Raw genomic sequence first — 144,179 nt, 5'->3', positions numbered from 1 at the left:
CATGGTTTATTTATGGACCATCTGACAATGAAGCAACAGTCTTTGATATTTAGAAATCTTTTTTTGCTCAAGAACGTTATAACTGGTGCTCATAGGTTATGTTATTTATCATTTCAATATCTGGTTCTACTTGAGGAAGACATTTTACAATGTCTCCTGTATTTGTCTTTCTTTATACATTTCAAACAACAGATTAATGTCGGTGGTTCAGTAACACTGATCATTTGTGACAGTTGAGCATTTGTGAGTTGAGGGTCTAATAACAAAAACAAAATAAAAGAGGGAAAAATAAAAAGGAAATTGTCACTTCTAAGGACCTACTTTGCTGTCTGTGGGATCCAAATAATTCTTCCTACCTGAGGCTGATTGTCAGGCTGCTGTCTTTCAGATGGTTATTATTGTAGAATCCTAATTTTTGAAAACTGAATTACCTTAGGGTACAACTCAACATAAATAAATCTTTCAACACCCAGTACCTGGAATCAAGATACATGTGAAACTAATAACACTGCACAGTTACAATTTGATCAAGTGTGTTGATGTGGGTTTTTGGAAGAAAGTATTTATAGGGTTCTGCATAAAAAAAATGTGTTTTAATAATGTCAGGCCAAATCACTCAAAATATTTTTTGTCTGCAAAATACTAACTCTCTGTATAGGTTCTGTGAGGTTTTGATCTCTTCTTTTTTCAGTTTACAGCTTTAAGTTTGCAGAGAAATTGCTATGCTAGTCAGGGATCATAATTGATGTGTGGTACCAGTGAAGAAAAAATACAATTTCTGTAACAAGTAAAGGCTCCTATATCTTGTCTATAGATTGAAAAAAATAGGCTTTATCTTTTATTGCATCAAAACCTCAGATCCTGTTTATTTAGTAGTGCACTGTACATGTGAAGAAAAAGAATCTTTAGAAGCCCAAGTGTGGTTTTATTACTTTGCTGGGTGATACATGCTGATTATATTTTTAAATGACAGAATAAATAATCTTTGCATTTCTGTATTTAAATGTTGGTTGGTATTTTATTCTTAAGCTACAGTCTGGTAACTTTCGAGTGAAAAGCAACAAGTGTCTAGTTTTTCTATAGCTTTTTTACTGATGTTTTTCAGAAAATATTTTGCACAGTCTGCTGGTCACTTCACTTACATGGCTTGACTTAGAGTTTTGTGGCCTGATGGTGATGAGTGAAAAATTTTAAATTAATAAGTAACCTTTAAAAAACCCAGAGCAAAAGATAGTGTTTTGCTGTAGGACTTAATTACAGAATATAGAAATACAACATCTGGTGGTAAGAGAGCAGAGCTCAAAACATACAGAACTGATTGAAAAATGTAGTAGCTTTGAAATTTTCCATTTACAATTTCTACTTAATACTTGTATTAACTTAATCTTGATAAAGAACTTCCAATCAATATTTTTTTCATTTGGCCTCTTTGTGAAGTTTACTGCTATCTGGTGATGGATTTAAAACATGTCCATAGGATTCCCCTTTCTGATAACAGGAGCTGTGTAAAATGCTTAAATTCTGATAGGCTCTTCACATGACATTCTTTGAGAGTATGCCCAGTGAAGGATGAAGCTGTAGAAGTATACAAGAAGTAGGTGATATTATTTGTTATGTAAATTTTTCTCCGTATTTGCCATTTCTGATTGTGAAAGTTCATTTAGCACTTTTCATAGGGTTCATGTGATATCACCATTCAGGAGCTTATTATGTTGGGTAGAATTCACACATTTCTTTTTTTTTTATTCCCTTTGGAGAAAGGCAGTATGTAATATGAGATACTTGGTGTAATTTTCTTTTAAATGGGGAACGTTCTAAAATAAAATGCTGAAATAAGAATAAAGTTAGATAATACTGTTCAAAAGGAAGACTAGGAGGCCAGAAGAAAACTGGGAGGTTTTTTTCTAAATTTATAAGGATTTCAGAGAGAAAAAGAAACTGCTTCCACATCTGAAAGTCTTCAGAGAAATAAAGGGAAAGAGGACTTTGCTCATGGACAGAAACTGTTGTTCTTTAGAAATTACTTTGCTCTAAAGGGATTTTGTCTACTGATTATCAATGACCTCCAAAGAAGTTTATCAGCATGTATGAAGAAACCCCAGTTTTGTTTTTCTAGTTATTCATGCCACAGATACAATCTAGAAATTTCTAGTTGATCTGTGCTCTTTCTGTTCTTAGAGTTCTTAACTTAAAAGTTTCTTCAGGTTCAATTCTTCCGTAATACACGCATATGCATCCCTGTCTCCTTCTGAGTCCTTAGAGCTTCCAGTGTAGTTTTTAGCTTCTGAACATCTGAAAATCCCTGTCTGAAGGCAGACATTGGAATAATCTGTGGTTTTAACATCCTTAGTATTTTGTGCCAGTCACCCAACTCAAGAGAGGGCAGATGGAAGGGAAGACAAGAGAACAAAATTTATGCAGGGAGAGGGCAATCCTTCTTTTATTTGTCTGGAGTTAGGTCTTTTACTGGACTTCATGTTCCTGGCCAGTGATGCTTTGGTTTTGATCCTTTGAGAGTTCAATTTTAACTTTCTGTAAAAGCAAAGAAGTGCAAAATAGGCCCAGTGCAGGGGTCATCATGGATCTTTATTACTTGTTTTGGTATCAGGTTAGGGGATGTAAATCTTAAACTTTATGATGCCATATAATAAGTAGCTTTTTCAGGGGAAGAGTTTATATAAACAATAACTATTTTCTGCCATGTAATTATATAACTGTAAAACACCAAAGATTACCTAAATATTAAGTAATTTTCTTTGTTGGGAATTCATAACTAAAAAATCTGTTTAAAATTGTTAGACTATTTGTGAATTCTCTAGAAATTCAGAATAATATTTTGTAAAATTCTATTACTGTAGCTCTTAGGCTTTAGCAAGGGGAGGAGGCAGTCATTCCTCTTTTGGTAGACAGGAGAAAAATACAGTTAAGTCAGATAGTACTTTACAAAACGTTTGTCTGTATCTTCTTTTCAATTTGTCTGTAAAAAAGGGAAAAAGACTGAGGGGAGAAGAAATAGGAGTGCAGAAGTAATAACACTTGTATGTGAGACACAGTGAACATAGTACTCTGAGCACATTACAGTAAAACTCTTTAGAGAATCTGGGAGTGGAAAGACACAATCCATAGATTGGAAATTGAGTCTAGAGTGCACTCACACAGGTAAACTGTACAGTCTGTTGGGATTTCAGCTACCACTGTATTGCATTGTTCTGAGAAGGTGAAAGAAATGGGAAAGTAAAACAGAAGATACTAGCATTGAGAGGAATAGCAAATAGACAAGGAGATGAGGAAAACTATTGTTAGTAACTAGGAATGTCTGAGGCACATTCATTCAAATGTGGAATGGTGTGGGATGGAGCTGTGAATTACACGCGTTGTGCTCATCTGCCAGTCCATACAGACATTCCACAGAATCAGAGAATGGCTGAGGTTGGAAGTTGGTCATATTGTCCAACCTCTTGTACAAGCAAGGCCACCCTGAGCAGGTTGCCAAGGACAATGGCAACCTGCCTTTTAAGTATCTTCAAGGATGGAGACTCCCCAACCTCTCTGAGTGACCCGTGCCAGTGCTCAGTCCCACACAGTAAAAAAGTGTTTCCTGATGTTCACAGGGAACATCCTGTGTCTCACTTGGTGCCCATTGGCTCCAGTACTATCACTGGGCATCACTGCTATAAGCCTGGCTCCATCTTCCCTGCAGCCTCCTTTCAATTATTTATATATATTAATGAATGCCCTTCTTGAGCCTACTCTTCTCTAAAACCAAAATGTCTTAAGTTCTCTCTGCCTTTCCTAATAGGTGAGATGCTTCAGTCTTTTAATCATTTTTGTAGCCCTTTGTTGAGCACTGTCTCTTGTACTGGGGAACCCAGAACCAAACACAGCACTCCGTGTTTGGAGTACCAGTACTGAGTAGAGGGGAAGGATCAACTCCCTCGACCTGCTGGCAATGCTCCTCTGAATGCAGCTCGAGATACCATCTCTCTATTACATTACTATTACTATTACTATTACTATTACTAGACATTACTATTATTGCAATTTGTGAAGTGAAAAGTAAGGACTCTGCCCAGAGTCTTGAGCAATGCAAAATGTCGTTTTCCCACAGATCTTCCTGTGTCCTCAAAAAAAATAGCAAAAAGAAGTGGAACAATGTAGCTCTGAGTTGTATCAGGGAGAACATTTTCAACATTTATTCTTGTCTGAGTAAAGAGTATGTAATTTGTGCAAAAAGTTAACTGGTTGAACTGCCTTAGATGTATTTTTAATTTATCACTTCAGAGTTTAGAGAAAAGTAACAAGTATTGCCAAGGTTTAATTTGGCATAATTTTTAAAAGCTGTTACATTATTTTTTTTTTCTGAATTAGAATCTTTTTCTCAAACCTAAAAATTTGAAAGAAATTTCCAGAAAATAAATAGCTTTTGATTTATTCTCATAAAACGGATAAGCCATTAAATAGTTATTTAAGTGTGTGTTTTCTCAGCAACGTTGCAGGAAATTAAGATGTCAGCCGTACTTGCAGACATCTCATTTACTGAATCCAAAGTGTTACTCTGAGAAGTACTTGATGGAGGGCATGGAAGACTGTAAATTGAAAAGAGAGTAAGATGAGGAAGCAGGGAGAGCTATGGATGAGTGAGACCTCCAGTATGACTGGTGGTGTTTTCCCTTCCCGAGAGGGAAGACCAAAGCGGATTAAAGATGAGCAGGTTCCAAGTGATTAGTTCAGTTTATTACATTCTCAGCTGAATCCCTCTTTGTCTGTGTGCTTCCCCAGCCTTCCCTCCTGTTCAGAGTATCAAAAAGTTAATTACTGTAATTTAAAAAATGTACATACAGAGCCTCAGCACATGTAAATCATGGAGGAGGGTCTGAAACACTGCTAGCCTGCCTTGGCACCTCACCACCACTTTTGCCATTCTTCTTTATTTTAGCTCTATGCAATATGTCTGCTCACAGTTCTGTTGTTTCCTATGCTAACCAGGAATGGTGGCTGTTCATATTTGTTTCCTAGCCCTATACATAATTTTTCTTCCTGTGTCTATTATTTTTCCCTTCCTTTTGATTATAGAAAAGATTTCTCTGCAAAAAGAATTATACCTTCATCATTTAACTAGCATTTAGAAGGACTCAGCATGACAGTAATTTAAAACAAAAATCTTTTATTTTCACCATACTGGTAGTTAACTAACTGTATTTTCATACTAAGATTGCAGTTCATAACATTTTCTGGTTTTCTGAGTTCTCTATTTCTCCATAGGAGCTGCTAGCTGCTAAGCAGATTTGAGACTCTGGTTGTATGTAAGGGAGACTCAAAACTTTAGAAGTATGAATGTATAACACAGATATTGATATTTTTTAAAAAATGTGATTTCATGTGGAAGTTGAATAACTAATAGCAGTTACTGTGGTCATATATTTTTCATTTTGTTCATCAGTGTTACATTTTCATTTTCTGGATATTGAATGTTATTTGATAATAAAATTCTGCTCTAAGTTGCACTTAGGTAAACAAACTTAAGAGTGAAACTTTGGTCCATTATATGCCAATTACAGTCCTGAACAGGTGGTAGTGATATGCTGAGCAGTGGTTGGGTAAGAAATTTATCCAAGGCATAAGGATCTTTTTCGTTGCTGCAATTCTTATTTGCTATGAAGTGCTAAAAATATTAATGAAGTGTCACCCTGAAAACTTTGTTGTTTCATATGCAAAAGAAGAGTTTAGAGAATGATGGAATACAAAAATTGAATGCAGCCTTTAAAAAGACTTGGAGAGATAAGGAATCAATGCAACACCTATAGATTTAATGCTGAGGTTTATTTGTTTCATACTCATACTCTAGCTTTACCAGGATATATTCTTGTATTATATGGTAGTTCCATTTAAACTGAAAGTTTATGGCAGTAATTACAACAGCAGCCACTTAATTGAGATTTTTATTTATTTACTTAATTTTTATTTTCTAAACAGATTTTTCAATTAAATGCAGTTCTTTAAGCAAGTCCTTTCAGCACCCTAAATATGCGTGAAGGTCAAGTTGAAGGCAACCACATAAAAAGAATTCAGAACTTCAAATAAACCTGAAGGACTCCCATCATGTGCAGAGTTCTTATGTTCTAGGGAAGTCTTACAGTAGAAGTCTCTTCTGTGTGTGCATCGTAGGCTTGATACATACTTGTATTGTGGACATGTCGGGGATGTGAATATTCACAAGTGCTTGTGAAGTTTCTACTCTGGATGTGCTGCCAGATGTCTGGAGATGCATAAATACAGAATAAAATTTATGGACAGAAGAAAGTCAAAAAAAACCAAGTTAAAAAATGATAGGTCTATTTATGCAACCTGATTTTTCTGTCTGCTCCCCTCCCAGTCAAATGACTGGCATAGACTTCTGAAATTTACACCAGCATGTGTAAAAATCACTGCAAGGGTCTGTCCAGAGCCTTCTAAAGATTCAGAGGAATTTCAGATAGGAAACCAACTCTCTTTCAACAACAATTTATCACCTGGGATTCTACTGAATTGTTTTTGACGAGAGATTATTTTCTCAGAAAAAATACATTTAGCTTTTAGGGGTTTAATAATAGCTCAAAAATGAGAAATCTCAGTTACATTTTTTTTCAGGCTTATCTTTTCATGTTTGAGTGTCCCATTTCTCTCACAGGAAGATATAAAATATTCTGTATTAATGTTGCAGGTTTTCTGATAGCTACTGTATGCTACCTGATTTAAGATTTTGATTATCAATACGTCTTGATGCAACTGTGGCCCTCAAAAAAAGTGATGAAAATACAGCCATTTAAGTGCTAAATAAAGACAGATATTCGTTTCAGATGTAGTGGTATTAAATATATTGCCTTTAAAATATATTCACAAAATAAACAGTAGATGGAAGTTCCATAAAGATACTGGTTTTAAGCTTCACTTTGAAAAGCTCATGGTTAGGCAAAACCAGAAATTTCTGTTCTGTCTTAAACCTTTACTCTGGCCTTCAGATCAAGTTATATAGTTATAATAATTAGTTATAAAAAGCTTTAAAACTTCAGCATAATTGCAGTCCTTTTCAGCAGTAGTATACTGAAAGATTTGGGATGTTTTTGAATTATTTGAAATATTTTAAAGATATTTATTGTTTTATAATGTGGGCTGAGGCATACAGATGTGAGATCTACTTATAATTAAATCCTAATTTTAACTGATGTAGAGGCTAATTGATGACTATGTATAATTTCAAGAAGTCTGTGTTTACAACTGAAAATATTTTATTAGTTTGAAAGAGATTCCTCATAGCACTCACTTAAAATAAGAGATTAAATTTCTGCTATAGGTATAGATGTAAGTGAAACTTTCCCATGTCAGTGTACTAGGTGATGCTGTAGTTGTAATTTTCATTTCATTGTCTGTGATTATTTCAATTTTTTGTTCCAGTTGAAAAAGCAACTATACCAAAGACAGTGTTGCTCTACAGAATTCAACCATGGAACTGAGTTCAGGAAGTACACTTTAGGTCAGGTTTCTCCTGTTTATATCTTGTAGTAAGTTTTTTAAAGTCAGCTGAACAATGAAACTAATGTATTGTGAAATTAGTGTGGCAGAAGACACAGAGTTAGAGAACTCATAATTTGTAGGTTATGTCACCACTTAGATGTAGGGAATGTCCAGAGATGTTTAGCATGGGCAGGTCTGAAGCATATGCATAAAAGCAAGGCCTTAAATGCTGAGGGGAGCTTAGGATGAAAACATGCAGTCTTAGGACTTTAGGCAGGAATTTCAGGTGTGATAGTCTTTCACTTAGAGATCTAATTTCTGCTTAAGACACGCTTGATACACACTGGACAACAATATTGTGTGTATTTTCACAGGTTATTTTTATGTATTATTTAGGTGATGGATTCTAAACCTCAGGTATTAGGAGAATCAAACTAATAGGAACTGATGTTACTTGTGGGCTTTCATTTTAGCACATCATAGTGGTTTAGGTTGCATGAGCAGTGCAGTAGTATCTCACAGAGATCACACTGTCAGATCCATGGATATTGCAAGGCTTGGGGCTTCATCATTGTAGGAACTTTGTTTACTTCTCCTGTGATTCTATAAAAAAGTTTAAAACTAATATGTCCTTTCTCAAACGGGGTGACTGCTTTCATTATGCGTAACAATTTTGACTTAACTGTGAGATTTCAGAAGACTACACTGCAGTACTCTGTCAGCTGTGAAGCAAATGACTCAGCTGTCCTAGAGACTAAACTCTGGTGTCCCCCTAGAATAACTTTAAGCTTTACTGACAGAGTGACTTCCAGGAGCTCTGGGTGATGTTTGTAAATAAACATTCTGTTTAAGTCTCCAGAGCTATTAGTCACATATCCTTCAGGAAAAGCTTCCTGGCTATGAAATCCTTGCTGTGAATTAAAATGCTTTTTATTTTACTTGAATAAATTACAACTGATTACCTTTTTGAGGATAAAAGAAGAAAGTAATCTGATTAGGAATGTCACCTGCCATGTTCCAAAACACATGGTGTGACTATTACTAGGTTCATGTTAGACATCTATACATTATTTTACTGCTAATTCAGGCAGTCTGGGCTAAAAGATCTAACTGGGCAAGGTGGGATGGGAAAGGTTGAAAGATCTTGGGATGCTCACTGAAAATCATCTGAATATCTGTTTCAAATACAAGGCTTCCTTTCTAGACCTGGGCGAGTTGTTTAATTGTACTAGGCTTTTTTTCTGAAAATTACTATGTTACTTTGTTTCCCTCATTGTTATTTTTTCTTTCTGTGGAGTCTCGGAACTCTAGAAAAACGGCCATTTGTATGCATGGAGATTGATTAAAACCATAATTAATTCTTCAGGACCACAGTTGCATCAAGTTTTAGAGTTGATTGTGAGACACTGTAAATTCCATAGCATACTTAGTTTTGTGCAAGAAAGCAGACTAGTCCTGTTGAGATCTAATATATGCATTTTATGCACCTACAGGTAATTATCTTTAGGTTCATTCATATTTTTCCAGTTAGGACAGGCAAACCCAGCACTTCTATGATATAAAGAAACCCTCTTAGCTTGTCGAGGAGAAAGAGCTCCTCTTCAGTGTCTTAGCAACCCAAGGTCAAACAGAGCTGATACAGATGATCAATATCACTTTGAGATCTCTAACATGCCAGACTTCTTCAACAGTCTAATTTCATGGCAGTAAAAGTCATGAATATATATATGAAGAAATATATGAAGAAAGAAATTGTAATGACATTCTTGCTTTAGAAAAATGGGGAATTAAAAGCCCTAAATTGTTAAGATTTTTCTCTGATTGAGGGTTGACCTCAGAACAATTCCTATCAAGGTCAAATGCCCAATAAGCAAGGTTGGCAGTGTTGTATATCCACCATCACAAGAGGCTTCTGTTTACTTCTCTGCATACATGCCAGTTCCCTGCCGCTGTGGAAAGGGCATTGTGATAATAATAATTGACCAGGATGGGATTCCTGAGAAGGCTGGGATGAGTGCAGTAAATAATATATTTGCACTAAGGGCAGCTGTATTACTGAATAATGGTTGATTTACTTTTTGTCATGTTGGGGTCAAATGGCTTGCAAATGTTGCAAGTGTTCTGTGACACACACTCAGATGAGACACGCTTGATTTTATTTCCTGCTGGTTTAACTTTGTTAAAATTTTATTAGTCATGCTAAATGGGACATTGACAAATGTTATCAATGTATATAAATTCTACAGTTTCTAGATTGATCTCAGCCCTTGGACAAAGACCACATAAGGTTAAAAAGGGAGAATTATAAGAGATGTTTATTTGGTACTGGGTCCTCTAGAGACAGTCACAGCAGTCTTCTGCTAGTGGGATGGAAAGGCTTTGAGTATTCCTTAAATGAGTGGCTTACTAAACATTTGCCAAACATTTTCTTTCTAGGCCCTTCCCTCATGTGAAAGAATCTGTCAGATCTTATTCTGTAGTTGAGGAATTGCCTTAAGAATCTAAGTCAACTCTGCCTGTGGCTCACACTGTGCAAAGTTCCAGCTTTCTTTGTAACAGTAACAAGTCTGCAAGGTTGTTTTTTTCCTAAATTCTAAAAAGGTAGCAATAAATTTGAATTATATACATGAAGTGTAAATTTAGGTGAAGATTGGATGATGGTGAGTTTTCAGTGGTTACAAAATGTCCTTTCTCCCAACTTTATCCGTTTAAATGCCTGATAAATTAAGAAAAAATAATCCCTGGGCTGAAATATGTTGTTCACTTACTTCCCATAATTGCTGAGTAAATTTCAGAAAAAATTAAAAATCACTTTACCTATACAGTGAGTTGCAGAGTCTTCAGAATAAAAGTGTTACAGATCCAGGTAATGTAAATCAGAGGTAGCTGCAGGTAGAGACTTCAAATTTGCCTTTTTGTAACTCGTCTCAGGAAAAATCCCTTATATATTAAGAAGATTATAATTGGAAAACAATTGGAAAGCAATATCAAGAAAGTATAAGGATTTAAAAAAAAAATTCTTCTAACATTAAATTTGAGGAATAAAACTTTGCAAAAGTCTGTTAATTTGATTGTTTTACTGTGTTTGTCCTAACTCTAAATGTCCTGCTAATAAGTTTGTCTTCCTAAATATAAATGTACATTTATAATGCAAATGCCTTTGTATTTCACTTATCACCCAATCTACCTGAAGTTTCCATATGTATCCTGAATTTTTGGTATTTCCTCATCAGTGCTTAAGTTTTCAACTCTGATATGTTAATATTATGTATATATGAGTGTTTACTTGTCTCTCTATGTGGTAATACTAAAACTGAAGTTGAAATCATCGATAAATTAGCTTCCTGGTTATGCTACTCCTAGTTTCTCAGTAATTAGACTAATATTAGAACTATGTTTTTAATACAAGGCATATTCTAGCTTTGTGGAATTGCTTCTTTATTCCTCCTGCTCTCTCCTTGGCACCTGTATGTGAAAAGGAAGTATAAGCCAATGTTAATATTGTTGTAGTTTCACATCCAAAATAAGGACTGGTATTGCACAACTGCTCAGGAACTTGGAACACCTTATGCCTTTAATATGGTCTTCTTTTCAATCAAACTGCGTGAACCATTTAATATAAATTTTTATTTACTCTTCTTAACAGCTGTGATAGTGATTCAGTGTGTCTTCTGTGTGAGTGGAAAGAGGACTGTAATGTAAGCTAGAATATTTTTGTTAGGCATTTCATCCACTGAAATTTTCTAAAATAAATTATTTATTTGTTACAATAATTTTTTACTTGTTCATTTCATTTTTTTCTGTAAAAAATAACAATGCAGACAGGTTTATGTTAAGCTGCTTGTTCTGTTATGAACTTGGAATGAGATTATTTGCTTGAACCCCTCTAACTCTGCAGTACAGTATAATAAAAGTCCTGATCTAGCCATTAATCACGCAGCAACTGACAGTAATGCATTCAGCAAAAACACTGGTTACACATTTCTTATACTCACCATCCTCATACAAAACAAGTGGTCTAGTGCAGTTTATACTTGTTTGACTTAAGCCTTTTTGTCCTATAAAATGTCCATAATGTTTTGTGAGCTTTCTACAGACAGCGAAGTTTGAGAAGACTGCCTTCCAATTAAAAGATAATGATCATGAGTTCTGTAATAATCAAGTTTTGTGTCCAAATTAGTTTTCTAGTCTCATTCTGATCTTCAAGAAAGCACCATTTCCCACATGGATGAGACTTGATCTGCATAATAGAAAGTTTTATTCTTCCCAAGAACAGGAGGTTTTATCCCACCTAAAAAAGGTGTGCTGGCCGCAGGCTATTTAGGGTCACAAAGATTTCAGCTAATATAATGAAAATTTCATTGAAAATGTTTATTTGAGTAAATTAGAATGTCACTATTTCAAATGTAAATTTTGAAGCACTGCAGACAAACTGTAGCTTCTTAGAATTAATCAAGTGTCTTTTTGAAACATGAACATACATTACACCATTTCTGTTACAGAAATATTTATATGTGCATGTATTTTAGCTGTGTATATGTATATATTTTATGATCAAAGTTTATAAATCTTGGAGCATGAATTACTGAATTTGCTGTAGCTGTGTATTACTATTAGCTAGCAGTAATAAATGACCAACTCCTTCAAACGTGGCTGGGTTTATAGATGCTACATCCTTTGAGTAATGAGCTGTTCTTTACCTTGACACTTTTCATGTCTTAAATGTTTTTAATCACATACTGCTTATATTACATTGATTATATGAAAGAATGTTGAAGCTTTAATGATCCTTGTTTTGTCAGTGTATGAACTTAGCAGTACCAATCATATGATGTTATTCAGTATGACAGTTACTCAGCTTATACTTCAGGGAAAATATCAAAGCTAATATCTAGTTTGTAGTATAAGTAATCTTTCATGATTACCAGTTAGGATGATTTGGGACTGCCATCACCCCAGTGGCTCCTATATTCAGTTTTTCTGAAGATTTTTTATTTCCATTTGTTAGTCTTTCTACTCTTCAATTGCTAGAACAATAAATGTGAATATTTTTTGCTTCTCAGTCTTACAAATAATAAAATCTAAAATATAGCAGCTCACCTAGATAGCAAAGAAATTGTCCTCTGATACTGTTTATCTGAAAGGAAATGCAGGAGAAGATTGCCGTGACTGCAGATTTATTGGACATTTATATCATATCTGTATGGTTATGCTGGTGTGTAGTGCTTGGCTCTTTCTTGCAATAACTTTAAAGCCAGGGAAGTGACTGTTGGATTGACACGGTGAAAGTAATAGTAATAAAAGAGGGGAAAAGAAGACAACGTGCATTTACAGTTGATATGTTTAAAACTTATACTACCTCCAGGTCATATAGATTTAGAGGGAACATGACTGACCTGACAGTTCCAGAATTTTTGATCAATTACTGCTTAGCTTTCAGTGGAACACTTTCAGACCCACATGACTTAATCCTCATTGACGACACTTCTGTTAAGCTTTATTTCTCTGATTCTCAAAGTGACTGAGATATTACTATTTCTATATAAACAGTGATAAATATGCCAGTAGCACTTCAAGAGCAAATAAAAACAAATTTCTTCTTTCATATCTTCCTTATATGGTTAGGGCTTACAAATTGATATTCATGCACGCAGTCATTAATGACAACATTTGAAGGCTTCTCTGTTAGTTTAGATAGAACTGTATTTTTCAACAAGCAGAAGTGCAAGATATTAAGTGTTGCAGGATCGGATAATAACCAGAAAAATTAAGAATGTTTGCCTATGCCTTTTGTTGGGAATTCTTTGTGTCATTTTCCTACTATTATCAGCCCTTGGTCATTTCTGCTAGATAAATATGTGCAGAAATATGGAAGCGCCACAAGCACTTCTGCTCTCAACTCCTATGTTTTGTGACTTTGCTCAGAGTATGTCTGACTAACCATTTGGCTAAAATGGCAGCACTATCACAGCCATTTCAGCTACTATCACTGTCAATCCCAATGAAACTGAATGGGTGTAATTATGAGATATTTTTAGGAAACATACTTTCCTATGGAAAAGGACCTCTGAGGGCAGTAAATTCTAGGACATAGGAAAGGATGTGCAAGAACAGTACTTTCCATTTTAAATTATATGTTTCAATGTCTAATTAGAAAGTTTCAGTGGTTTCGCTGCTGTCATCTGCTTTGTGTCATAGCAAGGAAAAAGTACATATTTTCATTCACTTTGCTTTTTTTACAGATTTACTCTGTATTTTAATGATATTTACGCTTCACAGAACTAAAGCAAGAAAAATTTTACATCACCTTGTGTGCCTCATATATCGTGGACCAGTTATCCATCTAGAGTTATAAACAATGGTTGCAAACTAGGTTGCAAACAAATTTTGCCTAAGGCATGAACCATAAATTAATGTAATAATCGTCCCCGTAAGAGACAACTTTTTTCCACTGCTCTTTTAAAATAAAAAAGAAAGTAGGTCAGAGAAATTTAGGATATTTTAGAGTACGTACAGTATTGTATTGTTTGCCAGCACCTAATTTACAATTACAGAGCTGCATGAATATTGAAATGATTCAGCTTCCCATTATAAATGTATGTGGCAGTTTGGTTGTTGATCAGTTTATGAAGTTAATGCAAATGAAACTGTCTTCCTGTCAGCATTTGAAATATATAATGCAGTCATGTTGTATATTCAGGGACAGGCCATTGACAGTCAATTAACAAGTTTGATTGGTATGTCAACTCATTCTTTTGAATTGTTAATAGTATGTTAATAGCATTCATTTCTTTGTGCAGTCCCATTTGCAGCTTCACAGTTACAGCTATTTTTTATGATTCTGAGTAACCTAAAATAGTGCCTTAATAATAGATTATTAAACACCTGTCTGGTGTAGCTTAGGGAGGTTTTTCTAGACTGGGAGTTTGCAGTGGATCCCTTTGATATTCAAATCAACAAATGATAGCCTTTTTATTCAAAACGTAAGTTCTTTTGATGGTTAGCTTGTTAAGAAATATTCAGCTCCAGTCTGACCTGATCTGGTTTCCCATGGAAAAGATCTGATGCTGTTTGAAGGTTCATAAATGGAATGCCAATGACAATTTGTTGTTGACGTTTTGCTGCCTCAGCCTTCAGATGCTGCTGGTTGATGTGCCGCTTTAGCTTCACCAAATAATGCTTGCAGGTAAATGATCTTCTGATTGATCAGATAGTTTCAAAGCAAAGAGTTCTCTTCTGTGGTCTGTAGTCATGGTTTTTAGGCTTGGAGGGGTACTTTAAAAGATGCATCAAAGTTGACAGATGAATCTCGAGGCAAGGAATTATGGGAGACAGCAGAATTATGGGAATATTTTTTAGAGAATAACATATTAGCAAGAGTTTTGAAGACCTTCAAAGGTCTATCAAAGCAGCTCCCTATAGCAGATTTATTCCTCCTTTAAAAAAAAATTAAAATTGGTACACTGGTTAACTCTCAATTTCCTGTGTTCGAAAGGTGTTGAGCTGATTTATTGTTCTCTGATGATGTTTTAAAGGGCATATTTCACTATTATCTTGTTCAGCATACAGGGCTTAGTCCTGCAAGGTGCAATATATGCTTTTACTGAAGTCTGCATAAAATCAAAGCATTACATCACCTTACAAGGCCAGGGTATACAGCGAAAAACATTCCTTTACATAAACATCCATGACACCCTGAGTTAGCAATAAAATCAAGAAATAAAAATACCAGTTGGAATAACTATTTTTCTCCACCTTTCTTCATATTACAGGCATTATTCTTTTATACCCTTCTCCATTCCCCATTAGTGCCCTTCCCGATTGTAGCACAGCTATTTTTCTGAAGAATCAGATTAGCTATTAGAAGTTCAAAACATACATCACAGAAACAGTTCATTTCTCTTTGGTTTGAACATTTAATTATTTGCTATCAGCATGTGATAGGTTTTCTGCAAAAACATGTAATTGTTTTTTGTTGGAGAGCTATATGAGTTAACTCACTGAGATCTGAATGTCAGAAACCCTGAGGTTTGGAGTCAAATGCTGTGAGCGGTTACACTGCCAAACATGAACTCTGGAATCACACTGAAAGATGCTGTGTGCTAGCTATACCTCACTGGACTTCGTAACAAATAATCCATGCTAATTGAACATAGGCCAGACTTTTTTTCACAACAGAACCCAGTCTTGTCACAAAACCCTAAAACATGACCTAAAACTGGTAGATGAACGGTCAAGTCGTGCAACTTCAATCTTTATGTCATATAAATAGAATGCAAAATTTATATGACACAATTTCCATCACTGAAGATTTTGGCCTTTTTGCATACTTTTTGAATACTGTGCACTGTTTAGCTGAATATTAGAAGCTCATTCTGTTGGGCTGAACAAGCAAAATATTAGACATTTGCATTGTCATCCAAGGTTATGTTTTCAGTAACATACCTATAATTTCTCTTGACTCAAAAAGCAATATTAGATATTTAAACTGTTCTCAGCATGATTTGTAGACTTTGATAGAGCCTCTGTTTTTGAAGAGATACTCTACTGGTTATTTGTAAAATTCAAATTAACAGTTAAAAGATTTTCTGATAATAATGCCATCAATATTGTTTCTAATTCATCATTTCTGTGCTTAAGTTTTAACTATTATACATCCAAGAGAACTTCTTGATCCCATCTCGTGTTCACATTAGGCTTGTGTAAGCATTTTTATTTTCTTTTTAAAAATGTGGTAAAAATTCCGTCCCCAACATGATTTCTATTTTGTCATCTTGTGTCTTTTGAAGTAGCCTAAATATTTCACAAAAACTGTTCATACAGAGTTATCTGTCTGAATGTTCTGTAGTATAAGGCTTATCTTAAGTATCTTTTATAGTGTTAAATGTTTGTCATTTCAAAAACTATAAGGTAACAATGACCATCTCATAGCAGTTTAGAATGCTTGTAATTTTTGTATAATGTTAGACTATGAAGATAGAAATCCTAATCAGATATGTATCAGTTTTGATATAGTGTTCATTGTAAAGCTTTTGCACATCATAACTAATACTTTTCATCGTAGAGCAGGATCATGCCATCCTGTATTATCCAAGATCATGAATTTATTTAAACAAATTAGAACAGTTCCAGTAGAAGATGTTAAGAGATGTGCTTCCTGGAGTGCCCATTTTCACAACAGCACTGTCATTATCAGGAAAAAAGGAAAATACTAAAAAGAAAATACTGAAGAAGGGATTTGAACCTGGGTCTCGGCAATATTGCAGCTGATTAACCTAATTGCTGGATTATTCTTTGCTGGAGTCTGCCCCTCCGTTCCTCTTATTTAGCCCTTTTTAGTTTCAAAACTTGGCTTTCTATCCATTTTTGTATCAGAGGGCTTGACTCTCCAATTAGTTTTTGCTAGCAAAATAACTACTTTGTTAATAATGCAAACAAAAGGGCTAAGCACATAGTAAATTTGCAGGCACTGATTCTTGAAATTGCTTTGTGATATAAGATGGATGGAAACATGATTACGGCTTGAATGGCACAACATGAGATACGTATTTTATTGGTAATTTTTTACTTACTAATACACTGTCAATATATTGCAATTTCCAGTTCTCAACTTTTATCTTTTTAAACCACTTAGAAAATTCCATGAAAATGAGTACTAAAAGGAACAAGTTGAAGATACACAAAACCAAAAACTACCCCAGAAAAAAAATTAGAAAATGTATAATGCGAGATAGTAACTCCGTACCCAGATGAATATGTATTACTGTATAGAATATAATTTAATACAGTTATAATCTAATTATGAAACAGAATTAAACAGAAAAAAAATTTGTTACAGAAATTCAATTTTTAAATGCAAGTTACCACTTAGTCAAAAGGAAAGTTCTTGTTTTGAAGTGCTGCCGATCTAAGTGAAAGCTCCATAGAAAACTCTGCCTCATTGCATGGTTAGGAATTTAATGATACTTTATATAAGGATGTTGTCCACACTGCAATTCTGATAAAAGGTCAGTATTTAAGCATACAATAGATAAAAAGTTGTGAAAATGGATGAGCGTATTTAGTGTATTTCTGAGATTGTTGTTGTGTTTCACTGATTTCCATTAGTTTTATTTTTTTTTGTTAGGAATCTTTATATTTTAGGATAGTTAATAGCATGCATTAACAAAGGCATTCCTTTCCTCATGCATTTTGTTTCTTGGATTGCACTTCATAAACATTGTAATTCAGATTACATGAGAATGTACAATACATCATCACTGTGGAATTACAAGTTCTTTAAATTTATAGATCAGGTCATATCTTACTGCTCAGAGCACAGAATTCTTGCTGTACTGCTGGATTTAGCAGGATTTTGCAGCTGATACCATGGAGTCCCTAACACCCAAACTCATTTCTTTGTCAATTTTTGTTTAATTGATGATGCGGAAAAGGTAATACGACATTAGTTTGGCCAACAATATTAAGTATATATGTGGATCTTTGTTGAAAGGTTCAGTTTCTGTAAGTATAATCAGAACTTGACTTACAAATTTGCATTGGAAGATGTATCCCTAGAGAAAGATATTCTGCTATTTAAGGAAGTATTATCACTGAAATACGAATAAATAAGTAGAGGATTGTGATAAATACTGTATGTCATGTAGGTTATATATTATATGCTTTACTGTTGTGTGTATTGTACAGGTACATCTAGCTGCACAAACAAATCTCCTTTCATTTCCACTCGGAAATGGTGGATATACTTATTATAAATTGGACTTCTGCACTAAATAATCTTTGTCATACATTACAAACATACATTACAAACATGTCATACATTACAAACATACATACGAGCTGTTTTAATGTTGATTATTGCTTAGGTAGTCATAGATGTAAGTAAAATGCATGTGAGACTAGGTATACATAGAGAATGGGTAAAAGCAAAAAAAAAAAACAAACCAAAACCACACTCTGTGGCTAGAATGAGAACTATTACTTTTAGCTTACTGTAGTTACAGTTAACTTGTTTTTGGTTATCTGGTGCTTGGTTTTATGCAACTGCTTCTTTCCCATCTCCCAGTCATCACAAACCACCTTAAAGTAGCCAGTGACAATCATGAACGGCGTATTTCGCATAAGAATATTAAGCCAAGTGAAGGCTGGGAACAAAATCTTTTCTGTAAGAATAGAATGTCACGGTGTTAATGTGTTTCATACACTGTGAATTACTGTCGTGTGATGAACAGCTTTCACTTTTCAGTACAGAGTATTTTCTCTGCCTAGCTGTCCCTCTTCTGTTTATAATCACATTAAACTTTTGACAGTTGGCATGAATAAGGATTGTAGACAGGTAGGAAAGGGAAAAAAACCAACACACTCTTTATAGGATTTTATGACTGCAGTCTTGATTCTCCTTGGATGCTGAATTCCACAACAGATCAGCAGCCGTAAGCAGCAGCACCCTTATTGTTAATAGAAACTTAAATCTAGAAAATTCTACTGTGCTTTCTTGGACTGCTTTATCACTGCAGTGATAGTTGAACTGGTGATTTAGTTTACTGTAAGTGGACATTGTCAGCAGAAGCTTCAGTTAATGTGGGAAGGTTATTGCAAGATTCCTTTCTAAGTATGCATGTTTAAGGATAGAAGTAGAAGAGACAAAGTCTGTAATACAAACACGTATCACATCACTTGATCTTTTGTCTTTTCTTCCTTTAGATAGTGTGTGTATGAATACAGTTACCTTATAACCTGTCTCCTTTATGTGCTATTCAGTTCCCTAGAACTGTTAAGAGTAGAGAAAAATGTAGAAATCGAGGAGGGAAGATTGTCTTGTGAACATGCCAGCTATATCTTTCTCTGGTGATACTTTTTAAAGCTATTATGAAAACAAATTTAGGATTAAATAGTAAAACCACAAGTGAACTGTGTGGGAACCCCAAATAAATACTTAGGTAACCTCATGTAAGTTGTAGACAATTTCCACTTTGCAGAAGAGAGTAAAAACAGGGGGGTTTTAAGTTTTACATCTTTACCCTGGCAGATTAAGATGCTTATCATAATTTGAATGCTGCTATGCTGAGCCATAAACTGGAAAACAGTGTTAGTGATCAAATCTAAAAACTTCTGGTAAAAAGGACTTCATTAGCTCTGAAGAATCATCTGAAGCTTTGATATCACCTTTCTTTTACAGACTTCCTTTTGAAATATGGAAACCATATCATACTTTTTTGTAAAGGTTATGATACCAGTTTGGGGATTTTTAACAAATTTTAGTCTTTGATTAGACCAATGTCAGAACAGAGACTGCATCTTCTTTTGTCCTATACTGAATGTGTGTCTAGTAAAAAGCAGTTATGTTTTAATATAAACTGTTCAGCAGTTCTTCAGTCAAGTTTTCTCCCTTGTTCTGAATATCTGTATTTCAAAATATTTTTGCCATATGTTCTGGCATGAGTTTTCATTTTTCCTAAGCTGTCTTGTTTTCTTATTTGCTGCCTTTATTTCAAACCTATCTGAGTCCATTTTTATTATTTCTACTGGTGCACATTCCAATTTAGTATCCTCTGTGGGTTTCATTATCATGCTGTTAATCCCTTCTTCCAGTGACTTAATGAAGATGTTAAACAAAATCAAGCCTAATACCAATCCCTGCGGCACCCCACTTCAGTTACATTGGCATTTTCATTACTCTCTCCTTACAGACTATCAGCTAGTTAACAGCATTTATAATTAGGAGAGTTAAAAAATAATTTCCAGATATGCCTTATCAGATATTTTAAGAATCCATATGAATTATAACTATTATCCTCTATTATCTCTGCATATAATTCACTAAAAAACATAATCACCTGCAGTGGATATAATGTGCATTTTCTAAAAATGTGGTATCCATTGCTCAAGAGTTCATGTCTATGTTGAGTCCTTTCCCTCACTTTACACTGTTGGATACTAGTCTTTCCTACCTTGTTTGTCTGGACCCTGACAAGGCCTTTAGTTTTTCTAGTAAATACCAATTTAAGTGTATCATTCCCCATCCCAACCCCAATTGTTAGGAACAGACTCATCTGAGTACATTTTTAAAAAATTTGTTTTGTTTGGCTTCTTTATTTGAAGTGATATGAATAATAAATGAGGAAGTGTTAATCAGTCTGGAGGTTTTACTCCATTTTTTAGATAAGGTATGTTCATAAAGCTGAGTGTTCTGCAATTTTTCACAGTTGGCAGATTTGCTAATGTGGTTGTGTGAGAACTTGTGATTTTTTTCAAAAGCTTGAGAGGAATGGTAGGCTTTGTAAAAGGTGGCAGATTAATAGTCATGAAGACTAGAATTCCACTGTCCCAAGGAAGAAATGCATCAAAGATTAATACTCTTGTTAGCTTGCTCATTTTAAAGGAGGAAGACTGCTCTTTTTATATTTAGGAAAAAGCACCCTTCTAAATGTGGAGAACAGTTTATCATCTATGGCATTAAGTCTTTGAGCTGTCTTCTGTAATTTTCCATGAAGGAAAAATATATACCATGGGCACTAGTACAGCACATGGGCCAAAATATGCGTATTGAGTAAAGAATATTTTTACCTCAATTTTGTTCATTTCCTCTCTCTCTAGTGGAGATTCCAAGTTGACTAAAACAAGAGTCATGGAGAAGATTTCAGACTAGCTGTCTATCATGTCCACATGGATGTATTAGATGGCAAGGCTTTTTCACCCACCTTTATTGGAATCTTTCTAGATGTTTATAACTACAGGTTCTGACTTTAAAAGCTGCATTTATTTTTGATTTATGTCTAATACTCCCTTGGAATACGAATGACAGTTTTTGAGGTGGGTTTTCTTAGTGAAAATTTCAGTTTTTCAGTCTTTGTCTTCTGTAAATCAGAAGTGTGTGGGTTTTATTTCTGTCAGTTGTAGAGCAGAATAAAATAGATTTGACATTGATCAAGATTTAAAAACAACCAACACATTTCCAAAAGTATGTATGCAAATATTACAATTTTCTGTGATAGGTTAGAACAGTTTTTAAAAGATTATTTTCAAGCTAAGACTTTGATCTCACCTTCTCTTAAGTTTTTGACCTGATCGTCCCTCTCAGGTCTGTGCATTTAGCATTTTGTTAAACTTCAAGGTACTACAGACCTTCAGGAATGTATTAGATTAGATTGCCTGCTGTAAATCCAGCACTGTCAAACAGCTCATTTTGAGTTACTCGATTTTTAGACGATTGCAGAGGTGTTTACAATTGGGAAGTATAGAGTATGTTTAGGAGATATTCATTATGTTGGTTTAGAATTCATAACAGTATTGTGGCTTCTTCAGATGCACTGTTGAGTTTAAAGAACTGCCAGGTTTTGTGCTGCTCAGTGTTTGTGTACTGTGTGACATGATACTTCTCTTTGGTATCATTTAAATTAGGAAATGCACAAAAGTTTTAGGTGTGTTGCTAGTGTTATGACACTGTGTTCAATGTCAAATATGACTGTGTGGGATGATGCATCTTAATTTTCCTGATCTGCAGAGGAAAAAAAAATACAACCTAGGTTGGCATCCATGAAATTGCAGTACTATTTCACTTCTTGTTAAAAAAAATGTTCTATGAATTTTCAACCCACAAATATTTAAGTTCAAAGACAAAAATTTAAAACACACATTGATAAAATAAACCTTAATAGTGAAGAGCAATACAAAATGATGAGTGTTTTGTAGTCTTGTAACTTAGGAGATCAGATACATATTGAAACATCTATCCCAAAATAAGAACTAGCAAAATGGAGTCACAGCATCTGAAAACTAAATTATAAAACCCTAAAAACTGTGGAAATATTACAGGTAGTTCAATAAAATAGCCATAGTATTCTGTTGATTAATTTGTATTGATTAATTATACTTTCTTGACCTAACTAGGAAAAAAGATTATTTTATTCAAAGGGAAGTTCTGAAGTTTTGAGTATGATGTGAAAACATTTGACTAAGCTATATGTGGAGTCTTAGTAATGTCGGGTTTTTTTGGTCAAAGGTAAGAATAACGTTTTTGGTCAAAGGTAACAATAATAATATTATTAATAATAATGATTTAGGAATATATCCTTCATCTTTTAGCTACTGACAACTGCACATTTTTTCTCGGAAGAAAACCTGTATCAAACTGAACTATGTGTTATGAACTCAATCCTGGAATTTGTAGACTACAGTTTTGTAACAGTTCAAGAAAAAACATGTGAATTATATTAAAAGTTGGGTGTATTTGAATCATGTTAGATACAATTTGTTTTCATAGTGTGAACTCAAAGCTTTTCAATTACTGTTGTCTAAACAATGCCTTTAAAACTTTATTCATATAGTCAGTTGAATGAAAGATTTCACATTGCAAAAAGCAATTTTGCCATCATTATCTAAAATAAGAGGGCCCTAGGAAGAAAGGATTATCATATATTGAATAAAAAGTTCACCACCTTGCAGCTTTAATCCCGTTAGAAAAGATTATTTCTATCTAACTTAATCAGCCAGAGGTCTTTATTGCCTCAAGTATTAATTGATTTAGGTCTTCATTAAGGTCAGAGGTACCCGTGGCTGACCAGAGGCAGCCTATTAGTGTGTTGTCAGTTCTGCTTATTTACATTGACTGAGCCTAATGGTGGGCTGTGTCACTGTTAGGTCAGGGGGTCACTGAACCTTTCGTGCATCCTGACCTGTTAAAGGGCAGCAGTCACTCAGACACCAAACTGCATTCATAACAAAGATTTGGCTGATTGCATATTGACTCCGTCCTTCCAAGAAACATGTGTTTGTGGTGCAACTATTAGCATTTGCCAAAGTATCTGTGGGTGAATGTTTGAGATCCCTCTGTTAGAAGTTTCCAGCAATTTTTATATTGTCAGTTAATCACTAGCAAGTCTTAATAATACCAGAAGGAACAGTTTCATAAACTTTCTGTGTTGCTCTTGGCCTTTAATTGAAAAAGAAACAAGTCAGTGCATATCTATAGGTATCCTATTGCTTCTGTTTCTTTCTAGGCAACAATAATTGCAGCTTTCTAATTAGCATCTTAAGTTAGACCTTATGTTAAGTCTGGTTTTGTCACTGTTTCTTTTCCTGATACATACATATACATATATATGTGTGTACCGGAGATATGTTGTGGTTTTGGTAACTTAGAATACTTTTAAAAACTTTTTCATGGGATAGGACAGTTTGAAGTGGCACCGAGTCAGTTCTTCTCGCTGTTCCGTTCCATGATACCATAGATGCTTTCCTTCTGTTTTCCTAATAAGTGAAAGCACCTTAGAAAAACAAAAGCTGCTATACAGTCTTGCATTGGTATAAGCTGTGCCCTAGGTCTGAATTATACTTACCCCTGCAAGACAGCTACACTGTGAAAACTAGTAATTCTCGAATAATCTCTTAGCTTTCTACCCATGAGAGCACGCATTGCATCCTCTGAGGTGCTGGTTGTCCACTGAACTCCCCTGATTATTTACAGTTGTGCCAACTGAGCAAAACAGCTGCTAAACTATTATGTTAACTTATAAGGACTCACCTTCCATTTAACTTGCAATGATACAAATGAAAATAAAAAGGGAAGAAATGTGGAATCACATGAGGCCCCATTTATAACCTGCTTACTGCCATGAAACTATATTGAAAATAAATTTGTACAAGTGAGCATCTCAGCAGTATGAAGCTTGAGTTTTCTGGGTTTTCTTTGGTTCAAGTCTTTATTGAAATTTTAGCACTGGAAATATGTGTATGGTCTGCAGTGAAAATCAAATCACCAGTGAGACATCCACTATATACATACGGGTCCTTTAGGGATCAATGTAGATCTTTTGTATTACAGTTTTGTTTCTATGCTGAGCTGTGTAACGCAAGTCCTCTAGGCTCGATACACTGTGAATCTATACCCTCAAAGATCTTCTGTTATCCTCCTAAATGCTCCAAAAGATAAACTGTTGCAAGGTTCTAGCAGGGTTTTGCAGAACACTTTCACAACACAAGTACTGACACCATACATTGTGACAGCTCCTCTTGTAAGATTTCAGTACTGTGAACAAGATAGTATGATGACTTCCCTGTTTTAAATGCCTTTTACTCTGCTAAAATTTTTCTGTATAATGCTTCAAATATTCCAGAGACAACGTCTTGAAATCTGCTAAAACAGTGTTTGTACTGGTTTGCTGCTTTGTCCTTGCTGATTATTTATGCTTGCTTTTTATGACCGAGTCACTGGGAAAGAGAAAAGAGACGCCCCTCCTCCTTCCCTTATTCTAAATTATGTCCCCCTGAAATACAGTTGCTGCAAATCTGTGGCCATTTTTTTATGCTTTTCCCCTCTTTTCCCCTTGCATCCACCCTTCCATAACATGGTGGCTTGTTGGGAACACTGTTTTTCTATTAATTGCATCTTAAGATACAAACAAGTATGTTAGGAACAGAGGGATTTTTTCAATTGATTTTTTTAAAAACTCTGCAAAATTCCCACTGAATCTTAGCCAAAAGTGGTGCCAATTTTGCTCAAATCCTTCAGAGATTTTTTTATGACCTTGCTTTTGACCAGTGGAGTTAATTGTATCAGAACTGTCCAGAATACTTTAAGAAAGTGCTATCTTGGTCTGTATTTCAAAACACTGACAGATATTTTATCGTTAATTAGTATTCATATTATGTCTCAAACAATCTGTTCAAGAATAGGGGAAGTGAACTGGTTGAACAGCTCTTCTGTCTACCTAATAATTAACATGGGTGATGCATGGAAAACCAGCAGCTCAACAGGGGAAAAAAAGGAAGAAAACCATCAGTGTGATTTTTTTTCTGTAGAAGTATAAACTACCTGCATTGGAGTTTTTGACTAATGCATGAATTTCACTTTGCAGAGGTGAAAATGAATGGTTTGCTTTAAAAACAAACCTGTGCCCCTCTGAATCATATCTTTCTGAATTTGTTTCTCATCTTGTCAGTATGCCACTTGGTAGCTGGCTGGACTCCCTTCTTTAGTGGCACATATTTTAAAATAGCGCTGTAAAAAAAAAAAAAAAGACCATTTGTTCCTATAAACCAAAATATTGCTTTCATATATTTTTTCCAAATTCAGGATTATATATAGCATTATCAAACAATATTTCAGGTATTTTAAACCATTTAAATAGTTGATGTGTGTCAGTTGATATATTGTTTCCTCTCTGCCTCCTCCCCCTCTTCAGCTGCTAATCATAGAACTTGTATGCCAAATTGTGTAAGATACTCTTCCAATAGTTACATGTGTGAGTCTTTTGTGAGACACAGACAGTTATGAGGACAGATTTGGAGTTGCATATGGGTCTGTCACATGGTTTGATTGCCATGTCTTCTAGGACACAGATTTCTTTTCTAATTATTCTTAATTCTGAGGAGTTTTTACAGTTTATACAGTAAGTTCTGCAAAATTCTTCTGAAAGATTTCTTTCACAGTCCATTTTCTCTGTCTTTACTCCTAGCAAAATTCTTCCTGTGCTGACTTCAAAGCTGCTTACGCCCACCTTACTTCCCACTTCTATACTTAGTTTTCTTTTGATAGTGAATAAAATTTACTGTTTCACTGATTAGGAAATGCACAGACGTTCTAGAGAAGTGCAGCATAAGATGATGAAAAGTTTTCATATTTACATTAAGATTTTATAAAAAAGTCTTTGAGATGTCTGAATAATAAGGATAAATGTTTCCTTTGCTGGCTGCTGTTAAAAAAAGTAGGTCTTCAGAGTGTTGCCAGGAAGATTTTGGAAAATAAGCCCAAAGTAACTGCATTGCAGTAGTAAATCTGGCCACCCATTTAATTCCATTTTCAAAAGGTGACCCATCTCTTTGTTCAAGTAGAATTCTTTAGCATTTTATTTTCAGACTGCAATTTGCTTTTACCTTCTGGTGGAATATCATCCCGTTTTGTTCATACACAGTCATTTAGGTGTTCTGCAAGTACATTTTTTACAGTATTTTTAAATTAGTTTACTAAAGATGTTACAGATACGTACTGATACTTTCTTATATGGTTTTATATAAAACAAAGCTCAAGACATAGAAGATTAAAAAATAGCATTGAACCAAAGATAATGTGCATCACCACTCATAAGAAAAGAAAACAAGAACATATTTAACCATGTTGGGGCATCAATGTGATCCAGCAGCTGTAACAGTCCAGAACATCAGATTGTTGTTTTGAGCTGACACATACATCCATGCATTAACTGTTGGGTTACAGTTTATTGTAGTGCTGTGTTTCTGTGTTGTAGTTAAATCCCTATAAAAAATTATCCTTAGACTGGCATGTTTGCTCCATTTGTGACAAATGATGGCAAAGAACAGTACTACTGAAGGAAACTAGCTGGAGGAGAGAAAGGTGCTTCCCTTGTCTTCTGTAAATTCCCGGAATCTTATTTACTTGGTTTGATTCTCTCCTAGGTTGGCGATATTCTCTACTGTGCTGGACAGATTGCTCTGGTACCTTGCACAATGCAGCTTGTTAGCGGTGGCATACACAGAGAGGCTGGAGTTTCCCTCCGTCATGTTGAGCGAGTTCTTCAAGCTATGAGCCAGAAGACTGCACTCCACCACATCATCACAGCCAGCTGCTACGTAACTGACAGCAAGAGCATTCCTATTGCTCGCTCCATGTGGCAGAAGAAATTAAGGGAATGCAAAAAGGTAGCTGCCATATCAATTTTCTTCTTTCTGCGTTGTCTTTTTTTCTCTCTAAGTCTTGCAGTAATATCAGAATTTTCTTAGTACATTTCAGAGGGGTTCAAGTAAATGTTTGGTTGAGCTGTTATATTCTGGCTCGTAAGTGGTTGTGCACAACTGAGAAAGAAAATTGCTTAATAGAAAGTTATATTCACCACTAACTTTGTCTTAATTCCCCAAAGTGTTGTGTTAAAGAACTCTCAAAGAACAGTCAATTTCTCTACCAAAATGTGAACAATACCTCATTTGAATTACTTCTGTCCATATATTTTTGCATAATGAGAAATGGGTATTTTACTTCAACTTTTTGTGAGTTGTTCTGTTGAGGATCTTTTCCCCACTTTCTTACAAATAATACTGTTATGATAACTGAGTTTAGCAATCTACTGCTCATTATTGTTTTATATTCAGCTGGACTTCTAAGACCAGCTGGACTTCTAAGACCATATCTGGACATGCCTGTCTATTGATTAACACTAACAACATAATAATTTGCACAATGATTTATAATGATGCCACAATAATTTCTAATTTGTATGTGCCCCTTTTCTTAAATAGCCATGGAACACCCAGACAGCCTTAAAAGGTAGCGGATGCAAATCTTGTAAATAAAATGTAACTTCTCCCCAAATGCTTAAAAACCAAATGCATAATTGCTGTATAATTTAATATAGCCTAATTATGTTTTCTTGGGGCTTAGAAGCATAGAATATGTTAATATTTTCACAGAAGAAGGAAAAAACACCTGAAACTTTCCTTCTAGTTGCCTTTGCTTCCAGGCTCTGCACCAGGCAAGTGTCTTTCTGAGTAAAGATGTAGATTTTGCTTACATGCTTACACATCTCAACTTGATTTACTAATAAAAAACACTCTAAAATAGTTTTTATTACTTCTTCAAGACCAGATTCAGATCCAGTATTGAATCTAAATTCAGTTCAGTTTTTGAAATTAAATTCCGATTTTTGTTCCGTGACCAACTGGTAACATACCACTAACCCTATCTGCTTTCTGATTTGCAATATATAACATTGGAAGACAGATTGGTGGTATTTGCCAGTTCTTTGAAACTTATCCTTTTTCCATATACAGTCTTTTAGGTCTTCCATAGTTATTATGCATACCAGCTACTCTTTATTTCTTCCACTTACTAAGATGACTAGGCAGTACTGGCTTTTTTTTTTTCTTTTTTTTAGCTACCTGAAAAATATTGATTAAGTTGCTTATGTTTGAGCTATCACTAATATCTATTCCATGTCACTTCTTTATTGGTCAAGCCATAGCTTAAAAAATGGATTGTTGCCTGCACGTACTCCTGTGAAGTGATAGCTGCCTGACAGTTTTCAGAAATCTTTAAGAAAAACATCCTGCAATCAGGCATCAGGCAATCCTGTAGGATGTTCATCAGTCTTATGCTGTGCTTATCAGATCATAATTCAGTAATGACAGTATCAGAAAGTGAAAAAAAATATTAGATAAAGTAATGTGTGCCACAACACCGTCTAAAAATGCTTTGGATAAAACCTAAATATAAATGGGAGTGAGATGTTATCAGCAGCTGCATATTCCTGTTTCTATCATTTTGTCAATAGGAGGATCAGACAGAGGAATTCAATTTCTCCTCAGGATATGCATATTTTTTGATTAGTAGGGGTTTATCTACAAAGTAAAACAGAGAAAAATACTTATCAAATACTTCTGTTACAAGGAACTAGAGGAGGGAATTACCCTGCCCTGAAAATACAATTGTCCTGTTAATGAAAATAGAGATTTTGTGTTGAAAACGATAAATTGTACAACAGTTGTACTTCTGGTTCAGTATCATTGAAAACAGGTAATGTAGCTTCTACTTTGGAATGGCCTTCCAGCTTCTGTAAGACACTGCCTTGCTCTGTGGAAGACAGAATATGGTAGCCTTACTCTGAAGGCATGTTTCTCACCTGTGTGGTTTTGTTGATGTTTTGTATCCCAGTGCTACTACAGACAGTTCTGTTGAATACCATGACATGAAATAATGGTCTGTTTTTGCCAAGTAAACTAAGTCAGCCAGGCCAAAAGTATTTTATTATTCTTTAACTTTATTTTAAGGAGTGGCCAAAGGCCTGAACCAGTAGCAACCTATAGATTATTTAATAAGAACAAATGGTTTCTCAGTTGAAATTGTTCTCCTTCTGTCATCCATCAAAAAAGGAGTTTGTTTGTGCAAATAAAACAGTTCAGCTCAGAACTCATTTTTTTAAGCTATACATCATAAAGCATAGAATTAATTATGTTTTAAAAATGGGATTTAGACTCTGTATTTCTATTTGTTGAATGTTCTGTATGTAATAGCAAAGCGATGGTATATTAAGATAATTTTATTTAAAATGGTGACTAAATCATATGCATCAGAACTGCCAAAGGTGTTTTTCTTTAGAGCATGAGAAATTTAGCATTCTGTCATGTGGTGATACCTGGTAAATATCTTCTACATAAATAATACTGTTCAGCAACTTCCCTTGAATCCTTCTACATGTTTGATGGCAGTAGTCAGTAAAGCACAAAAGGGATTATATAAATTGTTTAGGACACCAATATATTGGACCTAACAGCACATAATATAAAGAGAAGTATGAGAATTGTTCTCTGGATATGTTTGTATAGCACAAAAGGTTTACTTCTAAGAGCTGGATGTGGACATGCAGTTGCTCAAAGCTTCGTTTGAGATAAGGCCACAGGGTCAGACACACTTAGCTGGACTTTAGAAGACTTCTTGTAATATTGCCAGTGACAACTGTCTTTTAGGAACTTCTTGAGTTACAAAGAGAAAGATCAATTATATTTAAATTTAAATATTTTTAAAAATCTAGATAAATTATAAAAGTATATTTCAGAAGAATCTATTTTTTTCAGAGGCAATATTTCATATACTATTAACTAGAGAAGTGGTTCTAGTGAGCATCGAGGATGGGAGGGGATTGTAAGAGAGGGAGCAAACAGTAACAGTAAGCAGGCTGGACCCCCTAGCAACTTCTAACTTGTTTCAGTCACTCAGCCTCTGGTCCCTTCCTTATTCAAGCATCATTCCTTCCCCACACAACTCCTTTCTACTCCTGTCATCCTGATTTCCCTCACTCCTTATGGCAGCCCGGTATCTGCGCTCCCAGCACCATTCCTGCAGCCTCAACCCTACAGTATAACCCCCTGAGCTTCCCTGAGCTCCAGTTACCCACAGTCATCAAGGGTTGTGTCCTTAGAGCTGGAATGCAGGCCCTGTTCCTCTCTCCTCTTCCTTCATATGTCCCTTTGAATTGCAACATCACTGGAAAAGCCATTTGGGGTGACAGAGCAAACAGAAATCTGGTGAAGGGATGTAAGGTTGTAGTAGAAAGAAAAAAAAAAATAGTGGGGAGGGAAGGATAAGAAAGTAGCCCCACCAAGGGTTCACTCAAAAGAACAACACTTAACTCACTGGGCTAAGGATCTTTGGATCAACATTTTGAATGTCCACAAGAGAGATTACCTTTGTTAAAACTAAAAGGTATTGTAAAAACTGAGATCTAGAGTGAAGGAGCTGAAGTTAGCATTTAATTCTGTAGGCAGATAAAACTGCATTTTTGTTGCTGGAGAAATTAAAATGTAGATAAGGGAAACAGTGGTTAAAATAAAAAACAAAAACAAAAACAACAAACCAGAAAAACAGGGGCTGCAAAAATAGCATAAAGACAATTATGCAAATGAATAATCAAACCCAAAACCTAGGAGTTGCAGACTTACTGGAATTAGCAAATACAAGTGCTAGCCATCATCAGCTTTCTTCCACCCTATTTTTAAGTTACATTCCTTCCACAGTTTCTTTGTGATTGCCAGGCATACTTAGTGATATTTGGATACTCTGGAGGAGATAAGTTTAGGGACCTTCTCTAGCATACCTAGTAGCAGTTGTGTGCTAGAACAATTTCTGTCTAATCCAGTAGTTAGCATTTAGGGGGTTTTTGGGCTTTGTGTCTTCTTGGGGCTTTTTTTAAGTAGCCAAAAAAAAAAAAGAAATAAGCTTATAGCATTGGTAAAACTTTCTGGAAGAAGAACTGACAGTTTTCCAATTAAGTCTCATCTTGTGTTTTTCTTTACTTCACATCTTTTAATGACAGTGTCATGTAATATGATGATTTTATAAGCGGTTTTGCTAACTCATTCAGCAGAGTAATCAATAGAAAAAAATAAGCCAGATGGGTTGTAGTCCATTTGTATTGGGTGGGACAGATGGCATTATTGATAGATGGAAATATTCCAAATAATTATTGTATAATGATATAACAGTGACTGTGCCTGCAAAATTTTATTAATTTACTTTGTGAATGTATTTTATTCAGTAGGGCTTGAGTTGTACCATTTAGACAGTACTCCCACTATATTTAGTTGGGACCTGAGTCTACACCCTAACTTCTCCTTCCCCTGCCCATGGGTTTTCCATGCAGAGACATCCCTGTAGTATTTTGTTAGACTATTTCAAGTGGTGGATTGTACTTCTGTCTGTACAGCAGACTCCTCTAGGCTGAGATGGGCAAGATCATGGTTACATTTTTTTTCTACCTCTGAATGCTTGTTTTTTGCTTTCTTTTGTTATCCTTGCCGATACAAAGAAGAAATGTGGCGTGCTGTCTCAAGATTTCAGGCATTCCAGCTTGCTTAACTGCTGTGGGTTTTTTTTTTTACATCTTGCTGATCCCTAGCAAGACTTGGTATAGCTAGATCAATAAAATACCTAAATCCTGATAAACTGTGGAAAAAATACTCATTGAGACTGTTGCTATTCAATTGTATATGCCATGGAAAAGTACTGTGAATTAATTCTTTCTGTGAGATAAGAGCATGTTAACTTCCTCGCAGAAAAATTTTGAGGCCATTTGCTGCTTTTGAAATACATTTGTTTATAAAAATGTGTGAATGCTAAAAATTAGTTTCAGTTATTTTGGTTGGATGAAATATATACAAACTTGGAGGCAGATTTTCCAGAACTCTCTGAAATGTTATCTCTTACTTCTTTGTTATAAAAAGAAAAAATTATAAGGAAATACTTCAGTGTATTCAGTACACAATGTTTTATCAACAGAAACTTTAGAATTGGTTGTGTTTGTAAGTGAACCCAAAACATCGGTGAAGGGAGATTTTGAGACAATGAAAACAATATATTTTGTTAAGAAGACAGAGTTGCATAGAAAGATAATATTTAATGCAATATCAAGATATATTAATTGCACAAAGGTCATTATATCTTTTTTTCAGCAAGTCATTTTACGCATAGTATTTTTTTTAAATTCTGATATTATAGGTCAGTTCCCCTCTGAGTTATTGTAATAAGCAGCTGCCAATGTATTTTTCATCCTCATTAATGAAAAATCTACTTGATGAAATACTTCCTGTGACAAAAAAAATATATCTTACCACTTTTATAACGCAGGTTGCATTTGGACATTAGTTGGCTGGTACTCTCCCACCAAAAAATTTCTGAGCAAATATAGTGCAAACTTTAAAAGTTCTCCAGCCCATCTTCTTCTGACAGAAGCTTTCTTTTTTATTATGATAAGAATTCAGCATGCGTGGCTGTGATCCCATGATTGTTTCAAATCCAGCAAAGAGTGCTGCAGTTGACTTTCATTCTGTCAGGAATGCCAGTCAGGTTGTTGACAATGTGTGTCTTAATAGTGTGTAATGCAGAAGTGATGGAAAAAAGATTCACAGTGTTTTATCTGATATATATTGTGAATGGGCTCCACACTTATTTCAGCACTTGGGTAACTTGATGCCAAATTTAAAAATCTAAATTTAAACTTTTTGGACCAGATTTACAAACTGTTTAGATGTCAAAAGATGTAAGTGTGCCCGAACTTGGATTTTTTAAAGATACCTAAGAGCAGTCATCTAGGGCACTGGGCCCCTTCCAGGGAGCCCCTGCATCGTACCTTCTTCGACACTCCTTTAAATACCATTGGTGCTTTCATGTATCTCTCCACTTTGCCTTACAAATAATGTACAGGTCCCAAGTTATAAACAAGTTAAATCTTGAACAAGAATCTGTCTAGCTACATGCAGTTGTTTCCTGGAGTAATTAGTGTGTTTTCGTGGCAGTCATTTAGAATGGCATCATGCATCTGTAACAGCAGTCTGTGCATTGTTCAGACATTCCTGTGCTATTTGAAGTATACAGACTGTCATGAATTTAAATAAAATTCATGCATTCTCTAACACTTTATCCTAAAAACAACAGAAGTAGCTTATGCTCAAATAGTGGAACTTGAAGATCATTCTTGCTGCAAAGGATTGGATAAAGTTTTAAGATCCTCTTTTACCTATTGAGAAAATGACTATAAAACTTAAAATGAAATATTAAAAAACCTCCCCAGATTTCTGTGAGAAGATACGTATTTTTTCACCATCCTGAACAGATGTTTCTAAGCCAGTAATATTCAGGTACACTTTTTTGCCTAATTTTTTATATGTATTGGTTAATATCTTTATTTAATACATTGTTAAATTTCCAAAAAGTGTTATAAATTCTGTGTCCTATAGAAAATAGTATAGGTAATGTTAATTTAATTGGTCTTCTTTTACCAGTTTCTTGAACAAAATAGTCAAAATATGAGTAATAGAAGTAAACAAGTATTATAAAGGTAAAAATGACAGATAAGAACACTGCTACATTTACATTGCAGTAAAATCTAATGTAGGTTAATTAATATGATTTGTAATATTACCAGAAGAAAACCATTTTTGTAAACCATTGCTGCCCGCCAGTACCTATGCCTATCAAAATTTCAATAGGAAGAATATGCATGGTTCTGTTTCCCTTTTTTGTCCCATCAGGTTCATAACATTTTTTTTGTTACTAGATGCTATTCGAATGGTCCACAGTTTGATATATTAACCCAGGCTTCTTTTATGGCCCACATTCAGAACACAGAGTACATTAAATCGCTCAGTGCTAGTGGGTCTTTCATCTTGTGCCTAGGGTATTTCATTTCCCCTGTGTTCAGATTAGGCAAAGCTTTTCTATTCATTTGAAGCAACTGTAATGAGAATATTTAACACAGGTCAAATGCAGAGAGTGGAAATCAAGAGGTCCTTAGAAATAGTCTGCCATTTGACGCTGGGCAACAATGGGAGGTGAAAGGTTTGCCACTTGAACTTTTTCTTAAAAGAAGATTATGATATTCTATTTGTAACATTAGTGGAGCCTTAATAACTTTTAAAAAGGAGTATAGTCAACTAAAAGAACATGACTTTAACTGAAGCAATTTTTAGAAATTGAATATATGTGTATAAAAATCATATGATTGCATAATAGTCTAAAGAGTATGCATGAATTCAACTTGTAGAATATAAACAAAAAATATGAACAATAGAAAATAAGAAATGAGAGTATTTCTTCTGTGATTGTTTGTGCAGATATCTACAGATACAATCAAACCCTCAGCTGGTATAGTCAGCATAGCTCTGTGATTTCCATGGACTGATTTACACTGGCTTATTTGCCATTTACAGGTAATATATCCATGTGTTTGAATGTTATTTTCCAGGTAGACAGAGTGAAGAAATGCATGTCAAGTTATTCAGTGTGGTAAACAGCCTGGTTCATCCAGGCTGACTGATTTTCCCCTGCAGCAGTTCCCTTATAAGACTGGTTTTGAGTGATTCTTCATCTCCTTTGCTGAAAACATTAGTTCTGTTTTGAGCCTGTCACTTTTGTGCTAAGCAGGAGTGCATATATGCATCCACTGTTTGCTTAGGCCAGAACCTCTGGTCAAAAGTCTAATGTGTGATGACTGTGAAAGCCATTGCAGAGTTTCATCCCTGAAGCAAGTACCTGTTGTCACTGATTTGTTATACAGGGGAAAAATGCCATTTTGGTTGAAAAGTGATCAAGGTCCTACTTTCAGGAAACTTCCCTATTAAACTGTAGTCCAAATTACACATAGGGAACTTTAAATTCCCACAATGAAGGATAGAATTTCAGGATTTCATCACCTTCAAAATTTCTTTGTTCTCCTTTGGATGAGATAATCCTGTTGATCAGGACTGAAAGAAGAGCCATATTACCACCTCAACCTACATAGAAAGTCTTATTAACAACTAGTCCTTTCTAAAACTGTAGCAAGTTAATCTCTTTCAGGCCACAAACATCCGTTCCAAGTTACTGCTTCTGACAAGTAGTTTGATATTCAATACTAAATAGCTATTCTAGATCTTGGTCTTCTCCAGGGAGGATATTTTAGTTTGTCTCTTCAATGTAAACTCTGTAAAAATCAGAAAACTCAGATCTCAGAAACTAATTAAACTTATATACTGAAAGTCCTTCCCTGTGGCCAATATCCTCTTTGTTGTGATTATGCAGGACTTGGAAGAGCATTCCTGTTGCAGGAAGGAAACTTGCTATTGAATAGTGTACAGGGTCTTCCTGGGTCTTCATAAGAGCCTCTAAGATGCTGTGTTTTGGATTTGTGGCTAACATGCTAATCTTGAACATTTTAAAGGCTTTCAAGGCTTTTTCCCAGTCAGCACCCCAGTGAATAGACTGGGTGTGGGCAAGAGGCAGTCAAGGGGATATCCCATACTGTATGATACCATGCTCAGCCATAAAAACTGGAGAACTTGGTCTTTCAAGGTGGCTATTCCCCAGAGGCTGGCTGGGCATCAGTCTGCTGGTGGAAGGAGGTGAAGGATTGCCTTTGCATTGCTAGTTTCATCATCTCCACCTGCTGTGCTTACCTCAGCCCAAGAGTTCTCTCATGTTTGCTCTTCAAAATGTCTTTCCCACCCTGCTGGGGCTGGAGGGCATGCAAGTGGCTCTGTGGAGAAGAAGCTGCCTGGGGCTCAACACCTCAAGTAGATTCAGCAAATTACCACTGAAGACAAACTCCACAATTAACTAGGAAAATTCATACCTGTCCTTCTCCTTTGTCAAGTTTCAGTCAAAATTAGAGCTCAAATTATCATCTTTTCCTTTTGAAACTGTGCAAGGATCTTGTCTCTATTCAGATACATTAATGATCTTCTACCATCAAAAAATCAAAAGGAGGGAGAAAAAAAGAAATTGACTTGGGAAAACATCTTCATTCTTCCAGTGAACTACTTCTTATTTTATAACTACTTTATTTTATAACTACTATTTTATTGTATGATCCAAGGGATCCTAGTAAATTTCAGTACTTGATTATCCTCATCTCTGGTTCTGTGTGCTGGTCATAATAATAATTTCATCTCCTCTTCTTCCTCCTTTTCTCTGAAGGATATCACATGGTCTTCAAAATTAATAATAGATCTTTAATTTTCTTATTCATAAAAGTCAAAGTAACCCAAAAATTATTTATGCTTTCCTGTACTCCACTTTCAAAAAAGCACATAAGACAGTGTGAAAGTGAGCTATCTTATTTTGAAACCTCTTTAAATTTTTGCATAGCAAAAATGAGCAGTGCTCCCTGGTCAATACCCAGTTACATGCATGGCAGCTAGTAGTGAATAATCACTTTCAGCTTTCTCCCTGTTTTTATTCAGCTTCATTGATGAAAAATAAAAATGCATCCAGCTGACATGATACCTGTTCACTTCTCATCAGTTCTTTGGATGTAACACCATAAACCAGGTGGTAAGACTTGAAATATAACTGATTTTTATCTTGGACATTGTTCAGTGTTAATATTATACAGGTCTTTATGCATCTTACTTATAACCACCTCTGTGGAAACACCCTGGCCATCTTCTGTAGTTAACCAAAATAGTTACTTTTGCATATATATCCATAAATATATATCCAATGAAGATGCGAGTGTGAAAGAGGAAAATGTAACTCTTAGCTGAAGGAAATACTAACTGTCAACCATTTTTAATTAAGATGGTGATTTTGGTAAAGGTTTGTCATAATTTGTCAAATGAGTGTTTGTGTGGAGTTGCAGACAGCAATGCAGTTATTCAGTCTCAGTCTCTCTGTGCATGTTCTGCAGAATTACATGGAGGAGACATATATATATATACAGATTTTTCTCCCTCCCTCCTCTTATACATATATGTGCCTATAGACGTAATATATATACCTTACAAGCATATCCATGAGTATATATTTATATTTTTTTCTTAGTATAACAGCTTTTAACAAGTATATATTTTAATACATGTCACTTAAAGGCTATTTACTGAAAACCTTCCATTCTAATCTTCTGTACCTGAAGTCACCTGCCTTCAGGAGCATAACAGTTGAGATCCCATTATATATTTCAGTAGTAATCTGAGAGACATATCTTCATATTCAGAAGAACAAGTTTGCTTTCCATGTAGCTCATCCCAGTGACTGCTGAGAATAGCTACACATTTAACTCAAACTTGGCTTAGAACTTGTAGGTTATTGTGAACTTTCTCTTGGAGTGGGTCTGGCTGGAGTGGTTAATTTTCTTCACAGCAGCCCCTATAGTGCTGTGTTTTGGATTTGTGGACAACACTGTGTTGATAGCAGAGCAGTATGGGCTGTTGCTGGACAGTGCCTGCACAGCATGAAGACTTTCTCCTACTTTACGCATACCCAGCAAGGGTTTGGCAGAGCTTGGAGGGGACCTAGCTGAGACAGCTGAGCTGAATGGACTAAAGTATTATATTGTATTATATATCATACAGATTCATGCTTGATGATAAAAACTGGAGCAGGGGTGAGGTTTTTTCTTAACTTTTTGGGCAACCCAATGCAGTAGATTTTAAGAAATTGCCCGAATTGCATCATCTGAGTTTGACTTCTGTAACACTGAACTGGGAGTAAACTGGTCCTGCAAAATCCAAGTTCCAAACTGTATGTAGGACATTATTGGTCAATGTAAATGGCTTGAGTTAAAACAAAAGGCGTGTGAGGCCCTAGTAGTCGTATGGTATGCCATTTAACTGACCTTGTTTTGCAGTCATACCATATTAAAAAATGAAAGTAACTGACTAGCCTGTTGAAAACAAATATTTGCCTCAAAAATATTCATAGACATAAGATGGAATGTAAATGGATTTTCCAGTAAAAATTTGTATACTAAAAAGCATCACATTCAAAATGAAATTGCTTTCCAGAAAGCCAATCATATCCTGAGCTGCATCAGAAGAACTATGCCCAGCAGGTTGAAGGAGATGATTCTGCTCCTCTGCTCTGCTCTGGTGAGAGCCCACCTTGAGGACTGTATCCAGTTCTGGGGTCCTCAGCACAGGAAGGCCATGGACCTGTTGAAGCAAGTCCAGAGCAGGACTACAAAGCTGATCAGGGGGATAGAGCACCTTGTCTACAAGGAAAGGCAGAGAGAATTGGGATTGTTCAGCCTGGAAAAGAGAGGGCTCTGGGGTGACCTAATTGCAGCCTTCCAATACCTGGAAAGAACTTACAGGAAGGTGGGGCAAGACTATTTACAAGAGCAGGTAGTGACAGGGTAAGGGGGAAGGGCAAGGGACCTGGAGGTCCCTTCAAGGCCAGGCCAGGCTGAGCAACCAGGTCTAGTGGAAGGTGTCCCTGCCCATGGCAGGGAGTATGGAACTAGATGATCTTCAAGATTCCAACTCAAGCCATTCTGTGATTCTGTGAAATGGCTTTTGATTGCACATCATTATATCATATTGCTAATAAAGGTGGGTACTGCAATGAGGGAGAGCCTGACAGTTAGTGGAAGTTTAATAGTGCCACCAGAATTTTCAAATTGTTTTTCTTCTGCCTCCAGCAGCATCAAAATTCTCTTCCTTGCATTCTACAAAATTTAATTACAAATTTGACAAGAGTAGCTAGTGGTGCTGTACATGTACAGGTGAACAGATGATGTAATTAAAATATGTGAGGGGAAGGCTGATACTTGGTTTGAAAATTGGTTCCAGAGCTCATTGTCAAAATTCAGAAGAAAGTAGACTTTCAAAGAAAATGTCTTTGCAATCAATATCCAAAATTCAAATTCTCTGTCATAAAATCTGTTATCCTTAGTGCCCACAAAGTAGATTTTGACCATTAACTTTGCTCATTTTCTGTCTCATTTGGGTACACACTTGCAAATGATTTTCAACTAAAATCTTTCCATCTTGAATATCCTTACTTCAGTTAAACTCTCTTTCCTAAGTGCTTTTTTTTGACACTAGACATGAAGAGTAAAAACCCTCAGAGTGACAGTCTGTGATCATGTTTCATGTGGCAGACTTCATTTGCTTTCAGTTTGTATTACTATCAATTTATGACTTTGTTCCTTAAATAGTTATCTCTTTTTTTCCACATTGTAACTGATATATTGAATGATGTATGTTTGAGAGGTATTTCAAGGATCTTAACTTCAGTCATTAACTGGTTATGTCTTGGCTCAGGGACCTTTAGTTCATTGAGGGAAAGTTACTATTTTTTAAGCAAATAAAAGCCTTTCAGTATGTAATTGTTTTCTTATCAATTTTACATTTTCATGCCCTTTTGAGCATCTAGCATGCAGTGCTTGAATTTACATTTAGCTCTGCAGGAAATGCTTTAAATATTATTATTAAGAAGGAAAAAATCAAAAATCAAAGTGAATTTTTAGTACAATAGCAAGGTGTAGGAAGGTGCAATTGCAGCAACAGCAGCCTGGATTAGTGTGTAGAACTAACTCACAGCTTGACAGAAAATCCCTGCTGGGGAGGAAATGTAGGGGAACTGGCAGAATTTTGCTACATCTGCTCCCTACTGCTAATAAGCTTTAACCCATTTCATTTTTATTATGCTTGCTGTTTAGATATTTTGCTTCCAAAATTATATCTGTAACTATGATAACACATAAAAGGAAGCACAACAGGTAGGGCTGTTTAAAAATTTAAAACTATCAGCAAGGGATGTTAAAGGCCATAATGAGTAAGATGGTTATCTTCTCAGTGTGGGATTTTAGAGTTCAGGCACTTCAGTGCTGGTAGAAAGGCTGAGCAGAAGTACTGGGTAAAACTGATTTCATAGCTTGAGTGGCTCGTACAGCCAGAAGGCACCATTAGATTATTTATTTTGACCTGTATATCACAGACCATTACATTTCACCCAGAAATTCCCATTTTGAACTCTGTGAGTATACTTGTACTAAAATATATTAGACCTTAGGAGTTCCAAGTACTTTATGCCACAGGGTGAGAATGAAAAAGCTGAGCTTCGCATGCAGTAGGAAGAGTGTTAGTCAGGTTGGTAAGTACGCATGGTAGCATGACTATTTCTGCAGAGTAAGGCAAACAACCAAAGGATTGTATGGACTTTACAAAAGTGAAAAACCTTTCCTGACCCCTTTGACTTAGGGAAAAAATATACAGGTAGTCATATTGTATCAGAGCACTTGTATCAAAGTTCTGCTGAAAGCATAAACAGTTCCCTAAAATGAAATTAAATTAAAATAATGAAACCACCACTCCCCAAATCAGCTATAATAAACAAAATTTAAGACTTAATCTGTCTCATGACACATCAGTGGGAGTAATTAAGAGGGAAAATCAGAGTCATGTCCATTTTTAAAATTAATAATAATTGTCTAATTCTACGTTTCAGGCATTTTGCCCCTTTGGCAGCCCTGCTGGCAGTCCTGTGTTTCTCAGTTTCTCAGTCCAGATACATCCACTGCAGTACTTTGAACATGCTTTTATCTGAATAATCAGTGGTAAAAATAATATTTATAACCATCTAAGAATGTGGTGGAAATGGTATTTTATATTTTCCATTCGATATTATCACATGCTTACCATAACTGATTATACAACATTTTAAAATCTTTCTTTTGCTCTGGTGGTGGCATGATTGTTACATACAATTATGAAATGTATTTTGAAGAGAGATTGAAATGTATAAAATTCAGTGGGTAGTTGAACACTTGAAGTCTGTGGGGCTGTTGAGACTGTGCTTTTAGATAATGGGTTAGAACAAGATTGTGGTACTTACCTGAGGAATCAAGCAAAAGTGGAAGTTTCAGTCTTTCAACAGGAGATGCTTCTCCATTACTGTGCATACAGAAGCCTGTGTCTTTCTTTCAGCAGCCAGTTTACATTTTCTATTTTTCTTTCAATTTATTCTAGTAAGAAATTATTTGAGTTTCCTTTGCAAGAAAACTTCCAGGTTGATAAGTCCAGAAAACAGAGGTGTTCGCCTAGTTATTGCAGACTCTGTGTGCAGTCTTCAGGCTTTCAATTGTTTATTTGTTCTAGAGACTTGTTCAAAGCTGATTATGTCTTCATAGAAATGTGATACTGATTGCTCTTGTTTTGATCCTGTCAGAGCTTCTCAGTTTCTGAAATAAAAGGATGAAAACACAATGATTCAACAATAGAAAAGAGAAACAAAATTAACAAGCAAGTGATATCCTTCTGTACTAAATATAATCAAAAGAGAGCTTGTAAGGTTATGTCGTAAATTTCAACAGAACCCTTTTTTCTATCACACAGAAATGATGACAATTTATACCACTTCTTGGCCTCTGTTGACAATCATGTTAAAGGATAGAATAGCAAGCTGTTAAATTATTCTGTTTCAGCAATATAAGCTATAGATCATGTAAAGTTATTGAACTGGTTTCTTATGAACTCTCTATTTTCATGAGTTCTGTATTTGCTTTGCTTTTTTATATACTACTTACCTATTCTTCCAGTGTCACTATTCAGAGACCATTCATCATGAAATTTTTGGTTCTGCAAAGACTTCAACATATCCTTTATGAACCAAAAAGCTGTCTCAACTTATAAATCAAATTTACAGTATATTTATTGTGGGATATGGGCCCTAAGAGTGTTGTTACTTAATTTTTCTGGTAGTTTCTTCTGACATACTTGATTGACTACCATAAAATTTTAGACCATCACCTTGTCTAATCCTAATAATAGCCATCAATATATTGTATAGATTTCAAATTTCCTATGCTCTCACTAAAATAACTTGGGCTATGGTCATTTCATCCACCTGCAAAATGCATCTCTCAGAAAAGTTATGCTGTTGTGCTTGGCATGTTAATTGCCAACCATTTCATATCTAATGATTAATTTTGCATCACTACTATAGCTACATGCAGATTTTTTTCACAATTATTAGGGTGAAAATGTAATTTGCATGTTTTTCCAATGTGAGCAGGTGGAATTGTTATCATTATATCAAAAAGAATATATTAATTAGAAATCCATTTAAATTACAAAAATTGATTGAAAGTACCCTGAGCAATAGTACTACCTCTAAATTTCTATACTCATATTTGTTCCCTGTATCTGCTTTCCCTTTTTCATGTTTCTGTTTTTTGAAGATAGCTAAGGACTGCACAAAAAAAAAATTACTCTGAAAAATGTGCTATCAGATGCTGCTACAAAAAATAAAGAACCGCTTGATTTGCTCTAGATTTTCCATGCCTCAGTAACACCAAAGTAAGTACAGGCTCAGTTTCCCAGTTGACATTGTACAAAATAATTTCTACATGACACAGTGGTTACTAAACTACCTTCAGCTTTGTCCATCATGCTGAGGAGAGAGGACTAAAATTTCTGAAGAACTTGTTTCTTTTCATATTTACAGTATTTATTCTATGACAAATATTCCGTTTATAAGGCCTCATTTTTAGTCTGCCAGTTTTGTGTTAATGTCTTTCTGGCATGCACCAAATAATTTTTTTTATTTCAGAAAGAAATACTAAATGTCTGACTTCCTTATTTTTGTAAGCTTTCCAAAAGGAACATTCTTAACAATTTTATTGTTATAAAACACTGTGGTATTCATTATTTGAATTCAGATGTGGTATACCAGGAATGCATGTGGCCTATTTATTAGACAAATTAGAATGTTAAAAAGAATTGCTTCTATCCTACTTTCTTTAGGAACTGACATTTTTATTCTTATGCAGTTTTCCTAGTGGAATCTTTACTTTCTTAAGTCATAAACCTATTGTTGTGAGACACTCCAGCAAAGCTTAAACTGGATCTCAGGAGTTTGATGCACTTTGTTTAATGCAGGCAGTGTAAAAGAAATTTTAAATGTATTATTTAAAGGCACATTAATCTTGCCACTGTAATGGTGTCATACTGCATACCATATAAGGTTTTCATAAACTCAGCTTCTAAAAGTAACATCACAGTATTTTTCTTTTTGTTCTCCAAGTCAATTCTTTGTAGAGATAGCAATTATGCATTCATCTCTCTCTCTTATAGCCTGATTCCATATTCAGCTGTGAGATAGATAGGCCTTAGTCCTTACTAACACAACAAAAAGACTATTTCTCATTTAGAACAAAGGGAGGATAGTCAAACAAATTACATAATAAAAGTTAAAGGCCAAAATTTGTACCTTTTTCCATTTAATTAAGCAAAATAGTTAAATACTTGTACAATGAATTGAAGATAGGTTTGTCTTTAACTCATTATTCCTTTGTTTTCATTGGAATTTTAATAGTTCTGCCTTGGATTATTTTTTTAATTACAAAAAAAATTATAAGGTTAGCACCTTTAAAACAAAACTCTGTGTAAGTTTAACCCTTACAGCCAAGTGTTTTTCATTTAACTCTGCTCATTCTATTGGGTTCTGGTTTGATTTGTAGCAATATTGTGGCTGCATAAGGCATTCATTACTGTGAGAGTATTCTGTAGCTCTCCTGAATATGCACAATGAAAATTGGGTGAATCTTGACTAAGAACTGAGGCACAGAAAACGCAAGGATTTGGTAGTACTGTGAACCAATGTGATAATTTCTTGTATCAGTGCAAAGCTCAAGAGAATATTATGCATGCAGCACTTCAGATAACACTTTTGCTTTAATGTAGGGTTAATTACAAGTTCAGAAACAATCTGACAACCTCTTTGTTGTTCATCTTGCTTCTTGGGACATGAAAGACCTATTTCTGAAGTAAACACATTGATAAAAGTATTAACTAAGGAATGTTTCTACCAAGCTGCCTTTTCACTTCAGTTTAGGCACAAATATAAAGTATAGGAAATTCCCTTTCTCATTTCTCAGTATTAGATACTTTACTGAATTGTATGTTGCTTGATAACTGTAGTACTGTGGCCTTCAACAAGTATTCAGTCAAGCCTTTCGACCCTTTCTATTTCTAGACAAACATCCTTACACTTTTGCAGATTTGGATTGAGCATCCATCGCAGAACCTCTTTAGAGGGGTTAACACAGAGCAGTCTGTCTGGGTGGCTTCACTGTAAGGCAGCTCCAAACCCCTGTTCCTATGGCAGGTGCCTAAAGCAGACAAACCTCCTGCTTGGCACTGTCTGGGACTGTTGTGTTTTAGTTGTCTGCACTGTCTCTGTCAGTTAAGGCAGAAATGAAGATATGTATATCCCCCTAAATGTAGCATTACAGTTCTGTATGTGATTCTCTTTTCGGATAAAGGAGGAACCTTTTTTTTCCTCAGAAGGAATAACCACATTGAACTCCCACTTCTTCCAGCTCAATATTCTGATGCCATTACCTCTGCTGAAGAAACTTCAGCTCTCAAAGCTGTTCTCTGCATTCATCTACTTGACTTGGTGTTCACAATTCATCTATAATATCAGTCTGGAATATCACAGATGAATATAAAATCCCTTTAGAATTATGGAAATGTTGGAAGGGACTAATTGTGAAAAATCCACGAGTCCAGTCAAGAAATCCCAGTTCTTAACCAAACACACCACTAGTATCAGTGTAAATGCTTATTTAAGAACATAACAATAACCATAATGGTGTAGACCTTGCTTGGTATTTTGACTCCAAACAGTAGCCCTAAGCAGAAGTGAATAGTAAAACCAGTAAAAGCATGTATCTACTCTAATATTCTCCTAACCTCAAACTATTTTAATTCATATTTAAATTGATCAAATTAATTTTAATCGTTATATAAATAATAATATTTATATAAATTATTAACTCACATAAATTTAAAATAATCTAGGAATTTTATTATGTCTCTTTTATAATGCCCACTGAACATGTAAGAACTTGTTCAGGCTCTCCTTGAATCCCTGTAAAGTTCTTGCAACCAGAGCATTCTCCATCACTGAGTTGTAGGTGTCACCCACCATCGTTCTTTTTGAAACCATGCTCTTACTAATGTCATTTGATGGTCCATAGCTCTTTGTACAGAAAGACAACGTGTGCAAAATCAGTTCTTATCCCTATCCACTCTTCTTATGTCATGTATGATTTTGTAAGCCCCTGTCTTCTCATTAACGAGGCTGCAGAACAGTTCCAATCAGACCCTCCAGAGCTTTTGATCATACTTGTCCTCCTCGGAATATATTTTGGATCTAGTATGCCCTTTTTCAGTTAAGATATCCACAGTTGTTTATCTTACTCAATTGTGAATTTTTACAGTGGGCATAATGTTTCCCACTTTGTTTTCTTAACTACTGTCAACTGCTATGATTCTTTATTCACCAGTCCATGAAGACTTTCCAAGATGGTCACTTAGCTTAGCATGGCAGTTTTCTCAGTGTTTACAGTAGAAGTAAAGAAGAGTCACTTTCTCAGTCATCCTAAAATTTCCTCTGGACCTTTGGTTTCTCCTGTGAATTACTGAAACATGCATTGTATCACCAGAAGAATATCAGTAATTTCTTCAAGGTGGGAAAAGTCTGTTGTTGAATTGTGTGGTAGTTGTAAAGCAATGTGTTAAAAAAATGTTTGTAGTCCTTCTTTGGATGTGGAATGATATAGATACAAAGCATAAATGGAATTATATAGAGACAATGCATGTGTTTAGAAAAATCTGCCTTTTGGCTTCCTTTTTCAAACTTTCTGGATCTCCATCTCTAACATCTTTGATAAATTAAGTGGCAGATGATCCTGTTGGAAAAGGGAAGATACTAGGAAACATGTTTGGAGGACAGTCTAATGTGACATTCAGTTAGAGTTAAATCACTTGTCTTATCAAATCTTTGTCCAAAGTTTTGGGATCTACCATTTCCCGACATGACAGAATCAGAATTCTGTCATAGTATGGTCTCTGAGATGATCCAATTTACATCCATTCCTGAAAAAGTCATTGTTGTAGAGCCATTTATTTTCAGGTAATGTCTCCTGCATGTGGAACAGATGTTACCTGATGTCCTTCTCCTTTAAGCCCTCTTTAAATCAGATCATGTAAAAGTATAGCACGTAAGTAGCATCTTTCTCCATATAATCTCAGCAGTCAGCCACTGAACCTTTAGATCTGCTTATTTTCCCCTGTGACTTTTCAAACATCTCTTAGTGCAGAGCTACCCTGTAGTGTTTGTTCTTAGAAAGGATTAAATCCAATGGAAAGGCTAACAAGTGGAAGTTGGAAACTTGAAGACGTTTTTCCCATCAACTGAAAATCATTTGGAAACTGATAGCTAGAAAATAATGGTTAAAGGGCAAATGTCTTTAGAGGACAACTACAGCTACAGATTAATGACATTTATAAAGATTTGTAAAATTCAAGTAATGCATACTTTTAAGGAATCACTGCTTTTAACAGTGTTTGCCCCAACAGATTTCTTGTCTCTCAACAAGAATTTTAGAGCTTCCCAAGAATTATTTGACAGTTCTTTTTCAAAAATTAAAACTCAAGCTATATGCTCTTCTACCTCATTTTTTTCTGATTAAGACTCTGAAGATGTAGAAGAAAGACTAGAACAAAACCTGTGCTCCTTTATAGAACACTCTACAACTCTATCCTTGGGCAAGAACTCTAAAAACATGATTTTATTCATAGTACCACAGCTGTCTGCCAGAAGTGATGAATCTCATTGATGAGAGCGCAGAATCAACTGTAAAAACAATTTAGCCAATGAAATAATTTCTCTTCATTTTCACTCTTAATACTTACTTATATTGTTCTAGCATCATATAATTTCTTAGCAAACCTTATATATTCATCCTCATTTACTAGACAGGCTATCATGAAGATATTCAACTCCTTTAGAAAATTGTAAATTTCTGAAAGGTAACTCATAAATGCAGCATCCAAGTATAACACAAATGTCAGTGATTTCTTGAAAATAAGTCAGAAGAGGTCACTGTTAGGAGTGTTTCTATAGGATTCTGTAGCCACTAATGAAAGATTATTAGTCCCCAGTAGCTCTATCACTTGTGCTTTGTGCAAACTCTAAAGTTAGAGGTTATGAGTATTATGGTACCATACAGGTGCACCATGAATAGTCTTTCACACAGAATGATTCTCATTTGTTAAATTTGGAAATGTACTTTCTCCTGGCCTTAATTTTCATGTAGTTCTTCATATTCTAAATGGCAGCTGAAGGCAAGCAGAAATAGCGAGTAATTGATTTAACAACCTCAGACAAGTACAGGGAAGTAGAAAAGTTTGTCTTAGTGCTTGATGTGACCTGAGAGAGCTTTTTTAGACTGTTTTTTTCTAACCAGTACCTCAGCACCTTGGGCCAGCAAAGTGGCCTTTAAGCCTGAATGAGCATGACTTTTTTTTTTTTTTTTCTCAGTGCAAAGCTCCAGTATTTCATCTTTTCAAACTGTTTTACAGCACTCAGAGCAGAATTATATTGACAAGGTTAGAATTCATCTCCTAGAGGAGAATACTGTGCTCCTGTTAAGTGCTAATATAACATTTATGTGTTGCTACCTTAATAACAGCCCCGGCCAGCCTAATGAAAGTACTGAAAGCAAACAGTACTCTGTGAGATTTTATTATGACTGAAGTGATTGCAATTTGACACAAATTGTCCCTATTTCTGTTACCACACCAAAACCAGAAATGCTAAAGCAATTGCTACATGTTTGGGATAGAATTACATTCCACTATCATTAATATAGAAGTAAGTGCATTTTTCATGTAAACAGCTCACAAGGGTCAAGCATCAAAGATATTCTTTGCAAAATTCTTGTCAATAACTTTGTGAGTGAATTTTGAAATAAAGTGCCTGGAACATGTCATTATTTCTTCCTCTCAAAGTTGAGAGCAAGTGGTAGAAAATTGAGCTTGTGAATTGAAGGTACTGAGAGTTATATGGCCTTATCGACTTCAGGCAAAATGACAGGTTTGCCTTGTTATTATTTTTCCTTTCAGGGGTCAGGCAATGGACAATTTTAGAAGTATATACTGGGGTGTAAGCAAATTGGTATATAAAAAAAGTTATTATCTGTGTACAGAAAAAAGATGGTGTAAGTCACTAATACTAAAAATTCTTAATATACTATTTCTTCATAAAAATCAAGGGAAAAGTAAGGAAAAAAGTAATTCACTGGTCAAAATAAGCATTTCAATTGTTCAGGTTCTTAAAAGCTATTTAAAACCATCAGAAGAAAAGGAACTTAGTCACTCAGATTTAGCTGACCAAGTTAGCTACTTAGACATGCTGGTTTAAACAATTTAAATATACCTTCTCAATGAGCTCAGCTATTAAAAAGCACATTCTATCTTCTAAGAGGGTTTGGTCAGGATAATTCTGCTGTTCAAAACTATCTGAACTATATTTTTGCTGTATCTGAACTGAATCTTTAGTACTCCAACTGTTAAAATAAAATTTATGTACTTTACGGACTCATTTCTGTAGTTTTGGTAGTTCCTACCATTTTTTTATTCTTCAAAAACCATTGGTATAAACAAAAGTCACCATAGGCAAAAAGACTTCTTTTGATTACAGAATGAGTGCAAAATACATTATGATTAGCTTTTTTTTATTAATGATACAGGCATAGTAGTGGTTTGAGATTGCAAAAATGAGGAGATGCTGTCAGATAAATTCATGATTGCTCAAGATGACTTTTCTATAAGGAAAGTTGAGGGAAAAAGCAGTTTCCATGAAATAACTGTACTGCATATACTTTTTTAATATTTTAACTGAATATGAGCAACATTAATTTCTACAATTCTGTAATATGGACATTATTTTGTTTATCTTTTAGGTTGAAGATTCGGAGATGCATAATGATGAAACTCCAATATGTGGGTTGCTTGCTGTGGTTGTAATATCTCACCTGCCCAGAGATGCTGCCATTGAATGGCATGTTGTTGCAGCAGTTGATGATCCACTCCAAAGAAAACATTTTGCGATGAAGATGTTGTCAGAGGGCTTCCAAATCGAGTGTGAATCTGTGGAGTCTAGCTCTGCATCTTGTGCATCAATCTCAGTACGCCTGAGCTTGATTTCACCATCCACTTCTCACCTCGATTTAGATGGACCTCTTCATGACTTAGTTGCTATGTTTAAACAAGCTGTTGACAAACTTTCAGAAGACTGCAGTGCAAGTCCTTTGTCCTTTAGAGCTTTCTTCAAGGAGGATGTCTTTGATGCTGAAACACTGCAAAAAGGTAAGACTTACCATGACAGGAACCAGGTGTAATACTAAGCTTAAGGAAATTCTTGTTCATTTCTGTCAGATTTCGTTGGAAAAAAACATTTTAGATGAGTGTTTCAAGGATAGGTGGCCAAGAAGGCCAATGGCATCCTGGCCTGTATCAGCAATACTGTGGCCAACAGGACCAGGACAGTGATTGTCCCCCTGTACTCAGCACTGGTGAGGCCACACCTTAAATCCTGTGTTCAGTTTTGGGACCCTCACTGCAAAAAAGACATTGAAGTGCTGGAGCGTGTCCAGAGAAGGGCAACAGAGCTGGTGAAGGGTCTGGAAGGTAAGTTGTATGAAGACAGGCTGAGGGAACTGGGGGTTTTTAGCCTGGAGAAAAAGAGGCTCAGAGGAGACCTCACTGGTCTCTCCAACTGCCTGAAAGGAGGTTGTAGCAAGGTGGGGGCTGGTCTCTTCTCCCAAGTATCAAGTGACAGAAAAAGAGGAAATGACCTCAAGTTGCACCAAGGAAGGCTGAGTTTGAATATTAGGAATAATTTCTTCACTAAAAGCATTGAAACAGGCCGCCCAGGGAAGTGGTGGAGTCACCACCCCAGGAGGTATTTAAAAGATGTGTAGTAGACTTGATGCTTAGGTACATGGTTTATTGGTAGACCTGGCAGTTTTAGGTTTACAGCTGAACTCAATGATCTTAGAAGCGTTTTCCAACCCAAATAGTTCTACAGTTCTACAATTAAGATACATTTGTTCTTTTTCTGGTGACCAGGCATGTTTCTCATATTGAAAGGCTCTGTTCTTGGACTTTTTGAAGTCCAAACAGGATAAAGTCCTGGATTACTTTTGTTCTAATCTCACATCTGATTTTGAGTAGGAGGTTGGATTATATGGTCTTGCTCTAATCTAAATTATTCTGTGATTCCATGCAAGAGAAGTTGCTGGGAAATCCGGCCACCTTAGGATTCAAGATAGGGAGAATGACTCTTTTGCTTAAAAGTGTTTGAACAGTTGTGCATTTGGTAGCCTCTTCTTGTCACGATCTAGAACCATGTTCAAATAACCAATTTCTTTCTGCTAGCAGGAACTGTTTTGAGAGTAAAAAATGAAATATTAATGTTTTAAATAAGGAAATGGTGTCATATGCTCTGGATTAGAGGGTATCTGGTTTTGAACATTGGCTGATTTCTAACTTATTTAAATAGAACTTGCTATCCAAACAAATTTGCTGGGTTTTCCCCCAATGTTTATTTTTTCAAAATCTCATTCCCTTATGAAGTAAAGAGAATACAGAGCAATAAATGTAATGTTACAACTACAATTTATTTCTTATGTTGTAGATCTGCATTTTGGGCTATGCTTTATTTGGGACAGCTGACATTATGCAAGAGCACAAAAGCTTATTTTATCTGTCAGACCTACAAAACTGGTAGATGAAATCAGTAAGAGATTTGTCGTCAGTTCGAGAAGGAGCAAAATCAGATCCTTAGTCTATATTTATCTCAAACATGCATGCACTTTAAAAATCCTTGCAGACCACAACTGATCCATATTAATTAGCTGACATAAATGTTAGCCCTCAAATATTCTACTGTCCTATTTTTTTTCTTAACCTGCAGCAGTTTTTGAAGAAAATTCAACTTGACATTGTTTAATAGATTTAAAGTACAGGAATTGAAAGCTATAAAAATGTGGCATAGAATAAGCATATTTAATCCAGGAAGCAAGGAATGAACATATAGTCTGACAGAATGTTGTTGTTTTTACTACATCTTGTTTAAGAGCTAAAAAGAAACGTGATAAAACATGTTTCTGGCATGGGATTAACATTACTGTTTCGCCTGCTTTCTTTCTGATATTTCTCAGGCCATCGAGTAATTACTTCCAAACAAATTTTATTTGCTTTATAAAATATATTGCTCAATATAATGTATAAATTGCGCACATAAAAATTCAATTCAGTTCCATTCATGTTATACTACCAATAGCATAGACATGGAAAGATTTGTGTGATTGTCATATATTCATTCTTGTTGTGTTCAGATCTCTGCACTGTCATAATAATTCCTGTCATTATACCAATTTTATCATTATCCCCACTGGTAAGAAATATATTCTTGCAAAGCTGTAGAATATATAGAATACATTAAATTTACAAGGAGCGCTAATTCATTGATGAAGAATTTAAAAATAACATTTTTCTTCTTAGGAAAAATTTCTAGAAAGTTCATGCAATGGAAGAATAAGTGTAATATATATTCAAAAATAATTTCTCATATTAAAGTGGTTGCTGAAGTGTATCTGGCTGATAATTTCTATCAGATAAAAGACTATTTTTATATAAATATATATATACACACACTTTCTGGTTCAAAATCAGAAGTCTAATTATGAATATATTGTTAAGACACAGGGACATATTCAAGTGTACTGGTAATATGTGTTCTTGGATCTTTGAAAGACATGCAGTCTCCAGTGAAGCATCATCAGCTTTCATAACAATGCAGCATATTACTGAACGATGTCCTTGACTGTCTTTTGCACTATTAGTGTAATTCTACTTCTCACAAGCTAAAATATTGTCACACATATATATTAACTCTCAGTTAAAAAAGTGTTGTGTGAGGTGTCCAATTTGTTCCCACTAATTTCACTATCCCATTGACAGTGTCCATAAGCAAGATGACATTGTCTTTTATCTTCTCTGTTATTATTGGCAGACTTTAATTTTGACAGGCAGAACTGCTGCAACTGTATGTGTCCTTTAGTGTACCAGAGGTAGTGTCAGGTCTTTCTTTTGAATCCCAAGATATTTTAACCTTCCTGTAACACCAGATCAAGGTATTAGAGATTTTTATGTTCTGATAACAACAGCTCCTTCCAGTTTCTCATCCAGATCCTTCAGTTTATTCCTGTTCCTTCAATATCTCCTTCCAGTTTATTCCTGTTTTCCTCTTGAGCCTGTCCTGCTTCTAGAATGCATGTATCTGAATGGGACAGATCACAAGAGGGAACAGTACTGGCTTCCACAATAGCAGTGGCTGTGTCTTGTCAGCTCTGAGCTCGGCCAAAACTTGCTCATACCTTTCTCTGTAGACTTAAGATATCTTGAGTATTGAGATGTCTCAGTGGTAATTTCTACCACATCCAAAGGTTACTTCCTGTTGCAGAGTAGTTCTAGGTGGGTAACAGAATTTACTTATGCTATGCCTTTCAAACACAGAATATCATTTTACTGGGACATGGGATAAAGCAGAAATGTATTGATCTTCATTTGTAAATCTGCAGGCCTAATATACACTTTTAAAAAATTTTGTTTCCTTGATGTGGCTTCCAGAAAGCAAATTACATTGAGAGACCAGTTTTTCAATTGCCATTTATTAATTCAGCTCAGGTAGTAGAGGTTGCTAACCATCTGTGTGATGATCCATTAGTGACACGTTTGATCTCTGACTTGTGTTAGACATCGTTAATCCCACAAGTGGATCTGTCCTTTTGGAGTCTTCAACTGTCATCAGATGCATTGTCTGCTGAAGAAAAATAATATTAATAATGTAGCAGGGAATAATAGGCACTTTCCTTCAAATATTTTTCATGTGAAACACACAAGACGTATCTATTATAGAAAAGGTAGAAATTATGATTCTCAGAAATCAAGAAAGATGGTTGAGGAGATAGCTGTTCCAGGCTAGTGGATTTCAGGAGGACTTCCATCATGTCATAAGATTAGTAAATACTCTTCGATAATGCTTGTAAGATCTTGAATTGAAATGTATTGTCTCCTCTAGCAAAAGCACAGAAAAGAAATAAAGGTACCATTTTTCTGATTAAAACTTAAAATCGTTGGAGTGAAAGGAGGAAATGCCATAGGCCTTCTCAAATGAGCCTCTGATTAGATGATACAGGGTTTTTTTGTATAAAGAAGTTTGTCATTTATTTAAAATTGTCCAAATAAATATTATAAATGTGTTGTTACCTGACACAGTAAGATGAGAACCAGGAATATTTCTACTCGGCATATTGTAACAGGTTATTGGAAATTATTACAGCTGGTGTTACAGATGTCAAAAGAAGCTAAAGGTTTGTAATGCAAATTGGAGACAGATAGCTTTCTGTCATCCTAAAACCAGATGTGAAGTTTTATTGAACAAAGTGTAGTACTGATGGTGAACTTCTCAGAGGCAATCCCTCATAACATGTGAGAGCATTATGGGCCCCGTGCTGAGACCACAGAACATATTGGAAGTAGGAGGGTTAGATTAAGCTGACATATATACTTAGTAAGATGCTGTTAAGGCTTTAGAAGTATTTAACATTAATTTGACTATTTCTTTCTTATTCTCATTCAAATGTGCATTAATATAAACGTGTCAGGATGATTTGCTATACCATACACTTGGCTAGATTATACGTCTGTATAGGAATGATGAATGTTTATAAGTCATCACATTATGATTTCACAAGCCTTGTTCACAAGATGTATGCAAAATATTTTTGAATATTTATTTGGGAATAGAGAAGGTCCTGTATTCACCATATTACACAATCCCTTTTTAATACTAAAGAAAAAACGGACTGGGAATATAAAAAGGCAAAATAAAACAGGAATAGACAGTCTTGTAGGAACATTAAAATGAATATATAATTAGTTTTTAAAGTTGTTCTGCTCTGTAAATGTTTAGGTCTAGAAGCCCCTCAGTACTTACGCGTTTATCGTTTCAGTACATTTTTTTAAAAATCTAATATGGGCTGAGTATAATTCAGCTCAACTGAAAAAAAAAGTAAAAAAATCTTACTTGTAATGGGACTTTTTCTCCTGTTGCAAGAGAAGCTCCAGTGGTTAGGCACTCATTTAGAGTCCTTGCAATGACAGAGTAACACCCTGATGCATGTCCAGCATGCAGCTTTGAAAGTAAAGATTTTCCATCTGGTAAGATTTAAAGTATTCTATTTGATAAAACATGGCATTATCAATGCATTTTCCAGATGTTTTCCAAAATACAGAGTTTCCAGTATTGAGAGAATGCATTATGTAGTGTAAATTTGAGAGAGGAGGATGAAGATCAATTGAAGATACCAAGATGTATTTTTACGATAATGCATGTCTGTGTGCATTGAAGTTTAATATTTTTTTTACCAATGTACTTTAAATTCACACTGGAAATTTATTTCAACTTAACTTTGCATTATACAATGGGAAAAAATTTCCCATGGGGACAAGTGGAATCTTAACCTCCACACGTTTGTATGTAGGTCTACACATTCTCATGTGAGTAATTGGTACTGTAGTCAGCAGTTGTGGAGAACTACTCATGTAGGTAGAAACTAAACAGTCATTAAGAACTCTGTACTGAGTAACGATGAAGCAGGTAAATAAATCCTTCTGACATCAAATTGCAGTCACTAGCTCAAGCTTTGCAGGCAGTAACTAATGAAGTATTTGTTGTGACTAGAATGTATCATTTTGCTGAACAAAAATACTTTTAAATGTCATGATGCTGTCTGAAATAGACTGTAAAACTTAACCTTGGTTTTCTACTAAATTCTATTAATTTATACTCAATGACAAATGTGAACCTGAAAGAGGAAAATTTCAATTTTAATTTCTTGGGTTTCCTGTTAAGAAAATATAATTGCCAGGTATAATAGTTCAAGCAGAAAGAAAAAAAAAGTTACATTAGTACTTTGGGAAGTTAATCAGCTTACAATATACAGAAGCAATTAGAAAATACTGATTCGTGAGTATGTTTGAAATGACGTGTTTGAAATGACATTTTAAAAGGATGAAAGTAACTAAATTTGGTCTTGAGCCACAGAGGTGACAATCTTGCTATTTCTGCCCAAACTATCCAGTCAAGAGATCTGATTTATTAAATGTCTATTAAAATGCTGACATTTTAAACTTCTTCTATTTTTTCAAGGTTGTGCTGTTATTGTATCTGCTGCAAGTCAATGTATACATACTTTTAGCAGAACATCTCATGTGAAACTATGGGAAAGGATTTTTTGTTTGCTATCCAAGACATGGGGAATTGTTTTAATAGTAATGTTACCTCTCAACTGAATTTGGATAGAGAAGTGCTTTATACCTGTGAGGCACCTTAAAGTATATTAGATCCTGCTTTAGGGCAGTGGCCTTCTGTCCTTTAGGATGGGAAATTTATTTTTTAAGTGCACAGATACTAGATTGAGAAAAATTCAGCCCCTTGGTGCCAAGGCCAGGGAGCAGAGCCAGAACTCGCTCTTATTCAGAGTAAATAACATGTGACATCTAAAGGTTATGTATTGCACAGTCATACATAAAAAGCTTGACTAAAACTTTAAATGGAAATAAATTCTTTAACTCTTTGACCCAAGACTGATTGAGAATATACCCCTTATATCCTTGATACAAAACACTACCAATATATTGGTAAGATTGTTTTAAAGGTACTGTGTACAACTTCATGTGTCTTTCAGAATTTCTGCCACTAAAATCTCAGATGCATTTATAGGTTACTCTATCCATCCATGTTTTCACATTATTTTGAAGTGCCCTGAGCTTCTCACTAAATGAATTGTTTGTATAGACTTTAATTTTCCTGTTGAAGATTTGCATCCTTCCTCCATGTGACCTGTAGGACAGAACAGACCTAGCAGAAAACAGATCTTTTGTTGAAAAAGTCATAGGTTTTAAAGAAGAATTTCCGAAGTTTTCTAACATGTTGAAAACTGATTTGCTTTCCTCACATAGGCAGTTTGGAAAGTGCTAGACATCAGTGATCCAGGCAATGGCTTTGCTGCTTAATGGTAGTTAATATGTTATCTCAATAAATATTGGAATTTGTTAAATTTATTGAGCAGTACGGTATACAATCAAAATCTTAAGAGAATAGATGTAAAGAAACTTATGGAATGAGAACTCAATCTATACTGTAATGAGTCAGAAAGGGTAATTTGATGATTAGCTCTACAAGGAATCGGAACAAATAAATACCCTTCTAGAAAAATGACATCTTCTTGACAGGTCTAAGTATACATGGCCTGTCCATATATGCATAAGTGTCTGTAAAACTGTATAAAAGTGCATAAAATGCATAAAGTACAAACGCCTTACTTCAACATCAAAATTAATTTTGAGAAACTTTGTTTAGTGCTTTGTTGACAGAGAACAGCTATAAAAGCATGACATCAGCCATGCAACCATTGCCAAATTTGGATCTTCTGGTGTTTAATATGTGAGGAATATATGACCTATCTAGCTATCCAGAAACCATTTGTAACAAACTCACTTTTTAAGGACACATCCCAGATCACAGTTTACAATTACATAGGAAGTTTTTCTCTGAGACTGTTTCAACTTGCCAACATTTTGGTACCAGTTCTATAATTCTAAATCTGTAAACATTAAAAGGACTTTGATTTCTTAAGAACTTTTCATAATTTCTATAGATCCATCTCTATATTACTTTTTTTTTACAAGTGAAGAAAGAGAAACCTATGATGGTGTTTGGATGAGGGAAATTACATCTGACATAGGAAGTCCACTGAACTTAAAATAATTGTAGGCTCAAAATGAACTGGGTATAATATTGTAGCTGCATCCCTTGTTATAATTATTCTAGATATTTATTTAGGACCATTGCTTGAAACAGAATACTTCAGTGGATGGATCTTTAGCATGACTACCTTGTCTTTTGTATTTCTTTAGTACCAAAATGCTTGCCATTTGCTCTTTGTCTAGAAAACCTAAAAAATAGATCTATGAAAAAAAATACTGAATTTTGCAAGGTAGAACTGTGTACAGAGCTACATTTCCAGCCAGTTGGCTGGCTGACCATTGTCAGTCATTCTGTCACATAATCTCTGCACTGAGAAGTATCAGTTCTGCTCAGAGCAGTAATTTGTATAATTCTTGGATAGAAAAACAGAAGGTAAGGTGTCAGAACTAGCACTCACTGATAGCCAAAACCATCCATAAATCTTGTTTGAAAGTCTTCTATTTCCTCTCCAGTGTCTCCTCCAGTTCTTCCTTCTCCAGTATCTCAAAGTTAATTTATTTCTGTAAGATCTTGGCTTTTGTCAACTGTAGACACCACTGATGGTGCCTATCAGGTTTTGTCAGATGCCTTGACTGTCATAAGACAAGCTGGGCTTTCCTTGTTGGGACTTTTCCTCGAGATAAGCAGCTGCTGAAAACCTAACTTTTAAGCGCTGTAGTAAGTATAACAGTTAAATGGGTAATGCCTTAAATTCCTTTTGTAAAGTGTCCCAGTGTCAGCCCTGTTGAAATCATCTGTCCTGTATGGAGTAGGACATGGTATCTTGTCTTCTTTGTCCAGATATATCTGTTCAATATATCTGGTATCAAATACAGTGTCAGGAGCCTCTCAGCAACGCATCTGAGCAGGTTGTGAGGTTATCCAAAAGGTTTGGCCATTTGCTTGGCGACAGACATGATTTTTTTGTTATCTAATGGCATGGAATAATTTACAAAGTTGTGAAGTTAAAATAGAAATTGAAATAATATCCAGATTCAAACCCCAAAATGCAGGCAGAAACTTAACAGTATGAGATGATGATGCTGCAGGCATAGTTTGGTTTAATAGCCTGAGTATTGTCTTTTGTCCATCTGGGTAATGGAAGCCAAAGAAGCTGCTTTCCTGAAGTCCAGAGACAGCATGGACACAAGGCTTATTTATTGCTCAGAGTGAAAAGTGATAAGATGCCTTTGTACTCCATTGTCCAGTTGTTTCCCCTGCCCTTGGCCCTTCTCTATAGTCTAAAACATCTCTCTTTTCAACATAGAGAGAAGGCCTGAAGACAAAAGGCAGAGCAAGGAAGCAAGGCCTGTTTGTACTCCACAGGGATGGTCAGAGCAAAAATGCCTCCTATGTTTACTGCCTCTGGTGCATACTCAAAGTTGGACTGTGCAGCCAAACATAGCATCCTCAATACTCAGCTTACGGGTTTCATTGTTATTGCTCAATAACATACCTTTTCTTGGTTTGTTTATGCAAGCTAAAAGATACATATGCTTTCTTGCTGGTGGTTTTTTTTTCTTGGTTTGTTTTTTTTTCAAGGCTGCTGAAATATGGATCTGGATTTTTTTTTTTTAGATTGCAGTCTTTTACATTCTGGAAAAAGTTGTGACTGGAGAATGGTCTAAGGATACCACTTCACAATTATTGTCTAAATTTTAAAAGTATCACAAATCAGATTTATGTTTAAAATATTTTCAGCATTCATTTGTAAAGGATGGTTTCTTTGTTTTTGAACATCCTTTCAAAGTTATACTCTGAGGTAGAAGCAAATATATAAAAACTATGCTTAAAATCATAAAAGTACTGTAATTTTGTTCAACCACTTCACAGCCCACAAATTGGGCTTGGGGTTTCATTTGACTTCTCTGGTATAATGATTCAATTTCACCAAGAAAAAGTGGAGAGGAAAGTTGTTTTCTTGTTTTTGCCATATGCTCTGTAACTTACAATCCAAGAATACAGCTGTAACTAACCATCAGAAGAAAGCATTTTGCCATTGTCACACTTCATGCAATTAGACTTCACATAATATATGCAGTTGTGCTCCCAGTAGTCTATTTCTTCTTAAATTTCTAATAAATTTAGGTTTCAAACAGCATAAAGTTATTACATATTAGTGAGAAATTCCAATCCTTATTAAAACAAGCAATGAAAAATCCATTGGGGTTTTTTTTTAACTTGCTTTGGACTTGGCTCATCCTTTATTAGTAATGCATCATATCAGCTGTGTTAAAATCTAATTAATAGCTCTAATTTATTGACACTGAAAGCACATTTATCATACAGTCCCTTCAGTCATGTCTCTTCTACTTGCACTATAAGTTTGAAGCATCAACATTGGAAAAAGGTAATTTAGAACATTTCTTCTCTTTCTACATTATATCTGAATGGTAAGAGTGTAGCTATTAGACAGAGGGATGTCAGCTGGCATAGCTGAAATACTAAGATAGGATAATCAGAGAAGGAGATCACCAAACTGGAGAATGTCCAAAGAAGAGCCACTAAAGTAAAAGGTCATATGAGTGGCACATAGAACAGAGGAAAAAGGACTAAAGGAACTGGCTTTGTTCCACCTAGGGAATGGAGGAAGCAAACTGCAGTCTTCCCTTACCTTAATAGGCATTGTGGAGAAGGAGAGGATTTTTTCAGAGATGCACAACACCAGGGTAAGGAGCAACAGTCACGAGTTGCAATGAGAGAGATTCCAGTTGAATGCAAGGATTGAATTTTTCTCCACAAGAGCGGAACTCACAGGCTGTGACACTTCCACCTTAGAGGTCTTGAAAACATGACAGCACAAGGCCCTTAGAAAACTGGTCAAATGTCTAAAGTTACCCTTGCTCTGATCATTGGGGAGATTGGGCTATATGGCTTTCAGAGAACCTTACCCCCCAAAGTTACTTTGGCTCCCAAAATTATTCTTTGACTCCATATTATTACTAAATTACAATGAATTGACCAACAGTGGCATTTAACTACAGATTCTAAAAGAAAAAACCCTGTTTCTTTCTGTCTGTCATTAATATCCCACACTCTTACAAAAGATTACTCCCACTACCTACTTGAATAATAATTACTGGAACCAGCATATCTTTGAAAGAGAAATGTTTCTTTAAAAGTGTCTGGACTCTTTGGTTTTGGTGGGGGTTCCTTTTAACTCATTTCTCTATAGTTTGCACTTTTGTGCTTTCTTGTTTCCACCTCTTTCTCTTAACAGAACTCACACAAGTTCAATTCTAATTCAGAATTAGAAATATCATTGGGCTGTGATATAGCTAGGGTATTTCTTATGATAGTCTAAAGCCAGTGTTCTTCCAGAGTCTAATTCATTTGATAATGATTGAGACATCTGAGTATGAGGAATCCTGTTATGAAGCTCAATATTTACATCATCAGTAATGTCATATCTATATCTATAGGGAAAAAATTTGGTTTCCTCATTTAAGCATGTTGGTTATATCATTAGATAGGAGGCTAGATACTAATTTGACTGGGGTTTAGTTGATTTTCTAAAATAATTTTTAAATAATCTGCAAGATAAAATTTTAAACTTTAAAGCCCCTAGAGAACTTCAAAACTTCGTTCAAAACTTTTGCTTATCAGGATATAAAAACTTTAGGAACTTTGAAAATCAAAGTTTATTCTCTTTACCTAATAGTAATATTGCTGGAAGGAAAAAAAAGGTATTTTGAAGCTGTTGTTTCTGACATTTACAGAGTCCTGGCTTGTTTTAATCATTATGCCAGAAATGTAAGATACCAGATGATGGGGTGAAATTAGATGTAAGAAAAATAAGAGTATCTCTCCTATTTTACTGTCAAATATATCACAACTATATCACATCCATTTACTGATTCTATGCATGTAAATCTATTTGAGATGTACAAACAAGTCCCTGTTTGTGGCACAAAAGGATTAAGTGAGTTTGTAACTTCACATAGGATAGCAGAATTATAGAGGTTTATTTTCATGAGGTTCCTGTCTGAAGTTACAGATGCTCAGCACCTCTGAAAATGAGCTTCTGTTTGGAAGCAGGACAATAGTGAGAATAGTTAAGTAGAGCCCTGAAGAAGAATAGTTTGTTGAAGTGCATGTGTTGTTCCAGAAAGGAGCCTGAGATCAAATCTCTTTTGAGATTGCTCTTCTAAAAGCCATAACTTCATCATTTTAAAATAGTCCAGAGATCTTGTCATTTCCAAGCTTTTATGAAAAGAACAACTAATAGAAGCCACCCTAAGGCATTTTCTACAGTTATAAACATGAAGATAAACATATTCTAATTTAGCTGATTACTCTTTTTTCTTTTTCTATGCATTAACTACAGAATGTGCTTTGAATTCTTTTATATTATATCATGTAGCATAACTTACCTGCTGTGATTTAATCAAGTATTTGGGTCACTCAAACTATAATAGCAACAGAAATAATAAGGATTTCTATCTTTAGATGAGGCTTTTTTAATTTTCCTTTTCTTATTATTTTCTCTTCTTGTGATTGTTTGTATCTGTGATAGCATGCAAAGCACTTAAACTTTTGATCCTTTAAAGATTCGGAAACAGAAACCTCAGCTGTTTAACAGTGCTTTCATTAAAAGCATTGCTTGTCATTTTTGGCTTAACTTGTTTGAGAATACTTTATGCAGGAGTTTTGCAACTTCTAAAGCATGTTAGAATTTCATTTTGATAGAAACCATGCTGCATAATACTTCCTTGCCACAGAAATTAATGCTTATTCTGTAATAAGTTTAGCATAGGATGCATCTCAGAAAATGTCTTTAGCAAGTATGAATTGAAAGACACACTTTGGTGTTAGGCAGGAGTTAAGCACATTGCTTACAATATTCTTTTGCATTTTTTCATGGTTTTTACATTTCACTTTTTGTGAATATACTGCAGACAGGCTGAAAAGCTTTTCAGGAGTTCTCATCACTGAAGGCATACTCATTCATAGTCAATTATAATAAGACTTTACCAGTTCCAAGGTGCATTCATGTCATACTATAATAGATCTGCTCTAAGAGATGGTATGTTTCTAGCTCTGAGCTGGCTAGGAACATCAATTGATTATTTTAATCGTTGTAAGACACATTTCAAAAATATCCAGTCAGTGCCTTCCACTCTCATTTAGGAGAAAAAGTAAACAGTACACTTTCTGCAAGATGCTAAGACTTACATATGACTGCCCAAACATAGGAAGACTTATCATTCTGGAACACAAATGAAAGCTGTCCAAGAGCTGATGGAAGAGCATCACACAGCAGCTAGAAGAAGCCATGGAATTAGAAGCAAGAGCTTGGCCCATTTACATCAGAATAATTCTAGTGAGAGACCACAGTCTCTAGTTCATCCAAAGGATGGTCCCTGCTCTAATATGTAATTTGTCAAGACAGATAAAACAAGATCAAATTTGTTTTCAGCAAATACTAAGAACCTGAGCTATGAAAATGAAGTCAAACATCATTAGCCTCTGTTCTTTTGGGGTTTAGGTGGAATGAAATCCCAACGTATTGAAATTAACAGAAATTATGTTATTAACACCACTGGGAAAGAACTTAAGCACAGTTATCCCAGTTCAAAGGCACAATTTAATGCTTCAGTTTCAATAGGGATGATAGAAAAATGTGAGGCTTCATCTTGAAGTACTCCACTTGCTTGATCTTTTATGCTCTTCCATTTTGATCTCCTGGTTTGTTCTTTCTTTTAACTTCCATTAGTCCCTTATTATGGACCACATAAATTATGTCTCAGCCTGAGTCATGAAATACAAGAGTAAAACTTGAAGGCAAGCACAGTGAGCCAAGTGCAACAAAACAAGATGTAAAAATCAAGAGGCAGCAGTCTATAGTTTCTTGATCCAGAAAAAGGAGATGTGACTGACATAAACCAGAATATAGCAAGCAGGATTATAAAGCCAAAACTTCTGTTTAAAAAACTTATTATTCTGTGCTGAAAATACGATTGGTAGCCAGAAGTTGTAAGCAAAAACGTGTACAGAAATTCACAGCTTGGATTCTACTCGGTGTTATTTATTAAATCAGGAGCCACTAATATGTTTCTTTGTTCCCGCTGCAGAAGGAAAATAGTGGCATGGAAACAAAAGAAACTTGATAGACCACACACAGTCCACACACGGCATGGACAATGCAACACATCCCCCCTGCTGGTTGTTGCCAATATTTGAAAAAGAACAGGTTTTGTATCAACAAAAGGAATAGAGATACTGGAAAACAAAAAACTTTCTTTTTAGTTTCCTGATACTGTGAAGTACTGATGTGTCCCCTGAGAAGAGCTGAATGCTGTTTAATGCCATGGGAATCTGCATGGAGACAGCTGGCCTCCATTTAAGGTAGAGGTAGAGTCAGTGGCCAGAGCAGCACAGCTTTGATTCAGAAGAGAAGTTCAGCTTTGTGTTGGTATCAGGATTCCTAAACAAACTGGAACTTTCTTCTGAAGCATTATGCAAGCCAGTGATTATGATGGACCAGAGCTTGCATGATAAAGTCCAAAATTTGGGTTTAATTTCTTGAGACATTACAAAAACACTGTCACCTCTCATTGTACAGCACAGTTACTTCATTTTTAATTTGTAACAATGGGCTTTTTTTCAGTTAAAGAGAATGTCAGTGCCATTTGAAATGCTCACTGTCATTGACTGAGTAGGCTTAGATAGTTGTCCCCTCTGTCACTGACCTTGTGCAGTTTGTCCATGACTTCAATATGTTTGTGTAAGATCAGCAGATTCCATAGAAGACTTGTGGCCTCCTAACTATGTTATGTTTAAGCACCAAGAACATTTCATGTATTCAAATCATCCTTCATTTATTCATGTTTTACAGATGGTGTTCTGTCTTTCCTTTTATAAAAGCAGTCCTACGCTGGGCTTGGTGTATGTTTATCAGGGCTTTGTCCTGCACAGAATACACTTCTTTCATGTTGATTCCATGATGTCATAACATACATTTTAAAATTTAGCAAAATAGGAGAGAGAAAGAGGAAAGAAATGCAATACTTTTTCCTGGGTTCTTGGTGATGCATCACCTTTTAGTTTGAAAATAGAACATGAAGTAGCCTCTGTACATTCACTTCATGGTACACAAATCTGACCTATAGCAGTAATAACTTAGCCTTTTACTTTATATAAAATCAACTAAGAAATAACATTATTACTTGTACAGTTCCTATACTACACCACATGTTATCAGTTAGGAATAGCAAGATGGTACGATTAGAAATACTTATGCTTTAGGTACTGCAAAACACTCATAATTAATGTGGTTTGTAATGTAAACTCTAGTAATTTCTCTAGGACACAAAACAGCCATGAATTATTATTACATACTTTTCAGAAAGCCTTTCAGAATAAAAAAGGAAATTTATCACTTAAGAAAGTATTTGGGAGCTGTAGGAAATACTATGTTATCCTGTATTAGATTATACTTACATCAACAGGGAAAAAGATTTAAAAGAATGGGAAAACTATGACAGTAACATGTACAGCATTTAAAATTCTTCATGTATGTGTGCCTGTACCATGTAAATTGACTAATTTGAAATAGTATTTATTTTTAAGATATATAAATTAATGTGTTAATGAAAATTGCTCTAGAAAATGGGGCACCAGTTCAATACATATGCACATACTTAATCCACTCATATAAATGCTTATCTGCTTTTCTGAACTGCAGCTCACATTTAAAATTATCATGTTAAAGATGGTCCCATAAAAAGACTGGAAAACAATAAAAATCCTATAATGAATTTTAAGAGGTCTGAAGAATTAAGTATTAAATAATCAGAGAACTGTGATAACTACATTAAATCAGAAGTGAAGATCAGAAAATGAAATGAAATGTAAAAATTTTGTATTGTCCACACAAGAACAATTTATATCTAGAAATATATATAGAGAGAATTTATATAGAAATATATATATTCAGTGTAATTAACATATTTTGGGTAATTAGTTATTATGAGAATGATCAGCTTCCATGCCACAGTAATGTGCATAAAGTAGTCTCCTTTTCTTGTTTAAAAACATAGTGGGGGGGGATTTCTATGCTGCTTATGTCTGTATGATACATTTTTTTAAAATTTAGTGAATGCTGGCATTCAATTGCCTGGCAGGATGCAGAGATAGAGTATGCATCTAGGTAGATAGATATGAGTAGGTGCTCGGGAGAAACTTGATTTAGACTGTATAATATTCTTCCTTTTAAAAACCTAAGATAACCTACGGCAAATTCTTCACTGTCAATAATCCAGTTTTTTTAATACAAAAGTTCTCATCTACTTTTAAGTTTATTATGGCACCACAGAAGAATAACATTTACAGACTTAAAATATACAACTTTAAGATATGGCTATTACTAAAGCTTAAATATTATTTAAAGCACTTCACTTGTAATTACTGATAGAAATTTAATTTTTAATAACTATTCTGGAAAAAATATGTGAAGCCAGGTACTTTAAAATATGCCAAAATTATTTTATAATATTTTATCTTGTTGCCATTATATGAGTCAATTTGATTTTTCCCAGCTTGGAATATTAGACTAGACATGAAGGGCTAGGAACAGTCTTACAAGTTAAAAAAAGTATATATATATATATATATATATATGCACATGTATATCCTCTTGCTCTCCAATCTCTTCCAAGAAAGGTTTCCCATTGTCAGCCAACTGATCCTAATATCATCTTAAAGTAGAGAATATATTTTGAAGTACAGACTTCTTTTCCTTCATGCTGTTTTATGTAGGTAAATACAAGCCCTTTGTAGTTATATTTAGCTTAAGTACTAAGCTTTTCTTTTTACCTTTGTCTTGCTGAACTACTTAACATTTTCTGGGTTTTTCATGTGTTCATTATTTGCCTAAGCAGCCTGCAGTCACTTTCTTCCTGACGTTTTAAGAAATTTCAGGTGTTTTCTTCTAAGCTAGCATTCAGGCTCAGTGTTTTTAGAGACCATTTAAGTTTCTAGTATTATGAAGTATATCTAAAAGATATTATACTTCAGTTATCATCCAAAATGTTATTTGCATCTTGTTGCAACTCTGCAAACTCATCTTGGCTGTTTCTTAGTTTTCAGAGTGCTGCATTTGAAGTGTTCTGTCTATTCATGAAGTGGGAACAGCATGGCAATAGCTGCTCCAAACTCATTTTTCAATGTACCAGAATTCTATGTTGGAGAGACTGTACCAAGACAGAGAAAGCAAATTTTACCCCTATACTGCTGATATCGTACTTCACAGCCCATATCTCATCTACTATTCTGCCATCCGTTGCTTCACAGGAAACTAATGGGAGATGCATAATTTTTCTTGCAAAGGCTAAGTTATAGGACAGCTAAACAACTCTGCTTGATTTTCATATAGTTGCAAGTTAAATTGCAATACAGGAAATTGGGGACAAGTACATTTTTCATCTTGAATGATCAAATTCAACACTAGAGTTCTTGATACAGTTCTCAGGGAACAACCCTTCTGCCAAATTGTTCACCATGGCAAAAAAACAGACTCACAGACACACTGTAATCCTTAACAAGTATTTTGTAAAACAACTGCTGGTGTTCCTGCAGCAATACTTGTTAGTTTTACTAGTTGTGTTAAATTTGCAAAGTGACAATTCCATGTTAGCTCATTTGATAAATAGCCTTTGACCAGATATGAATCTTTTATCTCCTCCTACAGGCTAAACATTTCTGCATGTTTGGAATTATTTGCATTAACTTCATTAATCTGTTTCATGATCTTAAAGCTCCTTCGGGTGTTTTAATCTGGTGTTTGAGGTGACTTTCTTGATCATCCCCAAGCTTCATCCTGTAGTTGTGAACTGGAGTTGACTATTTCACTAGGTTGACCTAAAGCTCTTTGACTGTGATTGTTGTTGCTTGTCTTCTTTATGGATCACAGAGTTTATGTTAGATAAAACTCATAAAAAGTCAAGTAATGAACAGGAAAGAAATAGAATTTGTCTAAAATTTGCTAAAATGCTTTATTGTCCCTAAAAGCATAATCATGACCTTCTGTTGAAGTGGATAGAATTTGTAGCCACAGGGAACCTTTCACACAGATTTCATTGCAAGATTGAAGCTAAAAATGAAAGGCCAGATAGTTCACAGCCATTCTGCAGGCTGTGGACCAAAAAACTGTAACTACTGGAGTAAGTTCAAACTGTTAGCAACTAAAGACTGTCAACATTCTCAGTGTTCTGTCCATGCAGAGCTTGTTGAAAATTCATTAAATTCACCAGAATTAGTGTCATTTCCGGGGTAATATACAGCTTACTGTAGCAAAGAATTACCTGGAAGCAGTGATTCTACTATTCTGACTTACTTCTAATAAACACATTAATTGTATTGTGGATTTCCAATTTTATTCCTCAACTCTTTCTTTAGTAGTCATGTATTTACATACAAATGTTTTTAATATATGCCACTATTACCAACTTAAAAGCTATTTTTTCTTTCTTACATATTCTCACTGAGAAACAGAAGGTTCTAAAATTCCCAGTTACGTTTTTCATCTTGTGCCTTCAGAGGTATCACACTGGTGTCTTGTGTTGGAATTTTGTAAGCAGCAGTTTTAGTGAAGAAAAATAAAAAATATTCCTAGCTGTAGTACTCTTTATATTTTGATCTCAGGAGACCTTAGAAAGGAGTTTAGTTTCATCACCTGAATTTTACTGAGAAGCAACCTGGAGACAAGAGAAGGAGGTAATGACTTATTCACATTTTCTCAGTAAGCCTGTGACAGAAATTGAACTTTTGTCTCCTGAATTCTAGCCAAATATTTTCTCAAGCCTACTCTCCTTCTGCACAGGAGTGCAGATTCCAAAATGCCAAAAGACATAAAAAGCAGACAATGTAAACAGGTGCAAATGAACACACAGTTCATAAAATCCTGGCTCCATTTAAGTTGGTGGCAAAACTTCCTTCAGCTTTTATGGAGTCAGGATTTTCATCAGGTCAGACCATCTTTTAAAGACACATTTACACTAATGTGTCTATTCAGATCTCATCTCTTTTTTTTCCCCCATATACAGTTTGAGTTACCATAGGTTCTCTAATTAAACTTGATACATAATTTGCTGTCAGCTTATATTTCTGAACCAGACCTTAACACTATTCTTTGAATTCATTTTGCTTTAAAGAAAAAAATATGTGCTGCTTGTTCTGAAACACAGTAAGCTTGGTTTTTTCACCATCGTTCTGACAAATCTGTGTTCTTGGCTATGTTCCTTTGTATTTTCATTATATAGGTATTATTTTATCTGTTGGTGACAAATTTCACTGTTACTTATACATACTGTTCAATTAAATATATTTTCAGTTGTGTTGTGACCACAGAGTAGGATGAAGAGAGATGTGCTGTTGAAATTTTTAAGTGTGTTTTGGATTTAGAGCATACATGTTTGCTATAAAAAATTAATGATAGTGTTAAAGGTTACCACAAGTTAATTTTGCTCAGTAAGTAATGAACTTACTAATAATCCATGAGTTAGTAATTAAAAGTTTATATGAAGAACATGTTTTGCTTCTGTCATTAAAGTTTGGGGTAGTGGTTATGGCTGTTCAATGTCTCTGATTTTATTTGTTGCTTTTTTATATGGTTAAACTGAGCTTTTTCCTCCTTCAAATAATAGTCTGTGGCAGTGTGTAATAAGAATCCACTGAGACACAGAAGGCAAGGAAGTGACTTGGTGTCAAAATTAAATAATTTGTTATCAACAGGAAGGAATTGGTCTCTGCGTAACCAGTATCTTCCAAAAGTCCTGAGAAAGAAAGTACTTTTCTTTTCCTTAATGTTCAAAAGGAAGCTTACAAACAGCTGAAATCCATATAGTGAACTGTCATACAATCATAAAATAGTCCCATGCACTATTGATGGTGATTTACATAAAGTCAGTTGCGAGAGCAAATGTTTTCTTGAACAAATTATTTCTTGAGGACTATGTTCCTTTCTTCTCCTTTTAAACTACTCATCACTTTCAGAGAATTCTGCCTAGTACCTTACTTGATTAAAGTGGTTCCAAAACTAATGTGGCTTATTATTCCTCACAGGAGAGCCTACTCTGTTTGGAGAGAAATGGTGGCCAGGATCTAAGACAGGAAATGCTTATGAAAGATGAGAGAAATTCCACTGACCGTTGCATAAAATTGAAAAGGGAAAGTCAGAACAGGACAAATCAGATGTATAATGGCCATTTTGAAATAGTGGTGGTTTCCTGAGAAGCTGCCTTCCTTTTCAAACTTTAGAGATGAAAAGTATTGGTGAAAAAAACCCTGCACCAAATCACAGTATCCTTTCCAACATATCACCTGTAAAAATATACTGCTCTGATGTTAGAACAGTAAACTAGAAAATGACTGACACAGAAATTAAACACATCAGCTTGTCCTGCAAAAGTTAAATTATTACTGGTTCTGTGTGTTGTGCCATGGACGACACTGGGTATTTCATTTTTCTTTTGACAGTTTGGATTCAGGAGTTTGATCTGTTTTTCAACAACATGTTTGCTACAGAAAATATTTCATTCTACTGAGCTGACATACTGCTGAGCAGTGAAAGGTCCTAGCTTACATAATAGGGGTAAAGCTGTGCTCAATGTGGGAGATACTGACTGGTCACATGGTAACAGAAACTTCAATGCCATGTAAATTAAACTATAGATAAGCAAAGATAGAGTCTACTCTTACTATGATAGAATTAAGCCTTGCTTATTAAAATTGTTTTAGTGCCTGTAATAAAGACTAAAGACAAGAATTAAGCACTTTTGAAAATACTTTTATTGGCTTTAGTCCAGACTTGTCAATTCTTGCGTATATAAGACTAATCTTGCAAGTAAATCACCAGCAATGTATGCACATGACCTGTAGTCAAATTCATGAAAGAGTACCAGGAATGTGGAGTTGCATGGGCTGTGCTCTAAGAATTCATAGTAACAGTAGTGTAACCAGAGGAGCATTATCAAAGGTCACTGATGTGATTGTACTGCATATATCTAAGTCTTACGGTCAGAACAAATGTTAAAGTCATACTTCTATTATCCTTCCTAGTACAGCTATGTCAAACATAGGGTGGTACAAACATACACCAAACTATCTTCCTCTACATAGAGTACATTGTCTGATGTTTTTCCTTAATGTAACAGGCCAAAGCTCAGTGTGAACAGTGTGCCAGTCGTTGGCATTAGGTGAGGATATCCTATAAATGTTATCAGTACTTACCAGAAGAAAATTGGTTTTACAATGAGGGTGGTGAAATGCTGGAACAGGTTGACCAGAGAAAGGGTGAATTCCCCATCCTTGAAAACATTAAAGGTCAGGTTGGACAGGGCTCTGAGCAGCCTGATCTAGTTGAAGATCTCCCTGCTCATTGCAGAGAACTTGGGCTAGATAATCTTTAAAGGTCACTTCCAACCCAAACTATTCTATGATTCTATGATAAAAATTGAAAAATGGCTCTTGCTAAAAACATTTAATTTCTATCAAGTAGTAAGTGCTAGTTGAGAAGGCACATAATTGTCAACATTCAGGCATCTTTTATTTCTGACACTATTCTGTATTTATATAAGCAAGTGATAATTTCTTTTTCATATTAACAACGAGCAAAAAGTCAATATTGGGCCTTTATGCAGAATTTCATTGATTTCCTTTAACACTAGTGATACCTTTCCTGGAGTTATCTTAAGGCAGGATAGCTTTGCTTTGCTGTGCTGTGCTGGCTGACTTTATCTAGAAGAAATTTTCAATGATTTGAGAACTGTACAGATTTAAAGACCTGATTCTAATTGATGGTTAATCAATTTTGAACCAAAATCAGAAGAAGAAACAAAAGCTACTGCCTGGGTGGTCCTATTTCAATCTCTTAACATAGGTGGCTATGTCAAGTTAACTTTTTTATGTCCCACCAGCTAATATAGTTGCTTCTTCTAGGTAATTACAGGTATGTCTGTGATGGTACAGTGCCAGAAAACATTCTGAGTTGTCAGCATTCTCTGTACTGTCCCGTGCAGTTCCTCTCCACAGCACTTTGTGCAGTCTGTTGGAGGGTTACGGGCTGAACAAACTAGTGGGCCACTTAGGCAAAACTCTCATCTTTATTAGGTGGTTTGTTTGTTTTTTCAGTGCTTCCTAAAACCTTATCACGTGGTCTTGGGGTCATGATGACTTCACTGAAATTACTAGTTTTACCATTGTCTTCGAATCGAGTCAGAATTTTTTTCTTTAATCATGTTCCAAATTTAAAATATTTTTTGCATTTCTTGTCTTGATTAGCTTTTTTGCCAAAAACAAATTAACATGTTTAGCATTAAAATCAGCACCACAGAACCCCACACCTATAGAGGACAGTATGTGTGAAAGAAGAGAGCGCTCTAAACCATGCAGGTCACAGAGATCCACCTACAAGTGTCCCCAGTCCAGAGATTCAGTAGTTTGCTGCATGAATGTCTTTTCTTTAGCACTCTTCTGCAACATCCCTGTAGGCTACAAGCATGAGCTCTGCAGTCATGCTGCTACTGTTTGTGCATTAAACTATTTAAAACCCTTTAGCTGAACCCCAGAATACAGGAGGCAACCTCTTCCACCAAAATCCTTTCCCCACTTCCCATCTCTGCAATGTCTAACAAGGTTAGACATTCTAACTTCTGTGCCAGCAATCCTATAAATGTAGGGAAATATATCACTGTGAGTTAGTGCCTCTTGCTTTCACCAAAGCAGATGAAAGTTTACTTGGCAACCCTTTATTAATAATTGCATTAGCTAGAGCAGAACCAACATATTAGTCTTAGCTAAATTTGATTCTTTAGGGCTAAAAGTATGTGCATTTATCTTACCTAATAGTGTGTGTATAAAGTGCTTGCTCCATAAAAAATTATTTTCTATGGTGCATCCATTTAACTACATCAGCTACACATTGCCCACCAAATGTCACCACTAAGACTGCCAGTGACATGCATATCCTTGGGCAGATTTAAATAGCTTCCTTTATTTTAATTAACCTGTCAGAGACAGCTTCTTCATTTCCAACACTTAAAATTAAGCCTGGCCTAAAGTCTAAATTTAGCCCTCCAGTCGTGATAGATTTGAAGACCGGTCCCTTTCACAAGGGTTTTGAAATGCTCTCACAGTTGCAAACATAAGAGGAAATGCAGTCTACAAAGTAGCAGATCTGAGTAAGAAGCTTCCAGTTCATATTGCTGCTTTTCTGATTATAGCTGCTTCTAGTCTACTTCCTTTAAAACATCTTCCAAGCCAGAATTAGCAAGTGGCAAACTTCTGTATTTTGCATCTTTTTAAAATTAAACTTTTCTGAGCAATGGGAGTGACAAGGAAAAGTTTACTAGACAAAAAGATTGTAATATGTCTCTAAATAAAGTGTGTCTAAATCATTCTGCTGTTACAACTGTTGCATTTTAGCTTTGCGGTCTTTTAAGAACGTCAGTTAAATTTCCACCTGAAGCTGGTGTTTTGAGACTGGAAAACCATTCCAGAAGAATTGAAATAAGAAGGATTAGCTGACCATATAACGTGACAGTGCAATTAAGTTGTTTGCAGTAATAACTCATTTAACCAGAGACCTATTTAAATTCCTTGTTGCTGTTATAAAAAAGAGTGATGCGATTCACAGTTGCCTGGACAGCTCAGATAAAATCAATTTTGTCTAACTGCCTAGAAGAAGTTAACTGTTTTGTTTAACCTAATGACCTAGGTTCTTTTTGTTAGTTGACAGACACCTCCAAGGGACCCTTCATCCTATTTTAAAATGGGATTAATAATCTTTTAGCACAGAGGGCTGTTTCTCGTCAGATGTGTGGCTTTTAAACCATTAAATTACATAAGAATAACTCCATCCTAAATTTAAAACAAAATTTGTGCAAACCACTGGTTTTGAATTTGAATTTTCCTATTTTAAAAATGGTGTTTGTAACACTCATGACTTATACTAATGAATCACTAAATTCTTTTAAAGTAGTCCTCATAGATGCAATCAAGTCAGAATTAAAACATTAATTTTGAATAGTGTGAATTGTGTCATTTATTTCAACGGACAAATCATTTTGGTAGCTCTGTCACTATAGGTATCAGCCCTTCTTACTGTTCTGTGTCTGATTCTTTTAGAGAAAAGCTCAGCTAATAACTTTACTCAGCATCTCAAGCAGCCTAAGTGTTATGTTTCTCATCTAGCTGCCACATTTCCCAGCCATTCTGACTGCTTGACAAAATTGTGTATAAGTAAAAAATACCCAGGTCCTGCAAATGCGGTAGCAGTATAAATTATATTAATTTTACACTTGACTTTTCTATAGTGTATCTGACTCTTTATTTAGTAAGATAAAATAATATATTTCATTAAGGAGCTGCAGAATTCAAGGCTTGAGAATATACTAGGTTTTAACATGCCTATACAATTGATTTGTAACTATTTAATTGAAAAAAATTCAGTCTAATCACTTTTAGCACATGAGTTATATTCAGCCTGTAAACTCCTTATTATTCATATGCAGAGGGATGTGTCCAATGATTAAGACCCCAAGGATTTGATTGAAAGAATAATCTGCATTTCTAAAGAAAAAATAAGCGGTGGGGTATTTAATTCTTGATAGAAATGTTGTGATGCACATCAAAGCATCACTAACTCTTAGTTTTAAAAACAGTATCTGCAACTTGCTTGTCCATTGGCTGGTTCACTGCTATATCTGTAATGCACAGTCTTGATCTAATAATTGCTTATTATGCAGTTGTTTATCCACTCATTTGAAACATCCTGAAATTCAGTCTAGCTCAGCAAATTGCTGTGCTTAAGGCATTTTTACATTCTAGGAAATTATAATATCCCCAGAAGGCAAAGAATTAATAATAAAAATCCTCTTTTGTAAAAGATTATCATTGCAGAGCAAATGGAGCAGATCTTCTCTATCTTAGCACATTTAATATTCTCATTTTTTTCTATGAAAGTGTGATGAAAAGACTACATGGGGATCACTGTTTTATTAACTTGTTAAGAGACAAATTTACTGAACCAATGCAGCATATTGATTTCAGTGTCTGCTATATGGAAAAGCAGCAATAGTAATGGATGACTTCTAGACATTTCCATATGGAAGTTAGCTCATTCTTTAGGCACTCTGTGACCTTTGTTTTTCTGTTTAGGCTGGCACTAAGGAGTTAATGATTCAGATTACAAGGATGCTTTCTTGTTTATTACTTAGAAGTTTTTCCTGCCTTCCAAATGATTTATTCCTAGTATGACCACCCTTATTGAATACTTTGCAAAGGATCCACAGTTTGTCTCTTTCTATTGGAAACAGTATTCTGGCGAGTAGATTTCTGGTTTGATAGGCCATAAACAGAAATTATAACACTATATGCAGCACATTTTTCATCAGTTCTCAAATACTATTCAACTGATTAAGCATGCATCCATCTCTGGAGTGGGGGAGCTTAATCTAATTCTTAAAATCCATCACATAATACAGATTACTTGATCTAATTTCCTTTATAATTGCAAACATACAAAGGTAAGTATCATAGCTAAGATACTTAAAAAGAAGGAAAAAGGTAACAATCAAACAAAATTGAGTTGCAATCCTCTAGGTACTTTTCTTGAAATTTTTAAAGTCCACAAGCATAGCTGTCTTCCAAGTTTTATTTTTTGCTTTATATTTTGAGGAATTAGAGGATTCTTATTAATCTAGGAGCTCAGTGCTGCTTAGTCTAGGAGTTCAATGCTGATTTTATTTCCATTATTCATTTTCACATTGCAGCAGTCGAGCATCCAGCAAAAACCAGAGATTTCAGAGAGTATGCAGGCATTTGTGGTTCTTCACCCTACAAAATGAGTGATTCATGTAGGCAAGGGCTGAAATCGTAGCAACACAATTCAGAAATTAATCTTCATATAGCTGCACTCTTACCATATTTTTTTACAAAAAGGAAAGTTTGTAAGTTCCTTTCTCAACTGTCTATTTTGTATCTCTCAGAGGTTACAAGCCTTTCTACTAAGTAATATTAATAATCTAGACTAATAGTAATAATCATAATAATAGTAATAATAATAATCTTGCTAAAAATCTTATTAGCAACATTAAGTCTACACAGGTAAGTGGTTTATGGGAATTAATTATGTATTTTTGGGCCAAGCCATCAGAAATATCTTCTGGATGTTTTTATCAAGCCTAGCCTTAGAATCTGTACAATAGATAGTTTAAATTTTTATCCTGAGTTTCAAAAAGATGAATAATTACAGAAATAGAAAGATGGAAATTGAAATAGAAATGCATATAGGATTTCCAAGTAAGTAAAATTTACTTCTGACATAAATTTAGATCACTATTTATTATTTTTATGTAAGCTATCAGCAGAGGGGTTTCAGAAATAGCTCACTTATATGTTCTTGTGGATATACAGGATATACAGTGACCTACTTTGTGGACATGGACAGAACTGTGTCTGTAAAAGTATTTAAAGTGGGTCTCTAATGTAAAACATCATTTAAAAGAGTCTTATTGAAGCAGCATCTTTTACATAAGCTCTCAGATATACTAAAGTAGTAACAATTATTCATCAGGCAATCTCAAAGCATTTCACAAAGACGGGAAAGTACTTTTTTTTATTCTACAAAATGGAAGCATGAAATCTGGAGTTTGATTTTTTTGAAGGATCAAGTATTTCAGTTGCTTAGAAACACAAAAATGAGAGAGAAAGGTCCTTCCTTACACTTAAGGAGCCATGTGTCTATACACCACTGCAGCTTTTGCAAAATTAAATAAATCATAGCTCTATTCATGTTCATGAAGCCAAATAAATTGCCCAGGGTCTTCCAGCAACTCAGTGGCAGAGCTGGCAATGGCATTCCTGCCCCTTGGATTTTTATGCTGGGTCCTTTCCCCTTGACTGTCCCTTCATCAATGCATTGACTGAAATGCGAAATAATTGTTTTACCGATATCAACATTGGAGTAACAGGCAAGGAGAACTGAATATGAAGAGGTGGTTCATCTGAGGAACTTTGACAAGATGTGCAGAATGCAAGTGAGCCAGAAGCACTTTATGACACATTCAGAACCTGAATTACAGTTTTAGTAATCATCAGTTCCCCTTCTTCTCTGTCATTTCTTTATTTAATATATTGCATGGAAGAGACTTACCGTGCAAGTTTTATAAGCTTGCAATAAAAATATAACAACTGTTGTATTAAATTATTTAAGTAGTAAACCATTGTAAAAAGCAGACAAAGTTATATCAATGTGGAGACAGAAAAAATTATTGTGATGGAGTATAAAATATATTGTGCTGATTACTACAGAATTTTTGCCCAGTTTAGCATATTGTAAATCCTTGGTTGGCCTTAAGAATGAAACTGCATGTAGATTTTTTAAAAGAATTATGGCAAGTGATTAAGAAAAGTGAAGCTAAAATCAGATTTATAATTTAAAAACAAATCAGGAAAAATGTGACAGCAGACAAAAAATATTTAAGAGGTCAAAAGAGAGAATTGTGGCAGAGCAAAGGATCAGTGTATTTAAAATTTCCAGACTTCACCTGAGGGAGAGCTAGAATTCTGAAGGAAATGGATAACCAGCATTTTATTTTTAAGAAAGTAGATTATTATTTTATTCTTTAGTACTATGCTTTACTAAAGGGATGTACCAATAACTTTGAATCTGGCTGTATTTATATTAGTAGATTTGAAAGTGCTAGATTTACCAAAATCAGTAACTACAAAGGGAAACAAATATATTTAGCATGAAGTTCTGACTATAAATGATAAGAACCATTTAAGTTTCCTTTATTCTGCCTCTTTGCTCTTGGTAAGTCAAAAATGAAACTGATTAAAAGATGATGAATAACAATAATCATCATCATCCTCCTTTAGCATTTTCCTGTTTCACTTTTTTATCTTACCAGATTTTTTGGGACTTTTAATGACCCCAGGTGTTCTTGTGGCACATTGCAGATGAGTTTTCTTTGCCCTGAAAAGTGATTTGGCAGAAATTCAGCTAGGCAGAGCATATTTTGTTACTTTCCTTTCTACCAAAATGTGCTTTCTGCAAAAGAGAAAAAGAGGTGATGGCCTCCTTCTAATGAATCGTCATAGCAGTGGTGTAATTGAAAAACCACCTTGCAAGAGAAGCCTTTTTTAAAAAAAAGCCAACTCATTCAGCTAATGTAGAGTAGAAAATACTGGTAAGACCACTCTAGTGATGATCTTGCAGGTGTGATATTCCCTGACAAATTAAGGCCCAAGGCATAAAGTACCAGTGTTGACCAAAGAAAGGGCTGTATGGGCCTCTTATCTTTATTTTAAAACTTCATGAACAATTTATTTCTCTCTACCTGTACTGAAAAATTGTTAAAACCACATCTTAAACAGAACGAAGCACAAGGATAAGTTATGTTTTCACTGTGCCTGTTAGGCTGGGCTTCTGTTGGTGGAAAAAAGGTCACCCTTCCATCACTTGCACTTCATGTTTCTTAAAAGTGGTTAAAGCATCACATACATTTTTCTTCTGAGCATTTTCAATTTCATTAATCCAGTATCGCTTTGAGCTAACATGGTTCTTAACAGAGATGTAGCTTAAGGCTCCAGAAGCAGAAATTCCTGACAAAAGAACCAGTGATCCAGCAGAGGAGCTGTCAGTGCTTCTGACTGACCGGTCACCTGTGGGTCCTGGCCCACCTGAGGGGGCTGATCCAGCTGGGTGAACCTGAAACCTCTAAGCAACGGCCCAGATCTGGGCAGCTTTTCCATTTACTGCTGTGCTATGCTGTATACTTTAGCTGTCAACACAAAATATAAGAGTTACAGAAAGCAATGCAGTTTGTGCAGTCCCAAAAGGCATTCTATAAAGCTTTTTTGGTTTGTTTTTTTTCTTAAACAGATGTTTGAGACCATGTGTTTTGGTGGAGAAACATTCTTCTTTTTTAAAAAGATATATATTTGTGCAATAATTTAACTTAATGCAGACTTTTTTGATATACTGTGGTATAAAATATATTGCAATGTTTAATAAGAAATCATAATACAGTTAGATGTAGAACCTTATGACAGGTATAATAGACTATTTTGCCATGAAGTCCACAGGTATCTTTCAAATGACCTGTAAACAGCGTCACCTATTGATGGTGGAAGAAGAGCAGAGGCCTCCAAGCAGTGAAGTTGTTTAACACAGAGCGGGTGGAACGTGTGCAGCACTGCTCTTCTGGGACTGTGATTTTAATTTCCAGAGATCCAAGAGCAGCCCAAGCAAAAGGCTGGTTCAGTTCTTTGCCACTGTATTATTGTTTGGAAGTGTCCTCACTGTGGTACGCTCTCAAGAGAAGGGCTGTATGCTGGGTCAGAATTCGGGGTCAGTTGTTGGCTTTTCTACAAATTACCTTAACAAATCATGTAATTCTTCCAGTGTTTTCTATGGCTCAGTTTCCTACCTATCCAGTGTTCGTTTTTCAGCTCTCAGAGTTTTGTGTCAATGGTAAACTCTTGGTGGTAGACTTTGTCTGTTATTCAGTGTTTATTTAGTGCCTCATAAAATGACACCTAAGTCTTGCTGAAGGCTTTTGTAAATTATGCTATTAATAACTTCAAGTTAGAGCAAAAATGACTTGCAGCTCAGATAACTATGTGGCCAAGTTACAGACCCTTTTTCTTTCATTTTGCTGTTGTTTGACACAGCTGAATGACTCTCCCAATCCTCCTGTTCTGTAACAAACTATGAGCTCATATTACACAGGAAGCACTAGCACTGAGATTTATTTGTCATCCTTAGAGGCCATGAGAAGGAACAAAAGACTTTCATCCCTCTTTTTTTGTTCCTTGGCTGTAGGGAGTAAGAGGGTACTGATATCTTGGGTCACTGCCATACAGGATAAAAATCCAATTAATGTAAATCTGCCAGATCGAGGGGAAGCAAGTAGTGTGGCTATCAAGAGCCCACAAATTTCTGGGTGGATCATCAGCAACATCTGGCAGCACCGTTTCCCCATTAAAACAGAAGCTGGGTTTTGTTCCACCTCCAAATACTGGTCTACCCTTCTTTTTAGCCTGCTCTGGATAATTTTGCATAAGTTGTCAGTTGCAGCAGTAATGAAATTTTAGTCATTTGTTGAGTCAGCACAAAAGGCAGTGAATGCCATGACCACTGTTACATCTTCCAGGAAGCTTTGATTAAACTGCTGTGAAGCCAGGCCTGGATCAATATGAATGATCTTCATTGACCTAATAATGTATTTAACATGTTTGGTGCACTTTTATCTGTTTCTGTTAGAATACACTGTTTACATTAGTGCAGGAGATTGATTTAAAGTTTCAGAGTTCTTTACAATGGTAAACATTAGAAATAACCTCATTAGTTTGCACATGATACTATATATAAATATGTAATCTACCATGCAAGGTCCTCAATGTACCTTGTGTAAATTAGCATAGCTACCATTTATACTTGTTGAGAATCTGGCCTAGAAGCTGAAAACAATTATTCCATCAGTATTATTTTAAATGATCACGGCTTAACTTGACATAAAGCAAGGACCATATGATCTCTGTACTCAGTCAAAAGATGCTTACCACAACATCTTTTAGAAAGCTTTTCTATTATTTGTAGACTAAATTCTCCTACCAGCAGATGTATGTGGTGTCCTCTAGTTATATGAACATCTTTCTGTGGTCTGGCCTTTTGGATGCATTGTGTCCAGTCAGGTATTTCTTTAACCCACTGGCTTTGAAGACTATTTAGCAGACTTGAATAAACGAACAAATGTGGAAGCTGTACCAAACATATCACTTGGGGATGTCAAAGCACTTCACAAACATTGTTACAACTTAGTCCATGTGTAACCACCGAAGGACATATTTGCTTCAGTATGTCTCATGACAGCTTCTTAAAAAATATACTTAAGTGAATTTAACACTTGTGAAAGGTGCCAGATTGACAGGCCCTAGAGATAAAAGTTCCTGCATTACCAGCAGGCACAGCCGGGCTTCCCACACACACTGCCCCACCAATGTCCCCAACCCTACCTGGAGGGCACAGCAACCAACTGTCCTACAGCTTGCAAATCTGCCCATCTCATGCTCCTGGACTATGGGCCAAGAGTCAGTAGCTGCAAAGTGACCTAAGGGTGAAAAACCAAGTTCCATAATTACTGCACAGGTGCTGTTGCAGTTGATCATTTTCACACCAAGTTTTCAACTAGTCTGGAAAAGAAAAGTAAAGTACATGTTTATCTGATTTAGAGTACAACAAAAACATGTGTGTGAGCCTCTAGTGAATCCTGTGGTTCTATCTGCCCATATAGGCACATTCAGGTGAGACTATATGAGTGAACAAGTATATACACATACTGTGAAGTGCATTCTTAAATGCCTCCTGAAAAATGGGTCTTTACTACTTCCTATGTTTGTAATAGTCTGTCTCCATTCATAACTCATCCCTGCTTGGCGTCACTACAGCCCATCCTCCCCAGAGATTCTGGACACAGCTGGCATACAAATTCAATAACCATCCACCCCATAAAGAGATTGGATCGTTACAGGGTTGAAGGATAGCACGCAGGGAAAACCAGCTCATGATCTTTGCATTCTGTCATGGTTTTAGAAAAAGCACAAGTTCTTCTCTGAGTGATTGTACTCGTAAAGTTCAGTCCTCCATTCTCTTTGAAATTATATTTAGACTCACTGTGAGCATTGGAAGGGCATGCTTAAGTGTTTCTTTATTTAGTGCAGAAGGCTAATGACATTTTAAACAAAAGTGCACATTTATAACCTTGTATAGGCTGATTCTCAATCTGTATATAGGACATGACTAAAAACAGAACATTGGAAAACACACGGCTATGAGTTTTCATGTTCTGCTATTTTCTAAGCTGTAGCCAGCAGCTTGAAAGAATTATTATGGAAGCCAAATCTTAATTCTTTCTACTGAGAAACAGCCCTAATATGCAGAGGAGCTCAGCAACAAGTGTTTATCTTTAAAAGAGTCACATTTATTTCCGCTACTTGCTGTTGATATGCATGATAAAATACCTCATTGGACTGGTATTGTGTGCACTTTGGAAGGTAACTTCTCTATATCCAGAGAGAGTTGGGTGGCTTACACCTTTTTTAGGGATGGCATTTGGATCTGAAATTGTAATTGTTGTAAATATTCATCTATTTTATGATTATCATTGCCCTATTTTCTTTCCTTCTCATCATTTCTGGTGTATCTGTCACACTGTACAACTTTAGGAAGCATCCCTGCCAGCTAAGTCCATACTATAACTAAGATGAAGTTTAGGTTTCAAAATTTAGCAGGAAGCTCATGAGAGAATGTATACTTGGAAGAGGATGTTTTAAGATGGTAGTGTCCATGAACTCTGCTTGAATATGTTGCCTCACCCAGCCTCAGTTTTCCTGTGCAGGCTGTCTACTGTAAAAAAAAGACCATCTTCCCTTTTACAGGTTTGGTCTCTTTAGTACTGGTTTCATGTTTTTTTCAACCTAGTTTCAAATACTCAGTGTACCTGAGTCAGGTTTTCTTTTGGACTGTTTCTTTTTTTAATTTTTTTTCTGCTTGTATTTGTGTAGTACCCCAATTGCATTTTCTTTTCATTCATTTTATTCAGTAGTTCCTAATTTTACTTTTATCATGTTATAAATTTCACTTCCATCTGCTACTTTTTACCTGCCAGTACTATTAAGTCTTTTGTCATCAACCACCTCTTTAATATTTTTGACCTAGTAGCTTGCCTTTTGCTTTCAGAAAGACAAAAGGCTTTTCTTGTCTGCTAATGAGAGAGGAGGAGGGCAACACCAGCGACCTTCTCGTACAGAATGACAATGCTCCACTCCCATAAAGATGCAGAGGAAGAGAAAAAGATGTTTACCAGTTTTTCCTAAGATGCACAGTATACTTGGGCACCACTAAAAACACTATTTGGAAGCAAAGGCTTCCTAAAGTTTACCTATCCCCTTCTGAAGTTCCTTCACAGTTCATATAAAAAGAGTATAGATGTGAAGTATTGCTTTAATTTTGATTTTAAAAGGCTAGAAACTAGAATTCCTTATTAGGGAATGATAGGAGAGAGGTTCTTTCAGGACTAAGTTAAACAGAAGCCTTCAGAAGAATAGAAGGGGGTTGGTTCATTCCCATCTTCATGTAAATTGAATTACAGGGTTTAGTAAGTGAAACGGATCATAAGATAGACCCTGCAGAGGCCAGGAAGCACTAATTAACGCCCACAGTGAGTAACATTTCTGAAGTTGGTCTTTAATCAAACTTTGCTCTGAAAACAAAACAAGGTATTGTGGCAGCTTGATAAAAGAGATGCATCACCAAGGCTGACAGGCCCACTATCAAACCGATACTAAAAATAACTGTTCTGTCTACTAATTTTCTTTCAGATGCTAAAAAAATGCATGAGCTACAGTCTAAAAAGACTTGTACAGTTACTCAGCCAAGTGACTCAGCTCTAGAAAAGTGAGGTTCCTGTAAATGTTAATGCTCTCCCTGATTATGAGGGAGCCCTTTTTCTTTCCCACACCCTCCTGTTGAAGCAGAGGAACAGCAGAGAGGATTGTGAGGCTGGGAGAGGAAGATGCGGCATCTAGATTCCTTCAGAGTTGGTCATTTTATGCCAGCAGTCCCTCTCCTCTTGCTGCTGGTGGTGCAGCATTCAGGCATCCTGACTAACTTACTGGTATAGATTAAGCCAATCACTCATTTTTCTTGTATCTCACATGAACAGTAAGGTCCATGACTGCTGCCTTTTGCGCTCACAACTTCTCCTCACTAAATCTGAGAGCAGGAGTTACCAGTATGGCATGCAGGGAAACACAGCTCATTTTCCTCATTTCCTTTCATCTGCTCAGCTGTAGGAAGAGTTGCTACAACTCCTGTGGGTACCCGTCAAGCCTAGAGCAACTTTCATTATGTTTTCACTGTAGCCTGCTTAAAAACATTACTAGAACTTCTAGGTTTGGGATAGATTCCAAAGGTACAAGAAGTCCACTGCACAAACAGGACTAGCAGTAAAATGTAACAGAGCACTAGTCTTCTCTTTATAGCAGATTTTTCTCTTGGCACAAAAAAGACATGGACCTGTTGAAGTAGGTCCATAGGAGGGCCACTAAAATGGCCAGAGGAGTGGAACTTATCTCTCCAGTGAGGAAAGACTGAGATAGTTGGGGTTATTTAGCTTGGAGAAAGTTCTTGGGAGACTGTTTATTGGCCTTTCAATATATACAGGGAGCTTATTAGAAAGATGGGAGAGACTTTTTAATAGGGCTTGTAGTGATGCTCCTTATCCAAGGAGTAATGGTTTTCAACTAAAAGAGGGTAGATTCAGACTAGATGTGAGGAAGTTTTTACAATGAGGGCAGTGAGACACTGGAACAGGTTGCCCATAGAGGTGATTGATGCCTCGTCCCTGGAAACTTTTAAGGTCAGGTTGAATGGGGCTCTGAAGCACCTGGTCGGGTTGAAGATGGCTGTGCTTATTGCAGGGGGTGGGACTAAATGAGCTTTAAAGATCCCTTCTAACTCAAACTATTTTGTGATTCCGTGGTTTCTTTTGGTGAATGCTCTGCTGGGTTAAGTGTTGCTCTGTTTCTATGTCCAAAGTGACAGAATCCTATCAGTCTGGATCCTAATAACCATATCCTTCACAGAAGAGGTTGCAGTCATCTAAAATGGTATCCAGTATTAGGAACAAGCTGAAAGGGGATGGCTAACATTGGCCTTGGTGCTTTCAGTATAGGCTGTATGTTCATCTGTTATATGGTTACTTGAAAAAGGTGTTTTCATTGTTACATTGTTTAGTATGAGAAGAAAGAAGTCTGTCAGTATAGATGGGTTCATAAATTGCAAGACAACCTGAAATGTAATGTGAGGAATTCGTGGAGATAAGTTTTTATGAAAGAATTGTTTGCAGATACAGACATGCAGATCTGGCTGCTTTGGCAACTGACCAGGCATATGACTTGAGTTCCAAACACAACTACAATTCCCTCTGTAATTTCTTTTTTTTTTTTAATTTTGGGGTATGTATACTTACAAATAAGCCTGAAACAGCAAATTTGGGGGTTTTTTTGAAGTCTAAATTATACCAGTTACTTTTTCTGTTAACAAATGGTATTGTGTATTTACCATTCAACAGAAAAGCTCATTCATCAATTGTTGACATTGAAAGAAGGGAGAGAAATCTAGACATAGTTTAAAAAATCTCAACCACACAGATTATGTTTTGAAAGTTATGTAGCAAAGAACAAAAGTCATTTTATAGTCACAGTTCCAACGACTGGCTTAGGAAATCACAGATTTAAAGTGGTTTCACAGCCTTATCCAAAATCCTACTGGTCATTTGTCTCATGTAACATTGGCTATAACAGACTTCCCCTGCAATTCAAAGCAGCTGCTTAACTTATGTTCAGATAAATAATGTCATCAAACAGAAACATAAGACGCCATATGAAAAGCCAAGTATTGGACTTCGAAAAATATTCATATTGTCATTTAAAATCTTCACAGCTGTAGCAAAAAACCCCAGCACAAAATCCTATTTTGCCAGGTGACTCCCTTTTATATTCCAACAGTATATTCTTGTTTACTGGGTTTGATTTTATTTTGGATAGAAAGGTATGAATTGCAATGAAGCAAGCAAACTGTGCAGGTTTTTTTTCAAAATCTTGTATCACACTACATCATTTTATATAAAGAAAAATGTTAGAAAAACCCTGGACTGTAAAAACAGACAACATTTGGAAGCACAGTTTCCGTGCTTGCTGTGGTTGTACACCAGAGACAGTCAGCTGGATGTTTAAGAAAGGGAGAGGTGTCTCCAGTTCCTCGTGTTCCACCTTTTCATTGCACTGCCTGATCATTTAAGGCAGAGGCTTGTTCCAGGCAGCTTTAATTAAACTATGCTGTGAAACCATATATAGATCAATGGAAACGACCCATAACAAGCTAATCATGTATTTAACAGTGTTCAGTCCAGTTCAATCACCTTCTAACATTTCTGTGGCTTTACACTCATGTGACAAAGCCCTGAATGTGTATATGTATTTTTAATCCATCTCATTAGTGACCATATGCTTTGGCTTCAAGGGAGACAAGAACTGTCTGCAATCTGCCAGGGATTTAGGGACATCAATAATTTGTGAATAGTCATGTTGGTACTGGTCGAAGGGTTAAGTGTTCTGCACACCAGGGGCAGATCTTTTGGGACTGGAACTCTTAGTCAACTGTTAGGAACCTGATCCCCTGTGATGCATCTTTTCAAAGTACATGCAGCATGTCAGATCTCTGCTGCAGAAGCAATGGAGCTTTATTAGCTCAGGGATTTAAAAACCTGCTCTAAGCAATGTAACAATATCTTTTGGTTAAAAAGTGAAGGAAAGATAGTAGTTGTAATATGAAAGTGATTTTTTACGTACTGGGCTAAAAGTGATCTCCCTTTTTGCTACCATTTTCCTTTTTCATATGAGCTATTAGATTACTACTCCCTTGCAGATATACAGTGAAGCAAGAGTATGGCAACAATAACAAGGACCTGATTTTGAAAATGTAAGTGGATTCTGTGGCCTTACCTGATACTGCCTAAATCCTGCTGAGGCCAATGACAGCAAAGATGTAAAAATCACCCTCCTAATCATTTGGAATGACCCTTTAGGAGCTCTCAGGACATTTTTCTACCTAGTATGAAAAGCACCTTTAAAAACAAGGGCTTACAGTCTTAGTTTGTGCCACATTATATGGAAGGGCTGCTAAGTCAACATAAGAGATCATCAAATTATTGATTTCAGTATCCTGTCTTAACAAAGGAATAGCAGAAATAGATGGTAATGCCAGAAGAAATTTCATATGGAACCTGCTCCCTGAACTTCTGTGGATCATTTGGGAGCAGGGGGATCCATCTTGCAGGATGAAGTTCACCTGTTTTGAGCAAATTTCATGTACTTATAATCATAGAATCATAGAATGGCTTTGGCTGGAAGGGATCTTAAAGATCATCCAGTTCCAAACCCCCCACCTTGGGCAGGGACATGTTTCACAAGACCAGATTGCCCTGAGCTCCATCCAACCTGGCCAGGAACACTTCCTGGGCTGGGGCATCCACAATTTCTCTGGGCAACCAGTTCCAATGCCTCACCACACTCACAGTAGAGAATTTCTTTCTAATATCTAACCTAAACCTACTCTTTTTCAATCTGAAGCCATTCCCCCTTGTCCTATCACTACATGCCCTTGTAAAAAGTCCCTCTCCATCTTTCCATCCTTTTAGGTACTGGAAGGCCACAATTATGTCACCCTGAAGCCTTCTCTTTTTCAGGCTGAACAAACCCATTTTTCTCAGCCTTTCCTTGTAGGAGAGGTGCTCCATCCCTCTGATCACCTTGGTGACCCTCTTCTGGTCTTGCTCCAACAGACCAATGTCCTTCCTGTGCTGGGACCCCAGAGCTGGATGCAGCACTGCAGGTGGGGTCTCACCAGAGCAGAGCAGAGGGGCAGAATCCCCTCCCTCTCCCTGCTGCCCACGCTGCTCTGGATGCAGCCCAGGACACACTTGGCTCTCTGGGCTGCCAGTGCCCATGGCTGGGTCATGTCCAGCCTCTCACCCAGCAGCACCCCCAAGTCTTTCTGGGCAGGGCTGCTCTCGATGTGTTCATCCCTAGCCCGTGTTGATACCAGGGGTTGTCCTGAACCAGGTGCAGCACCAGCACTTGGTCTTATTAAACCTCATGAGATTCCCATGGACCCACCTTGAGCTGTGTTGTAATGGCAACAAGGACATAGATTTTCAGCAGCAATGGTGTCTTCCAACTCTTTGTGTTTACACCACGCTGCGTGCATTGGTGTACAGCTGTCAGCTGTGTCAGCTTCCTAGAGGAACACCCCTTAATTTCTTTGAGGTATTTCCCTGATGTTTCCCTGTTGACTTCTGTTACCTCAGGAGTCCCCTAGCTGGTCTCCATGAAACTGCAAGTGTGCTGCAACGTGGCTAGCACGTTGGACTGTCACAGGATATGAAAACATCCACAATGCACACCACTTGTTTGCTGTTTGATAATCAGCTGGTTTTGCTTGTACTTAAACATTCTGTATCAGGGCAGTTTAAATAACTTTAAGACTGACATCAGTCATCTATAGCTCCTATTAAAGCTCCAGTAAGCACACTCACTGTAACCCTCTGTCCTTTACTTGTTTTTGCTTTTAAAATCAACTTCCAGAAGTATGGCACACAACTGAGCAAGCATTTCCGTGTATGATATAAAGGAAGAACATTTTTGAAATCTTTGTATTCAAACAAAGAGTTACATACTCAGAAAACACTCATGGCTGAGGCTCTTATTTATCTAAAAGCATATTTTGAATGACTGAAAAAAATATAGTGTCTTTATTAATTTCCCATAATTAAAAATATACAGTTAATATTGGAAGATTTGGACTAACTTATTATAGCAGGTAAAATATATAGCTGTCAAAATTTTATTTTTCTGTAATTGCACAGGTTGCCACAGATTTACTAATTGTGCATTTTCTTCTGTGAGACCTTAGAATACAATTTTACTGTTTTAGAAGACCTAGTCTCTGCTTTTCAGGGGAAGTTTGCATGAGCAGACTTTTATCCACAATTTTTAAGTGTTTAAAGATGCACATCTAAGTTGCACTGCTTTCATATCAAACGAATTGATTTGTAAGTACAGTAAAATATTTAGAGGCATATGTCCCATATTTTTATCCACATTTCATTTATGCAAGTAGGCACTGGCAATAGAAAAGGCACTGGTCTTCAGGAAAGGTAGCTCTTCCTGGTTGGCAAGCAAGTCCACTAGGGCATGTCCAAATGTGAATATTTATGGCTATTTTGGCCACCTCAAAGCCACAAAAGAATGAGGTTCTATTTCCAGATAGCCCCATTTTCAAATTCTCCCTTTAAAAGGAATACCTGGACTTGTTCTGGTAGCTTTTAGCACTTCTAAGCCTGTGAAGAAATGTTGAAGTCTGAAATTGTATTTTCACAATTTTAATGGATGAAAAAAAGGAAAGGTAATTTTAATAGGATGGAATCAGTGATTTTGAGGTGGCTTACCTTTACCCCTTCCACTTAATGCCTTCTGAGTCAGCATAGCTGTAAAGTTTTCTGAAGTCAAATTTTAGAAGTAAAATGCTAGTTGATAGTTAATTAGGGGTCACTGCTGAATATCTGTATTACAGAGAATGAGTTCCTTTTTACACACCAGATGAAGAAGTCCTTTGACCTTTGAGGTGACTGTTGATCTTTGGCTCACCCTTGTCTGTCTTCACCTCCAATGTCAATGATACAAAGGAAGGCAGCAGAATTTCAGAAGACTAGTACTGTCTTTGCAATATTTTGTAGGCAGCATTGCCATTATTACATTAATTTATGCTGCTGCTGCCAGATAAAAAGAGAGGAGTTTTGGCTTCAGTGAATACAATTGCAAAATTCCTGTTTTATCCTGGATGAGGTAACACTTCGACTGAACTGCCTATTCGCAGTTTCACAGGCAGTGACGCCAAAAAAAAAAAGCTCTGACAGTCTGCAAGTTCTGCCCTCTTTACACCCTTTCTAGCCAAGATTGCTTAGTGTTATAAAGAATTGCCATAATCCCAGAAGCTGCTGACAGAAATAAGTTATTGAAACAAGAACCTATGCAGGCTATACCTTATCATTAGGAAACTGTCTTTTCTGGGTCATTCAGCGGGTTTTTTGTAGTTTTCATTACGGTTCTTTGTGGCTTGATTTCCAGCATGTTCACTGACGCTGAGCACGACCAAAAATGTCATGATGCCAAGTTTAAATTTTCCATTCTTTACTTTTCTTCTGTATTCCAATTAGATCTTCTCAATTATTAATTCTGCTCCCATAATGGACTTTTAAATTTGCAAACTTCTGCAACACATACCAGTCCCTTTATAGCTTCTCATAGCCAGATTCTGTATTTTTAGCATCTTACTGTATCTGGAATCTTACTGTAATTCCAGATATTCAGTCATATATGTTGCCATTCCTGGACTTCCTCAATTATGTCTTCAAGATGGCACTCATCCATTGATTACAAATTGAAATCAAGTTCATAAAGTTTTTGAAAATGGTCCATGCACCACAATGGGACTTGAGAGAAGAGTTTCATTTACAGACAACTATGTGCTGATCATCCAAATATCAAAAATGACAAAGAACTGAATTTCAACCAGCCTTTTGTTATTTTTACTACCTGCTCTAGTTCAGCTCCCTCTATCTGTAATCAACTCACTCACTTGAGGTTGAGAAATATACATTTAACTGTTTTGCTGAATTCTGGCCTTAGGTGACATCTAAAGTTAATCTCAAATTAATCAAAAAGGAGGTGGGAGATTTTCCTTCTATGTAAAGTGAAAACTTAAGAGTTGCATTTCACTTCCTTTTGATAGTTGCTACTCCACATCAATTTTCAGAAAAGTATTTAGAAATAATTTGTAAGAGGACACAATAAGACAAAGGGGGTTCATTAACTGTTTTGTTTCTATTCTAGGACTGCAAGAATACCTTGAAAAATATTTGGAAGAGAAGACCCCAGCTCTGATTTTAGTACCTGTGCTGGATTTACCTGGCAAAGATGTTATTCATATAACATGCTGGCTGAGCTAGCAGTTAAAAGGAGATGAGTTGATATCAAAATGCACATATATTCCATCCAGGAGAGAACAAAGAAAAGGGTCGATACTAACTCTGTTGGATACTTTCATGGAGAAATACTGTTTGATTTAAGCAGACATATTAGCTTGTTAATGATGCCTCATGATATGTGACAGAGTTAGGTTTGTATGAAGAATAAAGGTTTCTTTTAAAAATAGTGTACTTTTTTCTGGCTTACTTTTAGATGCCTGCAGGTTATAGCAGGTGACTTTTAGAAGATGCAGTTGGTCTGATCACATTGGTTCTTTGATATTTTAGGCCTGGTTACTATACACCAATTATAACTTTAGATCATTTGGATGGAGGTGAAACTAGAATATTACCTCCAATACTGTTTTAAGGATTGGATTCCTTTCAATTATATGTTGAATTTACTCACTTCGGGCCAACTCATGAAAACTCTATTTGCGGCCAGATTTTAACCATTTTCTAGCACTGGGGAAGAACTACTCAGAGTAGTATTTAGTATGCACATTTTACTGAAACAAATAATGGAAACGATGGCCAGACAGTAGGATTTGCCATCCTGCTTTCTGGCCCAGGGGTATTTTTGTGTTTTACATTGGGTAGACAGCTCTTATTAAAGAGCTACCAACATTCAGGTAGCTACCAGCTACCAGTATTCAGTGCCACCATAGACTGAAGGCTTCAGTGTTCTCCAGAAAATCATCAGGAGTTTTACCACTGCTTTCACTAACAACCGGCTCAGACACACAAGTGAAGCTCCTGTCAATTTCATTGCCACAGATATTTTACTCATTACATAAGGTCAGTATAGAAAAGAAAGCCTTTTGGACTTGGCTTGAAGCAGTAACACACTGCAGAAAAATCTTACTTTCAGACAAAGACTAGAAATTAAACCTTCAAGAATGGGTATCACATCTTTGCTTTGCCTATATTCCACATGTCTATATTCTCACTGCTTCTCTTCCAGAGTGTGAGCACTGGAGCTAGGAGACCAGCACTCCAGTTATCCTTCTCTCCCACCAGCATGTATGTGAGATACCTGCACAGAAGCCAGCTGCATGGCAGGACATGTGAGGTGACTAAGAGGTGGACCTAGCACTCCAGTTTAGTTTTCCTACCCACTATCAGAAATGCACTTGGCAGCACCTGATATAAAACAAGTGACTAAAGATAAGAGGATCTTCCTGTTAGAACTTTTGCATGCCCAGCATACTATGCTGATCAATATTTGAAATTAGACTCTGTTAAATGTTATTGTTCCTTACTATTGCTTCCAATAATATAGCAGAGCTGCCATGTTCCTTAGTAAGAATTACTTTTTTCTCAGATCTTTAAATATTTTTGAAAGGGACAAAGCAAAGAGTTTTTTATGTAACGGTGTATAAATAAATGGTTGTATTAAATTTCTTAAGGAAAAAGGGATGAATCTGTTAACAATACATTAGTTGATTAGTATTCAGGATCATTTTTAGGTTAGACTTACACATATTTGATCCTCGCTCTTTCCCACGATCAGAAAAGGACTTGTTAATACCTGGATGTGCCTGGTTATTTGAATTCTACTCTTTTAGAAGGCAAAATCATTTTCTCCCTTCCCCCTGGAAATACCAGTATTTTATTTCTCTCAGTGTGGAGTGCCCATGGGCCAGAGACACAGTGGACTATAAGAGAAGATGTACTTTCAGAGAGATAAGGATGAAGCTTATTTTTTCATTGATGCATATGGAAACCAAAGAGATGGCATAAGTTTCACTGTGTCTCCTGTAGCAGTCATTGTTTTCATCATGAGTTTAAAAAAGATACTGAAACACATTGATCTTAGCTTTTGTACTGTACTAGATATTTTAAGGTGGCAGGATATTTGCTCCCAAAGAAACCAGCTTTTCCTGCAAGTCTTCCTACAAGATTCATGACTCAAACTAGCCTGCTTTTTTTTCCCCAGTAGAGCTGCATTGAGAAATGGTAACAGAATACATTGGTCTGAAAAACAGTGTGATCTTTTATTTTTCTCTCAAATGAAAGCAAACCTTTTCCCTTTTTTTGAGAGAGAGAAATAGAACTTCAACAGGTTTAAATTGTGAATACATAAAAAAAAATAGTTTGCTGACTTTTTCTCCTAGAGAGGCTTCAAACAGTTTCTGAGTGGTGTGAGTGACTAAAACTATAAGCTCAGTCTATGCTGTTTTAAGTATGAACACGGCCATTTGTGCAACATTGATATGCAAGGCAGGTGAGTAAAGTGGTGTGCCATAGAGAGGCCTTAGACTTTTATAATAGAGAGAAATAGCACCATTTTATCTGCCTTACTGCATCAGAATGACTGGGTCCTAGTCTGAATAAGATGTTTCAGCAGAGCTCTTTTTCACTTTCTTTGTAACAAAGTGGTAGCTGAAGAAGTGAGGTGGGGAGATGGGTACAGACATCCACACACACACCTATATACATACATATGGTTTAGTGAAAAGAGGGAAGGACATCGATACTCAAAATTCAGATGCAGGGGGGTTTTGCTGTGTTTATTTTTTGTTGTGGTGATTTTTTTCACAGCAAGATTGGTGGAGTGATTACCCCAGCAAGTTTTAATCTTGAGACTATAAATTCCCATATGTGCTAAGACACTGGTTTTGAGGACTTTGTATCCACATAAATTCTTCTGTTTCTCTGATTTTTACTAAGCCTGCAGGAAAATGTTTTGTATGCTTATTATGACACAAAAAGTTGGCTGATTCCAGCACTCAGAACACAGAAGGGCTATGTAATGGGTGGGAAAATGTCTTTAAAAATGTAACTCAAGGTTTTAATTTTTCATTTCTCTGCTTAACAAGTGCTATAATATGTCTTGCACATCTTCTCTGCTTCTTTTTTTCCAAAAAGTACTCTTTGTCTTGTTATAGGTCTCTGTGTCCATAAAATTTTGTCTCCTGCCTCCTTTTAAAAGTCTCTGTATATAAATTTCTTTAATTGCTTGAAAGTATGACCAAATGGCACTGTAAGACCAAAACTGATTTAGTAACTTTGTGCTGTACTCATTTCAAAACCCAGTGATGGCAACAGTACCAGTGAGCCTTTACAATGCACATGGCTAAGCTGCTATAAAGGCACCAGAGCTGATCTTCCTAAATAGATTTTGAAATGACATTGAGATATTTTAAGCAGAGATTATTTAATTTTTTTCCCCGTGAGTTTTACAGTTAGGTAATTCAGGAGCTGATTTGTTACACCGGATAGCATGGGTGCATCTTTCCTCTTAGCCTTCAGAAGTCTGATGAGCACTGGAAGCAGGATGTCTCCTGAGTATTAGGAAGGTAGTCTGAAGCCGCTCTTCTCCTTCAAGGACATCCTGTTCAATCCATTATCTCCTGTCTATGTGCAGAGCCTAGTCTATCAAAATACAGTGATTGAATAAAAATTTTATTTCAAATAAATGAATGTATTGGTTTAATACAAGATTTCTAGTGCATGGTGTAATAGTTCTCTAAATGAACACTGAAATCCTAAAATACAGAAACCTTTCATGTGTCCAAGTCAAATCTTTGTTATTTCTTTCAGGATGGGTTTGCTGAAGCAAACCTAGTTTGTTCTATGTATTAAAGTAAAACTGTTCTGAGCTCTCTGAGTACTAACTGGCACTTATTATTTAAGTAACCTGCTTTTACTATTATAAATGTCTGGCATTGACAATACATATTAAGAATACTTGACAATTTACTAATTTATGATCTTTTTACTTGTACTTTAATATTTCTGGCAAGCCAGCCTGTGTTGATGTATTAGACAAACATTCAAAATACAGACTTGAGATTGTGAAAGCTTCTTTTTTTCAACTTTCATCTGCACACTGAATATTTTTGACCTACTTTAAATTTTAATTTTAAAAAACAGACTGGGTACCTGTGAATTGAACTCATATGTTACATGCAAGTGCCCTTTTACTGACGATTCATTGCTCACAATTTCTTGGATTTGATTTCTGTTGGATTAATTCATGATTAGGATTTGCCTGTGATTTCCTGCTTTTCTCATTTTTTAGAGCACTGCCTGGTTTTTTCCTACATTCCCAAACAGTCTGGTTGTTCTGAGGCTCTTCTAACAGGATATGTCACTGGCCCTAGGTCTCCTTGCCATTGCCTTGGCTCTCCATTTCACTTGCAATGTTTAAAAAACATTTGTTGGATATGTCTGTTCATCCTCCATCTCCTATTATATGGCTGTTTTGTGACTGTATCAATCTTAAATAATTTCAAAATACTGTTTGCACAATTTAATATGGTTGATGAGACTTACTGTCCACAGTACAACAGGATGGACTCAAAATAGGTTAGATTTCACATTTGCTTTTCCCAGCTTTCAGAAATTCTTCTCTGAATTATAAGGATTCCCAGTCCAGAATAAAATAATGGTTCAGAACAAAAGCTGAACTAAATGCCATGAACAAATTGACAGCTACCCCAGTCTAGTAGCCTGTTAGGGCATGTGTTCAAGTCAGGAGGCAAAGGTTAGGATCACACTACCCCTTTCCTGGGAAAGTTTAAGCATATCCATTAGATTTCTTGTGCCTTTGTTCCCATATTTGTATGTTTTCTCACCCTTGTAAAGGTGTTGGCAAAGGGATGCTATGTTGTAGTCATACAACCTGCAATAACAAAAAGTTTAGACTGAGTGAGCAGCACACATGAGTGTGAAAGTAATGTTGTAGTGGGAACCAGAACGAATGCGATCACAGACAGAAATTTGCATGAGCACAATCTGGAAAGCTTTTCTCCCAGCACACTGCCTGCAGCAGTCTCAGATCACAGAACTCTGTAATACATCTAGTAACATTAATGATACATTTTACAGCATGATTCATCCCTGATGATCCTGAGATGCTTTACAAGTCCATCACATAAAATTTTCTTGGGCCATCACTGGGACAGCCACGCACGTGCTGGGGGCCTCCCCTGCACGGTGTGAGTGTAGGCAGGTCTCAGGTTATGCTGCTGGGAGAAGAGCTCCTCCACTCTCCACAGTCCCCAAGTAGTGCTATTTGCTTTGGCAGAAGAAGCAGTTTTCAACCTCAAAGCCCCATCCAGACCCATTTCAACCCCAAAGACCCATCGAGTCACTACTTTCTGTTACTCATGAGAAGACTTGTTCTACTTTAGATTTTGCCATGATAGAGGGGAAAAATCTCTCTTCTGTGCTGTCTTTATTGTCTTTCTGCAACTCTTGTTACTGGCAGCTGTCAACAGTACTGTCTTACCATAACATCCTTCATACATCACATTATTACTATACCTTCACTTTACAAGAAAGACATTATTTTCCTGAGACAGAAGTTGTGCCATTGCATTAGGGGTGCAAGCTCATGCAAGCATTGCTTCCCCTTTGCTCATTCCCATGGGTTTTCTGGTAGCTGCCTTGACATTAGTTTATTTTGTTGCTTAGAAAAGACCAGGATCCCAGAAGGAAGAAATACATTTCTCAGATGTAAGAGTTACTCGTTGCAACAAAGTTCAGTCCTACTCCCACACATACCCAACCGTTCTGCAGCAAGACCCAGATACATGCAAATGTAGAGCCTTTTGTAACTGAACCAAATTACCACAGCTCCAGAGCTGGATCTGCTAAGGTTCAAAGCAGGAGTTGTTAAAGGATATGAAATAATAGAAAGGAAACACAGACAAGAAGTTATTGCCAAAGGAATGGTATTACTAGGAACTGGTGGGGAAGTCAAGCTAAAAAGGCAAACAACAAGTCTAGGGACCTAAGGGGTTTATTCTTTATTTATGGGATGTCTTTGAAGGAAAAGACCCTGGACTGCCTTCTCACCATTACTAGTTCTAGCTATAAAAGATTAATGAATGAAGAACAAAGAGGAATAAATAGAGTTCCCAGGAAAGAGATCCAGAAATGAACTTTAAAATGCATCTCTCATCCCTTCAGCAAGGTATAAAATGGTAAATGCTTTGACTGCTCTAAGGTCTGGGTCTGAAGGTGAGGATGCCTGAAATGAAGGTAATATGCAAGAGAAGCTACCAGCTGTGCGCCATCCTGCTGTTAAGGGACATTTCTCCTGGGTACTGCCACAAGGAATGTGGTTAATGGGTCTTGACTGGAGAGCTGTAGCCCATAAATGTGCTTCTTATCTGTACTCCTCCTTGGTCAACGTGCTACAGTGTACCGAGATGTTGATTCAGGACTCGTCTTCATTCTTATGGATCTTGTTTAAAACTAACTGTTTAAATACTGAAAGTCTTGAGTATCTCGTACTGCAGCTCAGACTAGGCAAACCAAAGATGATTCTCTTTATGGTGTAGTCCCCAGTGCAGACAAAAAGCTTTCTCAGGTTGAGATCCTGCCACTCACGTAATTATTTAGAGAAAGACAGCTCCACTACTTCAACTCCAGTACTTCACAAGAGGAATGGAAACATTAGGAAAAGTTTTTTCTTTGATGTAGAATATGCTGCCACTTTTTTGTTATTAAAATAGGAGCTAACTTTAAATAAATAAAATTTTGCCTGGAGGCTTCTGAAAACTAATGTTGTGTTTTGACAGTGTCATTTTTCTGATTCCTGAAAGCATTATGTGAGTTAGCTCAGGACTTCAGCGTGATTTTTCTTCTATGCTACATACAGTGAATTAGTTTTTCAGCTCTGGATTTTATTTCATTTCTCTCTCACACACAGGCAGAGTCATATCACTGTGCAACTTTCCTACTCTACAGGCACTCCCCAAAGTCGGGTTTTCCCCTTTTTAATGAACAGGTGGATCAACCCCCTGTAAAGGAAGCAAAAGAGAGTGTATGGCAAAGTGGAGGCGGCTACCACTATTTCTTTTTGGAAAAAGTGGATGAAAAGAAATCATCTTTGAAAACAAACTAAGAAAATTAAGAAATGTCACACAAAACCCCCACAAGACAGAATTTTTGTTTCAAAAACCCCACAATACCTTCAACATGCAAATTGAAGGTAATGCTTTCTTTAATTGGGTTCATAGCTTTATATCCCCCGAATTCCTGCTTTTCTATAAAGGATATTGATGTAAGGATAGCATAGGATTTTGAGAACATGCAGATAGTCTTTAAATAACAGCTGATTTGAGATCCCTGTCTTTGATGACAATTTATGGCCCTCTTCAAAAAAAAAAGTTAAAAGTCATTTAGGTGTATGCTCAACTAGAAAACTCAAGTAACGTGTGCTTAGTGAGAGAAAAAGGATTGCTAACAGCACAGTGTGTCTTACAGCATAAAATGCAACCCTAAAACTGCACATTGCTGAGCATTCTTAATGTGCTGTGAGCAATTCCATACTGTATTTCAAACACTGAGTGCCCACCCTAATATGTACATATATCAGGCTACATTTTTTGCTACATGGTTTCAACAGACAAAAAGAGCTGGCCAAAGGACTTCAATTCCACTTTACAACTGTCAGAGTTTCAAATTTATTTTATTTTCAATTTGAATGAAAGTAAATCAGTTTAAACGGTTTAGGGGGTTGAATTCGGGGGGCTTTTTTGGCTATGGTTGTATTTCCCTTTCCCCCTTTCCCCCCCCCCCAAAAAAAAAAAAAAAAAATAAGGGGACCTGGGTCAAAGTATTTCTTTTCTATGGAAAAGGTCAGATTTTCTGTTCAGATTATTTTTTTCCCTGGAATTACCCTAAAGTATTGGACCATGGAAATTTTTCTGTTGCAGAACTTGCTGCAATTTACATCTTTTAAAATGGTTGGAATGCCTAATTCTATTTAAAAGATTAATTGTTTTTCTATACTCAGACACCTTATTTCAAGTAAAAAAATCTGAACTTTCTCTGCTGTAAACAGAGTTCAGATGTGTGAGCAGAGTCCTCAGAAACAAGAACTCTTTAAATTCTGATGTTGACAGTGAATTTTGCAACAGTTACAAGTTATATATTTATGATGTCTTCTGTCCTGTAAAATGAGGACAACAGTAATGGATATGGATTAGATTGTTGTGAAGATTCTCTTGTAGGCGGTGACAGCTGTACAGTGAGGTATCCTGTAAGTGGCACACATCATGGTAAAGGAGAACATTGCCAATGCTCTTCATGCCCAAGGTTCACGAGGTAATTTTGAGTCCTGGGTGAGTTGTGACAGAGACTTTTTTGAAAATACAACACTGAGAGCTTTTTAGTTGCTTGCCAGTCCATATAGCCGCTGCAGGATGGGTGGGGATGTTTTTGCAGGTGCAGACTGGCCCAGGATCCCAGAGCATAGCCCAGGCTTGTCTCCTGTACAGCTGCAGAGTTGCTGTCCAGATTCTGCCTGGGTTTTTCCATCTCTGCACTACAGAGCAGTATGTAGCATGGGCATACATTTGTCTTTTGGGACTACTCCGTCATTGTCACGGTTTCCTCTGTATTCTCAAAACTAGAAAGCCGTGAGTTTAATACTACCGGGATTTTTAGAATATTACTCCTCCACAGAAGCTGGGGAGTTAAGAACTACAAACAGGGCAGGAAAATTGAGAAAACGACTTTTTCTCTTCTATCATCAGGCATTGTATGCCTCTGGTCTTCCTCTATTACCACTGTGTGTCTTTTTTCTCCTTTCTTTCCCCCTCTTTAGGTTCCTATTCCTCTTTTTTATGTTCTTCTTTCTCTCCCTGATACTGTCATATAATGTTCAGTGTATGTTCAACAAAAGGAAAGATCCATGTGAGCTCTTCTTTTGCATTCATGACTTAGAAATTCAAGTTAAGATAAAGATCATAAGTGTATGTGAGACAACACACAGAAAAAAATGCTGAAACTTGCACCTGGTATGCAAGGTGCCATTGGCATCAGATATATTTAGAAATACAAGCTGTAAAGTTTCATAGATCCAAGGCAAGGTGAGAGCAAGCCTTACATTGTACTCAGGTGTCAGCTGCATCTCAACAATGTGACTCGGTAGTGAAATACCATCTGTTGCCTTTACCAAGCCCCACACACATCTTTCAAAATGACCAAAGTGACTGGGAACACAATTTGTATTTTGACTGAGTAGAATTTGTGCTCCCAAGTCATGTAAAGACCTTTGACAAAAAGTTTCTTAGGAAGGTAATATTTTATGATCTGGTAGCTTGAACCAAGATTTCCAAAGTTTAGAAGAGCACACTATATGAATAAACTATAAAGTCAATTTACTGCAAAAGGTGTTAGAAAAATCCTCACTATTCCTTGTCTCTTTTATCCATGTGATATGAGGCTTTAAAGGAGGTGCACCAAGAGCACCATGCCACTTAGTCTGAATGTTGATGCCCAACACCTCTCCTAAAAATCTGAGCCTTTGAATGGCTACTCAAAGAGGAACTGATTTCATCACTGGTGAAACACCAGAACAGGCTTCGGAGAGAGGTGGCTGTTGCCCCAAGTGTGTCAGTGTCTCAGAGGAATTTGGACATTGTCCTCAGGAACGCGCTTTGGCTTTGGTCAGCGCTGCAGTGGTCAGGCAGTCGGGCCGGCCTCGTAGGGCCCTCCCGACTGAAGCACCCGCTCCGCTGTCTGCTCTGCGCTGCTCTTCTGACTCCCTGGCCCACTTTCAGAGCACCAACCAGCCAGTACTCTGGACCTGTGTTTCAATGTAAGGGCAAGGTTTTTCCTAAGTACGTTACAGGTTACACGCCTTGCAATTTAAAAATCCCGGTTGGAAGCCTTTGTCACTGTTCCCAGGTAGAGGTATCCCTGTCGCCGGCTGCTGGTGCTGACCGCATTTTTTAAGCTCACAATCTCCCCCGAAAGAGAAAGGCGGTAAAGGCACGTCCGAGCACGCCGCACAGCAACCCTCGACAGACTCCGAAGGGGCACAGAAAAGGGGATTTCATCTCTCTGCTTCCCCTCCCTCATCCCCTACGCGGTCCCGCCCGAGCCGCGGCAGCCGCCGCCATTCCGCGGGCAATGCTGCCCCCGCCCGCTCCCGCCGCGCAACAGCACGGGGCCGCCCGCGGGCCGCCGCAGGGCCGGGCCGGGCCGGAGCAGCCATGGCGGCCCCACAGCGCGGCCCGGGGCTTGCCTCTCGCTCTGCAACTGGGCAGAAACGGGGCACAGTAATTACAATTAGCAATGAAGTAAGTATGGTTCCTGATTGATGCATGAAGTGTCATGGGCAGCAAACGCACACGCACAGACAGGCACACACACACCCCTTACCATACCATTTGCTGCTTTGCAAACTTAAGGGTTTATTTTAGCCAATTTTGTGTTTCCCTTTCGGACCTAGAACTATAAATACAAGAATTACATTCACAGCAAATACTGAGAGATACAAGTATAATGTATCAACCAGGAGGGAGAGAATGAGGTTGCAGCATGAACCGGTGCCAAAGGGAGAGTTAAAATGCAGGAAGGGAAGAGAAGTCTGCTCTGCTTTAGACTTTTCAAACCCCTTCTGTTGGCTGCTTTCTCATGCTGCAGTTCTTCCATATGCTCCCTACACCCACCAACACACCCACCTACACACACTCACAATTTACCAACATACTTCATGTCTTTGCTTAATTAAATTCCACACCATCATTCAAATAGAATTAAATAAACAGCTGTTTTCTTTCCACCAAAACCTAATGTTTTCTGACTTGCCACTTGTGAAGCATTTGAAAGAAGCAGGCTGCAGGAGATGCTTTTATACTGGCATGTTGTGATGCTGCACAGAGGGCCAGGGCTGGACCTAGACACTCACCTGTGCTCTTAGAACCACTCCACTTATGAAGGGGACCCTTCCCAGGAGGAAGGACTTAGAAGCTATGCAAACAAGAGTAGACTGTCCTAGTGGTCACTTGAGATTCCAGAATAGGCTTTTGTTGAGTGTCTGGCCCTGATAAATCAAGTATTCAAAGCAGCACAGACAGGCAGAGCATTGCAGAACCACATCACAGGTATTTATTTCACAGCCTCCTTTCCTGTGGGAGAAGTACAGCTCCAAGAAGTCCAGACACCAAAGACTGTGGCTGGCATTTACCCTACCTGTGTCATCGTCTGTGTTAGCTCCAAACTGAATTCCCAGCTGAAATTTGAAAGCCCAGCACACAAACAAACAAACAGGAGGAAGGCAGGGCCTAGAAAGAGTCATCAGCAGGATCCTGTGTTGGCAGACATTCGTTTGTCAGCCACAGACCATTGCACATCTCTGGAGGTCAAAAGGGTTGAAATCAAGACAACCACCTCAAGTGGCCACCTCAATATGAGTACGACTCTGCTGTACCACTCCTTTCTGACTGTTCCAACATGGTTGTCCTAACAGCTCTAGCAGGAACTGCCCTCTCAGATCATCAGTTGTGTTGGTCAGCTGCAGGAGCAAGGTTGCTGCACTGAAGAGGTGGGAAGCAGATAAAAGAACACTATCTCAGAGCTGACTTGTCATCTAGTAGAATCCAAAGACACAGATTATACATGTGGTTTATTCATAAAACACATTGTGAGACACAGATCGCATTCTTTAAATCAACTCTGTCAGTTTCCCAGGATATTGTGTAGGTACATGCCAAGAGAACAAGAGCGACTGAAGGACTCAGATGCCTTGCTCTCAGCTCAGTGCAATTCAGAAGTCACAGATAGGCATGAATATTCTCCTCATATCAAACACCCAAGCCAGCTTGGACCTGGTACAAAACCCAACCCAGAGAAAAAACAGCACTCTCCTCTCTTATTGTGCAATACAGTTCACTGGGACACAGGACAACCATAACCAAATGCATTTAAAATGCATGTAAAACCTGCAGAAGGGTTTTGAATCAGTATTAGCTGTTGGCATTGATCACTGACCTAATTAAGTGTTGGTTCATGATGTAAGTTTTCATCTGTCCTTCCAGTGTTGAGTGCTTTGCATCACTGCTGTTGTTGGGTACCAACTTCAACACCTAGAGAGGTGGAGCAGCAGTCGGTAGTACAGGATGGATACAAAACAGAAGATATTTCACTTCCATCTCATCACACATCAACTCAGAACTGCCCTCTGATAAAAGCAGCTGAAGCACAGCTTACTGTAACTGTAAGAGTCTTTGGGCTCTCCTTCCTCTAAATATCTTTCTTTTGTTGCTCTGCAGACGTGCTAAGGAACACCAGGGCTCAGGGAAAATCTGTGATGCTGTTATAGGATATGTAAGCTAAAATTTTCTAAAACTGACACATGTTGATGTATCTCTTTCAGTTCTAAGTCAGGCCACATGTCAGTGAACTGTTAGGACTAGAATCCAAAGAAATACCTGATCCTGTTGTCTACCTTAAACATCAAAACCCCTACTCACACTGCCACTTTCCAGTTCATGAGAGAAATTATTTGCCTCAGATGTGCTTGCCCAACTCTTTTTATAGTTTATTTACAGAGCTATTGTCCTGATTCTCCATGTTGCTGGTGTCAAGCAGCTCTCCCAGAAGCCTTTGAGAAGGACAACAGAAAATAACTTACAACAACTAAACTAAATAGGAGAAATGAGCTATTTTAATCCTTTGTTCTAAGGACAAAGACATATGCCCCACTACAGCTGTGAAATTATGAACTCATCTGGGAAGAAAGCATTCCCATAACGTTTCTCAATTGCTCCAATGAGTACAAAGTAAGATAACGCAGGTCACATTGGTAGGAGCGTGTCATGCTGTTGATTAACAATTGACAATGACTGTTGAGCATGAGAAGAGCCTTCTAGCCATGGTTGGTATCGAAAGACTATTTCCTTTTTTTATTTTATCTTTTTTAATGGCTTTTTAAGTGTGTTCTAACATCTGGTCTCCCTTTCAGGACTGGATCAGTGGCTAATTATACAAGAAACAAAAAGACCCCAAATGATTTCTCTTTCTCTGCTTGTTCTCTCAGTCGTTTCTGTTTCAGGCACAATCTCCTCAGTACAAAAAAGGAAAAATAGCCCTCCATACTTGTTCATGTTTCTGAGCTATTTTGTATCAAACTGTCAGTGTTGTTCCTATTTTCTTATGAAAGCCTCCTTTTCCTTGAGAGTTACTGTGTTGACATTGGGCTAACCTTTTTTAATACTGATTTAATGTAAGAATTCATTCCCTGAAGTTCATTAAAATTGCTATCAAAATATGGTTTCCTGATATTATTGAGATGTTTAGATGTATACATTTTGATCAAGTGGGGCCAAAGTGAATGCCAGAAAGCAGCATAGTTTGCATCAGCACAGAAAATAAGGGGTCCAAGACATCAGGCATATTGTCTAAGAGACTACACCTTGTATTTTTTTTAGGATACTGAATATTTAAAGCATATATTTCTGGAGGTAGGGGCTGAGCAGTTGGTTAGATAAATTCTGGCTCTCCAAAGCAATGGAGCATTCCACCTCTTTGGAGGGCAGAGAATAATGCACTGGCTCCAAAGCTGGAGGAGAGCAGTAGTGAAACCTACTGGTTTACTGGTTATGGATAACTTGAAGAAAGGAATGTACCAGGGAGAAAAAGAAAAATGAAGTTGTGGGAAGAAGAAAAACAGCGAAGGTAACTAAATTAAAAGGGAGCAACAAAAGAAAAAATGAAAATGCAGAAAACTTTTTTTACCTTGTCAAAGCCACTACTCTTCCTCACCTTACAGGTGGGGTCAGGCAATGAGTGTTGAGTGTGAGAGAATGCACCACAATGTGAAGTGAAAAGAGCCACATTTTAAAATCAGTATTTCACTCTTTCATTTTGTTCTGTTTTCTAGAGGTACCAGTTGTATTCACAATTTATGAGTACATAGGTCCACCATAGCTACTGTACTGGGTCTGAGAGATACTCAGAGTTACTCTCTTTGTAACTGTTAGAATTGTCAATTATAGCTGCTTTTTTGACTTTGTGGCTAAAACAGTGTTGGTAACATGCCAGTGTTTTGGCTACTGCTAAATCCTGCTTGCACAGCATCAAGGCTTTCTCTTTTTCCCAACTCTGCCCCCAGCAATTAGGCAGGGCATGGGCAGGAATCTGTGAGGGAACACGGGGAACAGCTGACCTGAAGTGGCCAAAGGGATGGTCCAATACCATATGGTGCCATGCTCAGCACAGAGCTGAGGTAAAAGGCAAAGAAGGGGAGATTGTTCCAAGGTGGCCACTATTTGGCATCAGTCGGTTTGTGGGAGTTGGTGAGTGATTGCCTTTGCATCACGTGACATCCTATCTTTTTTCTTCACCTATTAAATTGTTTTTGCTTTGACCCACGAGTTTTCTCACTTTTGTTGTTTCTGTTCTCTCTGCCATCCCACTGGGGAGAGGGGAGAAATGAGTGAGCAGCTGTGTGGGCTGGGGTCAACCCACCACAGCAACACTAACAGAATTTCATAAAGTCAGTCAAAATTTCTTGAAATTACTCAGATTCCTACTTTAGGCAACATATTCTGACAAGCAAACAAGCTGCAATATCTTCAGATCCTTCAGTTATCTTCTCAGCTTTGGTTCTATTATTCCACTCACATAAATCAAGCTGTCATAGCAGGCAGGGGAACTTTTGCATTGCTTTGGCTACAGGAGGACTCAAGGAAAAGAAACCTGTTACAACAGGTCTTCTGGGATGGACATTAATCTGTATTATTTGTGGAAGAAGCCGTGGAACATGGTGCCCCAGGCCTCTTTACTTGAGACACGAGGAAAGTACCTAGTGAAAACTAACAGCAGGAAGCACTCTGATTCAAGACTGATGACAATAAGGGGTAGAAGAGAAAAAGAAAAGGAGAAAAATTCTCAGCATTCCTTCCCTGTGTATTGGGAACCTGATTTTGGCAGCTCTGCAGGCTCAGAGCTCTGCTGTGTTCTTTCTTAATATTTTAATGAGCTGATCAAATGACAGTCCCAGCTGAGTACTCGTCTTTGTTGCTGTTGCTAAGCAAAACAATGGTAAAAAAAGCTCCTTTTTCATCTTCTAAATCATAAAAACAACCAAACCACTTGTTTGATATGTGCAGAAATTCATTCTACCTCTATGCCAGCTCAACCCACACACCTCAGTTCACTCTTTCATGTTTTTCATACATACTTGTTCAATTTCTCTAACATATGCCATTGTCCTGCACATCCCATATATCCTTCAGGCCACACAGGATTCATTCAGTTTGTCCTATTCATCTGGGCTCCAGCATAGCTCATGGTAATATAGATCAGTGCAGGTTTCTGTTCTCTGGATTGACTGAGTATCTTGCCTTGCCAGCTCAGGCAGTTTTAGAGTTCAGCATGGTGTAAGACATGCTGGCATATTTTTGCATTCTTGCTCTCTTTCCTTCTGTGGTGACTTCCTGCTTTCCTAAAAAAGCTTCCTGTTTTCTTTTTAAATAAAGAAATGTTCCAGACTCCCTTCTCTTTGTTATCTATTTATCAAATAACTTTCTGCGTTTCTAATTCTTCCTTTTGTTTTCTTTTCTCTCTTACATTTTCTCTAGCCATCTGTCTACATTTTCCTTAACCATTGGAGTTTTCACTCATGGGTACTTAAAAAGAGTTCTAGTCTCACATACATTCTGGTGGGGCCTGATATCTACCCTGTTCTTCAATGACTTGTCCGCTCAAAACCTGCCTTGTGATAAAAAAGTTTTATCTAATGTGATATTAAGCCATTTTGTCTGTAATGTGTGTAAGGAAATGTCCTGGGTTGCAGTGTATTCTATTACCATCCTCATGAGCTGTTGAAATCAGGTGGGGCAGTGTTTCCTTGCCTCCTCCCCCCAGACTATCTTTCTGTTAATGGCCCATCAATGCCCTGCTGCACGCCTCAGAGATAACTCCCTCCGGACTATCTTCTGTTAATGAGCCTAATCAACACTTGGCCTCATGACTCATCATCCCATTGTGAGATGCTCCACCCAGAGGGAGGAACCAAGCATTCCATCCTGGATATAATCTGGGATTCCAAACACCATAGACAAACTTTCTGCTGGATTCACAGAGGACAGGAGCTACACAGCTACCACTGGACCTGCTGAGGAAGAGCAGATCCTTCTACAGGATCACTCCTTCAACAGAACCACATCCATCACTTGAGGAGGACTGCAACCACCATCTTATCAGACTGCTACCACCACCCTGACTAACAGGGTGCCAGGTTGTATCCTGACTCTGTCAGTTTAACCCAGTGTTTTCTGCCTTTATTTTTTTTTTTTAATTTCTCTATTAAATTGTTATTCTGACTTGGTGCCTCCCACTGGTTTGTTTTCAAACTAGTACAGGAAATTCCCACTGAAAATGTCAGGGAATGGTAAATATTCCTTCCTGATTGATGCTAATCCTGAACCCTGACCTGTAAGACACAGTCAACAAGTGTGTTGGGGAACTAGAGATAACAGTTCCAGTTTGAATAGTAAGGCAGAGCAAAATTACCACGTGATTATTAGTCCTCCATAGGCCATTGGTAACAGATTTGCACAAAAAGAGGGGAAATTTCTACCCCTTGGTGATACTGGCTGACATAAGTGCTTTAATGGCTGACAAAAAAGATGCTGAAAAAAGAACAGTAAGTAGGAGAAAAAAATATTCAGTCATACTGAGTGTTTGGTTTTGATGGATCTTCCTTTGACTATGGAGTTCAACATTATAATTGTGCTACTCCCAGGTTTTTAATATAATGAGATTACTATAAAAACTCCACCATCAAAACAAACAAACTCTAACTTAGCATCATTTTTCAAGTTCCAGTATAGCAGTTTGATATGTGTGAGACATATGTCTTCAGGAGAGAGAACTCATGGGCTCACTGTCAATGAGCACTTTAAAGGAAGACAGGCTGCTGAATTTTGAAAGTGTTTTCTATGCTCACCACAGTTACCTTTTTGTCTATGTGCTGGGCACAAATCCTGAGCAAGGTACAATGCTCTACCTCATTTTCTTCAGCCTTTTGCTCTCATCTCTGGAATCTACACCTTTCAAGTGCAGTTAGCCGATTCCACACAGAAAAGGAATTTAATAAATCACATAGGCACACTGTAGAGGATTTTCATGCATTCCTTTCCTATGTAAATGGTCTGTAACTTTTTCATGAATCAGGCCCATAGACTCTTTATTTCACATTTCCATCCTCCTTTCCCTGTAGAATTGCAATTTAAATGATCCTTAAACTTTTGAAGACAATTAAAGGTTAGCTTTGCATATCAGTGACCTACCAGCAATTTCCCCTGTAAAGCTCTGATATATGTACAGTGTTTGATCTACACCTGCCTGATTTCAAGAAGGTAGAAGTGTTTCCATGCTGCTCTGAACTGTAAGTAGGGTTAAAAAATAGACTCAGAAGACACCACTAAATAGCCACCACTTGCTGAAAGCTTCACACAGCTCAAGGACGCCATTGTGGATTGCCATGATTTTTGACTTAATTTCGGTTTTGAACAACACATAAATTATTAAAAGGGTTTGGACTGCCTTGCTAGAAAGATTTAAAGGATGTTCAGAAAATACTTTTGGTTGGTTATGTGTTCTTTTTCTTACATCAAGCCATAACAGTATTTTGTTAGAAATTGTATAGCCTTTATTTCCAAAAGCAGGAATTGAGACTTACAACTGTGGCAGTCTGTGCAGCCCCCCTCAACCCAAAACTTGTGACTTCTATATTGCAGGAGCCCCATCAGACATGACCTGTGTGGGTTCTTAGAGGAAATGAAGGCTGCCTGACAGCTTGGAATGACCATGTGTGACTTGATCAAAGGTGGAGTAAGTTGTACCAAACTGTGGGGACTCAGCACGTAACTAGATTTCGAGTGAATTGTGAAATATTTGAACAAGATTCTTTTCCTTCCCTTTCAGCCCTTTCCAATTTCCTCCCTCTGGAAAAGCACTTTAATATGTAGAATATAAATTAACAAATCTCAAAAAAAGCTAATACACATTTGAGAAAATATTGTTGCACAGCATGACTGGACAATTTTATTCCATTTGAGACAGATTCAAAAGATGAAAATTACTATAATATTGGAGGATGGAATAGCTCCAAACTCTTTCAGCTTTGTCTGGAACAGACACAGCTTAACTACTATTGTCTTACACAGTGACTAAATATAAATATTATAAAATATTTATAAATAATGAGAGCCAAATTGATCACATTGTGGAGTTTTACTGGAACATGTAATTCCTGTTATTAATCTGGCATTTATAAATTTTTTACTACTGATCACTTAAGACAGTCATCTGTCCATATAGGTTGTCTTATTAAAAAAAATAATAATGAGGCGATGGAAACAGCTTTGTGATTTATTCAAACTCTCTGAGACTGTTTCTGCCAGCATGTATGCTGATAAATGTTAGGTTAACTGTTTCTCTGTTTGTTTAACATTCTCCTGAGGAGGGCTTGATGTGATTTAAGCAGTCTCACATATTTAAAGTACAGCATTAATATCTAGGTTGTGGTGAGGAAGACAAGGAAGGGTCACAGGTGGCACAGACACTATTCTCACAGTGGATAGCCTTTGTCTTCCTTTGTAAATGTTTGTTCCCATCACAAAATACTACTGATCTTGAAAATCTCGTTTTAGGAAAATATATTCTGGAAATTACATTCTGCATTGCAAGACTAACAGCCTAATGGGACTTTGTTTAGTTTAGTCTAATACTCTTTTCCACCTTTTTTTTTTGCCTAAGTTTGCATGCAGTTTGGTATACAGCAGCTTTTTCTTAAAAGAAAAAGAAAATTTTTACAACATCCTCAACACACACACAGAAGCACACATTCACACTTGCATCCTTTCAAGCTATTTTCTAGAATAGTCAGTAATACAGATGTGATGAATCAGACCTGAATTATGATTCCAGTTGCATCCCTGTTTTCCAGAGAGCATTTGGAATTGCTAAAGTAATTCAAAGTCTGAGATTGTTGCCTTATTGTCATGAATATTTGTTATGCCTTGTCTGCATTTGATGGGCATCTGATTAAAATGTAGAAAGCTGAATCCATATGACAGAAAGCATCCTTTTTCTCACTACAGACAGACTGAAAGTAAAGAGAAAGTACTAGAGAAAACCCACTAGATCAAGTAATCCCAGTAAGATTATGCAAAAGTGGTTAGGTTGTTGTTTTTTTTTTTTAATCAACCATTATGGAAGAAACACTATCATTGAGCATCAACTATGGAAACCCCAGGCTGTTAGAACTTCATTAAATACTTGGTGAGAAGAGCTGATGGAGACTGCTCTGTGTCCAAATTTTGATTCACCTGCAATTGCCAAAAAGACCATGCATCAGGCTTCAAGGGAAGTGCTCTCTACAGAAGGACTTAGAAAGTAGATTATCTAAAAGCTGTCAGCTTTCCTGTGGGTGAAATGATAAAGCTGACAACCAGAGAGTTTTAGTTTTGGATGAGCTGGCTCTGAGGTTCCAGATGTTACAGAAAATGTAACCTATTCCCTTCTGAATTACCTTTCATTTAATGTAGTGCCTGGTGTGTATAAATGAGATTACTCCTAAGAGATATTAATTCCAAAAACTGGGTCTGCTGTTTATCCATAGATTCAAATAACTTTTGGTCTTTGAGCCCACAGGCTAACTAAAGCTTTCAAAAGGATGTCAGAGATTCAGCATTGCAAGGCTTTTATCACCAGACATATAGCTGCCCTTAGGGCAGTTTCCTGCAATTTCTAAAGTATCACCTGACTACAGAAAAAATCACCTGACTACAGAAGCCAAGATGTTTTTTTTCAGATAATATCCTGAAAAAATTGACAACTTTTGGTCCTTTAATACCTTCAATTTGGGATGCTAGTCACCATCAGCCTCTACTACCTGGATAACTACTGTCCAGTTGTCATTCTCTGGAGTTCAGAATGAAATATTAGGGCAAGTCCAAGTTTTGGCCTATTTTCAGAATCCCTAGAAGGGCCTTATTATTTCTCCTAAAATACTGATTCAATGACTGTTACACACACAAACTAAAGTCCTGATGTCTTTAAGTTAAAAGCCACACTTCTAGAAAATTATTATTATATAACTGAGGGATCTGCCAAAGAAAAACCAGAAAATTTCTGTAATGTTGCCACTGTCATGTTTTCACTAGACACAGTGAAAAATTCCTAAAGTGCAAAAACTAAATCTGCTTTCATTGTAATATACTTAATTAGAATATTATGTTATGTCTAACTACACATTGCTTGTAAAGTCTCTTTGCCAAAAGTTCTTTTGAAGTAGAAAGGCAGAGATGACATAACAGAAATAATTGAGTACCTGATGATCCTGTTTACCAAAGCTCTCTGTTCCTCCAGTTTTCACTCTTCCTCACCTGAGCTGGGTGAAACCAACACTTGTCACTTGTAGATTTAACTGCTTTGGACATTTCTGAAAAGGGCATGTTATTGGGGGGTTTATGTCAGTCTTAATTAGCTGTGTTTTCTGCTTTCAGATTTGCTGGTAAGTCTAATCATACCACTGTCAAGATACTGTTCTATTTAACAGGTGCCAAAATGTATTAGGCTGACAACTACTATTGTCACTGAATCCTTTCTGTGTTTTGAAGTAGACAGAGATAATTACTTATTATTATTTCTCAGAACTTTCACGAAGTGGAAGTCCAGATATAAGAAGATGTATTTGGTCTGTGCTTTGCAACCTAGGTCTTACTGGCCAACATGCTGATTTCATACAGTCAGTAACACACTGGGATTCATGGTGACCAACCAGCTGCAGTGATGCAACTACATAAAATACTGGATCTCAGGAGACACAGAAAAAATTCAAGAGAGGAAAATTAGAAATGGATCCCCAAAGCCATTTCAGGGGTTGCAACCAGATCCAACGAACTATATTAAAAGTGGATCTAGTATAAAGGAATCCAAGGTCTGGACACTCTAAAATTTATCCTGCAATGGCTTAAGCAAGGTTCTCAGCTCCAACATAAACATTTGGGATAGCTTTTTCTCTGAGTCAGACGATGAAGAAAGTTTGCCAGTATGGAAACAAACCAGAAATGCCACACTGAGGGAGGAGAATTTATTTAGCTATTTTCTACCAACTCTGGCAAACAGACAACAAAAGAGCCCTTGATCTTCTTTGGGGATCTATGGACATTTGCCATACCCCTCAATTATACCTTGGAGTTTTTTGTACTTGTCATACTTAAGGAAAAAAGAATCAGCTGAAGAATGCATATTTAGATGGCATTAAATTATTCAATTGGATGCTAACACTTGACAGGATCTCTACAGTTTTAACTACTGAAATAGTAGTTTTCATCTTCTGTCCTTTCTGCATAAGCCACTTCTGAAAATAAGCAAACCACACCTTGTTGTTTGTTCTTGCTGCTCTGTCATCAGCTTCAGCTGGTGGCCTTTGTTTCTTGCATGGGAAGAGATAATAAGCAATAGATACCCTCCAGCTTCATTGCTGCTCCTTCTGGAATGCATGATGATTTATACTGACAATACTGTGCCATACAGAGATTTCAATACCACAGCCATTACTACAGTACCCACACTTCTGTCTGCAGTGCATTAAACAACATATTCCAATATCTATATATAAGCTTCATCAGTGATGTAGAGCTGGACTGCCTTGTTCGTAGCCTGCTGGTTAGGTGAAATTTGTGAAGGCAATTCAGTTACTGATGTACATCCTTCTCATTGCTCACCCTTTTAAATAAGGATCTAAACGTGGACAGGTTGTCCTGGCAACCTGCTCAAAGGATCAAACAATTCCTCTCCCAGGTACAAACATATGAGGTGATAAGAGATGCTGTGCTGGTCATACATTGAATATATCTGCTGGTGACCATATTCTTTACTTCCTTTTGCAGTCAGCATCTGTAGTTTCTTCAGACAATTTATAACACATGCTTTCAATATAGGGCAGGGGGCTGTAGGAGTTTTTATGAGTGGGATCAGAGTGCAGTTATTAATTATTTTTGTAGTATTATAAACATACAGAGTTCTGTCTGTTCTTCCTGGGATAGCTAACAATGCAATTGAGACACAATGTAGCACAATGAAATGAATGAAAGGAACAATACATGGGGCAGTTAGAAGAGGGTAAGGACAGAGGTTATAGCATTATAGCTACATGGTTAGGCAGCAAAAGCTAGCATGTAAATTTCCCAAGGTAAATGTATGAGACTAGAAATAAAAAACAAAATAGAATTAAATGAAATAAATAAAATAAATCTATGTCTTTTATATCATGGAATTTAGTAATAATGATAACAGAGGTCTCTGTAGTACACCAAATGAGGTTACCCTTGCTATTAGAATGTCCAATTCAGAAGGAATAAAAGTTAACAACTGATCAAATCAAATTAAAATATAGAATCCCCAGCATACCCTTTCATCATATTTTAATGGCATGTAAAAAGCACGTACTTAGATAACCAAGTGAATCTGAGCAAATCTTTATGCACAGATGTCATGGACAAGGACTTACCTCAGCTTTTTACAATATTCTTTTGAAGAGTTGCAAATCTAAAACTAAATTCAAATGTATAATTACTTAGGGATTCTATATCCAGAGAGCAGACTCGGATCATTTGTGAGAGCAAAACCAGTCCAGCATACAAGAAATCTTTGAACTGTACATCCCATTTAAGGGTACACATAAGCATGTATATGAAGAACAATATCCAGCTGAAAAGTCAAATAAAAAGGGGCAGTAAAGCTAACCTTTTCTTGAAGCAATGCCTGAGGGAATCTAAGGGAATTGGCTTTGTGGAATTATGTGGAAGGTGGATTCAAAGTATACTATTATCACTCTAAAATATTCCTCTCTCGTGGAATTAAATTTTGTGAATTCATCTTTATTTCTCTGCAGAAAGAAAAACTATATAAGTTACTCTCCTCTCCTAGCTTCAAAATCCTGGTGGTTGTTTCTGTCCTCGTTAGGGTGTCTCTGAGTTTTGCTATTAACCTCTAAAGGAGTAAGACTTGCTTGTAATACTGCTTCAGGGGCCTCTGAAATTCAGTTGCTAATCCACTTTTATATGTAAATTACATAAATCATTGATTTATATGAAACTGAGGGGAAGGAGAGGCTTGTGTTTTGCTAGGTAGAGAATCAAGACCTATGTAATAGTCAGCTGTAAGAGTTATAAAATTAAAAGAATACAAACCCCTTCAGAATATCAAGAGTATCCAGTTCATCATCATTCTGCAAACTGGTACCTTTACAGGTTTTGGTCTTTTTCTTTTCCATCCCCACTGTTCTTAATAATTCAGTACCGTCTTTCTTTAATCATATTATTAAAGGCAATAGACTGATGATTCATTTTGCTTTCTTTGCTCTCTCAGTGATGTCCATTAATGAAGCCTTACTTTTCAGCACCATTGACTCAGTTATCTAAATTATTTATTTGGTTGAGCAGTTCAGTGTATCAAACTTTTTTTCTCAGTGTAGCAACTACTTATAGCTCAGATTAGAGTTTCATATTGATTTTCTCCTGGAAAATGTGTATGAAATGGATTGTGCTTTAAAATGCCAGAAGTGGTAAAAGCACGGCTAAAGAAGGTATAGCTAAAAAAATAACAATAATTCCTCTTGCTGCAGCAGTTTTTACATTTGTTCTTCTTTACATCTTGTATGAGTAAAAGACTTGAAAATTGTCATGGTGCTGAAATTCCCATAAAGAAGCTCATTTTCTGCTGGTTAGGGTATTGGCCTAAGGTATCCAAGTCAGATACACATTTTCTGCCTTTTGCACTCAGCACAGAGTATTGGTCCCCGGCCACTCTAAATCAGAAAAACCCCCAGATTTTCATCTCTTCCTCACCCAAAGCCTGTACACTAAATCATCACCTCCAGAAGACTTCGTGTAAATATTCAGATAATGAATACATATTAAGACTATTTATTTCACAGAAAATTTTTGAGATGCTTCACTTGTGTCAATGATGCCCATTACCTTGTTTGTCCTGACTCTAAGGAAACCTAGGTTGCTTGTTGGATATGTTGGTATTGCTCAACTTCATTTTCTCCCAGTTTTTCCCTCTCCTAAGACCATCAAATTCATAATGCCTCCTTCAGTTGCTTTCACAACTGATCCTACCATCCTTCCCTACTCCTATCACGTAATAAAAATATTTTTAAAGAATCAGTTGCTTTCAGTCTTTCATGTAATCCAGTAAGCAGAAGTATTTGTTTCTACACAAATTCCTGAAAAAAAAATAGTCTGATAAATTATCTCCATTGTGCTTCATATGACATTGCAAAAAGCTATTTTCTTTGTTATGACCCCATTCATAGACTTCTGCATAATGTTCATATCACTAATTCAAACTCTTCACAGATGAATACTGGCAAACCTGTCAGGCCCAAAAAAAGAAAAAAAAACATTTCTGTGAAATAATGTTACTTTGGAGGAACAATATTTTCTTCATCTAAATACAGTAGTTTGGGATGATGGAAAAAGCTTTTTTCTTTCAAAGTCCATGATCATCTGGTGGTTTAGATTCCTAGGAATATCTGTACAGTTCTGATAAATTATGTAGGATCTGTGTAAAGCAGTTATCAGAGACAAGGGTGGAAGCTTGATTGAGTACAAAAGAATACAAATTAGTAGAAACTATAAAAGAAAAACGGAAGGCAAAATTTACAATAACTTGTGATTAATATTTGGCAGATGGAAAGGAACTTTATTTTCTATTTAGTTTGTTATGGAAATGATACAGAAAAAGCTCTGGATGCAGAAGTATTGGAAATTCCTTGACTTGACACCTAGTACAACCACCTCTAGCTATGTCTGCAGAATGTGACTTTGGGAGAATTGACAGAGGCCATTGTATTTTCTCCAGATAGCAGGGATGTTTGTTCCTAGGCATGGTGTGACACCAGGCACCATGGTGTTTCAGCACTGCACAAGTAACACCAAATTTTATTTTGAAGCATTTTTTTGATCAAGAAAATATTTGATCTCTCAATTTTTCAGAAATCAAACAGAAGCACAGAGGAAGACTGAAAGTCATATTTTTCTCTGTAGTAAGTAGACCATGAAACTATTTATATGTGGGAGATGAATGATATTTCCCATCAGGGAAACCCCAGGGTAACCCCACCCTTATAAGCAATTACATATGGTAGCAAGACCATCCTTTAAATGACTAATTTGTAATGAAAAAAAAAATATTAGCAAACAGACTGAGAAATGTCACTCAGATCCTTAACGTGTATCTTATTAAAAACTAGATTGGCAATGCTAAGTTTTCAGCGTATCCCATTATTGGTCCTTAATTCCAATAACGTAGAGCAGATTCCCTCCTCATTACTGTTGGGTTTTATTGTACAATAGAGGTAACAAATACATTCTTTTCCGTTTGACAGCACAGAAAACCGTACTTATTCTCAAACCCAGTCCAGACCATAAAACCCCAATCTTTCGTATCCTGAAACCTTCAGCACCATTCTGTACTGAAAAAAATTGAGGCAGAAAGTGTTTTGAAAATGTTTGACTAATGAATTTAAGTAGCTTTTATTAAATATTTTCTGAACTTAAATGCCTACAGAATACTTGGAAAAAGAGTGTCATTTTTGAAATATCAATTCCATAACTTCTCAATTAGTGAAAGCACTCTAGATAAAATTCCAGGCACTTCTTAGAGTGGATTCCTTCCCAGCCACCTCTTCACAGCACAACAAGCTCCTCTCTACAAAAACTTTTGCCTGAGATAAAAGACTAGACATGATGCTGCTTTTCTGGACTCTTAAATGTTTCAGCAGAAAAAGCAAAGTATATGAAAAAAGTAACAAAATCTGAGGTAGGAAACACCTTGCAGACATTTACCAGTATTCTGAGTGCAGCCTCATGCCCCTGCTCCAAGGGATTTCTCTGTCTGTTCTCAAGTCGCCACAGACACGGTGCAGCTGCATAATCGTGGTTTAGATTGTTGAGAAAAGAGTTGCATGAGAAAGAACTGTAAGAAGGGGGATGGTTGAACCCTCCCTGCTCAGAAGCTGGTTTCAATTCTCTGCTCTTTCGCTTGACCCCTGCCAAGGGTCCCTGCCCATTCCTGGCCATGTACCCCCATGATCCAGACTTGATCCTGACTCACTGACTTGTTTTCATAGCTTGGAATTGCACTTGTCTCACCACCACAGATTTGTCAGGCAACCCCTGGACTGTTGGCTGACCGTCACTTGGTCATCACCAAACTTGCTGTCCTCTGCTTCGAGTATTATGGGACTGGACCTTTGTTAGTGCAAACACAGCCCTGCACCTGCCTTTGGTCACCCTTGGCTCCTGGCGCCCTTTTCTTTAGAGAGTAGAGAGCATCCTGTTCTTGCTGCTCTCAGTATTTTCAAATGCCATTAGAAATCATAACACACACCCTCAAAAAAATGAGAGAAAAAAATAGAAGACAAATACAGCAATGGATAAAAATCCTTTGCAGGTCACCTTAGGCATTGCTTTTTTGGCAGAAACCAATTTGAGTATTTATAGCCAAGTTAAAACCCATTGAAAGCACAGGTCAAAATGGAAACACTGACCCTTGCCTACTGCAGGGCTAGTGATCATCACCCCTGTCTAAGTACTTGTAAGCTGCTTGCAATAAAAAAACCTCTTAGTTTCAGCCCTCCAAGTGTCAGCCCTCTGTACTGGTTAATATTATCGAGGGAATCCTTGCCTGACAGAAAGTAATTTAGGATCCATTAAATATGATTACTTGGCCTTGAAAATGATGGATATTGAACAGAATTATAGGATCGCTTTACAAAAGAAAGGTCTCTTTTACATCCTTTCTTGTGGGGCATTAAATAAAGTCTGAGAAAACTCCTAAGGGATTTCTGGCATTTATGGGTTACATTTATGAAAAAAAGGATTGATATTCATATTAAAAACCCTAAAACTTTAACAGGGTGATGTGGTAAGCACATGGACAGCTGAGACATGTCTAAAAAGTGAGTGACATGTTCACCAACTGTTTTCATTGCTTCAGTTATACTAGAGATATGAAAAGTGCCTTTAATTTCAGACTAATCTTTCATGAACTCTATTGGAATATTAATCCCAAGCGGTTTCCTAAGTTCCCCATACTTAGCACTATATCTCTGTTTTTAACGGAAGTATTTATGCCAGAGGTTTTCAAAATTCTTAGGTCACTGTTTTCATCAATGTCCTTTACTAGCCATATGTTGAAAGGGAATTTGTATAGAGTTGTATAGAGGCTTGATATGTTTATGCTGCTTTAACCTAACTGAAATCTATTCCTAAGAACATATTTTAGGTACATGTGAGGTTTAACCTCTTCATTTCTAAATCCTCTGCCTAAAGTTCAAAAATGCAATGAAAATATATGGTTTGATCTTCCTCATAAGTAAAATTTTAAACTTTTAAAATAAAAGTTTTTAATTTTTATTTTTATTTTTCCATGAGAAGGTGGATTGGCTGACTACCCTATGAAGAAATTAGGAAATATGGACCCCAAAATTAGACAAAAAAAGGTTTCTGGATGGCTCCCCCTGAAAATAAATTCTTCTCAAGAATCAAGGAGAAAAGAGGAAGAAAATAAAAAGAAGATAATAAGGAATAATTTGGTCTTCTGCTGTGATCTTCCTCATCTCATTGTTTCCCCATAAGAAGCTGCCCTAGAAACCACAGCATCCTGAAATCCCAATCCTCACTCTGATTATTCTCTACAGATAAGGGTTCACCTTACAAACAGAAATTTCAGACACTTTACACCTGAATCTTCCTCATTAACCATAAGGCAGCAAATTCATCATTAAGTCAAAAAGCACATTCATCATCTACTTCATAAACACAACCATAGTTTGGGCACAGCACAAGGCATGGCCCACTGACAAATCTTGGCTTGTGTGCTTTCTGTTTTGAGATTAGGAGGAGGTTTAATATATCTTTGATGTACGCTTCAAGCCAGTATTGTCAATGAATTCCCTGACAAACTGATTTTTGATTGTAGTGTATATGTTGAGTGTATATTCAGACATTGCAAGACTGTGGATGTGTACTTTGAACCATTCACATACTCTGGCATTTAAATTTTAGTTATTTTTTAAAGTATTAGTATATCCTCTCAGTGACATTAAATCACCCCTCTGGTTTCTAAACCTGACTGTATGCAGTGCACACTGGAAGAAAGTCCAACCCCTTCCAGAGGCAGCCTTTCTGCTACTTCGTATTATGTGGGATCGCTTGTACCTGTGTAAACATGGCACAATATTTTATGGGACTGCAGTGCTTTAATTTATACTGACAACAGCTGCTACATGCGTAGAGCTGGGGAGATCTTGGGAAATCGCTGCTTCAACAGCAAAGTAGGTTAACTCTGAGCTGTTTTCTTTTAACTAGTGAAACAGCAACACTCAGTAGCTTCATGCCTCAGGCACACATCACATACAGACACATGGGTTTAAATTCCAGTTTTGCCAGCTGCAGAGCAGAGCAGTGAAGTGGGATTTTCCACATCCCCTATGAATGCCTTAGCTATTTGTTTGTTCAGGAAGAGGGACAGACTCACTTTCCAGTTTCAATCAGGAAAAACACATGCTTGAAATGAGATAACTTCAGCAAAAAGGGTTGCATTAAAACTGACAGATGGCTCAAAAATAATAGTTTTAGTGAATGAGTATTTTCTAATAAAAAGGTGGTTTCATCCAGCAGTTCTTGACCAGTTCCACTAATGTAAGCTTTGCACAAATTTTGGTGACTTTATAATATGTAAGAAAATGTAATTAAATTTATACAAAAACATTTCCTGATGGTAGCATTATAGTTTCACAATCCTCAGCATGCAAATGAATGCAGTACTTAACCTCCTCTCCCTTTTTGAAAGGAATTTATGATTGCATATCTGGGAATATTTAAAAACATACGCAGTTTCTTTTTGTTTATTTTTTCTTTTCAGTACATAAGTGGAACCCTGCTGGAGATAATGCTACCTGAAAAGTTCTATCAGCCAAGTATAGAAGGAGATACAGAGGAAAAAAAAGGTATGTGGTTGTAAAGAAAGGAGCACTAGTCAGCCTTTGATCATGATACTAAAAATCTTTATTAACTATATTCCAATGTATGGAAGTGCACATAAAAATATTTTTTTAATTATGCAAATCTAATTATTCCTTAGACAGCAATCTTAGGTAGCCAGACTAAGTCAGAAACACATTTTTATGGTGGCAACATAAATCCTGCCAAAACAGGAGCTCATAATGGAAGTGCTAAAACAACCTTAGCACTTCAAGTGCAAAGAGTATAATCAAATTTAAAAACTATTTTATCTCATCAATTAAGTGTATTGTCACAAGCTGGCTGTTCCACAGGAAAATAGATGATGACAGCATACAAGCAAAATAAATCAGGATCAATTGATGCTGTTTGTCATATGTATTTTGTAAGTTTTAAGAATAAAATACATTACACAGTTTTCAGTGTTGCCTTTTTTTATAAATGCTGCTGATTGATGCTGAAGTAACCCAGCAAGTTGTGTTGCAGTATACATTTTCTTGTACATCTTTCTCCTCTCAGTACAAGAAGTGAAGATAATGAGAAGTTGTAATACCCAGACTGGAGAGAACAACATTTCATTCTGTGAGAGTGTTGCAGTGGGGATCCTGCAACACGCATATATCAAACCAGGAGTCCCGTGGAAAGGAAATATATATGGACAGACAGATTCTTGCTAGCTGTTTCAGAGATGTTTATTTCTCCAGCCGCATGGCCGGGGCTCTGCCCAGGAACTGTTCCAGTCACGGGACCAAGGGTCCTTCTGCCCGCGCAGGGAACACAAACCAACCAATGGGAACGAGGCTGAGCAGGGGCAGGGAAACCCCGTGTCTGTGCCCTCAGGGCCCCTCTCCCAGGGCTACACGGCAGGGGAGGGACCCCAACATGAGAGAGTTTAGAAATGTGTCCTTTACTTTACTTGAGTGCATCAAAACAGTGTCCTAAGTGTTTTAGTTTCAGGCTCTTCCAGGGTTACATATACCTTTGAAATCTGCCAGGTTTTTTCTGAGGGTTAAATGTTTTGCAACACCAGCTCTCACCCTGCTGTGCCCATACATATGCACCTAAACATCTTTCCTTTGCATTTCTGTGATTATCCTGCACTACAGCTTTTTAAAAACAGTGCTGAACACCATGGTCATACATCACGATGCTCTGCTGTTACCACATGTATTTCTGGATTTATGATGTCATGCACTGTTGGAACCCTATCAGAAAATGTTAACATTTCAGACCAGGAGTGAAACCAAATAGATTCTATAACTTCTCTTGTTTCATTCTATCATTTTTCTTTCATTGTTTTTCTTTCTCCTAAACAGTGCCATTTTCAAGGTACTGGCAGGTGGCCTGGAGAAGACAGTGGAGATCTGTTATTCCCTGCAGTGATTAATACAGATAGACTCCTGAACAAATATCGGAAGTTGTGCTGTGACATTAAAACAAAGATTCTGAAGATATGAATGAAGACATGGCTTGGCAAATACTGAGTGGAACTGAGAGGAATCTTATGGTCCACTCAGACAAAAACATAGGATGGTGCAGGACTGTGAAGAGCAGTAAAGCCATTGTGAATTGGCCAACTTCGACTATTGCTGATGAGCAGGTAATTACGGCATTCTTAGTTAATCAATCATTCATCTTGAAATTAAGATGTTTGCAACTACTGAGTGATCATCTTTTTCTCTAACTCATAAACCTGGGTAAAACATAAGAGGTTATGTTGGTTTGTGGTCATTGGGTTCCCAAAATGTGCTAAGGCAAGTAATGGGATACATCGAACCATTTTCCTTTCGCTCCAGTTGTCGGCATTCAGTAACAGAAATGAAACCTTCTCCTTGGACTGGTGTTTTGGTTTCTAATATTTCTATATATCGTACTGATTTCTGCCAGGGGACTTTTAGGTGCTGGGATTGTTTACTTTATCTATTCATTAGTGGAACTTCTACAGGTTATGAAGTCTTTTTAACTTTTTGAAGTTATTAAGTTGTTACTATACAAAAGATGTGTGGAAAATGTGTAGAAAAAAATGTTCCATGTAAACTCAGAATTTCTTATAGGATGGCAAATTTGTGCCATGCTTTTGCTGGATCAGAGACAGACCCTACAAAGTGAAGCACCTTCAGCTTTTGACTTACTGAAACAGGAGTTTGAATGGAAAGTTACCAAACTCAGACCACCAAGCCCAGGAAGTTGTTCATAACATTATTTGCTTTCTGACTAAGGGTCAAAGCAGAAGCTGGAAACTAAAGACTGCATCAGGATTTTCAGAGTAACTGTAGACTAGTGATCACACTGCTGGGCAGATGAGTATCAGAGTGAGTTTTGAAGGCAATGGTATCATTGATCCACACTTTTTGGCTGTGGAAATCTTTCAAAGGTTAACTCTGGGCAGCACAGTCAGTACAACTAGCAAGAAAGCATCTTCTGGCTAATTCAAGCATGTGCATTAGGTGAGGACAGGTCCTGGAACTTCATGCCTAAGCCTGGCAGCTTGCTTATGCTATCAGTCTGTGCAGTGGTATCAGATGACTGATGTCAAGCAAACAAATTAGTTTGGATTTTGTCCTAGAAAAGCCCCAACATACCCACTAGGGCAGGGATAGACAGGGATGGTGAACAGATGGAATTCAGATTGTCATAAATGGAAACACAACTACTTCCAGATTTTAAGAGGATCACATGGAGCTCTTAGGATTGACCAGACATACAAGATATATTGTTTCACGTAAGGGACCTCAAGAGTACTTGATCTACAAATAGCTGACAATGGCCATAACATATGGTAAAAGATGGATCTGTGGAAGTAAGGGATGGGACCCTGAAAAGTCAGCATATCCTGTCTCTCAAATGCAAAGGGCAGTAGACAGATGTGGGCTGGCATTTAAAGGTGTTACACCCTCATGACAGTTCTGGAGTAGTCAAGGATACACAAGTAAATGTGTAGGCTGACATGAGTACCCATAATATATTTTAATAAGTAGAGGGCTTGGCAGCTGTGCAAAATTTGCCAATTTTCTATAGTCTTCTTTTTGTTACTCATGTTAAGGTAATTTAAAGCTGAAGTCAGAAGGGTGAAGCACTGTGAGAGAGAAGATATCTTTTACCTTAATATCCAATCCTATAGATCTTATGGAAGTAAATATCTAGCCTTGGAAGCCAAAAGTGTATTTTTCTCCAAGCTAATAATTTTATCCTCCCTGCAATATGACTTTAGTTGACATTAAGCACATCTATTAAATTTCAACATATTTCTTGAGTTATCAGGTAATTTGATAATTTGACAATTTGATTTGTCAAGATTCTCTGCAGTGTAGATAAAATTAATTGTATTGACAGGCAGGAGTTTTTGGGCAAGTCAATACAAGGGACATTGGAGTTTAAGAATAGAAAGGATTTCATAGCTCATCAAATCCAATTTCCTGCTGCCACAGGTGGTCAAGTGTTTCATGTTCTACTGCTGTTATATTTCTGGAAAAATAAACATACAGATTTCCTAATTGTCTCACTTCAAGCCTTACAAGTTTTGCTGCTACTTCTCAGTTTTCTTCTCCTTTCACCTACCTAGTGATCCATATTGAAAATTGAGGCAAAATATTCAAAGGTATTTTGAACCATGCATAGTTTATCCTCCATTGCTCCTTTATCTTCAGTGAACAGGGATGTCATTTAATGTTCTCTTAAATTTATGTGGATGAAGAACCTTTTGTTATATATATTTTTAAGACTTATAATGTTTGATTTTCAGTAAATATTATTTCGCCACTATACTTTGCATCACTGATGTTTAGCTTTCCTTGCTGACCACTATTTGGTTTAATTAATTCTTTTAATTTCTTGAAATTCACCCTTTCTTTTGAAATCAATAAACCTGAAGACCAACTTCTATTAATCCACCAGCTAATCAAAATGTTATCTGTATGTGACCACTTAAAAGGTTGTTTTTATGACCAGCTATTCTTTAGTGCACATACCACTGTAAAAATCAAATGTAAATCAGTTCTAAAATAGAATCAGCTCTATTTGATTCAGTAATTATTCAGTATTGTCTACCACATCTGAGGATAACTGGTTCTGAATATTCTTATTGACACTTTTTTCCCAGGGAGTGACACAGAAACTGATCTGTCCAGCAGTAATTTTGACTATTGTGTTCCTAGCTCATTTATTTCTCCTTAATTAAAGCTGTGGTCCCACAGATCTATAAGTCAGTTTAAATGGTAGGTCCTTTTATCTTTCAAACTTCCATCAGCTCCAACTACATTTAATTTTGTCCCTAATCCCATCTCCAATGATGGAAACCTCACAACATCTCCGGGCAACCTCTTCCAGTGTTTTACCATTGTCAAAAGCAAAAAAGTTGGGGATTTTTTCCTCATGTTTAGGTGAAATTTCCTGAGTTTCAGTCTGTGCCCCTTGCCTCCTGCCCTTGCACTGGCAACCAATGAGAGGAGTCCAGCTCCAGCTTCTTTTTTCCCTCTCTCCCTCCCTCCCATCATGTATTTAAACACATTGATAAATTCCCTGCTAAGTCTTCTCTTTCTGAGGCTAAACAATCACAGCTCTTTGAGCTTCTCCTCACAGAGCAGATGCTACTTAATCATCTTAGTGGCTTTTTGCTGGACTCATTCCAGTATGTCCAGCTCTCCCTTGTACTGAGGAGCCCAGCAGTGGGCACAGTACTGAGAACATGTTTTGTTTTCTCCAGATCTGTTTTTATGTTCATTTTACTAGTTCCACAAAAGGAATTAATTTCCATTTTATGAAAAGTCATTTTTAGCTCCGGCATGCATATGTATACCTTGGAATTATATTGCACAATTTAATGTTTCAGTGTTGTAAGGAATACTTTATCACTCAGAGGCCACCTAAACTAGCAAATGGCACTAGATGTGCAAAGTCAGAAAATTAAAACTCACATATTAGACACAGCATGTACGATTTTATATTGCATTTTAATTCTTCACTTCTATATCATCAGAAATTTCTTTTAAATTGAAACAAATGAATCTACAGGAAGGAGGTAAGAGACGGGGAACTTTCTATGGAGTATGTCAATCTGTAGATTAATTAATACATTGATTCCATTTGAGAGCCTGAATGTACCTGTCTTCCCACTGAGATACCCACTGTGCAATCAGTGGTAATTTAAAAATCAATTGCTCTTCTGTAGTAATTAGGTTTGTCCATTTAAACAGATATAATTGATAGAGCCTGCAACTAATTTCAAAGCAGGGATTCTTTAGGGATTCTAGAGATTAAGAGCTGTGAGCCAGCAATTTGTGGGTTTTTCACTCAACAAATGAACATCTACACACACTGGTTTGTGTATAAGTTTCAAGTACATTATATCAGATAAGAAAATTATTTTGAAATATACTGCTAAATAAAGCATAATATATTGCTAGACAAAGCCAAAAAGTTAATGAAAGTGATTGCATTTAGGTACAACTGTATCTTAAAGGTACTGAAATATAATTATTCTTACATGTCATAGAATTAAATGTGTTGCCTTTAAAATTTCATCATATTCTTTTGAAATTTCTCTTTCTTTTCCCTGTGTTTTATGTCTGGCTGAATAAAGTTTACTTTCCTCAAAAATTTCATTTAAAGTTGTTTTCTGTTTTGAGCATACAGAGAGAATTTATGGAGCTCTTGCCACACAGTGCTTAATCAAATAAAATATGATACTTGCACATGTAGAATAGATATTTCTGAGATTCATTAAACAACTATCTTCCCTCAAGGCAATTCATTGTTATGCACCAGAGGGCTTGAAGATGGGCTATTTAGGGAAAAAAAAAAAAGGCAGAAAATAGGACAAGAGAAAAAGGAAGAGACCTAAGACTAACATGAAATGCATATTCACAGTTTTAAAAGCCTTTGCAATTTACTGCAGCCCTGAGGTGGCATTAATTGACACATTAGCAAGTTATATACTGTGTTATGTGTCTATTTAGCCTATAACACAATAAAAATAACACCAGGGGAATCGCTGTAACACATTGCATATACAGCTTGTGTTTAAAGTAAGGAACACCTTACAAAAGCAGACAAGAGCAGATTAATGATAATGTGTTGCAGTTAACTCACAGACTGTCCCTGCAACTCATGTAATTGAATTGCCAACTGTCAGCTTGCAGAGGCATCTTCACAATATTTTAAGGGAAAATCTTATACTTCCTAAAAACTAATGGGAATAGAAATTTATTTGAATGAGGTCTGGCTTTCCATATCAATATGGAATACAGCATATGCCCACAAAAAGACTAATCACTCATTTTCTGTTAAAATTCAGACTGAGATGCTAATACCTACTCCAGATAGTGTGCCTTCTACAAGAAGTGGAGCGATATGCATTTAGAATAATAAGGTAAAAGGATTACATAACTTATGTTCTTGTGTAAAATTTTCTTTTACAAATGAAGGAACAACTCAGCATTTCAGGATCTTGAAATTCAGCACTAGCCAGTGAAACTATTCTATTGCACAATTTTTATTTAAGGAAAGTTTAGGAGTTCTTTCATTGTTAATTTTTACATTTCATTTTCTTTGAAAAAAATTTTTTTAAAAAGGATCTTGCATGTAACACTATAGCTATTGCTAGAGCTAATTCTGTATAACCTCTCAAGTGCCAAGTTAGATAATAATCATCCAGCTTGTTTCAGTATGCTCCTGGTTTATTATCTGTTAAATGTAACCTCATCTAGATAAGTAAAACAAGGATAATATGTGCACCAAAGCACGCACATTCTTAATATTCTGCATATTCTTAGCATGTAGAAAAGTGCTACAAAATGTTAATAGTGTGCATGGGGAATGAATAACATCTGGGTGTGGAAGCATCAGAAAGAAAAACCAGCTGGAGAATAGTTACAAGAATGGTGTGTGTCCATAGCACCTCAATTAACAGGTCATCAAGATCCCTGCACATATCTACCTACAGCTTTGAAGCACACAAGATGAGGGAAAGGGCAGCGAGTAAATCCCAATGACTTGCTGAAGTGGGAAAATAAGCATGCTCAGGTTACAAAAAGACATATCCACAAGTGAGATGTGGAAAGAAGGCATAAGTGAACGGCTGAAATCAGTTTTGATTTAAAATAAATCCACTTTCCACTCCTAGGAGGTCTTGCATTGTTGCTGCAATGTTGCAACATGATTTCCTACAAAGCCTGCCTATTATTCCTTTGGCGTCGTAAAAACATATAATTGACTCCATGTGTTTGCAGTGTTTTCTACAAAAACATAGTGAATGAATTCACCTGTATTGTTACAACTGAGCTAGGATTGAATATATAATCCAAAAATTATACTTTCTGTTAACTTCCAGAACTACACAAAAATATTCTCAGCTGGTATTTATTGCAACAGCTTCATTAAAATCAAGAGAGCTACAACAATCTACACCAGCTGTGGGCCTGCTACACTAGTTTGCTACCAGGCACATGCAGAACTCAGCTGCTTGTGTACTTGCTTCAGACCAGTCCAGAGGTTTCATGAGCAGGCTGCTAAGGCTGGATAGACTTTAAAATTAAACAGATGCTTTAGAAAGAAATATATATATATTTAGATGATCTGCAGTTATTAAATGATGAATAATATTTCTGAATAGCTTTATGAGATGCATGTGGCAATTACTATGCACTTTTTATAGCTAGGGGATTGACATCTATAAGCCTAAGTGACTTCCCTGTGGTCATATAGTGTTACCAAGCTTTCAGCTCTAGGCTGTCCCAATCCCCATTTTAACCACAAGACTTGGCTCCCTTTCAGGGAGGTTAATACTTGACTATATGCTACTGAAGCAACAATTAACACTAGCTAAGCTGTTTGCTCGAGCATTTCAGCTTAAATGGAAATAAATTTTGTTCTGTAGTGTTAAAATTTGGCTTGTGTGTTGTAAACTAGGTCAGATGTTATTTATACCACTGGCAATGAGAATGATTTGATTTCTAACATTGCTAAGCTAAGAAGTAGTGATTGTTCTACAGACATTTTTTTCTAGGTATCAGAAAAGGACATTTCTAGGTATCTCAAGGACAGTTCTTCAGAGACACCAGGGCCTACAAAATTATCCTTAGGCTAGTAAATGCTGCCAACTTCTCTTTCATTGATGTACACAACATTCATGACTAAACAATTACTTTTTTATATATACAGCAGTTGTTTGGAGTTTCCTCAGAATAGATGATTTCTACTTGAATTCCCAGTAGGACTGGGAGAGAGGGCTTAACACCCAGAGCAGAAAGAATTAGTTACCACAGCCTTTTTAAAACTTTACTAATTTACATACTTGATTTTTTTGTTGGTTCTGCCCTCTTCTGTTCTTCCTGCTAAGAGTCAGATCCTAGCTTTATCTTTTGTACAGACATGGAGTCTCAGTAAAAGGACAACTGAAAAAAGATGAGTGAGCTGGCAGTCACGGTTTTCTAAGAAATGATTGCTGCACGTGCAAATAATTATTTGTTTAATTTCAGTCTGCATGAACAAAAGAAAATAAGCAAAGCTCTTAGGAAAATGTGTCTATATGAAAAAATAATCCTCTTATAAACTTTATGTCAGGGAATTACTTATTTTGTCTTCAGTGTTGCAATTTCACTCACAAAGATGGTCAAATCAATTATCCGATATTTAAAAAGGTGGGGTTTGATGAGTTGTCCTTTTTTTTTAAAGGAAAGAGGAAAGCATACAAGACTGGTCCTCTGTAATTCCTGGGATATGGCAGATACCTTAAAATAATAAATTTTTAAAAAATAGAAAAAAATCTGTAATCTGTCTTTATGTGCTTTCGATAAAGAGTTTAAGATTTGACTAATAGAGTCCATATTGAGCTGTAAATGCAGGTGGCTAAGTCAAAAGTCTAGTGACTAGAAATTCTCTGTCCCAATGGGGACAACGTAACCAGCCTCATCCATGTCCTTGTGTTTTATTAACAGGCATTTACAATGAATCTCTTACACTTTGCTGTGCCATTTGCATGTTCTTTTATGAAGCAGAATCACAGAATCATAGAGTGATTTGGTTTGGCAAGGACCAAACCCAGATTATCAAACCCCTTGCTGTAGATAGGGACATCTTTCACTAGACCAGATTGCTTAAAGTCCATTCAACCTGGCCTTAAACACTTCCAGGGATGGGGCATCCACAGCTTCTGGGCAACTTGTTCCAGTGCTACCACTCGTATTTGTGCAATATTTATTCCTTATGTCCAATCTAAATCTACTCTCTTTCAGTTTAAAACTCTTGCTCCTTGTCCTGTCACTACGGACCTTGGAAAGTCCCACAAGCCTCCTTCAAGCACAGGAAGGCTGCAGTAAGGTCTCCCCAGAGCCTTCTCTTCTCCAGACTGAACAACCCCAACTCTCTGTGTGTCTTCATGGGAGAGGTACTCCTGCTCCTTGATGGTTTTTGTGCCCTCTTCTGGACTTGCTCAAGCAGGTCCTTGCTTGTCTTGTGCCAGGGACCCCTGAACTGAATGCAGGACCCAACTGTAGATGCTGTAAATGGTTTCTATCTTTTTCTGTATGTCTTCAGTCCTTTGGTTGCCATTCCCCTGAGGTAACCTCAGCCAAGCTGCGGCCGCCAAGGGAGATGTGACTGCTGCAGGGCACCCGTCCGTCCTCCGGCGCACGCGCTCCTGCGCTTGTTCGATCCCTCTCTGCTGCAGAGGCGGCAAACCGGGCTCTTTTGTGTGCGCGTGTTATTGAAGGTGTTTTCAGAATTCCCGGCCAAGCGTCTCTTTTCCCATTCCCTTCCAGCTACCATTTCCTAGCCTTTTAGGCCAGTAGGTTTGGCTTTACGGTGCGCTTAACACACAACAGGAGTATAACCTTGCCATCGTGCTTTAGTTGCGACCCGGCAAACACCGGGATTTGGTTATTTGCTTTTAGGGCGCTGAAGTAGAAAATGCGTCTTATTTGTAGGGAACAATGTGCTACAACAACTAAAAATTCATCAGCAGAGCCGGGGGCATTTTCTGCCTGGGCATAAATGCAGCCAGGGCCACGGTCCCCGGCTCCAGCCCCGGCTCCGGCTCCGGCCCAGCAGCGGCGGCGGGCGGGGCCGGATTGCGCGGGGGACCGGAAAGCTCCGGACCGGGTTTCCCGTTGTCCCGGTGCCATCCGGGGGGAAGAGTTTAGGCGGCAGCAATCCCGGGAGAGATGAGGAAGGTGGAGGTGCGGTAGCTGCTTCTCCAGGTCGCTCCCTTCTTCGCGCCTGGTCCCCGCCCTTCCCCTGGGCCGAGCCCGGCCCCGGCGGCCGGGCTGTGGCGGGGGAGCGGCGCGGCGAGGCCGGGCGGCCGCGGGCCCAGCAGGGACCCGCTGTGCGCCGAGGGAGAGCCGCCCCGTGGGGTGTGTATATGTGTGTATATGCGTATGAGTGTATATATGTGTGTGTTTGTGCGCAGTCTGCTGTCCGTGAGGGCCGCCTCGCCACCTGATTTTAGGTTTCTAACTGCATTTACGTGTGTCGTGTTGGGGAAGTGTTGGTGTCAGTCCCAGAGGTCTCAGGCCCCTGAAGCAGAACGTAGGTTTGTTCTTAAACCAGCCGTGCTTCACCATCATACATCTTTCACTTCGGTTTGCTTCAGGAAGTGTATAGGAAAATTACAAGGAAAACAGAGGAGAATGAAGAGTGTTAGCTTTGAGGAGCCGTAATGCCTGATGTTGATTTCTGCATAACTGGCGAGTGAAGGTTCCATTTCTGGTGTGATTTGTTCCCCCATTGTAGCAATCTAAACTTTTCTCTCGGGAGAGCTGGTGAGGAAATCCAGCAGGCAACATGTTTGTCTTGGTATTCAGGTTCCTCTCTCTCTGGCATGCTATGTTTCATAAATAAGTAGCTAGATTTTCACTTTCTTATTGTGTCATTAGTGTTACCGGAGGCACCTTATGTTTCTTCACACATCTATTATTATAATTTGTTTCCTTATATAATTGTTTCTGGGAAATTATAAGCATTAGCATGCCTCAAGGATTTGAAGATACAATAATGCAGAAGAATCCTGCCTGGTAAATTTTGAAATATATTGACTTTTGAATTCCTAAATGACCTGTTTTGAATTACAATAACGAGTCACCAAAAAACAAGCAGGAATACATTATCTTGTATAGGGTCAGCTGTATGGGTGTGGGAATTTGAGAAGTGTTTGTACAACCTTCTTTGGAGACCTTTGATGTAGGCAGAGCAATCCCCCTACATAACTTACTTGTATGCTCATTGAGAAACACTTTGCAGCTGTAAGGACAATAATACACTTGAATTCTTTCTACTGTAATTTGAAGCCAGTTTCATTCACAACAGTAAATGGTTTGGGGAACAGCTTATTTCTGTTTTCCTTAAAAGTGATTCTTCTGCTTTGTTTTGCAGGGGGTATGTGTGTTATTTTTTTAAATTGCGTCTCCTCTTTTTTAACTTAAATATTCCCAGTTACTTTAATCTTTTTTTCTATATTTTGCATTTAAGCTCAGATCATTCTTGATTCTCTTCTCTGAATTAATTCATTCCAATCAGTTCATATGTTTGACTCGATTTGAAGGGAAGTATTTAAAACTGGATAGACTACTCCAGCTGAGTTCTAAACAGTAGTAAGTAAGTAATAAGGATGATTTATGTCCTCTCAAAGCTTTACATCTGTTCACCCATCCTGGTATGGGTGGTAGCCTTTGGCATATTCACCTTCTGTTCCAACTTAGACTCTAGGTCTTTTCTGCACTATAACCTAGTAAGATATCCCCTTCCAGTTGATTATTCTGTCCTAAATTGAAGATCTTGCTTTTATCCTTATTAAAGTGCCCTTCCTGGTTGGTTGTTTGCTTTTTTGTTGGAGCTTTTTGTTTGTTTTGTTTTAAAAACCCAAAACACCACAGTGCAAACTTTTCTGATTAGTTAAGACCAGATTAGAATTCAGAATTTTCTTCCATCATGTTTTCATTTTGTTGCAGCTTGCTGCCATCTGTAATATTAAGGAAACAGTTAGTTAGGAGGGTCCTCTCTGAACTTTCAATGGCCTACATAACTTCTTGATTATATTTTCTGCATGACCTTGCAGCCAAGATGAAAAGTAGTGTCAGTTTAATATTAAATTGGACTTTTGCCATAAACTAAATCCTTATCACATAGGGAGGTACATTTTCTAACTCTTAATTAGGACAAGCCTGTGTACTTTCAAGGCTAGCAGGAAGCAATATTCCAAGCTTGTCTTTTGCTGTTTGATCTTTAGCAGCAGCATGTTTATTCCTTAGCTGTCCAAAGCACAGAGCACCCTGAAATAGATGTGGGGAAGCCTGTCCTTAGTAAATAGGATTTGAAAATATATTTGGGCCACACAGTAATGCCCATCTTGGCTCCTTTCTCCTTCCCTTGCATCCCCTTAGTTTAGCTTATCTGAGCCTTCAGTCCTTCACAGGGCAAGAAGATCACAGCAAGAAGCTCTACTCTGCTTTTGACACCTTGTACTACAGAGCATTTTCCTCATTCACCAGATAGAATTTTAAAAAATTTATAAGCTAAATACAAAATCCCTTGTGTAATATGCCACAGCTGTCTCTTACTTTGGACTTTTTTTCTTTGCATGTCACTGTAGTGTTTGAGCATTTTCCTGGTGTGTAAATTAGATCTGTATGACAGTATGTTAACGGAAATTCATCACTCTTTACAGTTCTTCCTCAGGAGGTTTTCTTTCCCTGCTAATGGAGGCTGCCTTGAGCTGCACAGAAACTCAGCACAGCAGAGAATCTTTTCTCCTTTTCTCAGCCTGCCTGTCTTTAGCTTCATGGTAGCACAAACTAGAAAGCATTTGGTGTCACACACTTACTCTCTCTAAACTCCCAGCTTTCACATGATGTGACAAGAACTGGGAGGAAAAGGGGGTCTCCTAAAAGTGTTGTGTTTTCTTGCATCTTCAGAAAAAGACTGAAACTGAGTAACTGCTAAAATTCTACAGGAAAAGAGAACAGGAAAGGAAAAGTTTACTTTCTCAACTGCTTTATCTATCTTGAAGTGTTGCAGTGAGATTAAGGAACTCCTTAGTGTAGTGACAATCACATCTAAGGTGGACATCCATATGTTCCTTATTAAAGCCCACAGTTATATAGGAACATATCTGTTACGGGTGGAACAATTCTACCTCAATGACCAGGTTTTCTTTCCATTAAGCTTAAGAAAAACCTTGATTCACCATATATTTTCAGCCTTTGTGCATGGCTCTTGAATCTCATTGTAACGTGCTTTAAATTGCAGTAGGCTTTTATTCTTTGCAATTACTTTGAATAGATTTCTGAAATTTTTTTAAAATAAGGACTAACTTTGTGTAGTGACAGGTTTTGGAGACACTGAAGAATTTAATTTTTTATTCTGCTGGTACATTGAATGAATATGCAACTTGTAATAACTTTGAGATGGACGAGACATTTCTACTAACTATAATTTGTGGTAGTTTGATGCTACAGCTCACAAGTGCTGTTACGCTCTTGCTTTAAAGTTTGCTCCCTTCATCTGTTTTCTTTTATATTGGTAATATTGTAGAGGTGTTTTTATTCTGTTGTTTGTACTATGCTTGTGGACTGGAATACTTAATCTTAGATGCTGCAATTTAGGAATGAAGTGATCAATTGAAAGTAGTCCAGAGATTATTAAAAACACCAATCTTTTTTTTTTTCTTTCTTTCTTTCTTGTGGAATTAAAAGCAATACTTAGAAAACCCCAGAATTTTTGTATTTTTGAAACAAAAGGGGAGAAAGCAGACTTTGAATACCTGAAGTTGTGACAGGGAACACTGACAGTAACTTTGTAGTAAAGAAAGGCTCAGCTGAGTGCAAGGAAAATCTTCATGAGAAGGTGACACACTGAAGCAGGAGCCCTGGTGAGGTTAAGGAACATCCTCACTGGAAGTTTTTAAGACCACTTTGGAGGCTGTCTAAATGTGGGTTGGCCTCACAGTGGAAGGCTTGGGCGAAATGTTTGGTTGGGGTAGTTTCTAGCAGTTCCTATGAATATTTTAATAACTTGTCATACAGTCAGGAGCTTGCAAATTATTTTTTTTTGTTTGTAAGTCATTGAGCTGAGACACAGTAGCTTTCCCAATTGTGTTCCATCAGTCGAAAATTCAAAGAAAATAATTTAATTGTTTTGGTTTAGACTGAAACAATAATGATGATTAATTATGAGAACTACCTTGGTATTCATGATGATGTCCCAGTATATGCATGGTTAGGTATCACAACTCTGATATTCTAGCTTTATAATGAGTTAGCGAACATAACCTCTGTTTTTTCTCATGTTCTAGGAGTTGTCTTTGTTATGGTTATAGTTTATGACTAGTGTGTTGCTCTTGCTGACTGGCTCCAGCATTTGCCATTTTGAGAGAAATCAAAATTGATTATACTGCTAGATACAGTTGATAAGATGCAGAAACGTGAATAGTAAATTTAACAATATATTGAAGCTAAGTGTTTTTCTTCTTACTAACACTGCATTTATTTAACGTATTTCTGAAGCGCAAGAAATCTTAGTTCTTCTCTTTTCTCCCATCTTCATAAATATTATATTTGGGAGTTAGAATTACTGCTGTATGGAAGACATTTATTACAATAAGTTCTTGAAGTTTTTTTTAATGAATATAATGTAGCTGAACTGTGTATTTGGAAGAACATGCATTTATAGCACAGATGACTTAAACTTGTTTTTCTTCTGGAAAGTAATCTAGTTTTTCTGCATCATATAACTAGTGATTACTCTGTTACAAGGAAAGTATTTTAAGCTAAATTAAATCAAGAGTATGCTAATCTAGATACTTTTGGTATCTTATGTAGAAAACAAGAGGCAAACTTGGGCAATTATTTATTAATATAGGCTAAATAATACTCTCTTTCTTATTTTAGGGACCTGTGGAATTTAAGAATCTCTCTCCTAAGAAAATTTGCTGCTTCTACAGCTTTCCATCTTAGTGTGCACTCAATTTCACTTGAAATACCTATCTGAAGAAATTAAGAGTAGGCGAGGTGTAATTGCCCTTTAAAAATGTTAAAAGTTCAGCATTGTGTAACAGCTGTCAAGATACCCAAGAAAAAGCCGTATATTTGTGACATGTGCTATAAACAGTTCGAAACTCCGTCAAAATTAGCTAGGCATTATCTCATACATACTGGTCAAAAGCCATTTGAATGTCATGTATGCAATAAAACATTTAGGCAGCTAGTCCACCTGGAGAGGCATCAGTTAACCCATAATCTGCCTTTTAAGTGTATTGTTTGTTACAGAAACTTCAGAAATGTAATCACTTTCTTAAAGCATCAGCAGCTTCATAATGAAAATTATGAGAGTGATACAAAGGAAGCAGAAACCTATGTGAATTCTGAGGAAGACAGGGCTGCTTGTGGCACATTTCATTGTTCTGTGTGCTGGAAACCTTTTACAACTGAAGAGAGATGGATGCTGCATCAGTGTCTCAAGTCAGATCACCTACATGGTGCCAGAAGGAGAAAGAAGAAAACTCACACTTGTGGATCATGTAACAAGACATTTCCATCAAGATCCAAGCTAGAAAGACACTTCCTTATTCACACTGGCCAGAAACCTTTTAAGTGTTCTTCATGTGGCAAATCTTTCAGACAGTCAACACACTTGAAAATTCATCAGCTCACACACACAGAAGAAAGGCCTTTTCAGTGCTGTTTTTGTCAAAAGGGATTTAAAATACAGAGCAAACTCATGAAGCATAAACAGCTCCATGCCAGAAATAAGACTTTCCACAATATTGTATGCAAAGCAAAGGCTCTTAAATATCCCAGACCACACAACCTGTTGGAAGGAAAGAGGGATAGTTTTGAGAATGCTGACACACACAAGTCACAGGAGAATGACCCACATGATGTGCACTCAATTTATATTGTACCCTTTCAGTGCCCAGCATGTGAGCAGTGTTTTGAAACAGAGCATGTTCTAAAGTTGCACAAATGTTGTTATTCAAGAGACAGCAGAAGTTCAAATAATGGTACAACAGCATGCAGACACACAGTCAACAGGAAAAATAAGACCCTGATGAAACTGAAGCATACTGGAGGAAAGGCAACAGATTTTTCTCTGGGTGACAGAAAAAAAATAAAATCAGGTCACGTTAGAAGTCCTGACCTGATTGCACCTAGAGATCAGCGTTGTGATCAGCATGTGTCCACTAAACCGTCCAAGGATTGCCAGAGCAGGCATGACATGCACAAGTCAGTTTGTAATCAGATGAAAAGAACGTTTGCTGTGCCATTATCTTGGCAAGAGTACCCACAACCTCCTGACTTGGGCAGTAATTTAAAAGGTGTGCTTCCTGGTGAAAGCATGTTAAACGTCGATGATTCACTGGATAATAAAGATGATGCTTTTTATGGTTCATCAAATGATAGTTTCTTTGATAAACCAGAAGTACTTCACTGTGCTTTTACAGTTTCTGCTAAAAATATACATAACAGACACAAAGTGTGTAAATGTGACAGATGTGAAAAAATTTTTCCATCTTCATCCAAACTTCAAAGACATTATCTTATACACACAGGACAAAAGCCCTTTGGCTGTAATGTTTGTGGGAAGACATTTAGACAGTCAGCTCACTTAAAAAGACATCAGCTCACCCATACTGAAAAGAGACCCTGTAAAAGCCCCGTTTGCCAGGTAGAATTTGAAAACCTGAACAAACTTTTCAATCATCAGGGAGATAACACTGCATTTAAGTCTTCTCAGCCTGTGGGTTATTCAGGTTACTCTCAAACACCTTCACAGGCATCTGGCTTTCAAGAATTTGAGCTGATTCAGTCAAACCAAGCAGCTGAAATCAAAGTTGAAATCGAGTCAGGGGACTTTGCTCTTGACACCAGCAGTAGAAACCCACAGCCATATTTGTGCAGTAAATTGTTGGAAACGGAGCAAAGCTGTTACAGCTATTGGCATGATTTTTCTGAAGGTACTGAAAAAAGTGAAGTTGTTAACAAATTGTATCAATGCAGTATCTGCTTCAAAACTTTCAAATCTCCTTCTAAGCTTGAAAGACATCACCTAATGCATGCTGGACAGAAGCCATTTGAATGTTTAGTTTGTGGAAGAAAATTCAGACAGGCCCCACATTTGAAAAGACACCACCTTACTCACTTTAAAGAGAGCTTAAAGTTTAGTTCCACTGAGGAACAAGCAGAGAATGTATTAGTTTTATCAAAACTGAATAATGTCCTATGAAACCATATTTTTAAATTTTTTGGTTGCGTAATTATAAAAGACTTCCCTTAGGCCAAACAATTAACCGAAGGGGATCATATTTCCTGTTACAGAGATGACGTGGTGAAGTTAATTTACTGTCTTCAGAACTGTCTACTTGATACAATTTTTGAGATACTACTGTTGAGCTGTTTTTTTAAAAATGCAGCAAGCCCACAAATACACTCTTTGCATTCGCTTTGGCTAAATTCGTTTATAAATATGCATTTGTATTGTATCAATAATGTTGCAGCAATCTGCAGAGTTCCACGAATAAGATAGTTTAAAAGTTTTACCTTTTCCCATATAGTATTTTGTGTTCAGTGGTAACTATCAGAAAAGTAAAGACAAAAAGGTAATTTTGAGAATAAGGAAAAAGTCCTTTTAGTTTCTTCTGGCTCCCCATATGTTGCAAGCAAAGAACACTTGCTGTATTTATCCTGTACTTTAAAAAAAAAAAAGGTTATTTTTAGATAAAAGACACAAAAAAAGAAGAGAGCAGAAAAAGGGGAGAAAGTTTAATGAGAAGAATGTTGATGTGACATTATAGAACATTCTGTTTTCTATAGGATAGGGAAAAATAACTTCTTTGTAATGTGCTTGGAGAGCTATACATGAGGAATTAGATCATTTCCCTTTTTATATAAAATACATGGAGACAATGCTAGAATATTGGATTTATAATCAATTAATCCATGTTACCACTTCATTAACTCCACTTCCTTGTAAATCCCTTGCCTTCTCTAGCATTTTTGGCCAATTCATACTTCACTGAGCTATTTTTGTGTAAGAAAAGAAGACAAGAAATTAGCATTAACATTACAAATGGGCTTACTATCTGTTCAGTCTCCTTTCCTTCTAGCATACATAGTGAACCAGTAAAAGAAATGTTCTCTAAGATGTGATAATAACTCAGATGAGCAGTTTTGTCAGGAAGTCGTGTTCTCATTACATTAAAGAGACTGAAAATTACTTTTAGCTGAAATTAAGTAATTCTGATTTTGTATTAATAGAATCTGTAGTTACACTTCCTGGTAAGTAGACGGTTTTGCCCATTGTGCCAATGGGGCTGGCCAGAAGTGTAAGTGCAGTGCAGCTTCATACATTACGAACAAGAATGAAGTTGTTTCTTCTTTTTTTCCTCTGAAGAAACTACCTTTTAGGATACTTCCTTTGTTATGCAGCTTTTGAATAGTTGAAACCGGAAGTTCTTAATCTTATTTCTAAATTAACATATCTGTAAGATACATGACATTGTTTTCAGTATTTAAATAGATCCATATTTATTTAAGTGAAATGAGGGTTGATTTTTTTTATTTTTGAAGTGGCATGAACTTTGTAGTACTTGGTGAATATGAAGTGAAGGGCAAAATTATTTTCATACATGTTATTCTTTTCCATTTTCAGCAAGAATAAAACCAGCAAAAATACTTGGAAACAAGTCTGTAGTTACTATGCTTTTTGTATGACAGACAAATTCAGTACATTAATAATGACTTTAGTTATATATTGAGATTTTTTTCTCCCTATGTGGATTGTTTCATATTGAAAGACAAAATGCTGTATAAAATGTTTTGAAAGCATATTGTAGAGCTCTTTTAAAATACCTGTAATAAACTATTTTATTTATATTGTATTTTCATTGTGTGTTTTATGTGAAAACCAGAGTTTTGAAACTATATAACATCCATTATGTAGAAAAGACTGTGAATCAAAATAACTAACTTTAAATGTTAGAACAATAGGTTTGGTTTCAGATTTTGTTATAAAATATAAATATGTTTAAAGATAATAACATCTTTCTTAAGGAGTTAGTAATTTAAAAATGCAATGAGAAGTTTTGTTTAGAGAACAAAATTGTCATGTTTTGAAAATACCAATTTTAGTAAAATGAAGGGAATATAATACAAAAAGATATTTTTGAGGGATGAATAGACATTTGCAGGAAGTGTTACTGTCTGATTAATTTGGAAAGTAATGAAGTCTTTGGGCTTGGATTTCAGAGCCACGATGTCTATCTGGCTCTCCATCCCATCATAAAAAGTTTTGTGTCAGTATAAATTCATGATTTTAGGGGAATTATTACATAAGCTAGCTAGAAAGGGGTTAAATGGTTTCTAAGAGTCAGGAGAGAAAAAAACCTGAGGTTGAAATCCTGTGTCTTGCAGTTAACTGTAAAATTCTTCAAGTATCTTTGAGAATTTGAGTTAGAACAGTTTTCTCTGTATTCACAATAACATCTTTTGTTGTTCATTAGTATGTCAGTCATTTTCCATAATGCTTCAAGGCAAGTTCAAGCCATCAATCTTTTAAGTATCTTTGGTGGCAGAAACATTGCCTGTGGTTTTGTTAGAATGAACTGATGGCTAATACTTATAATCTGATAGTACTGAAGTAGTGGGGTTTTTTGAGACTGTGCAGAACCAAAGCATATTCTGCAGAGGAAAGCAGTGGGTCCTCTTGTGTTAACAATGAGCTCCTGCTGAGGAGAACTTCTCCAATACCATGGGTTTAGCACTGAGGTTGTTCTATGTGGAATAGAAGAAGGGTCAAATATTTTAAAACAAGCAGAAAAAGGTAAAAGGGATTTTTTTGAGGACAAATTATGCAACTGCAGTACTAACTGATCACATCATCCATTTTCTGTCTAGAAGATGTGGCTATGGATACCTTTAAAATATTTGTGCTGCACTATCATTGCAGCGTGTCACAAATGAGTGTTTTAGGTGGCTCAAAGAATCACTGGCAAAGGTATTGTCAAAAGCAGGTTTAATGTAAAAGTGAAAGCACAACAAAGTCTGTTGGCAACGTTCACTCTACTACTTATTAGATGGTTAAAGCACACAGACAAAAATCAAACTAAAATCTAAAATACATCAATCTATAACTAAAATCAACCTAAAATGATCTCTGTGGAGGCTGGTGATGGAAAAGGGGTAAGGGTGGGAAAGGGTAAGGATAAAAGAAATGAGGGGGACCCTCCCACTGAGTCACAAGGTTCAGAGGAGAGACCCTTGCCAAGCTTAGCCCCAGATTTGACCAACAGTTTAGGCCTAAAGTAACAGCACTTAGCAGCACTTAATTTAAACAATTTACCAAAGATTCTATAGAATTTATATAGCACTACAGTAACTCACAAATTTAACATACTTAAGAATCCAAGAGTAGCATTCATAGTATATTTGCTGTAGTATATTCACACTCGCACACACACAGAGACCTAAAGGAGTATGTTCAAGGTACATACTGGTGAAAAACTTCCTTCAAGTTCAGTGAAGTTCTCATGCCAGATGCTATTGCATCTTCTCAATGGGCAAAGAGCTGAGCCTTGAGGAGTGGGGGTATCAGCCCAGGCTCTGGCAGCAAGCAGTGTGCAGCGCAGTCCTCAGAGTATAGCAAGCCTGAGAGCTCAGCAGCTGAGAGCCGTCCCACTCCAAGGGCGAGTGCTGGTTGAAGCCCACTGTGGTTCAGGAGAGCTCCAAGGGTCTTACTTAGGACTGCTGTTTATAGGGTTGCTAGAGAGTTGACTTCAGTCATAGTTATTTTCCATCCTGGATGCAATTCAGCTCAGTAACTTTCTTTGAAAGTTTGGTAACAAAAAATTGTTCCACTTGCATTGCTATGCAGGCAAGAAAAATAAGGTTCCAAGGCTGTTCATTAAAAAAACAGGAGCTTGTTAGACAACGTAAGTTCCTGGGAAGAGACAGTGTTTCTGATAAGCTCAAGAGGAGCTCAGCCCCTGTGCTGCTCGCCAAGGCCGAGGCCCGAGGAGCATTTCTGAGATCATAGTGTGGCCTGAGGTGTGTGTGGGTGGCAGCTGTACCCCTACACAAGGTTTGCAGAAAGTCAAAACATACATATATAAATATTCCTTTATATGGCCACAGAAAAAATCAGAAGGGAAAAAAAGCAATAATAAACCACAGAAAAACTGTTTAATCACTGTAACTACTTTTCACTGTATGCTGGGTTTCTCACTCAGCTGTGGTCTGCTCTCACACACCCAGAGCCAACAAGAAAAATTAGTGAGGCAAATGGGAGAGAGAAAAAAGAAACTTAATTGGAGTTAATGACACCTTAGGCTTCAAACTGAGATGCTGGATCTAATGTTTAGTTTTCCTGGCTGCCTCCTAGTATAAATGTAAAACTCCAAAAGTCATAATCTCTCAATAGTAGCTCATTTGAGCAACACTTACCTAAGTACAGTTGGATGACTCTTAAATCAATAAAGACTATGGATTCGGTCCATCTTGTAATGATGTTGAAAATTCCCAGACCTCCTAAATAACTAAAGTGGTAATGGTTCATATTCCTAACACAAGGTTTTGTGGATCTTTAAAGTGTAAGTTTTAACTTAATAGCCTGTTTTTATGGTCTGATGGCTGTGGATGAGATGTGTCTGAGAGGCAGTTATCATAAGGAAAATTGAAATTACAGAAGTGACTTTTCCGTGCTCTCCCATAATGTTCTTTCTCCAGGTTAAGAAAATAAGTTGTATTTTTTCATATAATGACTAGTTCTGTCAAGAAGCTTTTAAACTGCATTTTTTTTAGCATCTGTTAAAAAAGTGAATCTTCAAAGTCCATGCAAGTGAAGGAGAAATCAGTCTTATGACAACAAAATCACTCATAAATTAATTGATATCTCCTTGTTCAGAAACTATTGTTTTAACATGAAAGTGTCATTATGTCTATGCTGAGTTATCGTGGGTCTCTGAATGCTGTTTTACTTCTGTTCTCTGCCATTCCAGTTCCTGACTGCTCCCATGATATCCTAATGTGTGGCTTGACTGTTACACACTTGACATGATTGGATATGTGGCTGAAATTTTTCCTCTTCACTGGAGTCCTTCCAGTGTCCCTGGTGCCAATCGGTATGGATCTGTGAAACCCCATCTGTGACTTCTAGTCCAAGAGTCATGGAGCTGGTTGTTGCTCATGTGCTGTCATGGCATGTGAAGTAGTGCCTGAGGATGTGAGTGCAGGAAGATGTGAGAAGCTGACTGGAGATGATGTAGACCATGGCCTGTCATTCTCCATCGAAGTCATTTGGGTGTGTAGGGTACTAAGAACACATGGATATGGTGACTGTCCAGCTTTGCCTGTGTGTCATAGGTTAGCAAGCATAGTCCCGGAAGGGACGTCCTTGCTAAGGGGTGCTTACAGTTTCCTCTGGGAACTGATAGAACCTATCAGCTGGCCAGTTTGAATATGGACACTTCTCTAAGCCACTTAAAGTTGTGATCACCTCTGTGATCCACATTTAAGAATAGGCAAACTCCCCCTCCAAGCTCTCTCTCGTTTCCGGCGCTGGGACAGGTGGCTGCGGGCCCCGTGTGGGGGCCAGCGGGCCCGGCCAGGCCCTGCCTGGGCCAGGCCGGGCCGGGCCACGGCCATCCTGGAGCCATGGACCTGTTCCAGCCGTGGAACCCCCCCCCACTGCCTTGCCGTGGGCAGCCGGAGCAGCTCGGCTCTCCCCCCTCTCCACTTCGATAAGAAAAATTCAACATTCCAGCTGCAAAGCTGCAAGGTCGAGGTGAGAGTAACCCTTTTATTGCTGTGAAGAGCTGAAAACCTGAGGGAAGAGAGAGAGAGGAGATGCTTAAAGCTGAAATTCTGTTGTGAAGCTATGATATATCAGAGTATCCTGTTGTAATTTCATGAAGATATGGGGGGTGGAGTGTTCAATTCGTGAGCAAAAGCACCTGCGCTGAGATAGGCAGATGCTGACGCAGCTGTAATTTCATGAGAAGTTTGGACAGGGAGAGATGAACCAGATGAGGACTTTTGCTCCGAACGGGAAAGGAGAAAACCTCAGTCCGTAGAGATGCTCCCAGAGATAGTCCTAAAGATGAAGATGATGAAGACCCTTTGCTCCCAGGGAAGGAGAAGGGCCTCTGTTTTTGTTTCTGAACGGCTCAACCTTAAAATTGTACCCCAAAAAACTTCAAGAGTGGACCCTCGAAGGCAGTTGTGGGAAAAGCTGCAAGTCGGGGGAAAGGACTCACACGCAGGCAGAGAGACTCCTCTTCCTAAATGGACTGAACGATATTTGGAAGTGGGCGGCTGTCTCGTTGTGATAATGTTTTCATAGCATGAGCAAGAAGAGACTTCTCTTTCTAAATGGACTGAACAAGGTTATTATGGAAGTGGTAAACAGACTGACCATCTTAAGGGTTGTCTTTTCACATCGTCAGTGGGAGAAGGGAGGAAGGTGGGGGGAGGAGGAGAGTTCTGAAGGTGGTATAATATTTTTTCTTCTTTTAGGTCTGTTAATAAACTTCTTCATATTCTTTCAAGTTTGGTGCCTGTTTTGCATTTCTCCTAATTCTTATCTCACAGCAGATAAACAGTAATGAGTATTTTGGACCAAACCACTACACTAAATTGGTGTTTCTGCCCGGTTACAAACCGAACCCGCGACACTGTGGCATTGGAATGTACCTTGCTGACATAGTGAAGAAGGGGAAACAGAATTATGTGGCCACTGCTATGTAAAATAGTAAAAGACTGTTCCTAAACTAAAGAAGCCAGCAATGCATGGTGTCTCCCCTTTGTACTGCTAATGCACTGCACTCAAATCCTATTGGCATGAAGAAGAACACTATCTGGATGCAAAGTGGCATTATTTTATCTGTGCATTTTTTTGAGTTTTAATCCCTAGTATGTGTTTACAGAAGTAGCTTGCTGAACTACAGAAAATCAGATGATTTCCTCAATTTCTATTATTTTGTTCTAAGATGATCCTGAAAACACAGTAGAGAGATTCCTGTTAGTGACAATACAGTCCTACTAAATGAAGTAGAAATCTGCTAAACTATCTAGACACCTCAAGTGTAGCAGCCAATTTGAGGATAATTTTTAAGATGAAAACATGTTAAGATTTTTTCATGACACTGAGAGCAACCTTGGATTAGTATCTTGGAAACCTTGTTTGCTGTAGTGTACTAGATCTTGTATTTTATACTTTGGGTCTAAAAAATAGCAGGTACTTGGGTGGTGAGAATAGCTCCAGAGGAGTTCCCTCTGATATTGAATAATGTGTCTGATGCTAATGCAATTAGCAGAAGAAAAATGTCTGTTTGCTCATAAGCTAAAGTGATTTGTTGAGTAATATTGTCATTTATATTACAGTAGAAGGGTTTTTTCAGTAAAAGGAATTATTAAAAGTCAAAACATTATTTTTTGGTATTACACTGATATGAAGTTGCTGGTTTTAGTAGGTGTTCTGTTTTATTGCCATTTTATACTCCTTTAAAACCCTGACATGCTAATGGAAATGTCTAGCAAAAACCTAGAAAATCTAGAGAAAAGCAAGGATGAAAGCTTTAGGAGACTGGAGCTAGCTCTCAGCATCTTAGAATTCCTGACTTGAGTTTATTGCTGCATATTAGATACGTTACAGTTTCGTCTGCATTCTGTATTTTTTTCTTTATTGTGAGAAAAGAGATGTGATCAAAAATGTACTTTTACAATGATGCTGCAATAGACCCAAATTTCTATAGCACTTCTCATGCCAACACTTGCAGAAAGGAAATTATTTGCCTTAAAATATCATTTCAGTGATGAAATTCCTCCATGAAACAGATTTATTTCATATTCATTTTTTCCACATAGAAACTTCATCACATAAAAGCCTCTCGTGGGATTTTTAGCAAATATTGCTAGAGCCTTTCTGACCACTGGTCTCAACTTCTTATCACTGTTCTGCCTCAGCTGGCAGAAACCTAGCTAAAAGTCTCTGAAGAGAATTAGAATAGTCCAGAGTCTGGTCTAACTTGAGCTGTTACCCAAATGTGAGCCCAGCAACAGAAAGCTAAGAATGACACAAAGTCTCCTATTTCACCGTCTCCTTCACTAGAGGCACTGCTTGCTATTCTGGGATATAAAAGCAGCTGGGTTGCTGAATTAACCATATTTTCCTCTAGTCATGAGCTCAGAATATCCATTGAAGTTACTGTAACTTTTGCACAAAAATCAAGGGCAGTACATTGGCCAGAATGTGTGCTAAATAAATATTTACACACAAATCAGAATGCTACTGATGGCTTCTTTACACTTTAAAATTCTAAATATTTTAAGAAGCATCTGTTACTAAACCAAGGCATCATTTTTGAAAGTACCCATATTTACTGAGTGGAAGTACACATATTTAATGAGATGAACACAGTGACAAAAGTCTTGGACTAGAAGAATGCACATAAACAAAATAGTAAAACCAACGTGACATGATTGAATTAAAGCTGTAATGAACAGACTGAACATTTAGTTTATATGAATATTAACTGCTATGAAGGATGAGTTATAACCACAGCAATATCCCCCTGTCATTGTGCCTAAGCTTTTTACATGTTAAAGGATTGCTCTAATCTTTTTTGAGAAGCTTTTCCAAATTTTATTTACCTGAAAGCGGGTTTAAATCAATATATTTCTTCTATAATTTCAAGAGGTAAGAGACACGGAGATTTCAGATCTTCTTTGCTTAATGTACATATTATTCTATTTATATGGCATTCATCCCCTCATCCCTTTCAAAAACTTATTTCATGTAACTTTGCAAGAAATATTT

General features: G+C 36.8%; 1 protein-coding gene across 8 annotated transcripts; it reads left to right on the top strand.

Moving 5' to 3' along the window:
• Positions 1–26,866: 26,866 nt before the first annotated feature.
• Positions 26,867–137,247, top strand: LOC121672766 (zinc finger protein 770-like). Of its 8 annotated transcripts, none has more exons than XM_042045572.1 (6): positions 26,867–27,147; positions 49,008–49,413; positions 107,076–107,164; positions 118,285–118,369; positions 119,699–119,982; positions 133,259–137,247. In XM_042045572.1, exon 6 carries the CDS (start codon positions 133,398–133,400, stop codon positions 135,591–135,593), a length of 2,196 nt encoding a protein of 731 aa, XP_041901506.1. In that variant the 5' UTR covers positions 26,867–27,147; positions 49,008–49,413; positions 107,076–107,164; positions 118,285–118,369; positions 119,699–119,982; positions 133,259–133,397; the 3' UTR covers positions 135,594–137,247. The 8 variants fall into 8 exon arrangements, 7 of the variants coding, with proteins under 7 accessions (XP_041901506.1, XP_041901513.1, XP_041901510.1 ...); XM_042045573.1 differs by lacking the exon at positions 26,867–27,147 and adding an exon at positions 34,610–34,701; XR_006018982.1 differs by lacking the exons at positions 118,285–118,369; positions 119,699–119,982; positions 133,259–137,247 and adding an exon at positions 116,796–117,040 and having other exon boundaries at positions 26,872–27,147.
• The last annotated feature ends 6,932 nt before the right edge of the window (positions 137,248–144,179 follow it).

Source organism: Corvus kubaryi, unplaced genomic scaffold, assembly GCF_017639235.1.
Source record: "Corvus kubaryi isolate FWS band 111438036 unplaced genomic scaffold, C.kubaryi_AGA036_p1.0 64946, whole genome shotgun sequence".
Classification (NCBI taxonomy): Eukaryota; Metazoa; Chordata; class Aves; order Passeriformes; family Corvidae; genus Corvus; species Corvus kubaryi.
This window is presented reverse-complemented; position numbering and strand designations above follow the sequence as displayed.

What these genes read in the sequence shown, in the direction of transcription:
- LOC121672766 (XM_042045572.1), top strand. Translation starts at nt 133,398, where the DNA reads ATGTTAAAAGTTCAGCATTGTGTAACAGCTGTCAAGATACCCAAGAAA.